At 34.9% G+C, this 144,179-nt stretch overlaps 1 long non-coding RNA gene across 1 annotated transcript; it reads right to left on the reverse strand.

The window, feature by feature from the left end:
- Positions 1–13,576: 13,576 nt before the first annotated feature.
- LOC141486358 (uncharacterized) lies at positions 13,577–91,757 on the reverse strand. The gene is made up of 3 exons (XR_012467802.1): positions 91,435–91,757; positions 22,415–22,599; positions 13,577–14,315 (listed from the first exon to the last, which is right to left on the reverse strand). It is a non-coding gene; the product is annotated as an uncharacterized lncRNA (long non-coding RNA).
- Positions 91,758–144,179: the final 52,422 nt, after the last annotated feature.

A 144,179-nucleotide genomic window follows, 5' to 3' on the forward strand; every position in this document is an offset into this window, starting at 1 on the left:
AAAAAGAGAAAGTTTCGCGTATGGTTTGGTGATTTCTAAAAGTGATTCAAAAACAAATCTCATTAATACAGTTTATTGTATGATGTTCACTATAAAGGGTTTTCCAAAAACTGACACACGTTTTTCGCTATACAATAGCTTTCTCAAGTTAATATTAATATTATTAACCCTTTATAGTGAAAATCAAACAATAAACTGTATTAATGAGTTTAAATATGGATTTTTATTAACTATTGGCCAGTTCTATTCAATTATCAAAAATAAATATTTGGATTCGAGAAGTTTTTGTGAAATGTTTCAAAATATGAGGCATTAGGATAATATTCGAAAAACACATAATGACAAACCTCTTATGATGATCAGCATGATCTTGATTATGATCATGATCAGATCACAATTAACATCGACCTGTTGATCAACATCATCAACATATACAAAATCGCTACACGCGTTTCGCTATTTGATAACCTACTGTTTGTACGAATTATGTGTCGTGATTTCATAGTGAATTCCATCATTATAGATATTACTACTTGCCAAATTTCTACCCGATAAATTGATCACCTACTATTGACCTATCAAGGAACCACTCATAAGAATGGAGAATACTGAATAACAATTTTTACCTACTTTTAAAATCTGTCCTAATTAACAAATTCCTCATTGTAAACTAAATTCAATAAATGAGAACTATTCAAATATATTTGATCATTGAGCTATAATTTACATCTACATCATCATTAGGAAATATCTTCAATCAAATTTTTCCTCTGGGCATAAACTAGGAGATAACAAAAATATTAGGAATTATAGAGCAGCTTGCAATCAGTCAGAGATGGCTAAGATGTATGCTTACAAAGAAACTTTCCTGAGACTCAATTCCCAGCAATACGGTTTCTAAAAAGGTAAATCCACAAGTTGACTCAGTTGAAAATCAGTTGAAAAAACTATAGCGCTTTCGAAGATTTGTTACATCTTTTTTCTCGTAAGTACCAGAATTGTTTCATCTTTTAGTAATATAGTCAATAGCCATAAGGTTTTATTAATATTTTGTATTTCACACTTTTCTAAATGTTTTGTAAAATTCTAATATAGACATCAGACATGAACATTAAAAGATACTTTGTAGTTCCTCACACTTCGTCAAATATGTTTTTGTAAATTCGCTTTGCCATTGAATCAATAAATAAATAAATAAATATTGATTTCTAATCATTCTAAAGGTTGAGTTTTGAACATTTCTCTTTCGAATGCGACATAATCATGATTGAAGTCGTGCTCCTGTGTCAAAATTATCATTTACTTAAAAAAAAATTCTATGCTCTTTCATTATTTTGGAAAAACTTCTTCCGGTTTGTCCGATATAAACGTATAGTGAAACACGTGTCGTGGTTTTGTAAACTTTCAAGTAGAAATCTCTATGAATACTTCTATAGTTTGTCTGTTCATTGAATCAAGGTTTTCTTCTCATTGGAGGCATTCAATCACATTTTGCACCTGTTTTTAGTTTAGTTTCAATTATATTCTTGATGAACAGAATGCAGTCATTGATTTGTTTTCTGCATGCTAATCAACTCTTTATTGACTCAATATTTCTTCTCATTTTATATTGTTTCAAATCTGTATATTACGAAGATGGATGATTATTATATTATGATGAAAGTCACTACTTTTTTATGTCAAGGATAGTTTTTTCATGCGGGATTCCATATTTTGATTCCATTCCATATTTTGATGGTTATAAATTTTCGTTCATCATATGTACACCAGATCAAAATAAATTTTTACATCTAACGTAACCTATATCTACATTCAACAAAGAAAACGACTTATTTGAAATTATATATTAGCTTTAAATGTATCTGTTAGTGGCGTTCATGAACCAAGATATAAAATATCGACCATTTAGGTGGATCGATATTAATTTCTACCTGGAACAGTCACTTTCAATTAATTGTTTTGTTACTCGAAAAAATCTATTATTTTGAAATTGAAGGTTTTTCAATGAACCGGATGAGCCTCATTATTTGATGAATTGTTGATTTCTACCCCATTATATACAATTTATGTATCGAAATATTGATGATGGTTATTAAGTGAAATCTGTAATTATTTTGGGTAACGTTCGAACAGAAACCCTTATGTTTCTGCAACATATGCTTCTTATTACAGATTCACTTCACTTTCTCTAAATGGTATAAAGGTTTGGTTTCTTTGAAACCAAATAAAATGTTTGAGTTGAGTTAAAAAATTTCAATTAGTAACTTGTACATTGTCCTCCTCAGATGTCGTTCGAAAACTTTCATTATCGACCTGACAGAAAACATTATTTACATTGTCGTGCCATATCACAAAATTACGAAGTATGTAGTTTGATCACATTTTCCTACGAAACTGAATAGAATAGAATGGAATAGAAAATAATGGAATGGAACACAAAAAATAGAATAGAATATAATAGATTATAATTTTATTTCCTAGAGACTCTACAGGCTGTATGGAAAAAGTCAAACAGAGGGTTCAATACAGAATGCATATACCATCAACAAACGAATGACAAACACAACATGAGAACATAAAAACAATTATAAATAGCAGATAAACAAAAGCAAATATAATACGTACTCAGAAGTGTTCTGAGTAAAAGCAATTTTCTACTAGAAAATCTTTTAGTTTTCCTTTGAAAATGAATATTGAACTGCTATTTTTATCTTTTCTGGAATCGAATTGAATATTTTCGGAACCCTGAGCATTTTGAGTTATTCTGAGTTTCCAGATACAATAAAGTTATTTTTGTGTCTAGTGTTATACTCATGTTTAGAATCAGTCTGGAGGAATGTATCCTTATATATATATGCGTGCGTGCGTGCGTGCGTGCGTGTGCGTGTGTGTGTGTGTGTGTGTACACAATTATAATATAAAGTGAGGGTAAGGTTAATACTTCAAGGTTTTTGAATGCGTTTCTGCAGGAAGATCGAGAGCTCAAACCCAACATTGAACTTAATACGTTTTTGTGTTATAAAAACACAAGACGATAAAGTTGATATTTCCCAAAAGGTCACACCATATCGTTGTCTATTTTCTACCTGTGCATAATAGAGCTGGAACAACTGATCGGGATTCAAAATTTCTTTCATATCTCTAAATTGATAGGCTACTGTGTGAAGTTTGGAAACAAGATCACACCATATCGTTGTCTACTTTCTACCTGTGCATAATAGAGCTGGAACAACTGATCAGGATTCAAAATTTCTTTCATATCTCTAAATTGATAGGCAACTGCGCAGTGCGACTTCCAATTGTGATGGTTATCGACATTTAATTCCGGAAAATTAGTGTGTGACGTTAGTGTGTGACGTTAGTGGAGATCATAGGAGAACCAAATGAGATATTTACAGGTTCTCTGGGGAGACATTTCGTTTCATCAATATTTTGAAGGAGAAGGTTCACCGAGAACCAAGTTTCGTCACAATTTTCCATTATGAAACATTTTTGGGTGTTGGAAATTATAAATGAGGTGTCATCTGCGTACATAGTGAAGGATGCTAGCACAGGGAGCTTATCAATCTCGTTAATTATGAATAGCAAACGGCCAAGTACTGACCCATGTGGGATACCCAAGTCTTTTTTTTAATACCCAGATCACTCATTTTTAATTGAGACATACTGCCATCTGTCGCGAAAGTATGACCTTATCCAATCCAGAGGTGTGTAGAGTTTATCCAAAAGAATTGTGTGATTTACACAGTCAAATGGCCTGCTGAGGTCACAAAAAATACCAACAGGGCATTTTCCTGTCTCACTATTATCTACTAATTTGATAGTAGGAAATATTCGTTGAATAAATTGGCTATTATTGATGGATTTTCATAGAGCTTATCATTATATAAGATTAAAAGATCAGTTTTCCTGTTAATTGTTTTTTTTTGATAGTTCAGATATGGTTTGCTATGTAGACTTCGCTAAATTATTAGTCTAATAGTACAATAAAAATAATTTTAACTTTGACTGTCATATTCTCACAGTCTGATTCCGTTGAACAATGACGGTTGAAAATGTTTTGCGTCACCTACAATATTAGTCTTATTAATAGTGACAAAAAAAAACAAAAATCCACGTTTTATTAGAAATATCAACGAAATCAAAAAGCATAACTGTTCCTTTTGACTCGATATTCTGTGGGTTATTGAGATCCTCCGGCTGGGAAAATGGGAACGTTTTGGAAATAATTGGGAAGGATATAATTGAAACTTCATAACAAAAAACAATTATATGTGCGGCAAATATCAAACACGTATCCTTTATTGGTCTCACCGTTAGTACATTTTTCATGTGACCAAATGAAGTACAAGATTCAGGCATCTGTCGGTGGGGATTCATACTTTTTGTAGCATATTGTACAGTAACACTTATCTTCGTTTTCATTTTCTTGTGAAACCCTCGTCAAATTCATTTCGATTCGTGGCTGCTTCTGTATGATTTTAATGATTTTTTTGTTTTCCCTCAGTTGGATTTTTTTTCATTTTTAGCTTTTCACTCACTTTACTTTTTCTGTTTTTCTTCTAATCCATTTTTTATTGGTGTACTAAATAAACTTTGAGAGTGCCTCTTCTTCTGTCGCTCAGAAGCGATTTTCATTTCGAAAATGAGGTACAGAAGTGAATGTAGGAGGACTATTAACGGTAACGCTCAACTAGTTGTAATTTTCAGGAGTAGAAGTAGCATCCTGTGTTGGTCCTTGACTCTGACTGCCACTGTCAACGGACTGACTGATTTGAACCTAGCTCAGCTGCAGTTTCATGAAGATTGCTATTCTGAGTCTGACTGGTGAGATACCCTTTTTTCTCCAGTTCATGTCTGGAAGTTACTTCTTTGCATGTCCTACAGTATAGAGTTAATTTTTTTGAAGATTCCCACATTTTTTATATCAAGATGGAGAAGTAGGAAGCCAAAACCTTTCTTTCCCAAAAATTAACCTCTCCTAGAAATATACGCCTTTTCACTTATGTTAGTTGTTTGGTTTACGCCTCCATAAAAGGTTTTTCAATCTTGAATTGGGTTATTCGTTTGTAGATTTCACATTCTTTATTCATATATGCTGCATATTCATATATATGTAGTTCATATTCTTTCAGGCTGATATGACTTCCGTTAATACTGGTTCTTCTTTGGTAGGTTTCACGAAAAAAATGAAGTGTCGCAAGTGAGCAAGAAATATAGATTTAATTATCCAACCAGAATCATAAACCATGGCAATCATGTCGGTTACAGCTTTCAATCAATAGTTCGTTCATTCTCTTCCTTTTGAAGGTAAACATGGGTGGTACATGAATACCACAAGCAATGACAGCACGAACTACATTTGTTGTAGCCTCCCGTTTTCCGCTTGTCTCTTTTGCTATCTGTTCAAATTCCTTTGAAGCCAAATGCTTGTGATATTTTGGAACTGTGCTGACACCGGTGTCATCAATATTGAAGTTATTTCGTTCAAATCATCATCAGGTGACATTGAAAGCTGTTATTACACTAGGTGAAGTATCTTCTGGAAACCTTGAACTGATGGAAGGATGTCGAGTCATAAAGCCATAGTACCAGTCCATGCCTTCCAGCTGAGTTTCTCTGTTGAAATTACGTTATAATTTATAAGCTTCAACAAATCGAAAAGAAATTTCACTTAATAAATTTGGTGTTATGCAATAAAAAGAATCGCAACAATCCAATATGTATTTTTCTTCTTAATTTTTATTGAATACAGTGTACTGATTTTTTTCTTGGTGTCCTGAATTCATTTTGCCCTACTTGTTTGGATAATGTTATTTTTGGTATTGAGTATTTGGTAGCAGCTTTGCCCAATGTAAGCTTTCTTTTGACATCTTCGACTGCATCTCTGTTTCTCCGTACTGGTAAGTCTCAGGAATCTAAAATTTGGTATATAGGTGCTTCTTAGGCCTCATATGCGCACTAAGGCATGATTTTTAAATATTCCGACTGGAGCTCCCACTGTAGAGGTGAAAGGGGCGCGTATATATTTGAAAATTACCTTTTCATCACTGTTTCTTCGTACTGCTATATTTTTGGAGGCCGAACTTTTGTATGTAGGTTCGTTTCATGTTGTAGATGTGCAATGTAAAAGCATTTTTGAATATTTCAACTGGGGTGCCAGCCGCGACGGAAAGTGGAGCGTCCATAAAAAAAAAATTTAAATAGCGTTTCTCCATGCCCTTAAATTTCCGGTGGGTAACTTTATATTTAGTATCAGCATTGCACCCGTACGGAGCTGGGACGGGTGGCTAGTTTAGAGGTATCTGAAACAATTTGTAACTTTTGAACATATTTACATAATTAACTGGTTTGCAGAACTTCTGCGAGTTTCAATGTGAAAGTAAAGAATGTCGTTACATATGAATATATTTGATTACTTTAAAAATCTGTTTTTCCGTTAACCAGCTGTCGTACCCCTACGAACGAAAATCGTCAGAATTCTGAGCTAAGAATTAACGAGGTCTTACCTTTTAACGTGTGATTCCTAACACGGTTAGTGTTTCATGACTTTTGGAATCAATATTAATTGATTAAAATTTGAGTATCCAATATGTATCAGGAAATACTCTACCAACCAAACCAATCAATATCGAATCATGATGATCAATAACAAATTTTTACTTTGATAAAATTAACTAATTAGAATATAGGAACCAACATGTTAAAAGGTTTCACTTAATTTTTTTTCAGATAGGATACAAAAAATATATTTCTATCATTACCTATTTGATCAGACAATGTGGAGGATATCTACTCACTACATTTTAAATAAATCAGTACAGATGTCCTTAAATTCGACGAAGGATTTTCAGATAGGTATTTGATGGTTTATGAATATGTATGTAAATGTTTGAAGTAATGAAAGTAATTCAGGTCTTGTACATTTTTATATGTTACTGAACATTACTCTCATCCAATATTTTTTAATGATAATGTTATTATTTATATTTATAGGTACACTTTACAAATTCTCATACACATATATCAGTTTGTACAACTTTAAACAAAGCAAAATTACATTTTGATAAAATTATTGAATTAGCTATCAAATTCAATTGGATGAAGAAAATCTAAAGAAAGATGAATGCATAGATATTCTGTAAAAATACAATTCGCAATATTTTAAATCTATTTGTTCTTTTCTGAACATATACTTCTTTCATCATGTGCCAAGAAAATTATGACTTTTAGTACTGGAAGCAAAAGGTCGCAATTTGAATTTTTGTATATAGTCAATCCTTATATGTTTTTAAATCAATACCTAGTTGAATAAAGTAAGTAAAAAGTGACTCTTCATTGTTGCAGAAAGGATTTTGACGTCCTTTTTCATCAGTTCTACATAAAAACACATATTCTAGCAATATATTGATGGATGTAGCCAAAACTATATGGTAGGAGTTCATCATGAAAAATGAGAATTAAAACTTCCTATGCTTTTATACCACTTTCATTTGCAACTAACGTTACTACAGTTTCACCTTACAAGGGCATTGTCATTATTGTATTCGTTTCAGAATGTCCTTGTAAGACGAAACTGCAGAAACGTTAGTTACAAATAAAAGTGATATAAAATCATAGAAAGTTTTCCTTTTCATTTTAAATACTTAAGCATTCATTTAGCTTTTGAAAAATTTTATAAATAAAAAAATCCTTACATGAGTATCCCGTCAATGAATTACAAATATTCTTTGAATGAATTCTACTGTTTTTGTAAGTAAAATTTAACTCCACAATTTTGAAAAATAAACATAAGTGAATCATTATAGGATATTCACGTTGAGAAGATATTGATGTCACAATATGACAAGTTATGACGTTGCCAACATGTGCACTATTTCGAACTTTACATTTTTTTGTACTGTTGATTTGTTTTATTGCTATTAACCTTACTATCAACTTACTTTGTTGAAATGCAAATTTATTGAGACTGTTTCGACAATGCTTAAGGCATATTGAATATTCGCAGGTCTTATCAAAAGAAATGACTAGTTCTGAAAAGAAAAGAAAGACTGACAGTTTTCGAGTTTTTTTAGAATCGGCAACGTCTGAAATTTTACTATCAGTTGAGGATCTTACAAAACGAAATGTTACTAGTTTCATTGCTATTGAACGCGTTTCATTTTAAATTTTAACGTTGTTGTGTTGGATATACCAAATTACCAAAAATGACATCATTCTCTTCTTAACGTGAATATCCTATAGATAATTTGCTGACGTATAATAAAGGACAAACTGAAAAGTTCCCTCCTACAAATTTCTTTGATTACACAGTCAACCCTTATAAACCTCCGAAGAATCCAATCAGTCATTAACTTGTCTTATTCAAAAAGTTTGCCTACACATTGAACAAATAATGGAAAAAATGGAATGCTCAGCTTTCTTAAGATGGTTGAAGTTTTGGAAAATCTTGAGCGATCATCAATATAGCTTTTGGTTACAAAGATCAACACCTTTTATCGTATGTCACCCATATTTGGAATATCGCAATCGAGAAACATGAAGAATCAAGAGCTGTTGCGCTCGATATTTCTAAGGTCTTTAACCGTGTGTGGCATGAGGGTTTGCTGGTCAAACTTCGATGCTGTGGCTTGTCGGATCATTTTTGTGTATGGCTCTTCAGCTTCCTGAAATAACGTTTTCTGCAAGTGGCCATCGATGGATATCTCTCGAATACTTTCACCATCAACGCTGGTGTTCCCCAGGGATCGACTACATCGGCTACGAAGGCACATCTTCACCGGTAGCAGGAGGTTACATAACTTAATGAGGATCTAGAAGTGACTTCGAATTGGGGTGAAACTAACCAGGTTCAATTCAATGCTACAAAAACCCAGACATCGGTTTTCTCCAAGAAGATGAATGTTTTCGAACCGGATATAATAATATGAGGTCAGACAATTCCTCTTTCTGCTTCAATAGGTTTGTTGGGGATTAAAATGGACACCTATATGTCTTGGCAGAAACATGTCGCTGGAATTGCAAAGGCTGCTTCTCCAAAGCTTGAAACACTATTCCGAACTGGAAAAAATGTACACACCTCAGCAATTCTTGATGCTTCATAAAGCTCAGATCAGACCTTCTTTGAAGTATTGTTCTTGTATAAGGAGCTCTGCTCCCAAACATACCCTGAAGTTGCTGGAATCTATTCAGAAAAGAGTCATCCGCCTGATTGGAGACGCGACATCAAGTGCAGCCTTGATAGCCTGGAACATCGAAGAAAGGTTGGTCTCTCTCTATAGCTCTTCTATAGGTACTTTCACGGGGAAGTATTCAAGTGATTTGACAAATTTGATTTAGCCAAGAGCGGTACATATCAGAAATACGTGACGGATTGTGGCTGATCATCGTTTCGAGGTTCAACTTAAAACACCTCGAACTTCACTGTTTAAGAATAAACTTCTTGAGAATGTTTTTCCAATTGGATTCAATCTGATTATTCAGTTTGTAGGTATAATTTATGATTACAAGTGACCGACTGATTGGACTCTTCAGTAGTTTATATAACGCAATAACTTTTCGAAGTGATCTTTTCAGTTCATTAAACTTCAGCAGATTCTCTATTGAATATTACTGGAGTTCTATCCCAACACCAAACCGTTATTTTTAACACCTCGACACGTATTTCAATCACCGAGTGATCATCTTCAAGAGGAGGATTAAACTAAATCTTTCAACTACATCTGTCGAGGTGTTAAAATGATCGGTTTTGTGTTGGGATAAAACTCTAGTTATATTAATTCCTACACCGAAGATTTCCAAGAGTTCGACACAAGATTATCTTAAGCTTTGTTTATTTTTCAGATTGTGGAAGGTTGAACGCCCGAAAAGCACAAAGAAACGTTACAAATATCTTTAAATTCAAAATGTAGAGAAATATATAGAGATATCTATTAAAATATAAGTTTGAAAATATTTCATAATATATCAAAATATATCATGAATATTTATCTAATAATTACACAGGCCTGCGATTAAAAAATTGTAGGATATTTAACTAGTGATTTTAACAGCATTTTGTGTGCAGATTACGGAAAAAATAGTGAAAAAATTTTATCTTCTATAGATAAGTTACAAATAAGTTGAAATTTTCTTATTAAATGGGTTTTTAGGTTCGGTATGTATTTTATAGCCTATATAAGCGGTAAATTGAGTCTGAATTATGGAGCTTTTATGATGAACAAGTTACTACACAATGTGAGTGTATATCTAAGATAAAATACGGACTTTTCATCGATTCATCAAAAAGAAGTTTGAAAGCTGTACTTCTTCACAATGGGAACTAATATGCTTCGGTGCCTGTCGGACACTCAGTCCATTTGAAAGAATGCTACGAAAATCTTGAATTTGTTCTTAATAAGCTCAGCTACTCTGATCATAAGTGAACCATTTGTAGAGACTTTAAAGTTATTTCAATGTTACTAGGTCAACAAAGTGGTTACACTAAGTTTCCATGTTTCCTATAGGCTCATTTACATTTGGCAAGTTTACTGGCGGAAAGTACTTGCCGCCACTAAACTTGCTTGTTGTTTGGTGTTTACATATTTTCAAGTTTATTTGCTACACTGTTGAAAATAAAATGGCTCCAAGTGCCGTAGTGCGTGCTGCTGTTAAAGTGGTTGTCAGTGAAATTGCCAATAATTTAATAGTTATGTTACAACGCAAGAAAAATAGAAAACAACGAGTTTGGATTAGAGGTTGGATAAGACGCAGGAGTACTCTGGGTGGGTCAGAACGACTCTTGAAGGAGATATCAATTGAAGATCCCGAGTCTTATAGGAATTTCATGAGGTTATCTTACCAAAAGTTTCAAGAGCTCTCAAAACTAGTTGAACCTGAACTTACAAAGTCAGAAACGTGGATGAGAAGTCCTATTGCTCCTCAAATGAAATTGGAAGTAACATTGCGTTATCTTGCCACTGGTGACAGTTTTGCTTCCTTGCAGTATTTATATAGACTACCGAAAAGTACTATATCAGTATTTTTACCAAAGGTGCTTTTGGCAATATATGAAGCCCTTGCGAACTATATAACGGTACGTTAATGAAACACACCCAAATTTTTTCATATCGTATAGTATTTTTTTTTTGTATGGGTTTCAATATGATTGATGATTTCTTTTGGAGAGTATGCAATAATAGTTTTGGTCATGAGTGCACATATTTTCAATGCTAGTTATATTTGGAAAAACAAAATACATTTTAATTTTGTAATACTACTTTGAATATTCTCATACTCATCATCAGATGCTATGAAAGCCGATTCTCGAGCTTGGTGTAAAAGGTCGGAACACTGAGAATAAGCTGTGGAAGATGTGTTGTCATACTGCTGCTGCATTTGTTGCTGCAATGGTTGTTGTTCAGTGTCTGAATAATAAGAATTAGTAGATATGTAAGGTCTGCTGTCAAACTGCTGGTGAATTTGTTGCTGAAATGCTTGTTGTTCAGTGTGTGAATAATGAGAATTAGTAGATGTGGAAGGTCTGCTGCCAAACTGCTGGTGCATGTGTTGCTGGAATGGAAGGTGGGCTAATCTTTCACGATTAATAAGATCCTGAATTTGTCCTTGCAAAATAATAAAACTTCTCAGAGGAAGTTCTCGTAGTTGTGCTGAAATATGTTTTGCAAAGGCATCATATTGATCATCGGGTTTATTCTCACTTTTGTTGACTATTTCTTTCAGGGACTCTATTGCTTTATCAACGCCAGAACCAGATGTAAGATTTCTAAAACTTTTATTGCGTTTTGGAGCTTCGGATGTGCTTGATGGTTCACTACGTTTCAAAGACTGAGGTGTAGATGGTGTTGGTGACTCTGGTGGGATGGTTTCTGCGGCGTCAGTTCCGGCAGTTTCGTGGTCCTGGAATAGAAAAATGTGCTTGTGAATTAATATATAGAATAACCAGAAATTCCAGTTCTATTATATGTGGAATCATCCTTAAAATTATAAGAATGTAATTTCTGGACACCCTGTACATTTAAATGTTTTTATTGAAAACTGTACTGAAACAATGGTAGTGATTTTGTATTGTTTTTTACAGGTACCTTCAACAGAAAAAGAATGGAAAGTTATTGAGTCAGGGTTTTCTACACAGTGGAATTTTCCTCATTGTTGTGGCGCTATAGATGGCAAACATGTGCAGATGCAACGACCACCTAATAGTGGATCGGAATTCTATAACTACAAAGGGACTTACAGCATAATTTTATTTGCATTAGTAGACGCAAATTATTGTTTCAAATATATAGAAGTTGGAGCCAATGGCAGAGCAAATGACAGTACTATATTTAGGAATTCTACCTTGAATGCAGCTTTGTTAAATGGAGACTTAAATTTTCCACAGACTTCCGTTATTGTCGGCGATGATGCATTCCCCTTGAGGACAAATCTGCTAAAACCATACCCGGAACCTTGACTACTAAACAAAAAATATTCAATTATCGTTTGTCACGAGCTCGAAGAGTTGTCGAAAATGCTTTCGGTATTTTAAGCGCAAGATTTTGATTATTTCGAGAGGTAATTAATTTGAAAACAAGTACTGCAGATTTTGCTGTAAAAGCTGCTTGTGCTTTGCACAATTGGCTTCGAATAACTGATGCCCGAGAATATTTCCCATCCGGTACAGTTGACCGTGAGGATACTGACACAGGAGATCTTATCAATGGTTCCTGGCATTCAGAAGTTCAAGCACTACAGTCAGTACGGCATTTAGGAATTAATAACCATTCACAAGCTGCGAATTCTGTGCGTGATAAGTACGCAGACTATTTTTCCGGGGACGGTGCTGTACCTTGGCAAGATACAATGAGTCTTCGTTGGGCCTGACATAAGAAAACTTTTAAAAGATGAAAGCTGTGTCACTAAAATGGAAATTAAAGAAAAAAATGCCTGGAATTCATTTAAACTTGTTATAACAGGCTTTCTTGGAAACAAAAAAGACCCAAACTACAAAACTTTGGTCGCTGAATTGATACAAAACTACAAAATGTTGGGCTGCAATATGAGTGTCAAAGTCCATTTCCTTCACTCACATCTGAACTACTTTCCCGAAAATCTAGGGGCTGTAAGTGAGGAACAAGGAGAACGGTTCCATCAAGACATAAAAGAAATGGAACGCAAATACCAAGGTCGGTGGAATGTTAACATGATGGCAGACTACTGTTGGATATTAAAAAGGGAAAATTCACAAGAACACAGTCGAAAAAGTACCAAAAGGAGTTTTGACGGAAAATGGAAACAAAGACTTTGCAAACACTTGTGTATCACTATTAATGATGCTTTGTTTAGCTATGTAGCATTGTTTATTTTGCTTTTACTTTATGTAAAAGTAACAAAAATAAATCCACAATTCCCCGTTTATTTTGTACTTTTTCAATTATTTCATCCTTATTTTGTACGAAAATCTCACGTGATGAATAAAAACAAATGTCATTTTTGAAATCAGCGCAAAAAACTACATAAAGACAAGTTAACGAAATCAAAACAACTTTTTTAAAAGTTTTTTTTGCAGACCTGTGTTATCATAGACAGCTTGGAAAAAACCTTAAGGCTCTCTACTTCTTTATCATTATATTAAGAATTGTAATTCTGAATGAAGGAGGGAAGTATATCAATAAATACTCTTCACTTGAAAATAGCTTAAATTGTATAATATAACTTGAAGTTCACATTTTGGTAACTTCGAGACATCTTCTTACCATTTAGGTTTTTTAATTTAATGTAATGATATTACAAAGGAAGCGAACTATAGCTTCTATCTTTTTGATGACACATTCTTGATACCAACCTTTGAAAATTAAATGGTACAGTGTTGCCGAACTATCTTGTGTGATTCATTTCAATACTTATTCACTAACAACTCATCATCTTATCAAAATACCTTTTCATTACATTTTCATTTCTCAATTAATGAAAAAGACTGATAAAGATAGTATTCGCTGGTAAAATTACATTATAATTCAAATGGCAAGTCTTAGATAGCTAGATAAGTTGATCTAGATTAATTAATGAAAGTATTTTCCAGGACCAATTTATCTTAGAATTAAGATTAAGATGTCTCAAAATGTCTTAGTCTTAATTTGTCACTTTCCTCCCCAGCTCTCCTGCGGCACTTCTTTTCTCCTTCGTTCGCCATCCCACCGCCTGCATTTGAATTGTAAATGGATTTCTATGAGATTTATTGATTTTTCTTTCTTCCAGGATTCGTTTTCGTTCTCGTTCCACGAAGGACTTTCTTGCTGCCGGAACTTGCCAGGCAAATGCTGCACGGCGAAAATCTGGAAATCGAACGAGTTTCGTCAATAAAATAATAGGAAATATGCAGATTGGGATTATCGTATACAAAGGGTCTTTGGGATGTAGGAAGTTGATGAGTTTGACTGCGTGTCAGGAATAATTTCGATATAAATTATGTGTTGAAATAATGGTGTTTGTTAACAATATCCAAATATCTTTGTGACTATCTAACAATGGACTATATTTAATAATCGTCAAAATAGTTATGTAGGATCAGGAAAATATTGAAATACCCCAATTGCTAATGGTCAAAGTTAACTATGAGAGATTTATATTCCCATCCATTCTCTCGATAATATTTTTCATCAAGTTTACTATTTGAGTGATAAAAGTCATGTTTTTTCAAATTATGAACGAATTGAGTATTACGATTTTCAGGGAGGTCATTTGATAAATATTACCATGGAAATGATAACGATCACAATTTTTTTTTTGTATCCAGTGAAGATAATTACAGCTTTATGAAAGGGAGAAAGAGTTTTCAGGTTATCCATTATGTTTTCATATTCTTGATATTTTTCACTTTCTCTGTATTACCAGTAGGTAGAGAAAAATGTGGTATTTTTCATTTCCAAACCCCCTCATACCGCCATTCATGTTATTAACCAAATTATACCAAAATAATACACTACTTCGAACAACATTTTTCGAAAAAGCCGTTCTCAGGAGTGATGTATTTTTGATTATATATCGTAACTCTTTATATTTAGTAGCGTATCTATAAATGATATTTGATTCAGTTTCATAATTGTTTTCTTTCTTCCTTTGGGAGTTTCCCACATTTTCTGTATGAATATGGTGAAGCAGAAAACCAAAATCCATCTTTTCCAAGAACTGAATATCTTCAGAAAAAAATTTGTAAATACCTACATACATTTTTTCTCCAAAATAATAATTTAGTGTCTTCCTTCGGGGACTTTTAAACTTTGACAGTCGATAACGGCTATTTTGTTGGAGCTACATATGTCAAATTAGTTGTTATTTCTCCAGTTTGCTTTACCAAATCACCATGGATGGATGTAGCATTCAAAAATACGTACAAATTTTAAAATTGATCATCAATATGGGCAACGTACCGCGCGCTTCGGCCATTTTATGGTCGCAATGTGATGCATAAATTTGAGTACACTGGTTTAGTAAACACTGGGGCTTTTGCCCAAAACTTCATATTGGCCAAGCAGGAAGAACCTTTCTTCCAAAGAACTAAAGAGCATAGACATAGTTTCTTGAATGAAAAGTCCAATTCCACATTTGCAAACACCTTTCAGTTGAAGGGCATGAGTTCAATCATGAATATAGTGTTTTACTTGGAAGGGACAAGTTTCAAACTTAATCTTTAAAAATGTTTAAAAATAAATAGATTCGAGAATTCGGGTATTTTACTGAAAAAAATCTGTTTAAAATCTGCTTTTCCATTAATCAGCTGTCGCCCCCATACGAACGACAACTCTCAGAAGTTGAGAAACTTGTGCGAGTTAAGGACTAACGAGGTCTTACCTTTTAACGTGTGATTCATAACACGGTTGCAGAATCATCCCAGCTTCAACCAGATACATTCTCTCGAGAAAAATATCTAGTCGAGGCGGGAATCGAACCCACGGCCTTCCGATCGTGAGTCGGGCGCACTACCACCGTGGCCAATTCCACAACTGGAACTGAATGACCGAATAGAATCAAATAATTCCCCGTTTCCCATAAGCTCAGGTCATTCAAATCATTACAAACACAGGTACACATTAAACAATATTTGTTTAGGTAAAACTCAAGTATTTGAAATTTAGGTACTTGAAATTGTGAAAAATTTATATAAAGCATAGAATATATATATATATATATATATATATATATATATATATATATATAAGTAAAGACACTCCCAAAAAAACCGTTGTATGGCGAAACACCTGTTGCGGTTTTGTGAAACTGTTCAGTGAAAATCTCACAAAAAAGTTTTTGAACAAGTCCTTTTCCAATTAGAATCAATTCTGAGCAGCATCTGATATACTGCATTATATCATGGCAAATGCAAAATAAGTTCATCTCAGTGTGCCATACTTTTTCAGTTTATATTCTATTTGAATAAAAAAAATTGTTATAATTTATCCAGACAAAATATGTCATTTCAATTGAAATCTCTAACAATAACAATGAAACAAAGTTTCAACAATATGCTCCAGATATCATTTTACGTCTTTCTTTCCTGCGACAAAATGTGATTAAAATTCAAATTCCTTTTTCTAGTTAAGTAAAAAGTTACATAGAATAGAGGAGATTGCTTCTTCATTTCCATCTCAAAGATGCACTGACGTCTTATAATACTTATTATTTTATGTAAATGAGATGAATGTAAAAAGCTCTCCGCGTGCTCATTTGCATAATGAGAATATTAAGCTGTGCTTTTTATTGACGCTAAATCACATTGAAACTTTGCCACGTCTCAGACGGCCAAGTTACTTTTTGCCGACTGTAAAAACAAATCCGAATCGGCATTTCCATAAGCTCAATTGTGCAATTAGATACTATCAAATTCAAGGATTGACCAACATCAACGGATCAGCGTGTAATAAGTTTTTGAGGTAGGACGCTTGAATAAACATATACTCAGAACTAGTTTGCTGTTAATTTTTCTATTAATCAACAACTGAAAAACAATGTGTCAGGATTCAGAAAATAGCTAGAGAGTATGATTTTTTCATTGAACATAATGCAATCATTGAGTATCAATCTAAAAGATTATTGCATTTCTGGTGTTTGGAAAAAGTTTTTTTTTTAGCAGAAGTGTGTAGAGTTTTTCAGATGAAATTCTTATTTGAAACATAATTTGAAGTATCTGAAGCAGACTTCAGTCGATATCAGCACAGGACGTAAAAATAATTTACGTAATTCGTTTCTAATCAATTATCTGGAAAATTATTCGCAGATGTTGGGGTGGTTCTCTGGAAAACTAACCGCAGATGATGGGGTGGTGAGATTGCCGGTGAGGTATCACCAGACACCCTTGATATGATCTAAAAGCTACAATATTCGGTGAGAAGTCATGGAAAAATTATCTTTTTGAGTATTTGCTTTAGATTTTTTATAAAGTTTAACGATAATCAACACAATAATATATTGAGAATGCATAGAATACAAAAATTTTATCGACAAAAGGATAGTATCTGAGAAGATACCAGTGGGTTGTGCTACCTATCAGGCGCGTCCCCAGGTGGTGGATAGGGGAACGGCCAGGGGCTGGAGGCCCTGTCCGGGAAGCCAATGTGGTTTTACGGACGGAGTCGCCGCGGACTCCTGGTCAGTGGCAGAAATAAGTAGGGTGAGGGGAGTAGGGTAAGGGGAACTGAAACCCCCCAAAAGTATTTGCAAAACATGCCACCGTGGACCAGCCTACCCAAGCTAAGGTGTAAGGAATCGTGTCGACAGATGAATGGCCGCATCAGGGTAACATGCGGTCACGAACGATCCCCTTGGGGAACTGGACGAAACCTCATTGGAATCAGCCTACCTCTGGTATTGCGGGGCTCTGCCAGAGGTGGCCATCTCTTCCCTTGCTACTCGTGGAAACACACATGAACGAAACAACAGAAACAACAAAAACTAATCCCGAGGCTGGACAGAAGTGCTCACCTCAATCTAAGGCGGTGGCTGGGGATGAACAGAAATGTCCACCCCAATCTGCCGCTTGGAATGAGGCTGGACATAGCAGATCACCTCCAACAGCAAGGGCACTTCCTGCGACGGGCGCCAAGAGCTCCGCCTTGAATAAAGGCAGGGAACCGGCTGCCCCTGCAGGAAAGCTCCCTCATTTGTGCACCTTCACGAAGGGAACCCCAAGAAGGTTGAAGAAGCCGCGCAATGACAGTAATGTCGTTGCACCTTCCAAAACCTCCGCGGAGGCCACCGTGAGACACCTCAAGGTTGCCAAAGAGAGTATGTATTCGGCGAGTCTTGGCCTACACTTGCCGATATAAAGAAGAAGTTTCCTAGTGACCTGTTCACTTTCCTGGAAAAAACAGGATGGACGATGACCTAGGAGGCGACTCCTCGGGAGGATGTACAATGAGTCACATGTGGCCTAAGTGCTGTGAGTCTACACTCACCCTCCCAGATCTGAGAAGATAAAATTGATCTGAGAAACAATGAAGCCTGGGATTATTACGATTGGAAATCGTTTCGATTGTTTACTTCTCCCAGAAAGTGGAAATTTCAGAAAGAAAGGAAGGGATGATCTTTTAATCTTCATACGTGTAGATCAATCACACACTTTATTTTCAGACATAAACTGAAAAAAAAATACCCGAAACAATAACATGGAAATAAACAGAAGTCACTTTTTCAAATACAGTTACATTAACCATCAACATTCGCGATGAAAATTCATAATAAGTTATTTTTTATGTAAGGATAAAATAAAAATCATGAAATTATAAGACGACAATGAAAATTAATTGGCGCTCCGGGACGACTTCATTGATTCCACTTTTATTTAAATTGAAAGGCGAGATATCCTTGGGAGGAATCAGTTCTTGGTGAAACGACTTTTCGTTTTTGTACTTCTCTATCTCCATACAAAAAAATTAACAACTTCCAAAGAAAGAAAGAAAGACAGCAATCGAGTGCAAAATAAACTTCCAACAAAGTTGTGTAGGTCATGCAGATATGGATGTGTAGAGGAATTGTACGATACAATTCCACCACTAACACAAGTGGATGGTTCAATTGCAACAACAGCCATAGAAAAAGCAAATCTACTAGCTGAACAATTTGCGTCCCACTTCACAGTCGATTTTCTGGGACAGGCACCACCCACTATCCCCACCCTAGAATCCACAATGCCGGAAACTACTTTTCGACAACGTCTAGTCAGGCGAATTTTGAAACAGCTCAATCAACAAAGCGTCTGGTTCTGATGAAATGCCGGTCATCGTACTCAAAAAGTGCGCAAATGAACTCGCACCAGTATTTTGCAGACTCCTCAACCTTACAAGAAAGGGGTTTTTCCTTCTTATTGGAAGATTGCTCGCGTTCAACCTATTCCCGAAAAGAGCAACAAAACTTGTCCAAATAACTGTAGACCAGTCGCTTTGCTATCACTGATATCAAAAATCATGGAGAAAGCCGTAAACCGCATCATACCCTTAAATATTTGGATGTCTTAAACATCTTGGCTTTCGAAAACATAGATAAACAGGCGACATTCTATCGTAATTCACCCATATTTGGAATAACGCAATGGAGAAACATGGAGAGTCAAGAGCTGTTGCGCTTGATATTTCTAAGGCCCTCGATCTTGACCGTGTGTTCGATGCTATGACTTGTCAGATAATTTTTGTCTATGGCTCTTCAGCTTCCTGAACGAACTTTGTTTGCACCGGCAACAGGAGGTTGAATATCTTAATGAGGACCTAGAAGTAATTTCGAATTGTGCATGGTGAGATCAACCAGGTTCAATTTAATGCCACAAAACACCAGGCATCGACTTTCTCCAAAAAAATAAATGTTTCCGAAACGGATATAATAATGTCATGTCAGACAATTCCGCTTTCTGCTTCGATAAGTTTGTTGGTGGTTAAAATTGACACCAATATGTCTTAGCACAAATATGTCGCTGCAGTTGCAAAAGCTGCTTCTCAAAAGCTTGGAACACTGTTTCGAACTAGAAAACTTTACACAGCTCAGCAACTTTTGATGCTTTATAATGCTCAGATCAGACCTTTTTTGGAGTATTGTTCTCATATATGGAGCTCCGCTCCCAAACATACCTTGAAGCTGCGGGTTTCCATTCGTCTGATTGGAGACGCGAACATCACTTGCAACCTTGATAGTCTGGAACATCGAAGAAAGGTTGGAGATTTGTCTGTCTTTTATGGATACTTTCACGAGAAGTGTTCAAGTGACTTGCCACCAAGAGCGGTACATATCAGAAATATGCGACGGATTGTGGCTGCTCATCGTTTTGAGTTTTAACTCAGTACACTTCGAACTTCAATGTTTGATAACTCTTTCATTTAGGATACGGCGTTTATGTGAAATAAACTTCCTAAGATCAAATGGATGTCCTAAACTGAAAATCTTACAATGAAGTGTGTATTTATTATATACAATGTCTTAATTTTTTATTCATCAAAGAATATATAAGGTTTATGGTGAGTTTTATCCGATGACGTTCCAAATCTCATATGTTCACGAAAAAATGAATCTGAACTGTTAATTTTTTTAAATTATCATATCATTCATCATAAATAACAAATCAACGCTATTCTTTTTTGATGAAATTTGTGATCATGGAATTACAAAAATGTTGTTTCTTCTGTATTTTTTCAAAAGGTTTTTTTTTAATTTGATCAAAATACGATTTCATTAGTTTAAAAAAATATTAATTCTTCCAGGTACTAATCTCGATCCGTTTGAATGAAAAACAATATCAGAATCAAATTTCAAGTGAATCTGTCGATACAAAAAATTCCGATATGTTGCTGTCTTTGATAACGTGTATGTAGGTAGACCCCTGTAGGTCAGGAAATAATAGTTATATGTTCTATGATCATCACTGCGCCCTACAGAATCTTCTCGATTAAAAAAAACTTTATTTTCGATTGATTTCATCGTTTTCAAAAATAAAGTTTGAATTTTCAACGAATAATATTGATTGAATATATTACTTCAGTACAAAACACGTTTTTCATACACAACTCCAATGCGGTAAAACTCCAAATATGCAATCTATCTAAAAATAGAAACCAATGCCCTGTTTGCCGCCCCGGACGACCCATTTACAATTTTTTCGATCGCTCGCAAACCAATAAGACTACAAACAAGTAAAGGAAACTTAAAAATTCCAGCCCAGCCAGCCGTAGGAACATCGACAGTGAATGCTGTAATTGGACAGGAAAGAAGAACGTTACGAGGGTAGAAAGAGACGATAAAAAGAATACGCAAAGAGGGGTAGGAATGGTCGTTCTTATTCGCCCGGGAAGTTGTAAAAACGCCGTTCTTTCATTCGCTTCCCCCACTGACTAGCGAGATATTTTTAAAACACACCCTTCTTTATAACGGAATAAGGGTGGTAGGGGTCGAAAAGGTCAGGGTGGTCGGTGAAGTATGCGTCAATATTTCTTAGGAGTTTCTTATCCATTCTTTGAAGAAGTTCGAGTGTGGGTGAGGAATGAATTAAGGGAGAGGGATGAAATGTCACATGATAGTGAAATACTGTAAGGGGTGTTTGATACTGATATATTGGGTGGAATAATTGTTTTGTTCCAGCGAAGTGACGGTGAAGGTCTGAAACTAATAAAGGCATTTTCTTCTTCTCTCTCATTTCAATAGAGTTATAGGAGTTATATGAGGTAGCTATCCTTCATTCCCAGTTTAGGAAATTTCAGTTTGGAATATATTGAGGAGATCTATTGCTCTGATAGACCTTCGAATGTTTCACAACGTTCTACAAAATTCGAAAATATTTTGAATCAAACTACAATACTTCAAATAATACTACAGTAAAATCGACGAAAACTTCTACAATATTTTTATAATCGAGAAGTTATTCTTCATCAAGTATCTCAACCATCAACGATCTATCTAATCTGCCGACCACATTTCTCACATAATCTCTCACCTCAAACCCTTCAATCAGAGACCTCTACTGATCCAAAGTATTTCAATAGAATTTTCAGCACTACCACAGAAACTGTAAAATGGAAGCTGTAGCTCCTACTACACATTCTACCACCCATTATAGTTTGTGCAGATAGTTGCTGAACAACAATGTCCAATGGCTTCAGAAGTATATCAAGTTCATGGTAGAAGCTTTTGAAAAAGTCTAATTGAAAAACTTTTTCAACTTTGTTTTGGTCAGTGATCATCCTACAAAATTTGTTTTCTTTCAGTGTCAGTTGAATAACATTCAATCCAGATGCCCATAAGGCTGGAACCAATACTAGTACAGTTTTGCTCACAGATTATCAGAAACTAGTGACTACAACAAAACCAATCACATCCAATCACATGTCATAGGTGACAACTTTTTCTATAATCAACTCTATAGCATTTTCATTCTCGGAATAGTTATATTGCCTGTGCTCACCTGAAAGTTGGATTTCACTACAGTTGTAATCTAGGGAAGGGAATCGTTGTATTTCATGATAATCGTCTTCTCCATAGTTTCTAGAAGTCTACGTGGAACAGCGTTCTTGGGTTAATCCTTGTGATTCATCAGCGGTGAAGCAGTATCTCTAATAGAGATAGGTACTGTTAATTTTTCCATTGTGACTGAAAGAAACAAATGCTATCTTTACGTTATATAACCTGAGAAGAAACTGGCTTTCAATAGTTTGAGACCTTTGAATTCAGTGTTAGCAAAGTCATTCAGTCATAATTTTTTACTTGACTGGTACCTTTTTCAAGAAGCTGGCACCGACCTCAAAAAATTTTACACCGATAATCGGTTTCATATCATATCAATTTCGCTGTGTTGGTTAATATCATACATGAATAAAATATAATTTTATATTTTTGAGTCAATTTCTTCCTGAAGTCGATTTGAATTTCCTCAATTATGTTTTATTTCGAAATTTTTAATTTAATTATTATTGATTTTTTGTTGCCGCCATAGATTTGTTCCGTGAAACCAGTTTTTGATATTTTTTCTTATATACAGTGGAGTTTGACTAAAGTTTTGACATGTTTTTTTGTCGGCATTTAACGGTAGCTCCTACCAATAACCTAGAAAGTCGCATATTCATACGTAAATATTTGTTTCATATTTTGAAAACTATCGAACCCGTTATGATAAAACATATTTATGTGTCACAATGATAAACTCCTTTTCTGAAATCAGTTTAAAAGGTCAAGATGTTTAATGAAAAGTTCATCAAGAAATGCATTTTTCAGTTGTGGTGATAAAAAAAAAGATGAATTCCTTTGCTTAGTTAAGAAGCTGGATTTATTTCATCGAGTGTGAATAGGTATGAGCCACAATCAACCCTTGCGGATTGCGGTGGAAGGGTCGAATAAATCCACTCACTTTGGACCTAACCTAGATTCGCAACATCAATCAATCAAAGATTGATTTGGATTGAACCTTCAAATTGAGTAAACATTAAAATATGTATGCTCTTAATAATGATGTATGCTTACTTGGATGGTAGTGGAGGTAGCATGCAAAAATATTTTTTGAGATAACAAAAGGGATTGATTTTCAGAAGGTGGACATATCTTAAAATTTGAAATAGCCGCCTTTTAGGCATTTTTATATGTTGTATATGTACAACATGTTGTATTTGTGTAAAATTGTGCCCAGGTTTTGAAAATCTGATGATCCAGGTTTATATATTTGAATTTTTCGTGGTACACTTATCGACATTGATAAATGAAATAAATATTTCAAGCTCTCAATTACAGTCTTTGTCTTCTTTGAATAGTGTGTGTTCCATTAACCTTACAATCGTATAAATATGTCGGATAAATTTCATTTTTTTTATATTTTCATTCATTTGCTAAACAATATCATTTCAATATTTATTGAATAATTTCATTTTAAAGTTCAGGATGTAATTCAATATAATATTTTTTTCTGTCTGTTAATCGATCATGTTTTAGACCTTACTTCAGAATCACTGGAAGAACATTAATACAGAAATATGTTATCTATTCAAAATCTAATGAATTTTCATAAGCCTCACAAGTATTTTCTTTTCATACGTTCCTGTATATATGTATTCGCAACATTCAAATTAACTGTGCAAGAAATTCCTTGCGAGCATCATTATATTTTGAGCGTTCATGAAAAGAGTGGATTTATCCGAAAAGAGGGTGAAAACTCGAGAAGGGTTAGTGAAATTGATCTTTTTATACATGACGAAGCAAATGAATGAGCTGATACGGTACACTTTTCCATTATACAAGATCCTGTACGGCTTTCAGTAGAATCCGTCTAAGAGGAATAACTGTTTCCGAAGAGTAATATCGGGACTGGTGATGGGTGAATTATTATTTAGACGAACACACCGTTTATCAACAATAAAATTTATTAAAAACAAAATACAACGACAAACATAACACGAAACAGAAAATTGCAGGGTAACCTAGAGGATATATGGCTAAGTCTTTTCTGGATCAGCGAGGAGACTATAGAGCGGGTTTAGTTCTCGGCGAAAACCCCAGAATAAGAAATAGGTCCCGGCCGAAATCCCAGAACAGAATGAATGCCTCGACTGAAAAAATGTGTTCGAAGTAACTCTCGAATAATCATCACTAGCAATGGTAGGGGTCATAAATATAGTCAAGAAGGGTCAATTACTTGGGCCCGAATTCCTTGTCTTAATCAATATAAGAGAGTTAAGAATGAGGACCTACTCGAAATATCCCAACAGGTTTCCTTCTGAATATTCATCTATTTTTCGCCAATAAACTTTCATTTTGTCAGAAGAGAGCATTCCAATGATATGCGATGAGAAAATACGAAAATGATAAGTAAAAATGAAAATAAAATAATTAACGTAAAAACCCAAGTAGATGGATGATTTGGACGACTGCTCGATGAAAGAGTTATGAAAAGTTAATTTCCTAACAAAAATTCATAATACAAAATAAAAATCAATAAAGAAATAAAATGTTTCCAAACTAAGTAGTTGTTGGCAAAACCCTACAGTAATAATACGCTAACGATTGATGTGTTGTTCGAAGAATAATTTACTCATAATTATGAGTAGGCTTTGGCATAGTATAAAGATAATAAGACTTTATACTATGGCTCTGATCACAAATTAATACTAATTTATTTCGTTGCCAGAAAAAAAAACATATGCATAAAATGAATATGTTCAGTCCAGCTAATAACCTTTTTTTATAATTTCATCAAACAGCACCGGTTTTCATAAAAATTTCGATTTAGTTTCTACTTACCCTTCAATTCAAACTTAACCCTGTACCATGATTGCTTTCACTATGCCAACTGTGTGTGGATGCCAACCCTTTTCGTTGGTGAAAAATCTTTTCTTGAAAATAAGTCTGGGAATGGATAGATTGACCGATTCTAAGCAACTGTTGTTATAAATGTTCTGGAAGTTAAAACTTTTTGATTCATCCACGAGCGGAAGTGTCAACATTAACCCACGTATTCAATAACCAAAATGATCTGATGGTATCTGTAGACCCAATACAAACAAAATCGAAGTAATGGCATACTGAACGTTGGTTCTTATTCGTCAAATGCGATACTTTACCATTCGGTCAATACTTCTGGAGTCGCACTTTCTCATTCGAAACGTTTTCTAAACAATCATGCAGCGATTTGGATCCAACGTAAGTCGCTATATTTGCAAAGTGTGTTTTGGATTAACGAAAGTAGATTAACGAAACATTTTGGAGATAAATTTAAATTTTTAACGAAAACTTTGTCATTGGTATTTGTAGAGACTAATACCCGAAATATTTTTTGCTGAATGCATCGATATAAGAACAAAATATCATGATAAATGAGAAATGAAACTTTCTTGTTTTTCTTTAACACTTTTATAAAGGTAGTAAAAAAACAGAAAGTTTCAATTCTCATTTTCATGATGATCTCCTACCAGGTAGTAACGGCTACATTCACCAATTTATTATCTATTATCAGTTCAAATTAACGAATAACGAGAAATTCCAACAAGAACATTTGTTTAAAAGTACAATTATTATAATTATTATCAAAAACACAATATTCGAATATATGAACAGAGTAGGTACGTGAAGTATTATTTTTCAACAATAGGACTTCAGTGTTAAAATCCATCATGTTGTGACATAAGATCGCAAAACCGTCACCCAAGTCACCTGACTTACTTTAACTCGGCTAGATGCATTAACTGTACGTCGCGTATTCTTTTCGACTTCAATGGAATTGCCACCATTCAAAATAACGTTTCGATTCAAATCGAAAATGTGTCATTATAACAATAAATTTCTATTATTATATTGAGATTTCTGAATATCATAAATGAATTGTTGGTATTTAATGTGAAATTTGAATTGGAGGGTTGTTGTCTTATTTTCGTGAGGTTATTTGAATCAGTGAAATGAGAGTCATTTGATTTACATTTGAGTCGTATCAGTAGAGTAAGGATCTAGTCACTGTCATAATCATAATATCAAAATAAGTTTTAATATTTAGTCACAATCATATTCGGATATTTGATTCCATCGGTTCAATTTGATTAGGACAGTGACAGTAATTGAAATTACGAGAATGAAACATAACTAGGCCTAGATGTGAATTATATAGCTGTTGGGAAAAAGAGTCACAATACCAAAAAATATTATCAATAATTTTTAATTTTTTTAACGAAAACCCCATTATGTGGCAAATAGCATGACAAAACCACTAGTCTGTATTAGATCGAGTGGTTTTATCTTTTTCTGGTTGTTCGATTGGTATTGCTCAAAAATAACAAAGTTTGAGTTTTAAAGAAATGAACATTTATCTGAGAACATTTTTAGGTTGTTCGATTGGTATTGCTCAAATATAACAAAGTTTGAGTTTTAAAGAAATGAACATTTATCTTAGAACATTTTTAGGTTGACTGGTATTAGTATTACCTGAGTAACGATAATTGTTAGTAAGAACATTCGTTTTGGAGTATAATATTTGAATATATAAACATAGTACGTGAATGACTAACCTCATATTTGTCAACAATAGCTGAGTTACCTACTTAACGCGGCCTGATGTTTTACTAATACGTCGAGTATATTCTTTTGGATTTCATTGAAGATGAAAATGTCTCATACGAATGAGTTTCGATTATGATCTTGAAATTTCTGAATATCATATATGAATTGAAGGTATTCAGGGAAGACTTTGAATTGAAGAATTGTTCAATTATTTTTGTGAGGTTACGTGAATCAGTGCAGTATATAGATTCAACTTTCATTCCGGTCTCTTGTATATGTTCATTGTATTGGCGAGTTTCATTTTATTTGTTTATTCGTTTGAGTTAAATATCAATATTCAGCTCGAATTCTGTTTGAATTTCTGATTCCATTATTTCAATTAGATTAGGACAGTGACAGTAATTGTAATTATAAGAATGGTGCATAACTAGGCTCTAGAGTTACATAAGATTCAATAATAGTCAAAACTAAATGTTAATTTCATTGCTATCAGTTTTATTGCTGTCGGGAATACGCCTTTCATCTCTGTAAAACTCTGATTTGGTGGCCTAGTCTTCAATTTTTTTATTATCATATTATCGGTTCGATGTAAATAATCTTTGAAAACTACTTGCAATTGAATGTTACCCTGTAACATTGCAATCGATGAAATGCTGACCATCGCTGATGGATACTTCAATTAGTGTTGTGTAGTTCAAGACGAATTAAAATGTATAAATTTCGAATTGCCATTTCTCATTCGTCGTAGTTCAGAATGACAGTGCAAGAAACTTGGAAGACGTATCACAAACTGTAGTCAACTATGAATGAAAGCTTCATTATGTTCTTGTATTTTTTCCTGTGGAAATTTTTCAATAAATTTTTCACTTGCTACTTTATATCTTGGAAAAAATCTAAAGTACGCAATAATTACTTCACCTACACAGCTGGAAATCAATAAAACCACTGTGCTGTGTACTTATTAGACTTGAAAATAATTAATCAAACACAGACTTGTTTTGGATCTTGACTGATTTACTAGTGCGTAAAATTCAACATTTAATCTCCTCATTATAAAATATTAATCTAGATTTAATATGTCAATGAGTGTACTAAAGTTCCAGAAACCACATCATTTCGAATATCTTGAATTATATCATGATTTTCAGAAAGGTGAAGTTGTGAAATGTTAATGTTCAGTACACCAACATTTATATTGAAATAAGTGAAAGTGATGGAACTGTCTAATTGATCTAAATCAATTTCGAGTAACACGGGGTTTCACCAAGAACAGCATCGATATATTTATTCAAAAGCAAACATGCGAAAATATTCAAAATCTACAGTGTACTAAAATGTTTTCAGATGGCATTGACGTTTATACCTGTGGTAGATATTGACTTGCTGGTCAATTTGATTGATTTTTCCTGTATTTTATCACATTTTTAGATTCTAAGTAAGAATCTAGACGAATTTCAATATCATGTTCCGTACATGTTACCCGCAGCGGGTTCACTTAAGTGGAATACGTTTATTCACGTCTTAATGAAAATTATGAATGTATATGACTGCATACAGGGTCGCTGATATGTATGGAAACGGTCGATTATTTCCCAAAGTAAGATGGCTATCGAAAAATGTCAAGATACAACAGTTTTGGGGTTTTCAAAATCTATCATACTAAATAAAAATTAGGTATACATCAGGTATACAATACAAGGTATACAATCAAGTATACGTGTTAGGAATTACACGTTAAAAGGTAAGACCTCGTTAATCCTTAGCTCGCACAAGTTTCGACTTCTGAGGGTTGTCGTTCGTAAGGGTGCGACAGCTGGTTAACGGAAAAACAGATTTTAAACAGATTTTTTTTTTAAACAGTTAGAAAGTCTTGAAGAAATAAAGTTGCTTTTTTATCAATAGAACACCCTATATATTATTCCATGATTCAATTCTGCTCAAAATTCTGAACAAAATTGATACAGCACATCATTTCCTAAATTCAACTGTTTTCGAAAAATCGTATTTTGGAAGTAACATTTTACTAGGTACTCTCAAATTCATTAAAGAAAAAGCACGAAATAAAGGATATTATTATGAAAGTCATAAAAGGTGAAGTATTTGAATACGATTACAATTTAATTATAGGGTTTAGAGAAATGCATGACACGATAAAGTGAATTTTTTAATGAATGTCCAGGATGTCCACGATATGTGATATATCGTGTTATGTTATATCGAAAAATGAAGACATGTTTTGTCATTTCTAAACTGATGATTTTCCCTCATTGGCCTTTTCTTCTCCTGGTAATAATGATGATATATCGGGTATGAATCAATTGGTGAACTGAAGTTTTTATATAATGAAGGGATATATTGGTTATCCTTTAAAAAGTAATTCTGTTGAACATGTATGGTTATAATTCTTACTACATTTGGAGTTTCTTGAGAATTTCTATAACGGTCAATGTGTCCACAACTTTTCATATAATTGTTGATGGCAGTCATCCGTCTTATTGGTTCTTCATCGTCTGGGTTGGATAAGTGGTCATGCAAATATAATGTATTCGAAAAATAAACAGAATATTCTTTGTGTATCTTTGAGTAACCTCACTATTATCAACACTGTTCAAATACAAGGCTTCTCTCTAGATTCACTTTTCACAAGACAAAACCAAATGCATGATAGTACCTACATGGATTTTGATTGAAAATGTTATGAATACGCTGACCCGCTACTTGATGAAAGTTAATAACATTATCTATGACAATAATTAAACAATTTACACAGTATAAATATTATTCAAGACTAATTTCACTACGCGATGCTTCCGTTTAGTGGAATTTATATGTATGAATGAAATTTATAGTATGAAAATTGTATAATCATCATCACGGATAACTGAAAATGGTTCAGAAATAAATATTGTATCAATTTACCTCTCAAAAGAATTGAAATGTGGAATTTAAGCAATCTCTCTTTGCCTAGGTTGGAGCAAGTACTTTCCTTTCCATAATATACTGATTGATGTATTGCATTCATTTGTAAGCTGGTTATTATTGTTATTGTTTCTGGTTATATTGAAAGTAATTCTTCTTACGAATCCCACATTGAACAGCAATAAACAAGCAAACTCAAAAATTGAAACTAACATCAAAAACAGAAGCGAGTATGGATTATAGTTAGAAAACACAAAAAATATAATTTACAATGAAAGTGGGATATGCTCTGGTGACAGATAACAAACTTTCGCCATTTTTTTTCGAATTGTGCTGGAAATATTATCTCTAAACACTTTGATTAAACATGTTTCGATAACTATACAACAACGTATCAAATCATCTAAAATCTAAAGGAACAATTCTATCAGGCCAGTCAAAACTCCCTACACTAAAGGTTAACGGACTGACACCTATCAGAAAACAACTACTCCCCTGGCTAATACCACAAAGGGTGTTCGATTATATCTGAGAGGTGCCAGTGCAGGATTCTTCACTGAAGTTATTCCTGTATAGGCTGTTGGCGATACAACTGCCGCAAAATATTTTCAATTATTGGAACACACTTGCAGACCGACTTCGGTCTATTTTGCCACTCGTCAGTGCAAGGTAGTGTCTATCAACGTATCAGCTAAATACATTATGTTTTCATTCCATAGAAATTCGGTAGGATTATACTGAAATAATGAAGAGTAGTGCAGTTTATATTGACAAACTTCTGGCATTTATTACAAACAATTGTGCCTAGAGATGATAGTTTTTAGAATATTGGAAAACCGGATTAGTTATTTTTCTTCTTCAAAAAAGTGACACCATTGTCATTGGAAATTTTTGATTGATAACGATTTCGACAGATCTACGAAAAGTCGAAAACTGTGTATAAAATCAAAAGTATTCATTTTCAAACAATTTTATTTCGTTCAAATATCTAATGGCTTCTATCCTGGTTAATCAACTGAAAGCGCTCCTTATGGTTTTTTCAGTCTCTAGATAAGATGAAACATGCACACTTTTTGATTTGTCGAAGGTATTCTTTAATATCGATTCCAACATCATAGTATTTTTGTCATGAATATTACAATATTTTATGAAATCTAAAAGAATTTCTGTGAAAAACAATCATAGAGTGTTATTTATTTTCATTAAATTCTGTGGAAATTGATGAACACCAACCTGAACTTCATTCAATGACTCTGAGGTTCCTCAAGGTTCCATTTTGGGTCCGACACTATCTATCTTATACATTAATGATTCACATAGTCATATGATTATGAATTATGTGATACTATAAACAAATCATATGACTTTAGCGGTGGCTACTAAAGCTGGTGGAGCTTCAAGATAAATTGAATAGATAATCTACTGAATTTTCACTGATGCATGAATAATTCACTAATAGTAAACTCAGGTAAGACCGTATGCATTTCATTTTTTCTGTCGACAAAGATTTGGTGATACAATTGTGGTCATCTTATGATCATTGATTATTGTCATTATAATTGAAGAATGTTTTGATTCAAGTTATATATTAGATTATATGAAGTGACAATCTATATTGATTATAACAGGTGAATTATACAACTTGCTTTTTGCAAGGCTAATCTTTATCGAAAACTTTCAATTCGAATATTCCATTTGTTCACTAATGTTGATTAAATTCTCTGTTTTATTTCAGTTTGGACATTTTTTATCTTGAATACCATAAAAATGATATAATTTTCCAGTTCAGAATTCATTCTTGAGAAATCCAATGCTCTATATGTATACAAGATGAATTTCAAACCCTTTTTAGCTCCAAACCTTCCGTCTTTTAACTTCGAATATTTGTCACGACGAAACCCAAACTCAAATCTAAAATGTGATTGTTAAAAGTAACGAGAAAACTTTCCTTTGAATTAGGAGTAGAAGGAAGTTCTATAGCAGAGTCATTTAAAATTAAGATTAATTACTATGCTGTTTTTCATGAGTATGTACTTTAATTATTTCAGGCGTACAAACTTATTTAGCTATTTAACTTTCTTACTTTCAAACTTTGCGAACCATCTTTCTTATTCAATGTGAAAATATAGTATCTTTCATAACTTCCAAGAGCTTTGCATTTGTATTCAGCGTAGACATTCATTCAAGAAATATCTAAAGAAACCTCAGCGAGAGATAATCGTTATTGACGAAAACAGTACAATGCAATACAATGAATTATGAATTATAAAAATTCAATCATGAGATAAACATTGGCATATATCTACAATATGTAAAGTTTTCATGAGGTCAAATATTCGTATAAGTTCAAATATTCATAAGAATCGTTTTTATGATAGAAAAAATGGATCGTTTTTCTTTACTTTAAGACCACAAAATCAGGTTCCTCAGGAAACAGTATTTTTAAATCCCAATTGAACGTTCCAATAATTAGATTACTTGAATGGAACTGGCAGATACGTCATGAAAATTCAGTAGGATTCCTGCTTGAGGGAGCATTTTATAGCAAAACACGTGTTGCGGTTTTTTGAACCTTTTATAGTCAAAATCAAAATTAATTTCTTCAGTAAGATTGTGTTGATTCGTCAATCACAAGTTTTTTCATGTTGCATTTGTAGACGGTCATTTCATTTGATTATATGTCTTGAACCTGACCTCGAACTGTAATGCACACATTTGAAGAAGATTAGCAAAAACCAGAATTACCCGACTTTTCTCAAGATATAATAACTATGGTGTCGGACTATTTATTGATGAACTATCAAATATTTTATTTCTTTGTGACTCATATGAGGGTATTGGTTCCGACAAACTAAAATAATTCAAAATGAGTACATTACATTCCAAGTAAACAAAATATATATGACACTAACAAACTAACAGAAATACACATTTAAATAAGTTATAGAAGAAAAAGTATCAATTTACATTACATTGCATAAAATAGGATGGTTATAGTTGGTGTCGGAATTAAAACTAAAATAATCATCGAAAGGTTAAAACTGATTGGTAAGTGGATCGTTTATGAATTTTTCGAAAATAGGAATTAGAGTAATATTAGATTATCTAAAAGAACAGTCTTTCCTTACATACACAGTAGGTTTACGAAAATTGAAAATTGATTCCCACAGTTGTATCGCCAAAAGCATATGCAGGTTTTTCTTCTTATTGAAAGATTACTCGCGTTCAGCCTATAACCAAAATGGAGAAGAAAACTCTTCCATATAACTATAGACCAGTCGCTTTGCTATCACCACCATTTCCTCAAATGTTTCAAGGCTTCAACATCTTGAGCGATCATCAATATGGCTTTCGGAAACAAAGATCAACAGGCGACCTACAATCGTATGTCACCCATATTTGGAATGACGCAATCGAGAAATTTGGAGAGTGAAGAGCTGTTGCGCTTGATATTTCTAAGGCAGTTGTCTATGTGTGGCATGAGGGTTTGCTTCTCGGATCGTTTTTGTGTAAGGCGCTTCAACTTAGTAAAAAAACGTTCCCTCCAAGTGGCCGTCGATGGATATCTTTCGAATACTTGCATCATCAACGCTGGTGTTCCCCAGGGATCCATATTGTCTCCAACCCTCCTTTTATTGTATACTAACGACTTATTGGAAAAAACCAAGAATCCAATATGTTGCTTTGCTGACGACAGCAGGAGGTTGATTATCTCAATGACGATCTAGAAGTAATTTCAAATTGGGGTGCAAGTAATCAGGTTCAATTCAATGCCACAAGAACCCAGGCATCGGTTTTCTCCAAAAAAAAAATATCTTCGAACCAGATATAAAAATGTCTGAACGAACAATACCACTTTCTGCTTCGATGAGTTTGTTGGAGTAAAAACGGGCAAAAACATGTTTCGAGACAATCATGCCGCTGGAATTGCAAAGTCTGCTACTCAAAAGCTTGCAACTTTCGATGCTTCATAAAGCTCAGATCAGACCTGTTTTGGAGTATTGTTCCCATGTACGGAGCTCCGCTCCCAAATATACCCTGAAGCTGCTGGATTCTATACAGAAAAGAGCCATCCGCCAGATTGGAGCCGCGAACATCACTTGTAATCTTGATAGTCTGGAACATCGAAGGAAGGTTGGAGATCTGTCTCTCTTCTGAAGATACTTCACTTTCAAGGAAAGTGTTCAAGTGCCTTGGCACATTTGATTCTATCAAGAGCGGTACATATCAGAAATACGCGACGGACTGTGGCTGCTCATCGTTTTAGGGTTCAGCTCAATTCATTTCTGACTTCACTCTCTAAGAAATCTTTCTTCTGGAGAACGGCGTTTATGTGGAATAAACCTCCTGAGAACGTGTTTCCGAATGGATTGAACTGCTTGTACAATTCAACAAATATTTGATAACCCGCAAGTCGAGACGATGAAAAAAAAAAGTCTGGGGTTTACTAAAAAGCGGTGATTGCGGTGAAAAGTATGTTGGTCAAACTGAAGGAACATGTTTCAAATATTTGATTTCATAATGCAGAGAAGTCCACATGCCAGAGAGACTAGCCACAGAATAAGTGGGGAATTATTGAAATTGTTGAGGCCACAAGTTTATAGATGCCTTCAAAAGTTTAGAGCTCTTAGTTCAATCTCTTGTGTAATCAATTATAGTTAGAAATCATGTGAAGATTATGAAATAGTAAGGTAGTAAATAACATTAGGTACTAGAGGTTAATTTAATGGTCGTGGTGTAAAATTGTTTTCAATAGATTCAGTTTAAACGTAACCAGACATAAAGAGGCATCATCGTTGATGAAAAATATAAGCAATAGCGGCCCACAAATACAGCCTTGTGTAACCTCGGTAATTCATATTGCATTGGTTGATATATATCAAAATATTTATTATCATTTTGTATTGCTAGCAATTGATCAATTATATTCAATTCAATTGAAAAGAGTTATTCACAACAATATGTCTTTTTCAAGAGTCATTTTTTGACGCCCAGAATCAATATTTCAGCAAAGGGTAAATTAATAATGCAGACTCAGAAAAACTCCGAAATGTTTCCATCATGAGGAATACAAGAAGATACATATTTTGCACAATATACGAAACCCTTCTCATCCGGCGCGGGGTATGTTTGTAAGGTTGGCACACTTGATAAGGCTATTACGGAACGGAACAATAACCACATATCCGTTTCTCGATGGAAGTGCAACGCCATTCCGGTTTCTAATTCAGATTCTGTTTTGTTTTGTTTCGAAGCTCACTTTAACGTTACTTTACACATGTGTAATGAATTCTATTATTCTTCGGCGGAAAAGTGGCTGGTTCATTGTGAATGTTTGAGGTTTATTTCTGGAAGATGCGACAACACTTTCGTATTTTTGTTATGCTTGGCTAGATTGCTCTCATAAATTCGAAAAAGAATAGAAAATAGTTTTATAGTGATAGACAATAACTCAAAAAAGGTAGTCGTGGAAAAAAATATGGGAAAACAATAGAAGAAGGCTTTTATGTCATTGAAAGTAATAAAAAAACGAAGCAAATATTAAAGGTGACAATTTCAACACTTTTTTTTATATAAAATGTGAAAAATAAAATAAGTGATGAAACGACTTCACAATTTTTTTACCTGATCAATACTGTAGATTGCTGAGGAGAGTAGTGTGATTACTGCTACCTAGGACCTCTCGAATTATTTTTAATTTTTCAGTACATTATCTATCTTGTGTGGTGTATCGTTAACGACGCATCATTTTTAGCTGCCCTAACGCCACACAGTCCTCGACACGATACAAAATCTTGACCTGGTTGAAAGATCCATGTTTGTTTCCCGACTCTGAATTGAAAAAGATATTTGTATAGACTATATTGGATTTGCATTTCTTTCATAGTGTACTATCTGTATCTGTAGAGTAGGGAGGGTGAGTATAGACCCACAGCACTTAGGCCACATGTGACCCATTGTACATCCTCCCGAGGAGTTGTCCTCCTAAGTCATCGTCCATCCTGTCCTTTCCAGGAAGGTGGACAGGTCACTAGGAAACATCTCCTTTATATTGGCAGGTCTAGGCCAAGACTCGCCGCACACATACTCTCTTTGGCAACCTTCAGGTGTCTGACGGTGGGCTCCGCGGAGGTTTTGGAAGGTGCAGCGACATTACTGTCATTGCGCGGCTTCTTCAACCTTCTTGAGGTTCCCTCCGTGGAGGTGCACAAGTGAGGGAGCTTTCCTGCAGGCGCCCGCCGCAGAAAGTGCCCTTGCTGTTGGAGGTGGAGTGAGGGAGGAGGAGGGTGCACTTATAGTTTCTGCCACTTCTGCCTTCTTTCTCCTTTTGGCCTCGGCGCCGCAAATGCGCTTACGCCTTGACCTTAGTATTACATCACGAGGTGATCTGCTATATCCAACCTCATTGCAAGCGGTAGATTGGGGTGGAAATTCCTGTTCATCCCCAGCCACCGCCTTAGATTGAGGTGAGCACTTCTGTTCAACCTCGGGATTGGTTTTTGTTTTTGTTGTTTCTGTTTTTGTGTTTGTTTCATTCATGTGTGTTCCCACGAGTAGCAAGGGAAGAGTTGGTCACCTCTAGCAGAGCCCCGCATGACCAGAGGTAGGCTGATTACAATGAGGTTTGGCCCAGTTCCCCAAGGGGATCGTTCGTAACCACATATCACCCTGCGGCCATTCAGCTGTCGGCACGATTCTTTAAACGTTAGCTTGGGTAGGCTGATCTACGGTGGCATGTTTTGCAGGGCATTTGGGGGGTTTGAGTTCCCCTCACCCTACTTATTTCTGCCAGTGACCAGGAGACCGGCAACCCCGTCCGCAGGCCACATTGGCTTCCTGGACAACGCCTCCAGTCCCCTGGCCGTTCCTCTATCCGCCACCTGGGGAAGCGCCCGATAGGTAGCCCAACCCACGGGCATGGTGTACTATAGTATATACTATATATGCTACCCATATTGAGGTAGTTGTGAAAAAAATATGTAATCCACCATTTTGAATCTGCGGCCAGATTGAATTTGCATCTTTTTCAAAGTGTGCTACTATTCTACTAGTCAAGCCCTGTCAATTGATACCCATATGGAGGTAGTTGTGAAAAAATATATAATCCGCCATTTTGTAGCTGCGGTTATCCTGGATTTACCACGATACAGAGTTCATTAAATTGTTGTTTGGACTGGTGATAGGTGAATTATTAATCAGACGGACACAGCGTTGATAAAAAATAATAAAATTAATTAACAACACCAACAAATGAACAAACAGAAAATAATAGTGTAGCCTCGTAGCGAGTTCAATCAGAATTAGGAATGAATGCCTCGGCTAAGAAATGTGTTTGAAGTAACTTTTTCACTGACAAAAGGTCGAGTCATCAATTTAGTCGAAAAAGGATCAACCACTTGGGCCCTTGTCTTAACCCAAGAAAGTGTTAACAATGAGTACCTATTCGAAACATCCCAGGTGGTGCCTGTCGATCTACGTATCCATTTTTTTTTTGGAAATAAACTTTCGGTTCAAGACAAGAGAGTATTTCAATGATTTAAATGATATACGATGATAAAATACGAAAATGATATGTAAAAATCAAAATGAAAGAATTAACATAAAAAACCCAAGCAGATGGATATTTTATACGACTGCTCGAGAATAGAGTTATGAAAAGGTTATTTACTAACAAGAATGTATAATACAAAAATTATCAATGACGAAATAAAATGTTTTTAAAGTAAGTAGTTATAGGAAAAACTTTACATTGTATTGTGTGTTGAGCAGGAAAAGGGTCAAACTTTTATTACTAAATTTGACCCAAATAAATGAATAAACGAACATCCAAACGAACAGGGCAAGCTAAATAAAATCCTTTGATGAAAATACAAGAATAAATAATTTTTATCATGAAGGTAGGCATACTCTGAGTTCAATTATATAATCTAAAAGGTGGTGGAGGCAAACCATCAAATATCGAATAGAAAGGGGTTGAGTGATACCTTAATTCAGCAGTCGTTAAACAGCGGTCATTTTATTATTTACTTTTCAAAAATTAAGTCAAAATCGTAATTTTAATAAAACAGTGAATATGGTTCTGAAAAACTTCATTCGGTATTTTTTCACAAGAAACAATATTTCTTATCCTCAGCTGTGGTGAATTTTCAGGTTTTTTTGTAAAAAAACGATTCGAAATCATCCCGTTGTTCAATTTATCTATCTGGATTATTTTACAATTGCGCTACTGAAAGAAAGTAGTTAGATGAAACTTCATCTTGTTTGAAAAGAAAATGATTGTATTGCAACATACTGTTACCGACCATGTTATTTGTATTTTCTTAATCGATATTGATATTATTCAAATAAATCTCACTGATTAGGTTTTCATAAATAAACACACCGTCAAAAATATGACGATCATTTTGTTCGTTAAACATTATTTGTACGCCAAAGAAAAAATATAATTATTATTGAAACACATATTTTGTACAATATTTTTCATGAAATTTAGTCCTCATTCCTTGGCAAATTCAAATTTTTCTGTTAATTTCACTGTGAAGTGGTTGGCTCTGAGTAATAGTGTCTATTTGATCTATTTGGTTTGTGGTTTTAATTGTTCTTGTTGTTGTAAAATTGAAAACAAGTCGATCAGTTCTGTTTTTTATCAGTTTAATCTTCCTCTTGAAGATGATGACTTGGTGATCGAAACACGTGTCGAGGTATTAAAATAACGATTTGGTGTTGGGAAAAACTCCAGTAATATTTATTACTACACCAAGCGATAGACCCAGTTTTAGTAATTTTAAAACATTATCTAAGTTCTCAACCCACTCTTTAGAGAGTCTGCATGATATTTTTTGTCAAGTAAGTGGGTAGTACATTCAGAATTACAATTGAATGATCTTTCAAAAGAGATGTAGTCCACCTCCTTTTATCTCAGTAAGAAATTTGACGTCATTGAATTAGGAACTGTTCTGAACTATATTTTTTTTGTGATAAAAATGACACTTCTAGCATCTTGTCACATTTCATGAAAGAGATAAAATAATTGGGGTGGATTCTTTTCAAACCGATTGCCTTTATAAAAGGGAATATCGAAGATAAATACGTTGAAATTATGGAGGCATAGTGGAAATCTGTACACGATACTGTAAAGAAAAAAAAATACTTGAATTACCAGTGAAACCGAACATTACCGACAAAAAAAAAGAAAGTAGCAATAAACATTTGAAAGTATTGTAAGGTCTAGGAAGATACACTCGTTACATCGATTCTCTCAATGTTGTGATCAATCTGAACATGTTCCGGACTATTCTTACCACAAGAGAACGTGTTAGAATGTTCATCTGATGAGCACACAAATTATAAAATCAGCTAACGGGCGAGACCGAGTTGCGGTCTGATCTAAATATCGACACCAAATACTCATTAGTTCTACTGGAGATGCACTTTGAATAGTACACATTCAACACACGGACATATGTAGCACATCGAGCGTGTTAATTCGAACTTGAACTTCAGTTAATCCCTGTGGCTCAATATATTTTGCGCTTTTGGTATAACCGAATTAACGCTATAATCATGGTTGATTTCATAGCTAGTTGAACTTGGTGAGTCGGAATTCTCAATTGATATATTTGTTATAGTTCATATCATTGATAGTGGTGAAAAATTGAAATACTGAACAAAAAAATTAATTTACACCTTTCAGATGATTAGTACAAATAATAAACACATCTCTAATTGATGGTAACAGAACCCAAAAGCATTGGAATCACGACTCAATTCCATACAGCCATTTTTCAATTTGTACCATTAGTGGTATTAGGCTGAGTTATAAATGCAACGCTGAATGAGAAAAAATGTATATGTCTCCCTCGCTCTTTGTGTATCTGCAGCTTGTACCTCAAACAGACAGTTAGGTAATACTAGTCAAAACGACTTAGGAATACAATTTTTAAAATATAGGTATACATACATAAATCAAAGTATTTTGTGGGGTTGCAGTCAGATTGGTATATAGGGCTGTTACAAAGAAGACTCCTTGTTATCTGTCAAGCTTTCGATGCATTCACTAACTTCGTCAGGACAACTAAAGTAGATTACAAAATAATTATTTTATATAGATATAAATATGAAACACTTACTATCGGTAGAATAATACAGAAACTGAAATAAAACGAACAGAAATAAGAGACATAACAATTTTCAAATATGTCAGATTTTATCTTCCTTGCATATGAGTAAAAATAAGGGGCCTAGAAGTCTTGTCCTATTTATATTGTGAAACAATCCATATATGAAATTTCGTATTTATGTTCGATTTCTGTTTATTCAAAATGAGAGTTTTAACTTTATGATTTAGAAATAGTTGTGACATTTCTTTTAGAATTTCTGAAGTGATTTTTTCGGAATACATTAATTAATTTTGGTGTTAGTTCTAAAATATAAGGTATTGATTCATAAATAAAGGGCTGTACTAGATTATCAAGTCCATTTTGGCAAGTTGGAGATACTGTTCTTTCACAAAAATTTAGTCTATTCACTAAAGATTTAGGATAAAAATTTTGTATTAGTATTTTACTTAAATTAGACAAACTTTTGTTTTGTAAACTAGGATGAATAATTCTAATAGTTCTGTTTTTTTAATGATTTTATCAAATTGATCTTCATTTTATTGGAATGATGAGAATTATATAAATATAAATCTATTACTAGACATTGGTTTTCTGTTTCACTCTGTGATGACGATATTTTGTTTCGATCTTATCAATTTCATGTCACTTCTTCTTCGATTGTGAACTTAATGTTTGTATCGTGAAAATTGAAAACGTTTGAAATTTCTTCTTTACAATCTGAAGGTAACCCAGAAATATTGATGGAGAAATCAACTTATTTGAAAGAACATTTTTAAATATGGCCCACATCAATAATGAAGAACATTGCATAAACAAAAAAACAGATCTCAACAAGTTGAGTCAAATTTATATATTTTTACTTAAATAGGAGAAAAATGAGGAAAAATCACGTAGTATTCAGAATTTTCCCACATGACACTTTGTCAAAATCTAACATATTTATGCCACTTATTTTTGTTCGTTTTGTTTCAGTTTCTGTATTATTCTCCCGTTAGTAAATGTTTCATATTTATATCTACATAAATTAGTATCTTGTAATCTATTTTAGTTGTCCTGACGAAGGTAATGAATTTACCGAAAGCTTGACAGAAAACAAAGAGTCTTGTTTGTAACAGCCCTATCAATCTGAATGCAGCCCCACAAAATACTTTGATTTACATTGAAGCTAGTCACAAATTCTTTCTATATATTCTTCTTCGGTATATTTCACAGTCTGAATTGGCTCACTGTTGCCTTTTCCTTGAAGAAGACAGATTCAGAGGGCCTTCAATGCTGGTGGTGGTGTCACTTTCATCACTTCCGTAAATCCCAAACATACCAATCATTGTACCTTGGTTTGTTTATTGGAATTCGCTTGTTTCATCTTGCATGCATCGATATCAACATAATTATGAGTATATCAGGTGATAATCTATTCGTATTTTCACCTCTGGTGGTATAAATGTTAAATTTTGATGGTTTCTGGTATAATACCATATATAATATGGTATCACGACTTGAATCGATTGACTCCCAATTATTCTTGTAGCATTTCCAGTTTTACAGGAACTCATCGCACCTTCAGAATTCCTAATGGTGCATTCATACATTTTTCGATTCAGCAGTTTTTTTTTCACAATCATTTTTTTTTAATGAAAAAATACTACCAAATAGAGTTCATTTCGAAGAAATATTGCGTGATCACTAGAAAACTTTTGCATTACTACCACGATCTATATATAAATCAAATAAGAGCATGTGTTTTTGCAAGTAATCTCATAACTTTCTTATTAGTCAGCGGGCTATGCTATGCAGTAAACAAATCTAAAGAAATGAACTTTAGACGTTCAAGTCAGTCTTGGATATACCTATACAGTAGGTTGAATGGACTGACGCCTATCAAAAAACATGTTGAACGTTTGAAGTTCATTTCTTCAGATTTGTTTACTGCCAGTCTTCAAGCATAGCCTACTGACTAATAAGAAAGTTTTTCTTCCTTATTCAGAGGAATCGGGCAAATTTCGTATATGCAGTTGGTTAGTACCTCGTCCACTAGATGGAGTGACATTTTGTTGTTCGCTCCAACTTAGAAATACTCTCAGATAATTCAAATAATTCTGATTTTCAATTATGGAATATCATTGACTTTAGGTCGACATAGGCCTATCTTGCACTGACGAGTGGCTAATGAGCCCGAAACCAGTCTGCAAGTGTGCCCGTTCCAAAATTGAAGGTCGACTCTTTCAGTTGTAATACCAATTGCATATGCAGGAAATTTTCTGTGTAGATTCCTGCACTGACGGCTGTCGGATATAATCTAACGCCTTTTGTGGTATCAGCCAGGGGAGTATTTGTTTTCTGATAGGCGTCAGTCCATTCAACCTACTGTGTAGGTACTTCCGAGACTGGCTTGAACGTTAAAAGTTCATTTCTTTCAGATTCAATCTAATAACAATTATTTAGCAGCATAAATCATGATTTTCATGATTTTAAACAACTGAATTTTGGGTTTTCATATTATGGCAACAGGATTGAAAATTCCTATCAGATAATTGTTAATGAGTTGCTTATCATGATTTCGGACAAATGAATTTGGGTTTTCATATTATGAAAACAGAATTGAAAATTCTGAGATGATTGTTAATGAGTACTGATTTATTTTCGACATAAATCTTGGTAGAAAAGCAAATACTTTTCAGTGATCATATTCTCTTAGAGGCAACATAATTTTCTGAAGCAAAAAATACTTGACAACCCTTTTTCATCCAAATAGAATATTTCTATACAAAATGAACTGATTCATCAAAAAATAGTTTTATGTGAAACTATACTTTCGATAGCAGGAGAAACCAAAAACTTAAAGAGTGAGTCTGAATTCGTTTCCACACAATCAGACTAGCATCATAGTGTAACGAATATTTGTTACTCAAAAAACTGGTTGTGGATTTCTCTACACGAGTTGACTTTTGGAATGATTGACCTACACAACGAATCAAATAAAATGAGAAAACCGAATATTTTTCATTGATCACATCGGACCAATCCCTGTCTAGTTAGTTCCTGTTGAAAAAAATATAGAACTGCAATGGTGGCATATTATTCCACAATTCTCTCATATCTGGATAGCCTTCATCAAAATCTCCAACATTTTCCAGCATGCGTGTGTTTTTTTTCAGTATAAAAACCCGTCGAATTTCTATAAATTCAACACTGCCACTCCTCTGCAATCCCCAACATATATTTCCGCCGCCACACAGCCAGTTAAATCCTAAAGAGGTATACTAAAGAAGTCATAAACGAGGTCGTATATCCCCCAAAGCTCTTCTCCTTATTAAAATTTTTATACCGTAGAGCTCATATCTTAAAACGGCGCTGTAAAACTTAACGACTCTCTTTAAGTCTTAAGACTTTCTTATCTTATCAACCAGTTATGGCGTAATCAAATATGGCGACTCGAGTCCGCAGGGAAATATTTCTCACCCCGCTTTTCCTCATTCTTATTCACAAGATTTTCCATGTTCATTCCCGATGGATGTTTTGTAATGTTCTTGGGCTTTGTGGTTGCAGTTTAGTATGGAACTTTTCTTTTGAAATATGCTATATATTTACTAGGATATAAGAAATCCTATTTCCAAAATTCATTAAATGAATGTTTTCATTAGCTCTGGAAGAAGATGAAAATAAAGTAACTTTTCACTTTGTAAATTGAATTCGACCACAAATTTAGTTTTTTGGAAAAAGATCAGAAGAACTACTAGGTTTGAAACTATTTTTTTTGACTTCTCTAAACCTCAAACTATTCTCGACCTTCTTTGAAGAGCTTGTACCACTTCTAAATATTTTTATAAATATTTCAAGTGTTTTTGAGCACTTGATTCCAAAATACTTTTATGGTAGGAGGTTCCTCTTGGCTGGGATTAAATCAAATAGATGAACGAATGTCATTACGATGTCATCGATGACATAAGCAGATCAAGCTTATTCCGTGACATTAAAAAATCGTAATTCATGAATGAAGTGTGTGTATTTTCTATAATGTTATCCAATTTGGTACTGAAGAGCCTTAGGGCAAGTGTCTTAAGGCGAAACATCGGTGTATACCAGTGAGGATGGCAGTGTTCTATGTAAGTGCAATTTGTTACCATTCATTTAAAGTAGAACTCATGTGAATGATATCTGATTTTTATTGCACAACAAATGTTTGAAATACAAACTGAGTAGAGAAAAGTATCTTCTGTATAATTCAGTGTTAATATAGAAGTATTTGTTTCGAAAGAATTTTTTCTTTCGTATAATTCAATGTTTATATGAAAGTAGCTGTTTCAGGAGGACTTTCTTTCAGTTTGTGTCTGAAAGTTAGTTCTTTGCATGATCTACACATCCATGTATAGAGTTACTTCCTTCCTTTCTTTGGAAGACTCCCTCATCCTTCTTTTTTTGTATCAAGATGGAGTTGTAGAAAGCCAAAAACTTTCTTTCCCAAAAATATCAGATATCTATCAATATATGTTTTGATTTGTTCTTGAATCCAAGCTGCTACTTTGTAGCATCATGGAATATCGATTCATTTTTCAGCATTGTATATCCGGGACAATCTTCCTCGAAAGCTTACAAAGCAAACTTCTGATTTTCTAATTTTAACAAATATTCATTCATTTTAATTAAAATTTAATCAACCCCTCTGTGAGCTTGCAATTAAACTCTTAAAATAATAATTAACTTCTAGTTTTTGCCCCAACTTTCCATTCTCCGGCAGAATGTATCCATTTACTGTGGCTACAAAAACGAAAATGAATATATATAAAGACTCATTCGATTTTGTTTCGTCTTACATGCTGGATAAATATCCCACTCAGACTTTCACAATAGCATTGAATTCTGTGAAAAATTATCATGTCTATCTATTTATCAATTGAATGGTGCCTGTGCGAAAGTAGCGATTCACATTGGATTTGGATCGCTGGAGATTAAATCCATTTGGAAATATTTTCCCAGAAGGTTTATAAACGCAGTTTATGGGGAGTTCGAGGTGTACCGAGTTGAACCTCAAAACGATTAGCAGTATTTCTGATATGTTCCGCTCTTGGTGGAATCAAATGTGCCAAGTCACTTGAACACTTCCCTTTAAAGTTTAAAAAAAATCTATCTGTTTAAAACATGTTTTTCCGTTAATCAGCTGTCGCCCCCATATGAACGACAACTCTCAGAAGTTGAGAAACTTGTGTGAGATAAGGACTAACGAGGTCTTACCTGTCAAGGTGTGATTCCTAACACAGTTGCAGAATCATCCCAGCTTCAACCAGACAAATTCTCCCGAAAAAAATATCAGACAACTCTCAGAAGTTGAGAAACTTGTGTGAGCTAAGGACTAACGAGGTCTTACCTTTCAAGGTGTGATTCCTTACACGGTTGCAGAATCATCCCAGCTTCAACCAGATAAATTCTCCCGAAAAAAATATCTGATCGAGGCAGGAATCGAACCCACGGTCTTCCGATCGTGAGTCGGGCACACTACCACCGCAGCCAATTGTACAACTATCTATAGAAGAGAGATAAATCTCCAACCTTTCTTCTATGTTCCAGACTATCAAGGTTATAAGTGATGTTCACGAATCCAATCAGGCGAATGGCTCTTTTCTGGATGGAATCCAGCAGCTTCAGGGTATGCTTGGGGGCAAAGCTCCATACATGCGAACAATACTTGGAGAGCAGGTCTGATCTGAGCTTCATAAAGCATCAGAAGTGAGGTGTGTTCAGTTTTCTGGTTCAGAACAGTGTTCCAAGCTTTCGAGAATCGAACATTGTAATTCCGGCGACATTACTGTGCCAATACATATTGGTATCCATTTACACCCTCAACAAATTTATCGAAGCACAAAGTGGAAATATCTGTCCTGACATCATTATATCCGGTTCGGTATACTTATACTTATCTATTTGGAGGAAACCAATGTCTGGGTTTTTGTGTCAGTGAATTGAACCTGATTTCTTTCACCCTAATTCGAAATCACTTCTAGATCCTCATTGAGATATGCAGAAGATGTGCATCCGCAGCCGATGTGCTGGAATCCAAATGGAATGACGAGACAAGTGTGCTGTCGTCAGCAATGCAATATATTGGTATAATAGTTTTTTCAATAAGTCGTTGATATACAATAAAAAGAGGGTTGGTGACAATATGGATTCTTAGGGAACACCAGAATTGATGGTGAAAGTATTCGAGAAATATCTATCGATGGCCACTTGCACGGAACGTTCTTTCAGGAAGCTGGAGAGCCATATACAAAAATGAACCGTCAAGCCATAGGATCAAAATTTGGCCAGCAAATCCTTATGCCACACACGGTCAAAGGCCTTGTTGACGTACTACATTGAATGAATTTCGAGTCGTAGGTTCGTAAAATTTCCATTAGATGACTATGAGTTATATTTGTAAGAAGTTGAGAAAGAAATCAAAGATAATACCAAATGCTATTGAGTTCTACTTCAAATCAAAAGCGCGTTGGTCACACTTCAATGCGACTGCCAGTAATGCCAAGGAAGTATCTTTTTTTCAGTCGGGAGTATCCATAACCTCCCACCAAAGTAGGATAATATTATCTCTCAACTATACCCAGTATGAATAGTGAATTACTTTTTAGTAGATTCAATAAATTATTGATAGTGAAAAAGGTGCTGGGCCAATTGGTCTGCCCCTAATCTGTCTGTTCCTTTGATAATCATATTTGATAAATTGATATCAACTGGTATTTTTCCATTTCAATGGAAAAAAAACATCTTGTTCCTTTATATCAAAATATCGGTACCAAGAACGACGTGACTGTTCCCTGTAGGATTATGAGTCTAATAAGTATATTCAGTAAAGTCTTTGAAACACCATGACTATATGTTTAACTGATTGAAACCCTTGATAATTGAAGAACACCATGGGGATTCACTCAAAGTGATAGGGATCGCACGGTAAAAGGTGAGACCTCGTTAATTATTAGCTGATCCAACTTCCAACTTCAGAGAATTGTCGTTCGTGGTGGAGACGAACGTTAATTACGGAAAAAAAACAGAACCGAAGAGAAACAGTATGTATATATCGAATTCTGTGGATAAGCGTTTCAGGTTGATTATATGTATACCAACTTCAGCAAGGTTTTCGATGAATAGGATCATAATTTACTGGTGTCAAAACCTGCTTGTGTGAGGGTGCAGGAAATCATTCTGAGATGTCTTTCTTCATAACTCTTCCACAGGACACAGGAAGTATCCATAAAAGGTTTTACTCTGAAGCCATTCATTGTTATATCCGGTGTCCCACAAGTTTAACATCTAGGGCCGCTTTGATCCCCAAAATCATTATCACCATCTATACTATTGAAGGCTGCAATAATATTCAGTCAGACCTTTTCAGATTCTCGCGGTATTGTACTATAAATAGACTCGAGCTGAATATCGATTGATGTACTTGTATTATTTTTTTTACCAGGAACGTCATCTCCTTTGAATTTCAACATCGAATATATGATAACCGCATTAAATAAAATAGTTAGGCGCCAGGTTTTATAGTAAAATAAGATTTGTGATCCAGATAGACTAGGTAATTGATATTACAACAGAGTAACGGAAATGTGCTAAAATTTCAAAAGTGAATAAGCAATCGAAACGATTTATTGTGCTTTCATTTACAGTAAGTGAGCTTTGTGAGCATGATCTGGAAACCTATGCATATGTCACGTGAATCAATGCTTGAAATTTATCAAAATAAATTCATACGGTTTATGTCTTTTGAAATAACAAATGCATATGTATTCGATAGCATTAATTTTGTACGGATGAGCGAAACGCTCGTCGAGAGACTGTAATTTTTGTTCTGGTGTTGGGAAAGTATTTTCAATAGAATTCAGACTCAATTCAAACGTCCACAATTGCCTATGTTCATTCACCATTTTGGAACAATTACAACCCTGAATTTGACAAAAAATTATTTCAAATGGCACGCTACATGAATAAATAAGTGAAATACAAATACTGGTTATTGTTTCTCGGAATTTTATCATGAAACACTGTGAGAACCTCAACACATGGCAAACATAAAATATACAATTCTTCAATCCGCATTAATATTGAAGAGAAAATGAGCCTTTGAGCAATTATAAATTAAAAATTTACTTCAGTCAAATTAAAGACTCTTCAAAGAGAAATAACTAGCAACGAACAAGGAATGATTCATTCAACCACCATTATTAAAATGAGGAAACTTTTTGAGAATATAGAAATACAAAGCGAAAATTGATGGGGAACTGAGATGAATAATGTAGGAAATAAAGACCGAGGGGAGAAAAACACGCAGAAGCAGAGACTTCAAAAGACCGTCCCTCGAATGAAGACACCTGTAATTAGAAGAACTGATTGAAGGAAGTGGAGGTCTGGATCCGTTAAGACTTGAGTTTCACTTTACACAGACAAAAATCATATCACTAGTTATGTTCTCTCAAGTCTCGGGAATGTTTGGAAAGTTACAGTTTTTTGCAAATGCAATTTTTACCTCATTAATAACCATCAGATGGCATCCAATTCTTAGACGCAATTCTGCAATTGATTTCCGTCATGAATGTTTTGTGTACCAATTGAGGAAGAGAAATTGATTTCATATTCTCAAAAACTATTGAACAGAGTGAAATCGTTAATTACAGGCCCATATAAGTAATGTTTTCGAGAACTTGACACATGCATTGTGGGTTTTCATCAACTATCAGCCAATTCCTTCCCATATGAGTAATCAATAATTTGGTAAAAATTTCGAAAAGTTGATTATAAAAACTGAAGCTAGTTTTTGTGAAAAAACCATGGTTGAGTCAAGGAAATGCCTAGCAGTGCCAAGGCTTTTGACTCTTCCCACATAACAAGATTCAAGAAGACCTCAATGCTTTTTTAAAATACTGTAACTTCAATAAATTGAAACTTAATATTAATAAATGTGCATGTGTATTTTTTTGTAGAAACAACATACCGATTCACTTTCAATACTCCCTGGGCAATAATATTATTAACATAGTATCTATTCTGAGACAAAAATTACTTTCAATCCCCATTTGGATTATGTAATAAATTTCTGCAGATTTTTCTGCACATTCTACAGATTTTTCTGCACATTCTGCAGATTTTTCTGCAGAATATGCAAAGACTTCAACAAGGAGGCAGCAATCAAATCTATGCATTTGTTTACAGTAAACTTAATTTCGGAAGTGTCAAATGAAGCCCACATCATAATACAAATAAATTGCCATTAGGAAGACTCCAGAACAGATTTGTTAGGTTAGGTTCTTGCATTTCAAAATAACGAAGACTCATGTAACAATTGGCATTAGCGAAATTCGATCACGCTACAAAATATAGCTTCTAGAACAACGAAGAATAACAACCGACTTAGTTTTTATTTATAAAATTATAACAAACTGTTGTGACTCACCCAATCTAGTATCAATGATTTTTTTATCAGGTTTCTCATAGGAACACTAGAAACAGAAAATTACTTGCCAGTCCGAATTTCAACACAAATTTGGGCAAAAAGCCCTCAATTACTAGAATGTGTGGTTCTTTCAACAAATAACATAGATTTTTTTCTCTATTACGTTGAATTCCTTTAAAATAACTATGAAAAGAATATTTAACACATAGCAAAAATAATGAATATTTTAGGGGCGGTCCTAGACAGTATCCAGAAAACGCGCACGTTTGGGCTGGTATTTTTGAGAGTACTATTTCGGGCCTTCATTTATTGAGAAAAATATAATTGGTAAGCTCTACTTGAATCTGCTCAAAGGAATAATATAACCCTTAATAACAACTAGTTTGGAGAAAATCAAATTAATGCGGCTGGTGATGATTTTTCAACAAGATGGAGCTTCACTACACTATTTTACATTCTTCCAGTTAGGCAGTGGCTAAATGATGCATTTTCAGACAGATAGATTGTTTAAAGAGGAGCAATAAAACGACTAATAGATCATCCAACTCATCGCCTCCACATTTCTTTCTATGGGGGCATTTAAAATCGATTATTTATAAAACAGTTGCGTGTAGAAAACTCCAGGCATGAGTTTTTCTCAGTATTAGGAAGGACTTTGAGAGCAGACTTTGCAGACTTTATCACTGCTAGTAAAATAATGGACAACATTTGTAACATTCATTAAGATAAATTCCTCTTTATTAATTTTTCATGTTTCATTGCAGAACAGTAGATACTTAAATATCTTCACGGTTTTATTATATTTCTCCAACACAACTGAAGAGGAAAGTCAAGTATGTGGTATTTTTCAAAATGTAGCTGAACGACCTTTGAAATGAGGTATCACTCAACCCCTCTTTCCTTCTAAGATTTCAGGTGTTGTGTTCGCCATGGCTAGAGGGTTGACATAATTGAATTGAAAAATATCCTACAAAAATGTCTGTCTGGAAAATAAATTTCAAGTTTTTTTCTATATTTTAGATTTTATATAGCAGTCAAAATATAGAGAGCTACGTTTTCGAATTGATATACTGAATAATAACCTGGGAAGTGATTGATTACTTCTATTAATCTCAATTTTTATGTCTTTCTTGTACAAAATATTCTACTGTTCCACTCACTATTATTTTCAAATACTTTTTGTACATCCCTATTCTGTCCTTCAAAGCCATATTTTCAGTTACTTCCCGCAGATTCGAAGCTACTACTATGTTTGTATTTGCAACTCTTTAAGTTTAAAACTTCCTTCTCGCGAAATATGAATATTCTGCATGAGATAAAAACTTTAACAGAATCAGAAACTTTGGAATCGACTGTACGGATATCATTACTTGGAAACGGCGCGTCACTCTGCCGTAATGAAGAAAGATCCTAATTAAAACACTCGAGAATCTGTCATTGTCCTTTCTCTTTCTTCCTTATATTTATTCTTCCCCGCCCCTTTCCACGGCCGTCGTTTTCACGCCAACATTTTAATGTTGTATGCCTTTTTGAGTAGAGGGTTTTCCCAGTGCTGTGAATATGTGAAATATATTATTTGATTTGCTGAAGTATAGGTTTCGAGAAATGAGCACACGCAGTGCACATTTATATTTCCGTGAAACTCATTTTGAATAAACAGAAACCATATGAACTGATAGCTCTGTTTCGACAATCTCAGATCTCATCAGAGGTGAATGTCGACCCCATAGATGGTATCTGCGTAAAGAAAGATGTCATCACCTTTATTTTCTAACTCTCTTGCTCTCTTTGGACAGCTGAGTGGTTCAGCTCTGCACTACTGATGACACCTTGGCGGGTCGAAACAACACTTGGGTGGTGTTAAATCAAGTTAATCTAGTTGACTTGGAGTGAAAGCTGCAGTGAACGACAGAGGAAAAATCTCGTTCAGCGATTGATGTCGAAGTTTAGCTTTGCAGCTAACCGTCTTGAGGAGCCTCGTTTACCTTGAATATTTCAGGAACGGATTGAGTCTTCTGGCTGTCCCATAGATTGCGTTATCACTATCTTTACTTTCAGACATGTCCTTTTTGGGACAGGTGACTGGTTCTGCCCAGCATCACTGGCGAGAGCTCAGCGGTCCAAACAGCGCTATCTGATTTATGATCAGTTGCCTTGCAATTAAAGACAGATGTTGAATCTCTTCCGGAAATCGATGTCGAAGCTTGGCTTTGTAACTGACCGCCTTGTGAAGCCTAGTATATAATTGATAAAGGAGGAGGGTAGTCTTTGCTGACTAGTTAGGAATAGTGGCTTGAAATTATTCGGGAATGCAGCGAAAGCCTAGGTGTACTCATATAACAATATATTTCCAATATTTCGACAATGGGTATTGTCATCATCAGGGAGCTACAATATGATGAATAGGATTATATTCTTTGAACGGTAATATGTCAAGCGAGGTTGTTAGGCGCAATATTGATAAAATGTAAAATAGTTGATTGTCAAGTGTTTAAAATACAATAATCAAAATTGTAATTAAAAAGTAATAAAAAATAAAATGATGGTGATCCTAGATCTTTATACAATTCTGAAGAGTTTTGTCACATCCGCTCGTTATGACAGGAAGTATTCAATTTCTTCTTTATGAATTCAGTTGTAGGAATCTCATTGCTTTTGTAACAGTCGTATATTGTTTTTTTCAATGATTTCATTAGATGAACAATTAAGGGTTTTGGTAATCCTGTATCACATCGCGTCTTGCGTTCATAAGGTTTGTTTTTGACTATTTTTGACTATGTTTGTTTTCCTCGAAACCAAACTTGAGATGTTTAATCCTATATAGATTGAAACATACTCTGTGTGTTTCAATATTCAAAAGAATCCGAATCTTATTCACTGATATTTTTTTTTCGCAATGTTCACCATCGCTATTGGAATCACTACACTGGAAAGAGTCTGCGTTGTCATCATACTCGTTATTACTATTAGTACTTGTCCAAGGACGCCACATTTTAAACAGATAGCAAATATTTTAAGTAATTATAACTGGACCAATATCGAATTTCAACACGACGGCGATAACCATCCCCCCATTCCAGATTTCTATTCGTCACCGTAACATGACTCCAAATTTAATTTTAAGGCTCTACAGTCATAAAACTCGGTTAGTAAAAAGTATCCAATTCGAACTGCCAAGTCTACAGTTTACGTGGACTAGTTCGCTGCCGGTTCATTTCTATGTATTGTTGTTTTTTTTTTTGTTTTTGATAGAGCCGCCACTTTCAATGTGCACAATATCGTTTACTTCGACTATACTGAAGAGCCCTAAGGCTAGTGTCTTACGGCAAAACATCGATGTCTACCAATGAGGATAACAGTGTTCTATGTAAGTGAAATGATATCTGAATGATATCTGATCTGATATCTGACAAATGCATAACGAATGTTTGGAATACAAACTAAGTATTTGTTTCGAAAGAATTTTTCTTTCCAGTAACACAATGTTTATATGAAAGTAGCTGTTTCAGGAAGGCTTTTTCTTCCAGTTTGTGTCTGAAAGTTAGTTCTTTGCATGATCCACACATCTATGTGTAGAGTTACTTCCTTTAAAACTAATTGATTTTTTTTTTCTTTGGAAGATTCCCACATTTTTTGTATCTAGAAGGAGTAGTGGAAAGCCGAAAACTCTCTCCCAAAAATTAGTCACTTCTTCAAATATAACCCTTTCAATTTAGTTGAGTGACTAATATTTGTTGCTACATGAAAGAATTATCTATAGAAAATTACGAACGAAAGTTTCTAGTTTTCCTGAAAAAGTATTTGCAATCAGATAATCCAAGTGAATATTTCAAAAAGTTTTGAAGTTAACTTTTGGAATCTGGAAATTGGTACAAAAATTTCTAGGCAAGCCATTCTGTTTCTGAATAGAACTACCAGGGGAAACAAATTCAGGGGATGATATTTCTTCATGAAAGAAATTGTACATAATGGGGCCTTGTAAATAAAATGAAAATTTTTATTGATTATTCAGACAAAATCGAAAGTGTTCGTGTCTTCTGCAAAAAAAATTACATAAAATATATACTTTTGAGATAAATACAATAATTATTGGCATGAACAGAATGTCGTTGTGTTCACTTGAAATACCCGCCAACATACGAGCCTATCTATAGTTTTCAACCAGATTTATTATTCTTCATACGGATTTTCACTCTGACAAGGACAAATCATTTTGAACTCATTAAATTTGACGGTTTGAGGATTCCAAAACAGCACTAATGAATAGAACACTGACACCGATAAAAATGAAATTATAAAATTTGTTGAGAGTTCAAACTGAAGTTATTGGTTCACTTTGGGAATGTGATAAGTTTTCTTGATCTTCATACCCTGAAAATCGTGTAAGATCTTTTCTTTGTGAATAAAAAAAATCTATGTACCAAAAGCTCCATCCTGAGTTAATTTGTGGTTTGAATAACATCGTCGCAATTTTTAGATAAAGCAGCTACATTGCACTGGATTGACGTTGAGAAAATCCGGAAAAATTTACAAGTATCAATATCATGTTAAAAAATGAAAATATATGCAATGGAGGAGATTCGTATGAAACATTGGAACTAACTGATGGTTTCGTATTCATATTGGGTATAAGCAGAATGAAGATAGGAAAATATGATGTATTGAAAAAAAACAAGCTGGTACTTTCATTATTTATCTTTCTGAAACATAAACTCCACAATGGAAATCGTTTTTTGGCATGCTGCATCAAGTGGAAGAATTGAGAAGGATTCGTTAAACTGCAATTAGTTTCTTTTGAATGAAAATATATTCCCTTAGAAGAGAGAAGTAACTATTTCTGTAAAACAAACAAATAATGATATCGCAGTTGTGGTTCACTTTCCTCGCCATTCATCTAAAAGCATTCGTATATAATTATAAAAACCAATCAAAAGCTGAACGATGTCAACCCGATTCTCCCAAAGACGTAATATTTCCAATAATTTGAATATTCTACTAAAAACAAAGTTTCCATCCTGGTTCTGAAGTATCGTAAATTATGGATGGAAATGATTGTGTAAGTCGTTTGAATTCTCCAGAAATACGGCTCTTAAATTCGAAATAATTTCTACTTCTGTGTGTTTTATCAGAGATAGGACCAATTGGATAAGTTTCTTCCCTGAGGCGAATTTTAAATTGCCGGCTTAACTTTATATTACTTTACTTATCTAAATTGAACCAATATTACGTTTGAGATGTTTTATGGCTTTATAATAACTGAGTTTGCTTCTTCTCCGCTTTTGAACTCATGTCAAATTTCTGTAGAATGATATCATTACTGAATACTTCAAGAAATGTAAGGATATGGTTCTGATAGTTCGTACTGGAAACTGGAACCTCTGGCGTAAAATTAATCTATTGAAAACACTTTCCCAACACCAGAACTAAAATTACGGTATCTCGACGCGCGTTTCGCTAACCAAGTTAGCGTCCTCAGAAGACCATTATGACGAAATAACTACTATGTTAGTGTTTTTATATCACAGTGTCATAACTAGTACCTGTTAGTATTATCTAATAACAGCGGTTAGTATTACCTAACTACTACCTGTTATTGACCCTATGCTAAACTACCTGTTAAACTACCTGTTTGTCATGTATTTTTTTATGTTAATGATCATCTCTAATGGCAATTCGTTGTGTGTGTACGTATTGGTGAAGAGAAGCGACACTAAATGGGAAACATCTGTATACCCAAAACGCACTCACACGGGACAGTGTCTGAACCAGGAATCCAACCACCGTTAATCGACTGAGAGAGGAATCATCAAGACTCTAGTAGACCTTGCTTTCGGACTCTGTGATACTCGTACAAAGGAAGGTCTCGAAAAGGAACTAGGCATCATCAAATATGACCTTCAACGGAATGGTTACTCCAAAGTGATGGTGAAACAGACTTTGGCTAGAAAACAGAAAGAGCCTCACAAGAAAGTACTTGTACTTCCCTACATCAGAGGATCGTCGGAAAGGATAAGAAGTATTGGGTCCAAGTATAACATCAGAACCTGCCTCAGATTTAGAAACACCAGCTGCGTAGCAGCTTCACGAAAACCAGGCCACCATACGCGGACTAGATTCCAGGAATTTCATTTACCGGATACCCTGCGAGTGCGAAGAATCATACATCGGTAAAACTAAGAGGCCATTGGAAGTTCACATTGCCGAGCACAAGAAACACACACAGCGAGGAGAAAGCAGCAACTCATCAACATAACATCAAGTGGTCTCAAGCTAAAATCATCCACAAGGAGGAACACTGGTTCAGGAGAAAATACAAAGAAGCCGCATATATGTTATCCAACAACGCATTCAGCCAAGCTAGAGATACGCAACATATGAAAAACTATAATCAAGCGGAACACGACCAACTCCCGCTAAAACCGATGAAGCGAAGAGAGGGAAGAGGGGATAAATGAAAGCACTCTTATGACCTATAAATAATCAGATCGCGGAAAATAAGTCCAGTTATCACCGAAGACGATTGTGGACACTAACAATCGAAACGTCATGAAGTAACTTGGCTTGGAATCTTTTGATTTTTAATTTTAATTTCTTGTTGATAATTTTTAATTTTCATCTCGCGTTAATAGATTGTTTCAGAATTTCAAATCAATTAGACAATGTAAGTCCGAACTGATGAAATACACTACGAAACATTGTCAACCACCTTCAAAAAAACAAATTTCTAATCAAAATCCTTGCAGCTTATTTCTTGAATCCCAGACTATTCTTTTTCCACCGTCTTGTCTTTCAAACTGACCAATACTTACACTGCCACAAGATAAGATATTTATTAACCTTTAAAAATTACAAAAATGTTTATGAGATAAACAAATTTTGTCCCTGTTGGAAAACCTTTCGCTCAACGTTTTTTCAATTCTGAAGACGAAGACAGATTACAGCCTTTGAAAAGTTAAGATAAGTAGGTACCTGTATAATTTCTTATCTCTTTTTTTGAAGGACAACATTCTTGAATACGACTAATTTCTAATAAATGCTTTTTTTTGTGAAAACTACTTTTAATTTACGCAGAAATTTATCGAGGTGCACTTCCTACACGTGTATGAAGTTCTCTATTACAATTTTCATATTTTTCGTATTGAGGAAAGTGACCAAAGAAGGTCGATAAGAGACGATTATTGTTATTTCAAAGCTTATTGTATTGATTGTAAGATATCAATTTTTTATTTAATCAACAAAAAACTATACCCACCTCATGCACAACGAACACCATGTGGAAACCGACAGCTTCTATTCAATGCTTTTTCTTCATGTATAAATCAATCAACAATTTATATTCTTGACTTTTTTAAGATTCTGTATTCAATTTCCATACGTTCAATCAACCCTTTGAAGCCATATGGCTGTAAATTGAAAATTGATGGGTAACGAATAGGTCAGGCTATACCCAGCGATGCAAATCCCTTTTCCTCTACAAAACCCGTTCTCTTACGTCAACGGAGAAATCCTCTAACGATTGTAAATGGACAGCATTGGTTTTGAGCTATTTTCTTACATCTTTCGGAATATTTCATCGAGTATTGAAATATAATATTTTTACATGAAAAATTATTGATAATGACTATATTTCACTGCCCAAAAAATCCATCTCCTTGCAGAACAGATAGCTTAGTTATGTAATATAAATTATAGGTGATCCGTAAATATTCCCCCCTCTTAATTTTCGAACAAGTCAATATATCAGAGTCGAACAAAATTTGTATGAAAAGTAATCATCCTCAGTACTTTTGGATAGAAAAGCCAAAACCTATTTCTGGGCCTATTTGTGGAATTATCATGCGCTTTCGACTGCGTCAATCATAAACTACTGATTTTTAAGTTATTGAGATATGTTGTCAGGGGTGTACTAGAATACTGCACCTACTAGAGTCATTTCTAAGTAATCAACAGCAATTTGTGAAAATTAATCAGTCCTACTCGGAAACCTTACACGTACCTCAAGGAGCTCCACAAGGTTCGATCCTGGGACCATTTCTCCATTTATTTTATGCAAGTGACTAACAACTCGTATACAGGATGTCCCATATGAAACTCCGCGGGCAAATATCTAAAAAATGAAAACGAATATCCATATTTCGTGAAAGCAGATAATTTTGATGTCAAAGGGTCCTCTTATTTACGTAGAGATCCAGCACTAGGCGTCATCCGTTAGGGCGTCGCGACACCGACGCCAATTTGTTTAAATGGTAACCCAGTATTTTCAATTGGTGTTTGAATTCTGCATTGAAATTTGAATTCAGCCATATAGCACACTTGTAGTTTTCCTTGAATACTGATAAAAAATGCGTATTATAAAGAGGGCCATGAATGAGTCAAAATAAATGCAATAATGTATTTATCGATCTGTCAGAAGACCTGTCAGATTTGACGAAAGTGTATTAAGTTTTGTGTTAGTTTTTCGTAAAATTGAAAAATGGTTCGATTTTCAAATGCAGAAAAGTTGTATATGATATGTATTTATAGCGAAGCTAAAATCTGTCTTCGTCTTCAGAATTGAAAAAACTCTAAGCGAAAGGTTTTCCAACAGGGACAAAATTTGACAATTGATAATGACCATCTTGTTGAAGCTATATCTGTCAAATTAGTTGTCATTTATTGAGTTTTGACAAATCACAATAGATGGATATAGCATTCGAAAAAATGTACAAATAATAAAATTGTTTTATCAAAATGGATGTTCTCTTCGGGCAACGTACCGCGCGCTTCGCTCATTTCACGATCGTCATAATCGTTCTACAAAGAGGAATATTTGCAATGTGGTTCAGTAAACGATTGACCGACACCCGTATGTCGAAGAAACGCAAGATCTGCTAAAAACTTCGCGGCTGTCTATGAGAGTGTGCAGGAGAATCCGAGACAGTCGATTTCGCGTCGCTCACAAGAACTTGGCTTTTTGTAGATCACAACTTGGCGAGTCGTGACGTGGACCTGCACCCGTACAAAATTCAACTGATTCCGAAACTGGATGTAAACGACCATAGATAACGACGACGTATGTTCGCTGATAGGCTAATGACACTGATTTTCTTCGAAAAATAATTTTCAGCGATGAGGCCCATTTCTGGAATGATGGGTTAGGTCAAAAGTTAGTGACCCTTCACCGCAACCCGCAAGGGTTTATTGTGGCTGACACCTATTCACACTCGACCAAATAAACCCAGCTTTTTGACGAAGCCGATTAGTTTGTATGATGACTGGTGTTTCAGGTCAGATGGTAAGAGTACGGCTCTGTCGAACTCTAAAAACCTGATTCGGTTCTCAGCGGGGCAGGCACAAACTATGTTCTCTGCTGTTGCATCATTTCCCAAACAGAGGCGACAAACACTGTCCGACGAGAGAGGTGGAGCCTGACTTCCATTGACGTATGCGTGTGAGAAAGGGAATCAAGACAAACTGACGCCGTTATGCGTTAGGTAACGAAGCGGTTTACCCCTCCCATAAGCAGTTATCACTTCAACAATTATCTTCAATGTAAATTCTTCACAAAGATATGACAATTTTTTTTTCAGATATAAACACCTAGAAAAAATACTCCCAATCATATGAACATTGATCTTCCTTGCAGCTTATGTCTGAAAGAAACTTTTGTACATGATCCAGATATCTTTGTGAAGTTTATATTGAAGATATGTGCTTGAACTGGCCGATACTTAATGAAAATCTAAAAACTGAAAAGTTTACAATACAGCAAATATATCATCTATACGAGTATAGATGATATTCATTGATAAGAAACCAGGAGAATGCAGAGAAAGAGTTGTAAGATATATTAGAAATTTCAAAATATTTTGTTGGCGTTGATAAATATGGAAGCGTAGAAGGGCCAAATATTATTTGTTTATTTGATCCACCATAATTTCGACTTTATTCTCGTAATTTCGACTTTTATTTCGTAATTTCGACTTTTATCTCGTAATTTCAACTTTTATCTCGTAATTTCGACTTTTATCTCGTAATTCTGACTTCCATCTCGCAATTCTGACTTTCATCTAGTAATTTCAACTTTCATCTGGAAATTTTGACTCAAAAGTAAAAATATGGTTCCTTGAGTGCATTATAATTTACTACGAGGTGATGTTAACAGGTGGTTCGTGAAATTGTTGTGTGATTGGAATTTCAATGGAAATGTGGTTGAAAGTGGGATCAACCTCAAGCGACCCTGAGGTTAGAAAAAAATCATTAACTCTGAATCAATTAATAATTTCAACAATAATCATTTCGAACTGATGTTGAAACGAGAAGAAATATTTCAGTTGAATTTACATTATTGAAGATGCTCATGTGAATGATATTTCATTGAATTTTACCACACTATTTATTATTTCTCATCTTCACACTCAAAAAAATTTGTAATTTTGAAGATCATATCATCGTCACATTCGTCATGATCAAAACAATATAATTGAATAGTACAAATTGATTGCTCTCTGATGTTCGTTTAGCTGCCGATTCAAATTTTTTCACATGAATTCAAATTTTCTCAGGTAATTTGAGGATATTTTTCAAAAGGAGGGTGTCCCAGAACTTTACGAACCGATATGGGCACTGAAAATGAAGTAATGGAGAAAATACAAACAGCCTTTCATGATATATTTACTGAATCAACAAATCGATCATGTTTTGTGTATGGAAAAAGCATGCACAATCAAAGGATAGAATTTTGGTGGTCTATATTACGTAAACATAATATACAATACTGGATGAATTCATTTCAAACCCTAATAGAACACAATTTATTTGATGCATCATTTTCGGACAAGTCTCTAGTTCAATTTTGTTTCATACCATTAGTACAAGTAAGAGATAAGTTGTTGTTAATGAAATTTCAATTATAATTTTTATTTCAGAGTGATCTTAATCAAGTATGTTTTGAATGGAGTATATTCAATACGGAAAACAAGAAATGCTATTGCTCCAGCAGGGAGACCAAGTATATTGTATGTGATGTCTTCCCTTTATGAAGTTACAGATTGATTTATACATTAACCTCAGAAGTAAATTAATTAAGTTATTTCAATGAATTTCAGATTGATAATTATGCATTGATATTATTTAGTACCTTTTTGGAAAAGTAAATGCTTTCCGCGCGAGTACGAGAAAGTCGACTTTGGCCAAAATATTAGTTTCTCATCATAGTAAATCAATCTGATCAGTAATATCCTTACTTCATTATCAAAACTTATCTAAAATTCAGTTTTTCACTTCAACTGAAGCTAGTAGAAATTTATTAACATTTTTTAGGAATAGTCTACACATTCATATATGCAATGGCATGGTTGCAATGGCAACCAACTAATACTGTTGTATGTTCTTCGAAGAGATACAATGTTCATTTCTTAGGTATTATGGGTTTTGTCTTCTCGTTTAGAAAAATCATAGAAATCTAATGAAGCAAAAAAAGCAATTTGAGCAGAATGATCCCCGAACGTTCAATCGAAAAATGAGTAGGCTTCCGTAGATAAAAACTTCTACTACAGTGTTATATTTGGTAAACCCCTCATAGAGTGCTTTAATTTTTATTCTCAAAAATTGTAAAAAGAAGCACCAAATGTACCTATTGAATTCGCAAATCTGAAGGAGTTTAAGACGTGTACTTATTCAGATACTGTTTATTTCTAAAGGATTCTTAATTGTGTTTATGAAGGAGCGTCAATCAAGTAATTCAACCCATGATGAATGTCCCCAAGCAGTAATACTTCCGGAAGAAGGCTGGAGTTACCGACGATTTGGTCGTCGATTCAATGTATTCCACACATCCATCACACGGATCTTGTAAAGATTCCGTGAAACAGGCGATCATGCTCGCAGACCAGGGCAAGGGCGAAATTGGGTAACTACCCGTATTCAGAATCGATATTTGAGAATTTTGGCATTTCGACAACGGTTTGTTACACATCGAATTCTACAAATTCAGTTTCGAAACGTGTATGTTATACAAATCAGTACGGAAACTGTTCGCCAGCGACTCAGGGCATACAATAAAACTGCAGACCATATAACTGCAGACCATCGAAGAGACTACGTTTTGCCAGGAAACACGTCAATTGGTTAGAGACTGACTGGGAACGAGTGTTATTCACCGATGAGTTCCGATTTTGTTTACACAATAACGACAGATGTGTTCCTGTGTTACGACGTCCCAATGAACATCACAAACCACTTTATTTGGTGGAGGCTCCGAAAGGTACTTATTGAAGATTTTGGAGCAACACGTAGTACCATTCGCCCCTTATATCGGCGAAAATGTCTTATTAATGGAAGATAACGAGAGACCCCATGTTGCACAGATAGTCAGAAAGAAGTTGAAATTAACACCATGGCATGACCAACACGTAGCCCTGATTCAAATCCAATAGGCAATTGGGAGAGCACCCGATCCAACCAAACAACCTACAGGAACTGGGGGAAAGACTGATTCAGGTTTGGCGAGGACTGGACCAGAATGAAATGAGGCACATAATTTTAAGTATGGGTCGACGATGTGATGCTGTTACACGTAGTAGAGGTCGAAACACTTGTTACTGACCCTTTTTGTATATTTTCGTCAACTTTTTCCAACAATATTTTGTTTGAGGTCCCCCCTCGATTTGACATAGTACTACATTTACTAATACTATGCAGGTTAACTCGGAATATGTTTCATTTTTCATTTCATCTCTGACTACAAATAAAATTGATTCATTGATGTGGTGCGTTGATTTCTTGGAGAAGTGTATATCTCATATGTCTATACTAATAATAATAGTAGCTATTTGAAAATTTCATCTGAAAAACTTGTGTGTGCTATGGAAAACATTTTGGTGTGATATTTTTTGAATTCAATACTGAATTTTGTCTTTGATAATGACAAATAAGTACAAAAAAATAGCTTTTGTATTTGAAATATTGAATAATAATATAGATTGTTCATTACTTCTTGCTCATCAAATTATATGTTACGTTTTTGTAAATAAAACCCTATGTTATAAAAAAACCGGGTTTCGTTTCGACTTCAGCATTCAAAAACGCAATGAAACAAGTGACTGAAGTGAAAACAATTTCAAAAAAGTATTTTTTTACATTTCTGCAAAAAATTTTCAGTGACTGTAGCAATTCCTGCTTGTGTATGCAGAAGAAGAAGGACGACGTGAAGAACGCCGAGTAATAAAACAGCGGCGAGAAACTTTAAATTGGCGTTTCTTCCTCCAGCTCAAAGAAGCTCGTTTTATACGTTGGTAATTTATAATGAATAAAATTTGAATTCGAGTTAATTGCTAGTCTTGATGGATTTTCTAGCGAGGCGGACATTTTCTCCGGCTTTTCTCGAGGGGTGAATACATTTTACAAATTATATCGCGGGGGTTTTAAGAACGCCATTTGTGTTATATCGATTTTTAATGGCAGGCAAGTTTTTACGTTGGGGTCCTGATGTCTCTCCAGACACATTAAAACTCACAGTAATCTACCCTCGAAGAAAACTCCACTCCGTTTTATAACGAGGTTTAATGTGCAAGTTCTCTTTTTTGGTTAAGTGGTCTGAGAGCTTGGATATTACTCTTTGCAAACTATGTAACACTATTTGAATCCGTAATCTTCATTATCCAAGGAGTATCACTGAGATGGAATTTCTTCCTAATTTCGAAATGGATATTGACACCATTTTCTCCAATAGTTTGTTATTCGGTTTTCAAATTACAGAAAATTGGGAAGAATTGCCATTCAGCAAGAACTTCAAGTACACTTCAATTTCGATTTTCTCATTGGTGGTAAATAAATATGGGTCGGCTTTCTAAATCTCCATCTTGATACAAAAAATATGGAAATCCTTCAAAAAAAGAAAGGGAGCAATCAATTTCAAAACTGAAAAAAACCCCTCTTGAAACAGCTTTTTCCATATAAACATTGATTTACACGAAAAAAGTATTTTCGAATTATACGAAAAACACTTCTCTACACTTGTATTCCAAACATTCGTAATGGAATCGAATCAGATATCATTCACAGGATTCCTACACAATATAATCAATGAAAGTAGTGAAACTTCACTCATTTGAAACACTACACATTAACATGCAGAATTAATTTTTGTAATTGATTGCTTCCTTTTTGTTAAGATTCCCACATTTTTTGTATCAACATGGACAAGTAGAAAACCAAAACCTTTCTTTCCCAAAAGTTAATTTCTCCTAAAAATAAACCCTTTCAATTTAAATATGAATCATTCTTATTTTTAGCGAAAAATTGTTTCAAATAGATAAATATTTCATGTCAACCTAATAAAAACACCACATTGAAGATATCACCGTATTTATGAAAAACATATGAAAATAGTCACTATACTAACTTTGTTTAAATATTGGTCAAATCAAATATAATGAATGATGGATGTAGCCGTTACTACGTGGTAGGAGATCATAATGAAAAGAGAAATGAAAATTTCTATGTTTTTTACCACTTTTATTTGTAAGAGAATGTAATGAGAATGTCCATATAGGAAGAAACTGCAGTAACGTTAGTTACAAATAAAAGTGGTAAAAAACATAGACATTTTCATTTCTCTTTTCAAATATAATGATAATGATGAGTTTCAAGTTATGACTTGTGAGATTTGTGTTATTATGAATAGATTCGACATTATTGAAGACATTATGATTGATTTTCAATGATGTGAATGTGCTTGTTTATCGTGTCATGATCATGTTCCTTTTTTTATTACTTATTAAAGTAGTTACATTTCATTATTTGATATTGACTTACACAGGGTGTTTATTAAACATACGGTAAAAAATCAAGGGACTATTTATTGAACTATTCTAAGGATATTTTATCCCCAGATGATTTTTGATAGGGCGCTTTGTTTCGAAGATACGGGCCGAAAAAAAATTTCGACAATAACAATTTTGGTAATTTTGAAATTATTAACATAACCGAAATAGAAGTATAGCTCACTACACAGGACCTACCAAGTAATAAAAATCTAACGATTCTGTTGGTACCTATCAACAACATTCCGATTACTACAAACTGCTGCAGGTATTCAATTTGCTGGGGGTAACGCAATCAGAAACAATGCTGGTGTTTTTGAAAGAGTTCGGGAGTCGATGATGACAAGATTGCATTTTTGCACCCGAGCGGGGGGTAGTCGTTTTCAACGGTTCTTGTAGATCAAGAAACATTACATGCAATTTTTGATAATAAATTGTTATTGTCGAAATTATTTTTCGCTCCGTATCTGCGAAAAACAGCGCCGTATTAAAAATCATCAGAGGACAAAATATCCGTAGAATAGTCCAAGGAATAGTCCCTTGGGTTTTTGACGTATGTTTAATGAACACCCTGTATTTTAGTCTACTAACACAGTCTTATATCAAACAGTTTACCAAGATTACTTTGCATTTACATGAATCCGGCTTATATTGTGCATTTTTTTGATTATTTCGAGTATATTCGAAGTAATTAGTCATTTTTACCTCCACCCATTACATATAAAGGGTCGTCCAAACTTTGAAAATAACGGCCATCTTGTTGAAGATACATGTGTCAAATTAGTTGTCATTTATTCAGTCTGTTTTGCCAAATCACCGTAGATAAATATAACATTCACAACACGTGCGAATGAAGGAATTATTTTATCAAAATGGGTGTTCTGTTCGGCCAACGTACCGCGCGCTTGGCTCATTTTACGTCGTCATAATCGTCCTACCGAGAGAAATATTCGCAATGTGGTGGATAAATTCGAGTTCACTTGTTCAGTAAACTATCGACCGCCACCAGTACGTCGACGAAATGCAAGATCTGTTGAAAACATCGCCTCTATCTGTGAGAGTGTGTAAGAGAATCCGAGGCAGTCAATTTTTCGACACTGACACTCGGCCTATCGAAGACCATATTTTGGCGAATTTCGCGGCGTGACTTAGGCCTGCACCCGTTCAAAATTCAACTGTTTGACATATTTTCCAAAGAATATTGGGAAACGAAACCGAAATCATAGTCATAATTCAATTTTATATTCATGTCACATGTCACTGAAAATGTGGATGACGCATAAAGGACTACATTTGGAATGATTAAACCACTTTTTATGAATTTTTTCATATTGAGTGAAACTGGATATCAAAATAATGCTCTTGCAAATACAGCGGCAAACAGAAATGTAATAATTTTCGAAAATACTATTGAATTTATTTTTGGCAGAAAAGTTTTTGACTTTCTAATTCTCCATCATTAAACACAAATTGTGGGGAACTTAAACAAAAAATTAAGGAGAAAATATCTTCAATAAAACCCCTACATAATGATATATGTAGTGCATACAGAAAAGTCATTTCGAAGCAACTACTTTTACATGAATATTGAGTTACATGTAAGGATTATTTTTTCGTGTAATTCTATAATAACAACTATTTATATCTGTATCTGTAGAGTAGGGAGGGTGAGTGTAAACCCACAACACTTAGGCCACATGTGACCAATTGTACATCCTCCCGAGGAGTTTTCCTCCTAGGTCATCGTCCATCCTGTCCTTTCCAGGAAGGGAGACAGGTCACTAGGAGACATCTCCTTTATATTGGCAGGTGTAGGCCAAGACTCGCCGAACACACACTCTCTTTGGCAACCTTGAGGTGTCTCACGGTGGCCTCCGCGAAGGTTTTGGAAGGTGCAGCGATATTACTGTCGTTACGAGGCTTCTTCAACATTCTTGAGGTTCCCTCCGTGGAGGTGCACAAGTGAGGGAACTTTGCTGCAGGGGCAGCCGGTTACTTGCCTTTATTTAAGGCGGAGTTCTTGGCGCCCGCCGCAGGAGGTGCCCTATCTGTTGGAGGGGGAGTGGGGAGGAGGAGGGTGCACTTATAGTTGCTGCCACTTCTGCCACCTTCGCTCTCTTTCTCCTTTTGGCCTCGGCGCCGCAAATGCGCTTACGCCTTGGCCTTTGTATTACATCACGTGGTGATCTGCTATGTCCAGCCTCATTCCAAGCTGTAGATTGGGGTGGACATTTGTGTTCATCCCCAGCCACCGCCTTAGAGATTGGTTTTTGTATTTGTTGTTTCTGTTTTTGTGTTTGTTTCATTCATGTGTGTTCCCACGAGTAGCAAGGGAACAGTTGGTCACCTCTGGCGGAGCCTCGCATTACCAGAGGTAGGCTGATTACAATGAGATTTCGCCCAGTTCCCAAAGGGGATCGTTCGTAACCGCATATCACCCTGCAGTCATTCAGTTGTCGGCACGATTCCTTACACCCTAGCTTGGGTAGGCTGGTCCACGGTGGTATGTTTTGCAAAGGCTTCTAGGGAGTTTTAGTTCCCTCACCCTACTTATTTCTGCAACTGACTGAACTATTTATCAAGCTATGTAGTGCATACACAGAAGTTTCTTTCGTATAATTCAGTGTTCATGTTTCTGCAAAAATTCAAAACTGGTCCAGTTCTCTAAAGACAATATGGAATTCAAATAGTGATTCGTTATTCGAGAGGGTAATGACTATTTCTCAAAAGAAGAATACTATAATTTTACATATATAAAGAAAATTTTAAAATATGAACTTGACTTTCCTCTTCAAGTTAATAAATAGTGAGATAAACTGCCCAGAACTACTTTAACTAATAACACGATACGAGAAATCCTGTAAGTTTTCGTAAACATTTTTTTCCAAGCCAATTATGCTTTGAACAGTCAGATTCCTCGTATTCTGAAGGTGGGAAATCAATATCATAATAACTTAGATATGTTAAATGTATCACTTCAGGTCTTTAAAAATCAACTGAAAACTTTTTCTTCAACTTACCATTCTCTTTGAAAGTACCAGATTTGTTACATATTTTTTCTTGTAAGTACCAGAATTGTTTTATCTTTTAGTAATGTAGTCAGTAGACATAAGGATTTATTAATATTCTGTATTCCACACTTCGCTAAATGTTTTGTAAAATTGTAAATTGTAATGTAGACATCAGACATGACCATTCAAAAATACTTTGTAGTTCTTCACGCTTTGTTAAATATGTTTTTGTTAATTGGCTTTGGTGTTGAATGAATAAATAAATCAGAGAGATATCCTGAATGAAAATAATATTATTGACATTCGTAACAAAAAGCTTTCATCAATCGAAAAGATCGGTGTGATTCGAATTCACGATCATTGGTTTACAGGTCCAGCGATCAACCACTGCTTTTTCAAAATTTATCACAAATTAGTGTGACATAAAAGGACTCTCATTTTGTTATTTAGAAATGAACTTTTGAAAAATGAAAAAAGAATGGGGTAAGAAAAGACAGGTTTTTGTGAAAGGTCTTATAAAGCGTTGACATTGAGGACCGCTGTGGTTTGTAGCTTATTCGCTTACACCTGCGACTTGATAAAACCCCACAAGAAAAAGTCTTACGAGGTCAATTCGGTCGATCCCGGTGGCCAGTTCACATCACCTCCACGTGAGATGACCATGCTCTCAAATCGCACGTAGCGCCGTCCTGTTGAAAGCATGTTCTTTTAGCCAGGTCATCTATATCTGGCCAAAAGAAGTTAGTAATCGACCTTCAGTGTTCGCCGTTGACAGTGATGGCCTGGCAAACGTCTTTATCAAAGAAATATGGACCGATGACGACGCCAGCCCAAACTCATAACTGAACAGTGACTTTTTCGGAATGCATTGAACGCTCTTGGATCTCATGTGGATTGTGGATTGGTCTAGTCCCAAATTCGACAATTTCGTTTGTTCACGTAATGTTTATCCAGAAATAGGCCTCATTGCTGAAGTTGATTTTTCGATGCAAATAAGGATCAGTTGCCAAATGCTCCAGAGCCCACTCAGCGAACACATGTCATCGTCTATAGTCGTTTACGTTCATATGGTCATTTACCTGCATACTCTCATAGACAGCGGCGATGGTTTCGGCAGATCTTGCGTTTCGTCGAAGTACGGGTCGATCGTTTACTGAATCAGTGGACACAAATATTTTCACCACCTTGCAAAATGTCCCTGGCAGAATAAACCGAATAGATGGCAACTAATTTGACAGATGTAGTTTCAAAAAGATGGCCGTTATCAATTGTCAGAGTTCGAAAGTCTCTGTTGGAAGACTATATAAGATGGAGAAGTGAAAGCTAAAAAGCTTGTCAAACGTTCCCTTCAGTGTGTCCAGTACGGCATTGACAGTACATGGAACTGAGGCTGTAGGTGTCGAAATTCAGTGAGCAGGGGTTGTCACAGAATAATCTCGGTTTACAACCCCCCGAACAATCAATTACTCCCTGAATCACTGGATGTACTGCTGATGGGAAGTAACACTCCGACAATTGCTGCTGGTGACTTTAACGCCAAGCATAGACCATGGAGCAGAGCCACAAATCTAAACGGCCAAGCGCTCCATGCGCACGTTGACAGGCATGAATATCTTGTGCTGGGACCAAATGAGCATACGTACTATCGCGGGCAGACTAGGCCTGACGTACTAGACATCGCGCTTCTCAGAAATGTCTCTCTGACTAGCGAAATTTACGTTCTGTCGGAACTGGATTCCGATCATAATCCAGTAATCCTGGTATTGAGCGATGATCTTCCTTCCCCTGATTATCGCATGAGATCTAAGACAGACTGGGATGTCTTCACAGCCCATCTCGGAGAGATGCGTGCCCCTCCTGAGGTACTCCACTCTCCCGACGAACTCGACGCTACAGTTGAACGTTTCGAGCTTTCCGTGAATGATACGTTTCGAGCGGCCACCTCCAGGGAAGAGTGTCCGCTGAAGAGCTATAATGAGTTTCCCCTCGTATCAAAGCCCTGATACGAAAGAAAAATCGCTTGAGAAGGCTCTATCAACGAACCATTTTCCCAGGGGATAAAATTGCGGCAAATGGGATGGCCTACCAAGTCAAGCAGGCCATCATTGATCATCGAAATGAAAGGAGGAAAGAGCTTTTGGAATCCTTTGAACCTGGGAGTAACAAGCTTTGGCGAGTCACCCGTAGGCTCAAGGGGAAGAAGACTGGTCTCTCACCCATTCACGGAGAGCGCGGAGTGTGCTACTCCCTCGCCGACAAAGCGTTAGCCTTTGTTGACACGATGGAACGTCAGTTTCAGCTTAACGTTGACAAAGATGACGACATTATTATTGTTATTATTATTATCTACCGCGATATGCCGCGATATGTCATCATCGTCATCTTCCTCAGGGAAGATGACGATGATGACATCCGTCCAGCTGCTGTGGAAGAGCTGAAGGGATACATCAGGGCCGCAAAGGCCAAGAAAGCTCCGGGGTCGATTCAATAACCAACAAGTTGTTGAAGAGGCTCCCGGACAACTGCGTCGAATGCCTTTTACATATAATTTACAGTTCGTTGGCCCTCAGACACTTCTCCAGAAGATGAAAGCATGCGATCGTCGTCATGATCACAATACAGGGTCAGAAACCGCTGTTCCCACAGAACTATCGCCCTATCAGTCTGCGCTCGTCGGCGGTTAAGCTGGCTGAAAGAGTTGTTTTTCAAATGCTCAACGAAGAAGTTGAGGACCGAAATTTTCTGCCTGAGGAAAAATTTAGCTTCAGGAGAGAACATTCCACTGAGTTTCAGGCTCTAAGGATGGTCGAAAACACGATTCAAGAGCTAAACAACAATAAAAAAGTGCATATTGTGTTATTAGACATCTCGAAGGTCTTCGACCGTGTTTGGCACGAAAGCTTTCTGCACAAACTGAACGCGTTCGACCTGCCTCGGGGCCTGATCCGGTGGATTGGGTCTTTGCTGAAAGACAGAACTTTTCAGGTTGAAGTAGAGGGTTCTCTGTCTGATAACAGAAAGATCCTTGCTGGAGTGTCACAGGGGGATGTGCTCTCTCCGATGCTGTATTCTCTATACACCAGTGACCTTCCAAGGCCCGAGCGTGTGAAGATATCTCTGTACGCCGATGACACGGCTCTCCTCTCGTCTTCCATGGGTCGGGAGCTCGGTGTCGTCTACATACAACGTGCATTGGACAACCTCGAGCGCTGGTACCGATTGGAAGATTCGAGTGAACCCAAACAATACTCAGGCGATAACCATGGATAGATTAAAATCTTCTCCGGCCTGAAAATGAGAATCTCTGGAAGGGAGATTGATTGGTAAGCGCGGGTATAGTACCTTGGCCTTCCAATAGACCGTAGGCTCACTTGAAACCCGCACATCATGTGCGTTAAATTAAAGATGGAGGGTCGGATAGCACGTCTGTACCCTCTGATCAACAGAAAATCTGAAATGAGTCTGAAGAACATCTATAATACGATGTTCAAGCCTGTCATTATGTATGCTTCAGGCGCCTGGGGACAAGCGGAGAAATATAATATCTTCATTTTGGAGGTATTGCAAAATAAGCTAATGAGGATGATTGTGAATGCTCCTTGGTTCGTGCGGAATGAAGTAATCCGCAGAGATTTGCAGCTAACTTCCATACGGCAGTCCATTCAATCAAGAAATCAGAGAGTTTTTGATTGTGAAGAAACTTATGAAAACCCATTAGTCAGGTAAGCATGGATTATACTGTAGACGACTCCTCTTGATATAGAAGGCTCCGACACTCTGTCGAATGAGGCCCCTATGTCCTTCTTTAAAAAGATGAACAAATTTTTCATTCAACCCACTCCAGTCAGGTACACCGTGAAGGGGAGCACTGATGTCTGAGGACACTCATGCCGCCATACCATCAACACTCACCATCAGTTATTACCTATTTATCCTTCTAGCTAACATCAGTCCAAAGGATAAGATGCCAGGCTCAAACCTTTTTGAAATCAAGGCGACGTGCAGACTTAAAAGCTTTCTTCACAGTTAACCAACGTTTCAGCCAAATGAACTGAACAGTATTCTCATAGCATTTTTTTCAACAAATGTTCGTTGAGATTATTCAAATTGACATAATTTTTTTGTATTTTATGTACTTACAGATTGAAATGAAAAGATCACTACATGTCAAGTGACGCTTACCGTAATAATACAACTGCGTCCACGATGCACCCACCACTAGTTTGTTTTATTTTCAATTCGATAGTTGAATTGAAATGTAAATATTTTATGGAGACCAGCAATTATTATTCAATCGAGATCTTTATGAGTTTCACGAGAAGTTTTTTTTTCGTCATTATTTTCTTCTGATATTTTTGTTAGAATCAGTTACATAGCAAATGCAATCAGCAATATATTTCACATCAAATTTGGTGGCAATCTAGTACTTCGAAAGCCTGAGTTGTATCCTGATATATTTTCATCCTGAATTATCAGTGAAAAAACGATAAACAGAAAGGTGCCAGGCCTACAGTTAACTTTTGTGAGAACAATTCAAATTTTCCACATAAATTCGAAACCGAACAATGGTTTTAAATTCTGCGTAAAAACAATGCTGCACGTGAGTTCACGTACTACACCATATTGATAGTCTGAAAACCTCTCGTGACACCCCATTTCAACGTTATCCATATATATTTATCTAATCAGGCGGCCATAATGAATGTAAACGGTATCATTGCCATTGCCTATCCCAACCCCGCTCACACACATGCATTTTCATTCATGTTTTCAGGAGGGTGTGTGGAATTTGTTCGAGGGAGTAGCAAGGATCATGTGTAAGGTTGGGGAAACACCGACAGTATAGTCGTAGGACTCAGCAGAGTGAGTTTGATTATCACTTATTCCGGAGTACAAGGCTGAAGTTGAGGTGCAACAATAATAAAACTTTCAGTTCTGAAGTTCATTTCCTTTGAATCATGACCTTGAAATTGTGACTCCCTGGAGCATATAGCTTTAGTTGATATACCAGTATCATGTATTTACCTTCTACTAAACTAAATGATTGTTGATTTGTTTGCTAGCACATCGTTCTCAACATTTCCAAACCTGATAGACCTGATGGATACTCGATTAAAATCCGCGATGAACACGTAACGAACCTTTCTTTGCAAGATTTTCTACATGAAGAATAATAAACCAAATTGTTTTGTTATGTAACACCTCATTCAAGTTGATATTGAAGTAAACTATGAAAATTACTTTGGTTGGAAATTAGAAAAAAAGTCGGTCCCATCGTTTCAACAGGGTACTTTCACGCAAATTCCTACCGATAAACAAACTTCTCTATCTAATACCATGATTGACATTGAATATCCGGATATTTATGAAAGTTTCCTCCTAGAGGATGCGATACTTCTCGTTCGTCCACCAGCAGGATCTCAATTTAATGCTCACCTGCAAACCAGTTTTGGAGTAATATTCCTCATTATTGCAGGTCAGATTTATGGAAAATAATAGTACATTCTGGTACTTGACTGATTTCAGCAATACCGCTTATTCGAAACCTTCGTCTGCAACGATTTTCTTCTGTAAAGAAACGCATTTTCCAGCCGAAATCACTATATGAATTGTAGAATGAGTTTAAATGGACATCAATGTTACTTGAAAGCATCATTTCTGGACAGTCACGGAGATTAAACCTAGGAATGATAACGGTGAAGATGATTTAGTGAATATGACAAGAGAGGATCCATTAACTGGTGTTTTCATATCAAAACCTTCCGTAGAGAAAAACTCCTGCATTCGCAAACTTATTTAGTTCTTGCATTTCATTAGTTCGGACTTCCAGTGTTTAATATGATATAGATTGATTTGAAATCTCAGAAAAAATCTGTAAAAAATTAAAAAGATTAGCTGAAAAATAACAATTATATTAAACAGAAAAACTGAAATTACAATGAAATAAAATACAAGCAACAGCCAAAACATAAAATAAAAAATTGAAATATTGACACGAGATGAAAATTAAAAAGTATTAACAAGAAATGAAAAATTAAAATTAAAAGATTCCAAACCAAGTTTACGATGTTTCGATTTTTAGTATCCACAATCGTCTTCGGGTGATAACTGGACGAGCAGTTTCACCTATCCCCTCTTTCCTCTCTCCGCTTCATCGGTTTTAGCGGAAGCTGACCATTTGGCGGGATTTGGTCATGTTCCGCTTGATTAGAGGATTCCATATGTTGCGTATCTCTACGATAGCTTGGCTACTTGCGTTGTTGGACAACATATATGCGGCTTCTTTGAATTTTCTCTTAAGCCAGTGTTTCTCCTTTTGGATGATTTCGGTTTGAGGCCACTTGATGTTATGTTGATCAGTCCAAACATGCTCTGCTCTTCCTGATTTGCTGGTTTCTTCTCGCTGTGTGTATTTCTTATGCTCGGCAATGCGAACTTTCAATGGCCTCTTGATTTCATCGAAGTATGATTCTCCGCACTCGAAGGGTATCCGGTAAATGCAATTCTTGGAATCGCAGTCCGCGTTGGGTGGCCTGGTTTTCGTGAGGCTGCTATGGATAGTGTTCCCAGATTTGAAGCAGGTTCTGAGGTTCTGATGGTATACTTGGACCCAATCCTTCTAATCTCTTCCGACAATCCTCTGATGTAGGGAAGTACAAGTACTGGTTGTGGCGGATCCTTTTTTTATTTTTTGGTTGTTGCTTGTATTTTATTTCATTGTAATTGCAATTTTTTTGCTTGATATAATTGTTATTTTTCAGCTAATCTTTTCAATTTTTTACAGATTCTTTCAGGGATTTCAAATTAATTTATATCATATCAGACAATTGAAGTCCAAACTAATGAAATGCACTACGAAACATTGTCAACCACCTTCAAACAAACGTTATTTAGTTCTGTTGGAAAATACCGCATCTTAATAGACAAGAGCTTCAATTTCTTACAAAAATATTCTTGAGTGCCGGAAGCAATTTTAAATGAGCAGAAATATTCAATGAACAAAATTCACATTAGGCGGAAATCATCGAAGACAAATCAGTTGTGCCATTTGAGCTACCAAGAAGACTTAACGGTGCAGATTATTCACATTATTTGCAACATAACTTAGACGGCTTACTCAAAGACGTATCTCTATCAAAACGGCGAGATACGTTACTATGGAACAATGGAGCACAACCTCACTCTGTTTGAATTAAAAGACATCAGCTCGATATTAATTTCGATGATCGATGGAACTATACTACAGTCGCCGCACTCACCTGACCTTGACCCCATCATCTTATTTTCATGGGCCTATTTTAAAGAACTTGTTTTCACAACTGAAAGTTGGAGAGCAGTAGAACTGCGTCGAAAAATTAGGCAAGCGATCGATGTTATGACCAGTAATGAAAGAGCGTTGCAGCTCATTAAAGGAGTTTGTATGCTGAACTAAACAGATTGAAATTCATTTTTCATCTACTGGAGGTACCAATTGTGCATGCAATTCGTATCTATGGGAACTTTTGAACCATCAACAATCAGATAATAATGAATAGGCTATTTCAGTTGCAAATGATCTTCTCTATCAACTCTTTTGTTTGGACGTCCGTTTTTGGGACTCCCTGAATACGTTCTTTTGGAAATCAAGACTTGTCAATACAATATTCAACCTCTTTTTTCAGCGAGTTAACAGGTTCTGGTGCAGGTCTTTTCAGTCACAGACGTCTAAATTGGTAGCAAATTGCCAAAAACGACTCTCCTCGATAGGAAGACTTAACAGACTGTCTCTAGTTTGGATTCCTAGCCATACTGGTTTGGAGGGAAATGATGCTGCTGAATCCCTTGCAAAGGAGGGTGCTGCATCTGACCAGAAGCTGTCATTGGATTCGCTTTAAGCTTTGCCAAACAAAAATTGAACATCTGGGTGGCAAGAAGATTAATGGACTTCTAGCAGAATCTTCCAGGATTGGCTCACTCCAAGGTGTTCATTCACCCCTCGAAGCTTGATACCAAACAGTTGTTGGACTACGATAGGGATGAACTGCAATGTCTAACAGGCCTTTACAGGTCACTGTCATCTGAATCATCATTTGCAGAGACTCGGGCTGTCGGAAGACAATGTGTGTCGCCGCCTCTGTTTGGAAAATGATGAAACAGCAGAGCACTTTGTACTTGCCCCGTTACGGACCGAATCAGAATTGTAGAGTTCGGCAGAGCCGTACTCTTACCATCTGACCTGAAAGACCACTCACCAAACAAACTGATCGGCTTCGTTAAGAAGCTGTGTTTATTTGGTCGAATGTGAATAGGTGTGAGCTACAATAAACCCTTGGGGGTTGCGGTGGAGGGTGGAATAGATCCACTCACATTGGACCTAACCCAATCTAACCTACCCAATGAAGCTGAAAGTCTAATAATATACTGAGTAAAAGAACTGATCAGATGCTCCAAATGATATATTAAACAAATTTAGGTGTTTTTTTTTCTTTTGTCGGTTAGTAAATGAAATTGATACGAGTAACTTATAAACATATATACACACAAATACCAATCAAGTCTGTGTAGCAAGAAAATGATTAGGAGCATTAAGTAGGAGCATTAAGGTAAATATTACTGAGGATAGCAGGCGAATAAACTTTATTATTCATGTCTTCAAAGAGGAACTTCATTTCTGAAATTTTCCTTCTATTCACTAGTATCAATATGTTCAGTTCATTCCTATTGGGGTGGAGTGAAAAACATTTTTATTGATATAGTCTATGAATATATTCTGTACCCATTCAAGTTTATTTAGGTATATGCCGTATCCAGGGTACCATATCACAGAGCCATAACTCAGAACACTATTGACATATGACCTATAGAGAATACGGAGTCTGTATATTCTTAAATTCCCGACAAGTTCTCATTATGAAACCTAACATTTTGTGAGCCTTTTTAGAAACGGAGAATATATGTTTACGTTCTCAACAGATTCAGGTAACGTTTTTCAAATTTTTTTCAACCAAATAGTTTCCTCTTTATTGTACAATATTGCCCAAATCAAATTCATCAGGGCTCAAAATCAATATCCTCAAAACGTACCCTGTCTATCAAAGGACGTCTCCTGGATATCCGTAAGGTCCATTTTGGATATCCAATTAACTGTTTCGATTTCTGTTGAGAGCTTTGTAGGTCCATATTTCTTTTTGAAATAATCATTTTTGTGGTCATTTGTCTCCTATCAACACAGTAATCAAATTGATAAACTAAACCATATTATGTATCTGATGGTCTTTGAAATGGTTATATTATTAACAGAAAGAAATTACTTTTCAGTGAGTAATTCAATTAGGAATTCATTATTTCTTGTAAAATTGAAACGATAAAAATCGAATATGTTTTGTGGGAGGTATGTTTATGGAAATTCATTGTTATAGAGCCCTGAAGAAAAATTCAATTGAATTCGACACGTTGGCAAGAAAACATATTTTTTTTGGGAAAGACAGTTTTTGGCTTTCTACTACTCTATCTTGATACAAAAAAAAAGGATGGGGGAATCTTCCAAAGTAAGGAAGGAAGTACTCAATTTGAAAATAAGTAACTCTATACATGGATGTGTAGATCATGCAAAGATACATGCATGATCTACACATCCATGTATTGAATGAATGAATGAATGAATGAATACGTTTATTTAGGAAATCCTAATATACATACAATAATAATAATAATAATAATAATAATAATAATAATAAACAGGGAGGTCGTGGACTTTTGAGTTTGGAGTGTCTACATGACAGAATGGTACTGGATACAGCCTGTAAAGTCGTCAGGAGTTCGGATCCCCTTCTGTGCATGGTCCGTGACCATGAGAGAGCAGGAATTGGAGCATTTCTCCTTAGGGCAGCTGCTCGAGCAGCTGATGAACTCGGTATAGTTTTCGACTCTGAACGAGGTGACTACAACTCTGTCACCGAGTTGGAACCCGTTCAGCAAAAAGCTCAGATAAAAGCCGCAGAGATCACCTTACTTCTGCAGAGACACAGGAATAAGCCAATGCATGGGGTCTCCTTCAATAACATTGAAGACCTTGGCTTATCAAAGCGCCTGACGTTCGCTTTCCTCAGGTCGAGTGGGCTGAAGTCGGAAACTGAGGGGTTCATCATGGCTTGCCAGGATGGTGTCTTCAACACCTTAGTCTACCGCAGTCGCGTGATGGGTATAGAGGTTCCTGACACAAGGTGCAGGGCCTGCCGCGAGGCGCCCGAGACCCTAATGCACTTGCTATCAGCATGTCCAGCATATGCGGTCTCGGCCTATATCCATCGACATAACGCGGCCCTAAGAGTGCTATATTACCATCTACGGCACTCTTACGGTATTGACGAGACACCGGTGTTGCCCTACGCTCCGGGGGATATTGAATCCGTTGTGGGGAACGAGAAGTGCCGAATTTATTGGAACTATTCGTTCCCCACCCTCAGGCTAATACAAGCTAATAAGCCTGATGTAGTCCTTCTCGACCACCAGACCAAAACGATATTTGTCGTGGAGTTTTCAGCTCCTGGCGAGACGAATATCGTCAGAAAAGAGGAGGAAAAACGGATAAAATATCGAGATTTTCTCTTCGAACTCCGCAGACTCTATCCAGATCACTCTGTCAAGATGGTCGTTCTGATTGTTGGAGTCCTTGGTGGAATGATGTCTTCTCTACTCTCGAATCTAAAAATCATACCGGCTTGCCGCACTAAGGCAGAAATCTTAGCCGCACAGATGCAGAAGGCTGTCATTCTTGGCTCACTGCGTTTGCTCAGGGCACATGATTCTCGGACCCAATGATCACTTACCCCACGGTGTGGGGAGTGGTCATTGGTTGATTATGCTGGCGCGCCCTCCCGAATGTGTCGGGGCTTCGGGGGATAGGGCCTGACCAGCGCACACTACGGTGAAAAAAAAAAATAATAATAATAATAATAATAATATACAATAATAATAATAATAATAAATCAGTAAACAATAATAATATGTCCTTAACCAACAATAATAATAACTAATAACTAGAGTCATACATATGACTGTAACCTAACAATGTTGAGAAATAAAATAGAAAAGGAAATGAAATTCAAAGTTAACTAACTTAGATAAGACTATAGTAACAATTTAAAACATACTGATACATGATAATAAATGTTAAGGTTTAAGACTACTGATGTTCTGCATCATTGAGTCTACAATATTACACAATATTCGAAATGAGGCTGAATGATTGTGTTATATATAGTGACCTTGGAAGAAACTGACAAATGATAAGAGATTCGAGTAAAAAAGTAAAGTTTCTTTGATATTTTTTTAGTTATGTATTTGAAGTGTGCATTATAAGATAAACAGTTGTCTAACATGAATCCCAGGTATTTAATTTCGGTTACAAATTCTGTTTTTTCTTTATTAATTTCCAAAGAATAGTAATTTATGTTTATATATTTATATTTATATGCTGTGGTCAGAATCATGGCTTTTGTTTTAGATACGTTTAGTTTTAATTTGTTGACGTTCAAGTATTTATGAATCTCCTCCAAGCAGATATTCATTTTTGTCGAAGCTATCTCTAAATCTTTATGAGATGTTGTTAACATTGTATCATCAGCAAATAAATTCATATTCACAATTTTGACATAAACTGATGTCATTAATATATATAAGAAATAGTAAAGGGCCCAAGACACTTCCTTGAGGTACCCCAAATTTTGCGTTAATGGGAGATGAGAGAACATTACCCACTTCAGTGATTTGTCTTCGATCGCTTAAGTAGTCCTTAAACCATCCTAGCACTGTTCCTTTAAGACCTATAGCTTCCAATTTTTTCATTAATATATTACGGTCAATTGTCTCAAAAGCTCTTCTTAAGTCTAAGAATACTGTTACAACATAATCTCCGTTGTCAATAGATTGAGTCCATTTACTAATCGTAAGTTGTAAAGCCGTTTCACAAGAATGATTTTTCCTAAAACCGGATTGATTACTTATGAGAATATTATTGGCCTCAACATAACTTAGGAGCTGATCGTATACAGCCATTTCTAGTAGTTTCTCCATTCCTGGTAAGGTGTTTACTGGACGGAATTCTCCCGCTTTATTAGTATTTTTGACTTTGGGAACAGGTACTATTATACTAGTTTTCAGGTGCTCAGGAAATTGCCCATATTGTAGAGAGATATTTATAAAATGTAACAAAACATGACCAATGACTCCAAACGTAGCTTTAATAAACTTGATATCTAAGATTTCAGTTCCAGATTTATTTTCCAATCTATTAACAATTCCTGTGAGATATTTCAATTCAACTTTATTAAAACTTTCGAAACTAGAGACCGCCGTAATTTCACCTTTCCATGAAGTAGTAGTCTTAATTGATTGAACAATTTCTTCTAAGCTGGATTCAAAATATTTGTTGTAAGTTTCTGCTATTTCAGCTTCATCTCTAAGGATTTTTACTTGTCCTTCTCCTTCAAATTCAATATTGTTTGTGTCAACTGTATTAGACTTAGTATTAATTAGAGATTTAATGGTTTTCCAAATAAGTTGTTGGTTCTTAGAGCTTGAATCAATTTTATTATAATAATATTCTTGCTTTTTAGTTTTCAGTAAATTAACTACATAGTTTCTTAGACTTTTATATCTTTCCCAGTTGACTTAAAAATTTGGTATGCTTCATCTCTTTGCTCTATGTCTTTTAGGTCCTTGTCAAACCATGGAAGACTATTTTGGTGAGAAAAATACCTCTTGACTGGAGCAATTGTGTTGACAGTATTTACAGTCTTATTAATAAAATTCTCATAAAATCTTTGAATGTCAACACAGTTTAGTAAATAATTATTGTCAATCAAATCCAAACAAATTTCATTCATGTTTTCGTTTCCCAAATTACGATAACTCTTAAGGGTTTTTGGTGAGTTTGATATTCTATTTAATAGGTTAACGGAGACTAAGGAATGATCAGTTATTTTGGGTATATTGTGAACTACTGTTTGAAGTTCAAAGTTACTGATGACATAATCAATTAAGCTTGCACTAGTATAAGTAATTCTAGTACATTCTTCAATACTTTGATTTATTCCATACATATTCAATAGATTTTTGATGCGTGTCGATTGAACTTCATTACTTTCAAAGTTAATATTAAAATCTCCAGCTAATATAAATTTTGATTTTGATTAAGAAAGATCTTCGCATATATTTTCAAAATGATCAATAAATATTGTGTGACTTGCATTAGGTGAATGGTAAAGGGCACCAATTAACATTTTTACATTATTATTGTATTTTATTTTTATAATTAGGCACCAATAATTTTTTTCTAAAGTATAGTTCTTGTAAATGGAGTATTGTAAATGAGATTTTTAAGAACCCCTCCTGTATGTCGGGAAGATGAATCACATCTAATTGTTTTATATCCCGTTAGCATTATTTCCACTGTCCTCAAAGTCAACAGTGGTACATGTTTCACTAAATAATATTATTGGTGGTTGGTATGGTAGGATGGAATTAATTATTTGGTCTCTGTGTGCAGTCAAACTTTCAATATTACCATATATAATGTCTGTTTTAAGCGGTATATTAGGATATTCGTTTAGTTTTTTTCATTAGAAACTTTATTTGCTATTGTGGGTACATTATTTATGTATTTGATTGTTTTTGTTGAATTATCACCATTTGATATTAATTCTTGTAATTGTTTTTTAACGTTAAGGTAATAATCTTTTTGTTTTTTGGTCTGATCGCTAAATATTCTAATGCCCTGATTACTGATTGATTACTTCCTTCCTTTCTTTGAAAGATTCCCTCATCCTTTTTTATATCCAGATGGAGTAGTATTAAGCCAAAAACTTTCTTTCCAGAAAATTAATCACTCCTAAAGATATAACCCCTTCAATACATTTTTTTTTTCATTTGAAAATTACTCCTGTTACCCAACCAACCTGAAGGAAAATTACTGTGAAACGAGGAACTATTATTATATTTGTTCTCTCACCAATGCGGTTTTCCCGATATATCTGCAAGTGCCAAGGAAGTATTTGTTTTTATTTTTTGCAAAATTATTAGAAATTTCACCTGCATTGAAACAGTCTCCACAAATGAAAAAAAATAGTTATTTATTGGTAACTCTTCGGAATCATATCTTCCAAACTAGTTTTTCTTTTTATTATAATCATATGATTATTAAAAAAACCTTTTTTGGCGTAGTCACCTAGCAACTTTTGTGAACTCACGTTCCTCTAATAAATACCTTCATAGAAACAGCAAAATAGACAACTTCAATCCAATTCAATACCCAATGACTCAAAACCAACATCGGAAAATAATGATATTGATCATTTACCAGACATCTATCTCATATTTCCAATTAATTTTTTTGGGCCATTGAGCTCCAATATTTTCCAAAGTTCTTTCGACATATATATGCATTTAATTCAAAAGTTTTTTGAAAATCTTTTTGAAGATGGTTTCTGTGAGGAAAATAAAAATTACATGTCGATTTTCCTGTTGCACGGCACTCAGGGTTTGCGGCGTCGCCTGTTTAACTTTCACCGCAAGACTACCTCCATGTCTCCGCTCTGTCTACTTTCAGTGAATTGCAGCCGCGTCGTGTTTGAGTAATATGTTTGGAAATTTGGAGTAAACTGTGATACAGATGTACAATCACATCACTAGTTATAATGCCATTTTTATTATTCAGGCCCAAACATCAGTGAATTTATGATTATCTTATTATTCAATGATATTTTACTTCAGTAGTCCAGAGATCTATGGTTATAATTTCCATATTTTAATTTTACTGCTCAAACTCTACGAAAAATGAGGATCAAGTTTTCAAAACTCCTGACAGTCACACAAAGTGGAAAAACCTACTTGGACTTGGAGTTCCTTGAATAGACTGATGGAGCAAAAATAAATCTATTATACTGATGTGACAATTTTCTGTTACTCTTGATAGATATATGCACAGAAACCATTTACTTAATATATTCATATTTCCATTTTTTAGGCGATTGAGTTTCTCAGAAAAACTCTCAGATTCACAACCAATGTTTCAGTTACTCCTGCCTTTTCTTCTGGCTGGTGGTTAGAGTTTTTGTTGAGGTACCTGTCTGTGTAAGTTAGTTTCCTGTACACTGGGCCACTCTGTGGCCCAGTGTACAGGAAACTAACTGGGCCACTCTGTGGCCCAGTGTACCATATTCACGTCTGTTCACAAGAACATCTATCCCTTGGGATTCTTATTCTATTTTAAATTGGATTTTTTTGGTAGAGACAGTTCAGATATTATGGAAATTTGTTAAATCTTCATTCTTTTCGCCACCTTGCCATACCATCAACGTGACATGGCAAGATGATGGAGAGACACTCGACAAATGTCTATTTTATCTAAACTCGACCTAAATAATCAGTGATTTTTTGCTGGTATCTTTTTGGCAACACTGTTTTTGACAGATCACGCGTGAATCGTGTCTTGTGTCATTGTCAAACTTGTTCGGTTTGATCTATAATTTAACCATGAATCGACTTACTAATGAAAAACGCTTACAAATTATTGAATTTCTTTACCAAAATTCATGTTCGGTGAAGAAAGTGCATTGTGCACTTCTTCCAATTTATGGGCAGTTTCGTCGGCCTACTGAGGGAGCTATTCGGAAGCTTGTGACTGAATTTCGAACCCAGTTTACATTATTGGACATTAAACCGAGAAAAATATTGCGGCTGTATCCACCAGTGTTCATGATGACCACGAAATGTAGATTCGCAGCCGTTTGGAGCAATTGGGCCTCTGTTACTCCATTACGTGGAAAATTTTGCGAAGAGATTTGGGTGTAAAACCTTATAAGATACAGCTAGTGTAAAAATTTAAGTCACACGACCTACTGTGAATAACGAGCGCTACCGTGTGATGATTGATGACTTTTTGTTGCCCACAATGAACGAAATTCAGGTTATGTTATTATAATTTTGTTGAAGGTACATTACATTACGGTATCGAAATCAAAATCATAAATATGAAATTCGACTCAATAAATTGATGCTTATGCATCATATTTCATAGGGGAAATAATGGAATTCAATCTATTTCATTCCACCAATGATATTTATTAGCCCAAAAGTATTATTAATCGGCATAACACTTCACTCAAATAGTTATTTTTACTAATTTGGACAAATAATTGAGTTTTTAATTGATTGAATAACGGTTTGCCACAAATATTTATTAAATTGACATGAAAGTTTTGATTGAATTACTGGTTTGATTAATTTTGTTCGAAATTCCATAAAATTGAAACTAGATATATTTTGTAACAACTACTTTGGTGAAATATATCACAACTTGATAATGAGTTGGTATTTTTCTTTTCTTTTATAGAATTGATGATTTTCATTAGCAGAGTCATCGATATATGTATGAAAAATTGTGTAATTTGAATATTTATGAAATTACGGTGTGCTGTAGTACATATACCTTGTACCAGTATAAAAGGGAGTCTTTAGGAATGTCTCAAAAAAACCGTATCAGATGGAATTTCTGTTATACTATGCTGTTTCTGATTTGATTAATTCTTTGTAAAACTAATTTTCCATTATGATGGAAATAAAGTATTTCAACGTCAGTGAAATCCAGTTTCCATGAAAACTTACTAATGCGAGTATTCTCTTATAGAATTTATATCTGAAGGTTCAAAATAATTCAGGTATAATTATAATCTCCAAACTGGATTTTTGGATGATTCAGTAAGTTCTGCGGTTTGGATGGACTGCCCATAGCGACTCCATCAACGTGTTCATAAAAGGTTTTGTTTTATTTAAAATGAGTTGTCGTTAGTGAATGTCAAAATAAGTTGATATATTGTTCACTATGTCCGAAGGATTCCTCGAGTGGTACATTTGTGAATCAGGACACAATATCAAAGCTAACTAGAATGTTGTTTGATTCCAAGGTGATGCCTTTGAAATATATCAGTTGATTGATCTTTCTCAAGATTTTCTCTGTCGAGTCTTTTTGTAATCTTCTGTACGTTTCTTGACTAACAAAGTTATTGAGTATGCTTTTGTAGTCCAAAGAAAGGAAGAGAGAACATATCTACCGAAGATCTGGCACCAAAACAACAAATTCAGATGTAATTGCAACTATTTGCTGCCCACACAGTTATGGTTGCATATTTATATTCAAACGAGAGTGGATCATATACACTTTCCATATCCACAGCCTTTTCACCAGCGATTTAAGATTGTAATCACTGGCTTTTTCATCGCACAAGTAAATTCAACCTTCCCGTACTGAATTACTAAAGTGAAATGTGTCACCTCAAGACTTCGAATACAACATTCAACGTTATAGCAAATTAATTATTAATTTCAAAGAAAACGAAATGAAAGCACTTTGTACAAAATTCAATTTTCTTCTCATTAATTTGTCTGGGGTTCTTATTTCTTCAAATATGAATTTCTTGGCGTCACCGTAAGGTCTACTTCCTTCGAGTTTCTCAATTCACTTCGACCCTTAAAGCCTTCATAACAAAGACCCACTTCTATATATTTAGATTTCTCTTGAGATTTTATGGAAATACTTCGCAGTTTTCTTCTTATTCGACGGAGAAATTCCAGGAGAATTAAAGCAATATTCGCTCCCCTTTGTGAATTTTCTCTTCGTTCGTGTATTTTTAACTTGTAGTTGTTTCTCGTTTTCCATTTTAACTTTCTTTTGCAAACTCAGCCCGAATGAATGTTTCACGATTCTGCTTCGAATCGTTTTCATTTCGATGAATAAATTTGAGATACTTATGTTTATAACTGTTTGTGTTATCGTGAAATCCACAATGTTTTACATCAAATACAACCAACCCTCATCAATTATTCGTTTGTTTAGTATTGTTTTTGCACAGAAGAATGTGAGTACGTGTTTCATTCATTTTGGCTCTAGCAAAGTCTGGTGTTATAACATCCAAGAGTATTTGTTATTCAAACGATATAGAAACAACAAAAGGAATATTTCAGCCAAGATAAAAAATTCGAGATTCAAATGAGTACATCAGGTAACATTTATTGTTGCCTCATATTAACTGATCAATAATTTTTGAAAAATATATATTAATAATTATCTGGTTATCAAGATTGCCGAGAAAGAACCTACGAATATGCTTGCCATTTCAATCTCCTCTACTCTTTGAGAATATTGAAGAGGGTTCAGAGGAGCTGTGCCAACTCGACACGAAGAACACAATCACAAACTATTGCACTTCAGTAGGATTTTGCATCATCTCAAATCGTTTATTCTACCTTCATACAGTTTCTGACAACTGGGAGGCCGTAAACTGTTGAGTTTGGATTATCTACGTTACAGAATATTACTGGACGTTCACTAGCAGATTTTCAATTTACAAAACTAAGACACGTGTTTTTGTAAACGAAAGCTTTCCTAAACAGGACGTTAAACTATAGCTTCCTCAGATCAGTTCTGCTTGGGGGAGCTATTGTATAACAAAACCCGTGTCATGATTTTGCGAACCTTTCATAGTAAAAATCTCACAGTAAATTGTGTAAGGAATAACATTGAAGGGATTACATAAAGTCAATAGCCTTTGATAATGAAAGTGAAATGAAGAATCTGGACATAAAAGGTTAAGTCAGTCAAATATCATGTGACTACAAAATCAATTGTCAAATCTGCAACAATCCATGAATATTAAATATGAACGAGGCCCTTAAAAGTGGTTCGTTGCGAAGCTAAGTTTTCATAGCGACTGCTGAACTAAATTCCTCTCTTTGCAGCTTTTACTGCAAGTAGACAACTATATGATGAATCAGCTCGAAAGCGTTCATAAATAAATGTGTGAAGAACTATTGTTCACCACCTTGCAACGTGAACAACCAGGAAAATTATCTACAACGCCAACAGTCTTGAAAAAAAAACAACTGGGCTTCGAACCTATGATTCATTCAACCTTTATAACGATTCAATGGAAAACATTTTTCTTTATGGAGAACGGAAAACGTATGTTTCTATCTGAAGCTTAAACAAAATCATGTACAGCGTAAAATATTGTACAGAAAGACTGAATAAAAAATTCTTAACCTCAACCACTGATTCGATTCGTATTATCATTATTACTATTGTGAAAATATCATATCAAATCGAAGATGTACGTTTTTAAATGGAAATCCCTGTATTTCATTACACTTTTGAATAGGTCAGGAAAAAATAATATGATTTTATATGAGGTACTATCTACCTAACTCAAAAAATGTTCATCCTCACTTAACTTGTCCAGAACTAATAGACGAAACTTAATTCGTCGATAGAATTCCTGGTGCATCTGAATACGGTAAGGATGAACTTGGTATTTTTTCATTACTCTAGAAATGTCCCTCTGCTTATCCATGTATCTTTCTCGATCTCACGTTGACTCGTTTGAGGGTTTTCTATGATCGATCCTATAAGTAGAAATTCATTTACCTCATTTCCAATAGTCTATTTGCCTTTTCAAAAGCCACCTTCCAGTCGTACGAAATTCATATAGCAGTCATTTGAAAACCAACTTGTTTGAATGAATCCGGTCTGGATATTTTTAGGCAATTCTCTAAACACTCACCAATCAATAAAATCATATCTATCCGCTCCTGAATGGGATAAGTTTTCATTTTCAACGGTAATTTTTCAGTGAATGTTTTGAATAACGTAAAACACAATAACTGTCAATAAGAATTTTTTGAATAAGCCGAATAATCATCGTTTCAGAGCGATCTTGGTTCAAAGAATGCATTGAAATAAGGACTACTATTTGAAAAAGCCAATATCTGAAAAACAATTTAGGTTAATTATAGGGAACCCCAAAATGAAATAATTGTATTTTATATTGTTCATGCCAAAAAAATACAGAGTGTTCTATTTGAAATAACAAAGTTATCTTTGTCCAAAATTATAAAAAAGTGACAATGGTTTTTGAACATTCTGTATAATATTGAGTAATGGTTTTTATAGAAATCAATACCCCTAAACTTCTTTGGTCAGAATTCGAAGGGATGATTTCTATACATTTTGATGTTATTTAGTTTACAATCGTACCTAGCATTTTCATAAAAACAATAACAAAATACAGGGTGTTTCATCACGAAAAACACAACTTTGATATGTTACACTTTTTTGAGCCACCCTATAGGCTCCAAACAATTTTTTTGCATCCTCAATCAATATACATATAATGAAATGAAGAAATTCCCGAAAAAATTATTGATTTGTTTTATATAGCTCATCTATAAATCATTTCTGTGATCATCTCACTAATAACATAATTATTTACAAATATTTGAGTCTATCTTGCAGATGTCTTACAAAAACCATCATATGACCGATAACAGAATGTTTACTGGTACACTTCTTTATCGACATTTTGATATTTCTCTGATAGAACTCAATCCAACCTGAAACTAAATCATTATCGTTGCCTGCTCGCAAATTTAAATTGATATTCGCAGAACGATTTCGTAGCCTGAGCTTGGGATGAAAAAGTTAATGAAATTGCCGAACAAAATTATTCAAATTGAAGTTTCTTAATTTTCAGGAATCGTAACGAATTCGAGAAGGAGATAGCAGAAAGGGATCTGGCAGGCGAACTTGGAAAAGTGGGCGGGGGTCGTGGGTGGCTTAGGGTGGCTAAAAACGAAACAGCGAGGGTGAAATAAGAGGGTAAAAAGTAGAAGCGGCCATGGAATTAAAACAGAAATTAAAGACAAAGGGAACGAAATTAATGTCTGAAAAAGAGGGGATCTAAGATGGCTACCCTTTACGGCGTACAATTCCGCTGTGTACTTTGTTTGAAATTATTTCGAGGACCGAGACATCTTCTCGTGTTCTTTGTTTGCGGGTGAAAGGTATTGGCATTGTTTTAATTAAATTCATAGATTGATGTCGCACTCAGGGAGGAGAAATATTGTTGGATTGTGAAAATTGTATTTGAAAATAACTTTGAAATGCACTTTCTTAACGTTTTGAGATGGATCTTGATCATTTTGATCAGAATTGTACACGTTGTAGTACATCGAATGTTTCAGAAGTCAATCAAGAACATTTACATATTTACATTCCAAAACACCTTTGACATATGTTTGTAAATAAAGCAAACCAGCAAGGTTATCAGATTATTTCCAATTCTGAAGACGGAAGCAGATTTTAGCCTTCAAAACGTTGATAGGTATCTGAATAATTTCTCAACCTTTTTTCGAAAAAAAAAATTGTTAAATATATACGAAAAAAGGATATTGGTGGATATAACATTTTTCTTTATGAGAAGATACGCAGTAACTGATCGGGGATAACTGAAAATTTTGTTTTTTACATCTGTTTGAAATTCTTCATTATCCATTTGATATTTTTTTCAGATTGTGTTGAAATGTAAACGGCCAAAAAGTCTATAACGGCCAAAAGATACTGATCTCAAAACTCGAGTATACTACCTTCCAATCAGGATCCAATTGAGGATTAAGCTGATATATGTGTACCTTCCAGTTGAGTTAACTATCAATGTATATCTCTCAAAAACTATTAGACTCCAAATATTTTTCATTTATAATCACCTTCTCATAACGTATATTTTTCTAGAGATTATAGAGGATATTGAAGTTCAATGCTTTATAAAAAAACTAGTTAATACAATTTATTGTATGATTTTCACTATGAAGGGTTTTACAAAAACCGCGACACGTGTTTTACTATACTATAACTTTCTCAAGCAATAAGAGTTGCAACAAGAGTTGCTTAAGAAAGCTATTGTATAGCAAAACATGTGTCGCGGTTTTTGTAAAACCCTTCATAGTGAAAATCATACAATAAATTGTATTAATTAGTTTTTTAATATGGATTTTCATCAAGAACCGGCCAGTTCTATTCAATCAATGCTTTATAGTTCATTTCCTTCATTAGTGATCAATTGATAATTAAAAATACTCATTTGTTTGAAAAATGACCGAAAACATATTTTTTATAAACGACAGATAGTGATGGTCCAACAATAGGACCCTGGGGTATTCTATCCTCACCAAAAATGTTGTTTATTGTAACTGCAATACGTTTCGAACCAATATGATGCAGTAGGTATCAAGTATACTAAAGTATTCGGATGAATGCTGTGATTCACTATATCAAAAGATTTGAATAGATCGTAAAATACACCAAGTGGAAACTTTTTTGACGCTACAATCTCATTTAACTTTCACATGAATGCCAAAGCAGTATTTGTGGTAATAAAATTTTGTCTAAATCCGAACTGACATTCTGAAGGAATATATTAAGCTGATAAATCACAATCTATTCTAGTAATTTATTGAAATTGGTTAGTACAGAGATGGCTCTGTAGTAGATCTACAAGCATAAACTGCTGCAGTTTATGCTTGAGGAAGCTATTGTATAGCGAAACACGTGTCGCGGTTTTTATAAAACCCTTTTATAGTGAAAATCATACAATAAACTGTATCGAGTAGTTTTTTAATATGGATGTTCATCAAGTATCGGCCAGTTCTATTCAATCAACTCAGATTGATATACTTCCCTTAGGAGTAGGAATAATAGTGACATAAATACAAAAACTACATCAGACTGACGTATGTGAGAAATAAAAGGGTAAGTCAGTCAAATATCATGTAGAAAATAAATTGCTAAAACTTCAATAAATTTTTCATTGTGGGACAACACAATTATTTGGATCCATAGATGAACACCAGAGGCATGATAATGGTACTTCTTCTGAATATTAGATCGTAGAAAAAGATTCAAAGGTGATTTGAGTCCTGAGATGATACTCATCAACTATCATGAAAAAATGTATGAACAGATATACAGGCAGTGAGTAGGATATACAATAATATCATCCCAACAACAGTTACCCAACAATTCTACCAATGAAGCTTGAATTGTCAAACAAATTGTTTGACTACGAATAAATGGTAGCAATCATAGAACCGTGTTTATGAAATCCATTTTGCCAACCCTGGAAAATGTGTGTACTTTATCCAAACCTTTTTCGATTTCGAACTGTCCAAATGAAATTTCCACGGTCACTCAACCCCTTTTGCTACTGTTTTACTTTTTCTCAATGCAATATTTAATACTTGTGATATACTGTTTGGAACCTTTGGTGTAGTAATGAATATTACCGGAGTTTTTTCCCAACACCAAATCGTTATTTTTACACCTGGGAAAAACTCCGGCAATATGCAATATTTAATGCAAATTTGAACAAATTATAGGTATATTTCATTTTCAACCCTAGTTTATGTATGTTAGTACACTATGATTATATATGTTTGTACAGTATGATGAGCATATTTATTGTAAGATATGATGTATGGAGTCAAAGAAAATAAATTGAAGAGTTTGAAATAAATAAATTGGTACACAAGGTATGTTTTATCATATTATCCCTACTGAATTTATGAAATATAAAACTCTATGACATCTAAGTGGTCTGAATCAAATAAGTTGAAAAGAAATATTTTTTTTAAAGTACCTCCTCTGTCGAAAAAGTTATAATTATAAAATATTTTTAAATAAAAAACTAAATTATGGGATAAAAGGACTAGTTATTAAATGAATATGTTTCTTCGACAAATATTGTTTAAACCTGAATCTAAAAAAAAATATTTATTTTTATTTCACGTTTAGTTTTTTCATTGAAAAAGTGAGGAGTTGAACAGCCTGTGTGACACTCTATGTATTTTGTGTCACACTTTGCTATTAATAGGATCCAAGTATTGAATTTTTGTTCTGACTTCAACAGTTTTCAGCAATTTAATTATGTATTCCTACTCGAGAGGATTTTGAATTTTGCGGATTCAGAAATAAAAAAAACGCCATGTGCTTCTTGAAACGAGCTCAAATAACATAGTTTGACTGAAATACTGCGTAATACATTTTTATTGAGACAAAACACAAATTATATTCGTGGGTTGAACTGGAAGTGACTTCATGAACATTTTTTGGGGATATACCAAGCAACTTTGTGTCAATTTGCGATGGAAACATCTCAAATTAATACCATTTATGAAAAGATAACTTACTGATCCTATTGTGACTGGAATAACTACAGTTTTTCATCATTTATGATTATCACTAGTAATAAGCTGTTTAAAATTAAAATTAAAACTGATGGGATGTCTTTACCTACCTGCCTGTTATTTGTATTTAGCTCCAGTTGACGAATTCCGTTTGTAGGTACTATACACTAAGAGGTAATCCCTTTGGCTCACTTCATCAATTTCACTACAGATCAGAAAACACTTCCATATAATAGTCACTGTTTATTATGCTCACGTACTGCTTTTATTGAACTATTACACCAACATTCTAGTTTCCGTTTCTCTAGTAGTGATTCGTCTCAACTGACCGAATCCTAGGTGATTATAACAGCTGTACACGCTCGAATAAAAACATAAGAAAGAAAGGGCCACTTTTTACCTTTTCACTTTGCCGCCTATGTGTAAGAGACATACATTAACATTAATCAGTCGTTGAAAAAGGACAGGGGCATATTTGCGTAAGGGTTAAGGGTTATTCCAAGACCGGTCACTACAAACTGGTCAAACATGTTTTGATTTTTACATTCCAAAAGATTGGTCATTTTTATTTTTTCTGACCCTTTCCGGTGGCCTTCCGGTTCGAAAGGGTATGTCTGGTCACATTTATTAAGCTTTTAGGTACGTGGGAACTGTTTCTTCATTGTTTGGAAAGGATTTCGGATGATGTTTCGTTGGTATTGAATTGTCTTCCTGGTTATGAATAGGAATAATTCAATTTTTCATTTGTGTATTTTCCGTGGATGAAGACTGAATCACCAGGATTATTCCGAAATTATTATAGTAATATTTCATATTGGCGTGAAGTTATCCACAGATTTCTGGCCACACATGCCGACGTAGAGGAAAATAAAAATCTGTGGTTGGGATACAAAATTATTAGCACCCGTACTAATATCTGTGGCTGGAAATACCTATTCACTATAGGTTGAACGTGAAATTATTGAGATTATTTGGTGTTTAACATTTTTATAGAGTCTTGAGTATATTGAGGCGTTGATAATCCTTTTCTCATCAACAATACAGATTAGGGGAAAAATAAAATTGAAAATATTAGACTTACTTTCCAATACCCCATATAGAAATGATATCCGATGATGTGCGTCCATCAAAATCACACAACTTCCATAGTTTCTTGAGAAGATTAACTTGGTGATAACAGTTTTCTTGTTATCTAAACAGATTTCGACCAAGAAATTGTTGAAACAATCAGACTCATTTTTTGAGATTCCTTGTATTCATGAAAATCACACAACTCTTATAGAATTTTGAATAGATCAACACAGTGAAAACCGTTTTTTTTGTTACCCATACGGAATTCGAGAATAAAATTGTTGAAACGATCAAACTAACTTTTTCAACCCCTTGTAGAATTGAAACCAGATGATGTGCGTGCATAAAAATCGCATAAGTCTTATGGAATCTTGGGTAGATTGACGTAGTGATAACAATTTTCTTGTCACCCGAAGAGATTTCGAAAACAAAAATGTTGAAACAATCAGACTCATTTTTTGAGATTCCTTTCAGAATTCGAACCAGAAGATGTGCGTTCATGAAAACTACATAACTGTTATGGAATCTTGGGTAGATCGATATAATGAAAACCGTTTTCTTGTCACCCATACAGATTTCCAGGAAAAAATATTGAAACAATCAGACTCACTTTTTGAAACACCTTGTAGAATTGGAACTAGGAGATGTGCGTTCATGAAAATTACACAACTGTTAAAGAATCTTGGGTAGATCTATATAGTGAAAACTGTTTTCATGTCACCCATACAGTTTTCGAGAAAAAAATTGTTGCAACAATCAGACTCATTTTTTGAGATTCCTTGTAGAATTAGAACCAGAAGATGTGCGTTCATGAAAATTACATAACTGTTATAGAATCTTGGGTAGATCGATATAGTGATAACTGTTTTCTTGTCACCCATACAGATTTCGAGAAAAAAATTGTTGCAACAATCAGACTCATTTTTTGAGATTCCTTGTAGAATTGGAACCAGAAGATGTGCGTTCATGAAAACTACATAACTGTTATGGAATCTTGGGTAGATCGATATAATGAAAACCGTTTTCTTGTCACCCATACAGATTTCCAGGAAAAAATATTGAAACAATCAGACTCACTTTTTAAAACACCTTGTAGAATTGGAACTAGAAGATGTGCGTTCACGAAAACTACATAACTTTTATAGAATCTTGGGTAGATCGATATAGTGAAAACCGTTTTATTGTCACCCATACAGATTTCCAGGAAAAAATATTGAAACAATCAGACTCACTTTTTAAAACACCCTGTAGAATTGGAACTAGAAGATGTGCGTTCATCTTTTATCGAAATCTGTATGGGTGACAAGAAAACAGTTTTCACTATATCGATCTGCCTGAGATTCTATAACAGATGTGTAATTTTCATGAACGCACATCTTCTGGTTCCAATTCAACAAAGTGTTTTAAATAGTGAGTCTGATTGTTTCAATATTTTTCCTGGAAATCTGTATGGGTGACAAGAAAATGGTTTTCACTATATCGATCTACCCAAGATTCTATAACAGTTATGTAGTTTTCATGAACGCACATCTTCTAGTTCCAATTCTACAAGGTGTTTTAAAAAGTGAGTCTGATTGTTTCAATATTTTTTCCTGGAAATCTGTATGGGTGACAAGAAAACGGTTCACACTATATCGATCTTACTAAGATTCTATAACAGTTGTGTGATTTTCATGAACGCACATCTTCTAGTTCCAATTCTACAGGGTGTTTTAAAAAGTGAGTCTAATTGTTTCAATATTTTTTCCTGGAAATCTGTATGGGTGACAAGAAAATGGTTTTCACTATATCGATCTACCCAAGATTCTATAACAGTTATGTAGTTTTCATGAACGCACATCTTCTAGTTCCAATTCTACAAGGTGTTTTAAAAAGTGAGTCTGATTGTTTCAATATTTTTTCCTGGAAATCTGTATGGGTGACAAGAAAACGGTTTACACTATATCGATCTTACTAAGATTCTATAACAGTTGTGTGATTTTCATGAACGCACATCTTCTAGTTCCAATTCTACAGGGTGTTTTAAAAAGTGAGTCTAATTGTTTCAATATTTTTTCCTGGAAATCTGTATGGGTGACAAGAAAACGGTTTTCACTATATCGATCTATCCAAGATTCTATAACAGTTATGTAGTTTTCATGAACGCACATCTTCTGGTTCCAATTCTACAAGGAATCTCAAAAAATGAGTCTGATTGTTGCAACAATTTTTTTCTCGAAATCTGTATGGGTGACAAGAAAACAGTTATCACTATATCGATCTAACCAAGATTCTATAACAGTTATGTAATTTTCATGAACGTACATCTTCTGGTTCTAATTCTACAAGGAATCTCAAAAAATGAGTCTGATTGTTGCAACAATTTTTTTCTCGAAAACTGTATGGGTGACATGAAAACAGTTCTCACTATATAGATCTACCTAAGATTCTATAACAGTTATGTAATTTTCATGAACGCACATCTCCTAGTTCCAATTCTACAAGGTGTTTTAAAAAGTGAATCTGATTGTTTCAATATTTTTTCCTGGAAATCTGTATGGGTGACAAGAAAACGGTTTTCACTATATAGATCTACCTAAGATTCTATAACAGTTGTGTAATTTTCATGAACGCACATCTCCTAGTTCCAATTCTACAAGGTGTTTCAAAAAGTGAGTCTGATTGTTTCAATATTTTTTCCTGGAAATCTGTATGGGTGACAAGAAAACGGTTTTCATTATATCGATCTACCCAAGATTCCATAATAGTTATGTAGTTTTCATGAACGCACATCTTCTGGTTCCAATTCTAAAAGGAATCTCAAAAAATGAGTCTGATTGTTTCAACATTTTTGTTTTCGAAATCTCTTCGGGTGACAAGGAAATTGTTATCACTACGTCAATCTACCCAAGATTCCATAAGACTTATGCGATTTTTATGCACGCACATCATCTGGTTTCAATTCTACAAGGGGTTGAAAAAGTTAGTTTGATCGTTTCAACAATTTTATTCTCGAATTCCGTATGGGTAACAAAAAAACGGTTTTCACTGTGTTGATCTATTCAAAATTCTATAAGAGTTGTGTGATTTTCATGAATACAAGGAATCTCAAAAAATGAGTCTGATTGTTTCAACAATTTCTTGGTCGAAATCTGTTTTGATAACAAGAAAACTGTTATCACCAAGTTAATCTTCTCAAGAAACTATGGAAGTTGTGTGATTTTGATGGACGCACATCATCGGATATCATTTCTATATGGGGTATTGGAAAGTAAGTCTAATATTTTCAATTTTATTTTTCCCTTAATCTGTATTGTTGATGAGAAAAGGATTATCAACGCCTCAATCTACTCAAGACTCTATAAAAACACCAAATAGTCTCAATAATTTCACGTTCAACCTATAGTGAATAGGTATTTCCAGCCACAGATATTAGTACGGGTGCTAATAATTTTGTATCCCAACCACAGATTTTTATTTTCCTCTACGTCGGAATGTGTGGCCAGAAATCTGTGGATAACTTCACGCCAATATATTTCATGATTATCAAATTATTATAATCAGATTCCATCCAGAATATCTACCAAATAATGGGAGGACGGTTGACGAAATATTCATGTTCAATAGTAGCACAATAAATACAGGTTTCATCTGTTGTTATTATTAAACTACCACGAGGATTTGGGAACACAATCATAGATCAAAAAATTTTGTATATTTGTAAAAATTTTTAAAATTTGCTTATTGTTTTTTGAATACTTGTACATAAATTATAGTTGAAAAAATGTTCAATTCGCAGAAATAGGTACATTTTCCAAGCCCTTTTGTTAACCATGTTCATATATTTTAACTAGCCTAAATATATGTCAATAATTAAGTAAGAAAAAAAATCGGTAAATTTTTCAAATATGAAGTTTATTGAATTATTGAATATTTTCTAGTTGAAAATAAATTCATAGCTTCAAATGGGACATCTCTAGAAATCATTTTATAAAAACAATTAGTTAAAGATATGTCAGCAATTTTAACATTAGAAATTAACGTAGACAATTAAATTTTTGGTAAACTATATATGGTATTGAACTTGAAAAATAGATTTTTAAATGCAGCTTCCTAAAGCAGCTGTGGACATTTCTCACTATCCTTAAGCCTAGTTATTCATCAAATGAAGACACTCTACACTTATTAGGTATTAAGTATATATTTCACTTAATCAGGTGAAACTATACAAACGCCCAATGTAACTATATAAATACTATATATCATAAATTCATATCGTGGCCCCTACGAATAACAACCCACAGAAGTGAAAACTTATGTGATATATGGATCACTGCGGTCTCAGCTTTCAATGTGCGATTCCTAGTACGACACTGTGTGTATAAGTGGTTCTTCATCAAAATTTCGAGAATGAAAATAACACGTTACGTGTTGGTTATAAGACGAAACTAACTTATATTTGAAAATGTAGTAAGAGAAGAGAAAAAATAAATTTTAAACAACATTAAATTTTGATGTTCTGATGAACATTGTCAGAAACTCCTACTACTCACATGTAATAGTTATGGTTTCATAATGAAATGAAAAAACCGATGAAGACCATCTTTTACTTCTTCCATCAATCTAGAAAAACATGGAACACTTTTTGTTTCGATTTCACTTTTTTTTTAAACTATTTTGGGATAGATAAGTTTTTGAAAAAAACCCTTTTCCTTTCTTTTTCAGATTAGGTTAGGTTAGATCCAAAGTGAATGAGTCTATTTGACCCTCCACCGCAACCCGAAAGGGTTTATTGTGGCTCACACCTATTCACACTCGATCAAATAAACCCAGCTTCTTAACGGAGCCGATTAGTTTGTCCGGGGCAGGCACAAAGTATGTTCTCTGCTGTTTCATCATTTTCCAAACAGAGGTGACACACACTGTCTACCGACAGTGCGAGTCTCTGCATATGATGATATGATTCAAATGGCAATGACCTGTAAGAAGGCCTGTTAGACATCGTCCCTACTGTAGTCCAACAACTTTTGGTATCAAGCTTCGAGGGGTGAATAAATGCCTTGAAGTGAGCCAATCCTGGAAGATTCTGCCAGAAGTCCATTGATCTTCTTGTCATCCAGGTGTTCAATCTTTGTTTGGCAAACCTTAAAGCGATGCCAATGACAGGTTCTGCTCCGATAAAGCTGCTTGCAGAACCCTTCTTTGCAAGAGACTCAGCAGCCCCATTGCATTCCAGGCCAGTATGGCCAGGAATCCAGACCAGAGGCAATCTGTTTAGTCTTCTTACCGAGGAGAGTTGTTTTTGGCAATTTGCTATCCATTTAGATGTTGCTCGGTAGGAGCCAAGAGCTCCCAACGTCGCTTGACTGTCCGAGAATATTTTTATTGACTTGTATATGAGGTTGAATTCTTCTAATCCCTTCGCACACTATTCAATAGCGTAAATTTCCGCTTGAAATACAGTCGCATAGTTTCCTAGTCAGGTTGATATCTCTCCTGGGTCTGCAACGAAAAACACCTGCACCAAAACCGAAAGGTGTTTTTGATCCATCTGTGAACCAACAACTCTTTGCTCTTCATATTTCCTTCTCCATATGGATGGATAATGAATATGAAAAAGTAGGTAGTTTTCAAAGCCCGTTCTGAAAATTATCTGATATTATTTCGTTACAATTCAATTGCTCCTCTTTTTTCATCGGAATTGCCTTTTGGAATTTCTCGTCCTGAGTCGTGCTAAGAAATTCTGATTTTAGCTGTAGGTTTCATATAGTCGGCAATATTGATATTGTGTTCAATGTCAGTAGCTTCAAGCTCGAAAATTGTGATCAGTCAAAGTAAACCAACACTACATTTTCAGGGAAAGAGTTAATGGTATTTGAATTCACTGCATACCTATATCTGAATGTCTGTGACAAATTTCTTTAGGAATGAAGTCCAATTCACTATCAGTTTATCAGTTTGAAATATCTACACAATAATAATACTTTCCAACAGAATAAAAACACTCAAAAATGAATTTGACCGACTGAAAGTAATCCGTCACCTTCTCGATCTAGATTTACTAAACATTTTTTGGCGCTTTGAAGCGTTTCGTTGACGTTTGTCGCCATCTTCAAGGCCAAACTGTATATCTGAGTATGTTATTCAAGTGAAATGAAAGATTTTTTGTAGAAAATCTCTGAGAATTGTAAAACTGAATAATTAAAAACAAACTCGATGAAAACTACGAGACAACAAAAATTAAAATTACACATTAACATAAACATTGAAATATCGAAACGGTATGATGTTGCACACATTATACCTAATGGATCCAAAAATCAATGTTTTGTTATATCATTTTAATACATACGTCGTAAAGACATTCTTCAAGCAAATTATATTATTAAAAACATCAAAATATTATTGAACTCTGCCTCACTTGTATCACATACAGGTTGCACATTAATAAAAACACACTTTTTATGCACCCTTTGCCACCTTTCTCTACCTCAGCATCCATTCGGAGCAGGTACTCCATTCACTTTCGGAAGATCATATCCCGAAAGGGTTAGGTAACAAAGCAAGTTGTAATGTTTTATGCTCTGACGCTCCGACGATTTTTATTCCTTACATCATTTGAGTTCTTCAGTAATGAGAATGGAATATTTGATACCGTTTCATTAGTATCAAAAGTTATGTTATTCAAAGAGGTTATTGAATACATAAAATGTATGCATGATGATTTATCTTTACCCATGGTGTTAATTTTCTCCTTCTTTAGAATTTTCCCGATTCGGTTGGTGAAACTTTCTTTGTATGGCAGATAGACAGTGCCTTGGGGTTGATCTTCACTAGTGGAGACGAAAAGACATAATCCGCGCTCCACGTCCAGAGGATTATGTCTTTTCTGTCGTAGCCGTTCGCTTGTAACACATTTGTGTTTTATTTCGTCGTCGACGTATCTTTCTCCACATATTCTCGAAGCTCTCTTCATTAGGGTGTTGATGACGGTTCGTTTCTGTTTTGGTTGATGATTGGATCCATTATGTGGGTATTGATCTGTGTGTGTTTTCTTCCTGTACACCTTATGGCCTAGTTGATTGCTTTCCTTGTTGACTAAAACATCAAGGAAAAGGATTTTCGGATGAAAGCTATTCAAATGATTTAGGAAGTTCTGAAGTTCTTCTTTTCCATGACTCCAAAATATAAATGACACGGCATAAATGGGAGCTTCAGTTTTAGTTGACATGTCAAGAAAAGTACTTCGATCACGCCACTGAGGATGACTGCCGCAGTTGCAGTGGGAACGTTTGGAAATCATAACCAAAGAAGACCACGGCAAAATCCGGTAACCATCCAAAACATTGACGCCAGCCGTGAAAGCCTACATTCCTATATTCTTATTGTTTCTTTTGAAAATGACAGGAAAATGAGAATTTGTAATGCGCAAATGATGAATGGACTGACCCGTTACTTGACGAAAATTAATAACACTATCCATGATGATAATTGAACAATTTTTCACAAAAAAAATCTATTTTAGACGCATTTCGCTAACACCGTAGCTTAATAGATAGAAATAGCAGGTAATAATAGCACAAGTAGTTATAGCACTGCTAAGGTGCAAGTGTTCAGTTATAATATTTTCATCAAAAAAATTTGTGATATTAAAAAAATATGAATATCTGCTATTTTCTTTGAAAGTTTCACACATTTCATTTTCTCATTTCTGACCTATAGTGAAACATTTTCCCGAAAACTGTTCTTGTCCAATTTTATTTTCAGTATACCTACTGAAGCATTATTATTCGCTAATTAAAAAAAAATTATTTTTTGCTGACTCTTTTTGTGAAATGAAGGCAAGTAAAGAATTTGAAGATGTATGGAATAAGTGCCAAAATTATTAAAAATGATAATTGGTGTTTTCCTAATCAAGAAAATGAATACGTTTGTCAATATTCAAGTCCGATGTTATTAATCTCAGTCTTGGAAAAGGAACCTTAAGAACATAGGGATTGAATATAAATAATTTCTTGTCACAGTTGTTGATGTAGAAGTTTAGAAGGCTAGGTACTAAGAATCACATGTTGAAAGGCAATAGGTCCAAAGTGAGTGGGTCTATTTGATCCTCCACCGCAACCCGCAAGGGTTTATTGTGGCAATAAGTCGTTAATCCTCATCTTATACATGTTCGATCTATTGAGAGTTATCGCTCGTTGGGAGGTAATAGCTGTATTACGGAAAAACACATCTCGACAGAACAATTTTTGTGAAACAAAGGATGAAATTTATGATGGTGTAGTTCGGTCAATTCAGCTCTGAGTATATCTGCTATAAACCCTTGCGGGTTGCGGTGGAGGGTCGAATAGACCTACTCATTTTGGACCTAACCTAACCTAACCTAATATCTGCTATATGAAACGCATAATACTTACTGGTGAAACACAAATCAAATATTGCAAATTCTTCTGTAGCTTTTGTATCAAACGTTTACTGGGTTTCTTATTTTTCTTCATAGAGACAGAGAGAGAAGGTAGTTTCATTTATGAAACCATCATCAACTACATATCTTTCTAACAGTAATTTTTTTTTCAGTTAAGAAAAATGCATTTCAACCCAATTTTCGACCTACTCACTTTTCTTGTCTTCTCTGTCCAATTTACAATAAACTGTTTTTCAAGCAATAGCTTTGTGTTTCAAATAAATGAAAACTCGTTATATTAATACCAAAAACCAAGCTAACTTTAAGGAAGGATAAGGATGTATTGTAAAAAATTTGTGAAGATTTATATACTTCTACGACTAGAAACGAAAATACGACTATATACTTCCAGAAACGAAACTACTACTATATAATTCCAAACATCAAGGAAAACTGCATCAAATTAGATTCAATTAACATCCAGTCAGTTTTCTTCTGTTGTCTAATCTAACACAATTTGAATCAATGTTTTTTTATACTATAGGTGATTACTTCATCTGGTTTATGCTGTTCTGTAGTTTAAATACTAAAAAAAAAAAAGAATTTAAGTAGAATTGAATTGGCTTCGAAAAGAAATTAACTTAAAAGTATTTAGGTATATAAACATGAAATCATCCAATAAAACGAAATATTATTTCGTTTTTTTTCGCATATAATAGAATACTCGTATGGCCTGGATTTTAAGATGATTATTCTTTAAATTACACCCGTGTCGTGTCATTGAGCCACACCCTGATACTGAATTACATTGATAAACTCCTTTTTAATAATCAATCGTTAAAAAATGCTACAACATTTACTATATCCAAACTAATCCTGTTATCCCCACTCCTTTTCCAAATTTCGTGTATCTGGTAGTCCTTTTCAGCTCTTTTGGATCAACTCTGAGCATTTCAATCCCAACTCAACTTGACCCATTCATAACACCACTGGTCAAACCTGTTTGAATACGAAAAAATGGTTGTTGCCATTGACTATTTCGGAGGGTCAGTAATTCAACCCGAAAGGGTGTCACGACGTGGGGCTACTCAATACTCGATGACCTCGTTTCAGAATTGTCCACATTGACCATCACATCGGCAGATGTTTTACAATTTACATATGAAACATTCATGGATACCAACACGCGACGGAAAGGAGAGAATGCGAATGAATTGAGTGTTTTGGATAGAACATAGTAGGCACGAAGAATAAGATTGCACAAATATTCACATGAACACGTGTACTTGACAATAATGATAATTATCAAGTGAAAATGTTATTGAGACAATATTGAGTAGTACTATTCTTGAACGATTATACAAATGTATTTTCTAATATGTGTTTGTTGTTAATGTTGTAAAAATAAAATGTGTAGGAGCTATTTTAAATTTGATCTTGATCAACTATCATTAGCGAAATTTCAAATAGAGTGTTGTCATGAATTCAGCAAAAAAATGAATTTCCACTCCAACAAACTGCTTTGACGCTTCGAAATATACGAAAAAAACCTTCACAAACAAAGATGCAACTTCGTTCGAATGCCACACGACTTTGGAATATCGCAACAGGAAAAAACGGACAGACTCTACCTTGACCTTGATGTTTCCAAAACCTTTGACCGTGTCTAGTACCGGGGCTTCCTAGTTGAACTTCGAAGTAATATAGTATTTTGTTTGCTATGGAGGTTATTCCAGACGATGGGCCGCAGGTACAATTCCAGAGCTGCGTCTTTCAGGTGTAGTTAATACCCTGCAACCGTGGGACGGCGCTTCCCTGAAATGCGTCACAGGAGACCAACTTCCGAAGCCACACATCCGTGTTGCTTACCTACCTGACGGAGTCAGTCATAGACTGACCTCCGAACAGGTCCTCACTAGATTGAGGAAAATGAACCATGGTCTGTCAACCTTGGAGTGGACGATCCTCCACAAGGAAAAGTCAGGCTCTGGTCAAACATGGACCTTCGCTGTAGACGATGGATCCATGGCTGTGCTGGCGAAGATGGGTTTTAGATCACATTTTGGTTTTGGACAGGTCTTATTCCGCCCTAAAACCCGGGCACCCTCCCAGCAGGAAACTACTCAAACGAGTTACTCACGAGTTACTCTAGTGTACCCGTTAGAGTAAATAAAGCGGGGCCGAGTGGAAATCCACCTATGGGGAGGAGTTCAACCAAACCTCCACCCAAACATAGGGGTAAACCACCGGCTCACACCCAGCCCAAGGCCGGGAAAACAGGTGTTTCTCAGGAGACGAAGACGGTCAACTTCTCTTCGAGAAAACCAGGAAAAAAACTGGACGTGGCTCTCTGAAAGCGAAGTCGAAAATTGTCTCGTCAAAGAGATACAAACAATCAGCAGGCAACCCAGAGGTGGAGGTGTCCTTAAGGACCCCTCCTCTTCCCACTCCTAGGATCGAGGAGCTCTAAGTTTGCGGCAACACTTGTTAACTTAAGTGTTTGCAGGCAAACTTACAACGTGCCAAGGCCACTTCATACGTCCTTAGGAGAAACTTCAAGGATGAATTAATCGACCTTGCCTTCCTGCAGAAACCATGGACAGGAAATACAGGCCGAGTGACCGAACTGAGCAATATTCCAGGTTAGGTAATACCATGCCCTGGGGTGAAACCCAGAGAATGTGTGGTTATCAGGAAAGGTATTAACCATTTTTGCTTACAGGCTTCTGCACCCAAGACGTGGTAGCCTTCCAAATTTTCCTATCGGGCAAGAAGGGAATTTTATGTGGGATGTGACGCCAATTCACACCATACAGCGTGGGGCAGCACGAATATAAACCGTAGGGGTGAGTTACTCTTTGATTATATACTAGAGGAAGAGCTGTCTGTAATTAATGGGGGCTCGGATCCAACTTTTGTCACTAGTAATAGGCAAGAGGTATTAGACTCAACCATCAGCTCACATTCTCTTAGCAATAAGATACACCATTGGTCTGTATCTACTTTCAGATCAAAGATATATTTTTTTCAATATTAAAACAGGTCTAAGACCAGCAGTGGAATATCGTAACTCAAAATCTACTGATTGGAGGGGGTATAAAAATTCCCTCCAATCGTACTTTGAGGACGGATTCAGTACTTTTCACAGTTGTAATGATATGGATACAGTAGCGACGCAATTTCGCGAAGCAGTGATCTCATCCTATCATGAGAACTGTCCACTGAGGGTCAAAAAAGATAACCGCAACTCTTCTTGGTGTAACAAAAGCCTGGAAAGAAAAAGGAAAGAAGTTCGACGACTATTCAATCGAGCTAAAGAGTCAGGTAACTGGGAGCTTTATAAAACCACTCTAACGATATACAACAAGGAAATTAGAAAAGCAAAACGGAAGTCATGGAGGAAATTCTGTGAGAGTATCTCTGATTTACCTCGCAGCACAAAAATTCAAAATATTCTCTCTAGAGAGCCGACTGCTGAAATTGGGTCGCTTAAACGACCCGATGAAACCTTTACGACCTCTGGGGGACGTCGAGGGCGCTAAACGTCAAAAAAAACGACTGGGACGTCACAAAAAAGGTTATCACAGCACCGGCAGTTTAATGGGCTATCAAGTCTTTTTAGCCGTTCAAATCCCCGGAGAGGATGGTATATTTTCAGCTCTTCTTCAAAACGGACTGAAAATTCTTCAAAACGGACTGAAAATAATTTTATATATTCTCACAAAATTGTATAGAGCTAGTCTGGCGTGGAACTCTATACCACCCAGTTGGTTGGCAGCAAGGGTGGTATATATACCTGAAGTGGGCCGGAGAGACCCACACCCCAAATCGGTACGACCAATCCGTCTTACATCCTTCCCGCTGAAAGGACTTGAAAGGAAACTGGACGAACATATCAAGAGGGTAGCATTATATGGATCCCTCTGAATAACCACCAGTATGCCTGAATCTATAGGATTGTCTCTGGCTAGGCAGGGAATAGAATCGACCATAACTGGCTGGATCTATGCCATGCTAGTAAACAGAACTGCAACTACGACTCTTCAAGGCGAGGCTATCAGGTTCAGGGTCACCAGGGGCTGCCCTCAAAGACGGGTACTATCTCCCAATCAGTGGTCGCTCCTGATGGATAGTCTGCTTGATGCCCACGACAGAAGAAAAGTTGATCTGCAAGCTTATGCAGATGACCTAGTCATCCTGGCAAGGTCCACGTTGGAAAGGGCAGCTTGTAATATCCTCCAAAACGCGTTGGACGTTGTTCACAGTTGGTGCCTGAGGGGGCAGATGTCTGTCAACCCCAGCAAAACTGTGTTAATCCCCTTCACCAAGAGAAGAAAATTGGACGATCTAACGCCACTTTCCCTCAATGGTGTGGTCATTCCATTTGGAACGGAGGTAAAATATCTTGGCATTGTCCTTGATAAAATACTCACCTGGAACGCTCACTTGGAACAAGTTTTACACAAAGCCAGGCTGTCTCTATGGACATGTCGAAGGATTTGTGGTAAAACTTGGGGTTTAGGTCCCAAACAAATCAATTGAATTTATGTGATGATTATCCGAACAATGATCACTTATGGTACAATTGCTTAGTGGCCGAAGGCTTTACAGAAAACGGCTCAAGCGAAGCTCTCTGGTTTACAGAAACGGGCTTGTCTGGCTATCAGTGCTATCAGTACCACACCGTCAGCGGCCATGGAAATTCTTCTAGATCTACCTCCTCTCACCATTTTTCTGGAAAGAGAAGCTAGATGGACGACTTGTGCACATTGCCAATGGCACGAATCAATTCAATGCAGAGTGCAACAGTTTGTTGGTTGACATTGGAAGTCACAGCATTGTGGAAATGACCTCTGACTTTATGCCTCCAACTGTCAACTACGAACTGCCTTATAAAGTACTATTCCCTAGTAGAGAGGACTGGATCCTCCGGGAGAAGGAAATATTAAGAGCAGATAGTTGTTGGTTCACAGATGGATCAAAAACACTTCCTGGTTCTGGTGCAGGGGTTTCCAGTCGCTGACCCAGGACAACTAATTGCCTATGCGACTGTATTTCAAGCGGAAATTTACGCTACTGAATTGTGAGCGGAAAGATTGGATAAATCCAACCTCACTCACAAGTCAATAAAAATATTCTCGGACAGTCAAACGGCGTTGGAAACTCTTGACTCCTACCGAGTAACGTCTAGATTGGTAGCAAATTGCCAAAACGACTCTCCTCGATAGGAAGACTTGACAGATTGTCTCTGGTCTGGATTCCTGGCCTGGAAGGCAATGAAGCTGCAGACTCTCTTGCAAAGGAGGGTGCTGCAAGTGGCTTCATTGGACCAGAACCTGTCATTGGGATCGATTAGGGCTTTGCCAAACAAACACTGAACACCTGGACGGCAAGAAGATTTATGGACATCTGGTAGAACCTTCCAGAATTGGCTCACTCTAAGGCGTTTATTCACCCTTCGAAGCTTGATTCCAAACAGTTGATGAAACAGCAGATCATATAATTTGTGCCTTCCCCGCTGAGGACCAAATCAGGTTCTTTGAGTTCGGCAGATTCGGACTCTCACCATCTGACCTGAAAGACCACTCAGCATACAAACTAATCGGCTTCGTTAAGAAACTGGGTTTATTTGGCCGAGTGTGAATAGGTGTGAGCCACAATAAACCCTTGCGGGTTGCGGTGGAGAGTCGAATAGACCCACTCAATTTAGATCTAGCTACCTAACTAATACAGTTCAGATTGTTCTACGAATTTCTATATTTCTCGTAACGAGTAAAGATCGATCCTTTTTTTTGTGAACCTTCAAAATCAGATGGCTCGATTTTGTTACTAGATCATGTCATGGGACCAACATTTGAACCCTTCGATTCTAAACACGAAACAGCAAAATCAATCCACGGATATCGAAAATAAATGAGGGCCATAACTGTAACTGATTGCATAGTCAAGTTTCAACATTGACCTTTTCATATGTAGCTCTTACTGAAACTATATTATATCAAAGCCCAAACACGTTGAATCTATTATACTCTGTTTCGACCTGCCATTAGTCCCATCAGTTTACTAGGCTTAGTCGAATATCAATGATAAACGCTGTCCACAACAGCATAGTCAAACTTTGATATCGTTTGCTGAAAATGATTTTTTTAAACAGTTTTATGTTAAACAGTTTTACTGAAAAAATTAAGATGATAATGATGTAGATAATCCACAAAAATTAAAAAATAACAATGTAAAAAAACGGCAAAGTCAATATATAGAACTTCTTACTTGAAATTATTGTAAATGAAAATGAATTGATAATGGTGAATATAAAAGTAATTACCAATAACGAATGCCGAAAAAAGAAACTTCTGATTTTTCAATAGTTCACACTATTGAAAACTGAAAATTAGTCAAACATTTCAAAAAATTGACGAGAAATATGTCATTACATTTCTTTTTGAATGACTTCAAAGTTGATCGTTAATAAAATTCAATCGAATAAAGCTGGTCAAATCTAGGAACACACTTGAGAATTACAATACTGTACTGCCGATATACACACAACGAAATTATTTTTGCAACTGGATGCTCTCACCGTCCTCACCGTCTTCTAACGCGCATCTAGTGAGCAAACCTGTATAAAGACTTAGAAAACACTTCCTACATTTTGTCAAGCTGCATATTGAATTGAATTTGACACCGCAAAATTCTCAAATGAAAAAAAAATCTCTTTTGAGTTCTGAATATATACCTGTACCAATAAAACAGTACAATAAAAGTAAAAGTATCATCACGATCACACCTTTCTAAAATGCCCGCATATGAAAACTAAGAACCGTTTTATTTATATATACAATACTCACGTACCTAGAAAAGGGTCCCATATCAGAATTGACCGTTACAGAAATTTCCCATGACGCGTCATTCCAATGACCAACATTCAAAAATTTACATAATATACTGGTTTGACCAGTTCCAACCCTTTTCGACGATGTCCAGGCAAAGTTTTGTCCGGCGAAGAAATAAGGAAGCCTTTTGTGAACTACCCTTATGCAACCTGAGGGCACTCTAATAATATTATCGTTTTAAATCGCTGCCCATAACGCAGAGACACGTATAAGTACCCGACCATTTGAATTAAGGATAATGTGCAATGCGAAAAAAATTCCATGTTGGCTGGTAGGTACATTTATTTCCGAATAACAATAGAAAAGTTTCTTTGTACCTGTATATATGATATTAATCATTAGACATGTTTCATATTGCAAGGCTACATAGATTTGTCACTCGGAAGTAGGTTCTTGAAAAAAATTCAGATTATTTTGTCTATAAAGTGAGACTGTATCTGTATGTGGATGTTTTCTATTATGAGTAAAAAAAATGCGAGTATTAGTCTATAAAGTTGTTCCATGTAAGATAAAATCCTGGTGACAATATCTTCTACCTCCCTAAAAATCAAATAAAAAATTTCAGTCTATAATTGCAATTTTCAAGTGCTAACAGAGTGTTTCGAATTGATGTCATTTGGGTTGTCTGTGAACTTGAAACTTTGATTACTGAAAAGCATAAAATAACCTACTTCTCAAGTATCTACACATTTGTATCAATTGCAACTGGAATTATTATGGTGACCAACTCTGGTCTGGTCTGGTTATTTGAATAACGTTTCATTATTCCATTAAAAATCAACGAACTAATCGGAAATTCAACTTTGTATCGAATTCGATATATTTACTGCCAACCATCAGCATTAAATATTTTAGTTCAATATTTTGAAAAATGGATATGGATAAGATGTATTCATTATTTTTAAGCGTATCACCCATCCCTATTCAACATGTGCCAATTTCCAATAATAATTTCATTCTGAATAAAATCAAACAAAGATTTGACGTGGTTCACAAATAATTTTTTACAAAATCTTTTTATTTTTGGCTCATAGTTTTTCATTTCAAGTGTCAGTGACATAAATTTTTCATAATTTCATAAAAAAATGTCCAGACAAAGTTATATTCAATTAATTTCTAACGAAGACTAAAACCACAAAAAAACATTCAACTATGATGAAACATAGAACAAATGTTCAAACTGTGAAAAAAATATTTTCAGGAGAGGTTAGTTTTTGGCTTTCTACTTCATTATTATACAAAAATATAGGAAACTTCCAAACGAAAGGAAGAAAGTAACAATGATGAAATTTTTTTACAAAGATATGTATATCATGCACAGAAGTTTCTTTCAGATACAGACTGGAAGAAAAAATCCTATCAAAACAAATACATTCACTACTTTCTTCTTTATAAACAAGAGCGCATCAATCATTTAGGTTGCTAGCGCGCGACGGTACATGAATTTTTAACTATTTGTATTCACATTGAAGCTACATCTGTCAAATTAGTTGTAATTTATTCAGTCTGTTTTGCCAAATCATAACACGTTGAAAAAATAAAATTGTTTTATCAAAATGGGTATTCTGTTCGGGCAGCGTACCGCGCGGTTCGCCATACCGAGAGGACTATTCGCAATGTGGTGGGCCAATTTGAGTCCACTGATTCAGTAAATGATTGGCCAACATACTTCAACGAAACACAAGTTCTGCCGGAAATATCGCCGCTTCTGTGAGGGTGTGCAAGGGAATCCGAGGCAGTCGATTTCGCGTCGCTCATAAGAACTCGGCCTTTCGAAGATCACAACCTGCCGAATTTTGCGTCGTGACTTGGGCCTGTATCCGTACAAAATTTAACTGAATCAGAAATGGAATGTAAACGCCCATAGACAACGAAGTGTGTTTGCTGAATGGGTTCGAGAGCAGTTGGCAACTGTCCCTTTAGCAATGAGTCCCATTTATGGATTAATGGCTACGTGAACAAATAAAATTGACGAATTTGTTTGGTATGAATTTAGGGCTGGCGGCATTATCGTTCCATGAGAACGACGTTGGCCAGGCCATCGCTGTCAGCGACAGGCACCCTAGGTGGATGATTATCAACTTATTTTGGCCTAAATTAGATGATCCGGACACCAACGACATGTTGTTTCAACAGGACGTCGCTACGTGCCACACAACTGCACAACATTATACATTCTGCACGAGCGATTTGAGGGCATGGCCATCTGATGTGAACTGGCCACTGAAATCGTGCGATTTGACCCCGTTAGACTTTTTCTTGTGGGTTAAGTCGCAGGTATATGCAAATAAGCCACAAACCAGAGCGGTCCTCAAAGCCAACTTAACCCATGCTATCAGTCAAATACAGCCTGATTTACGCGTCAGAGTCATGAAAAATTGGACATTTCACTCCATCCAGAGAAGTTGTGGCGGACGTTTGAACGATATCATATTCCATATTCAATAGGTCTTTCATACGAATAAAAAGCACGCTTTGTTTTATTTAAATTTGAAGATAGGAAGCGCTTAATGATAGCGTGCTGCTATATCGGCGGACTAGTGTACACACATAAACTTCACTTCGTTTCCGTTTCTTTCAGTGAGTAGTAGTCAGTTTTTAATGGAATATTTGATTGTATTTATTATGTAGCAATTATAAATAAATGTAATTATAAATCTTCCTTGCCACAATATCAATTCATAACTATTCAGAATACATTCAGAATATCTTCAACGACAAATATAAAATACTTAGGAGTTTTAATAGATTCTCATTTGAGATGGAACTTCCATATAAATTATTTGGTGAAAAAATTAAGAACTATTCTTTATAAGTTCCGCCAACTTAACAACAGATTGGATCTGAAACAAAAAAAAAAGTTTATTATAGTCTGGTACAAAGTCATTTGACATACTGCCTAATAGGATGGGGAGGAGTATCCAAAACTTACATGTATCCATTAAACGTAATACAGAGGAAATTCTTAAAACTAATGTTGAACAAGTCTCTCCGCTATAGTAGTGACAAGTTGTATGAGGAATCTGGGATGTTCGACCTAAGACAATTATTTTATAAGACACTTGTGCTAAATCAATTCAAGGAAAAGAGAAAACTAAATCGGCCGAGCCATGAGTATATTACACGTCACAAAAATAAATATATTATACCATATGCATCCAAGAATGTAGGTCAGAGGTCCTATAATTTTCTGGGACCAACTGTATTCAACTCCCTACCAGATAGCATACATTCCCTAGAATCATTTTCACATCTGAAAAAAGCGGTCGATAAATTAATTAGAAGCCAACCTCGTGAGAAAATTGGTCAAATATTTGATGATGCCATTTGAAATGTTCTATTCGCTCTCGCAAGACAATTTCCAACTTGTAAGAAATTTTATTTACACCTCCCATGTGATCTATTTCATCCTTACACGTGTCCAATTGTTTTGTGATCCGAATGATTTTTCTTATACATGTGATTCATTTTATATATAAAAGTCTCGGATGTTCTTATGATTGTTATAATGGTTATTTTAATCTATTTTATTTATACCACATATGATTAATTTTATATCTACTTACACGTCTACAAAGTTTTTGAATGTTCTGTATATATTTATTTCACCCTTTTGTTAACCTTATACTCATTATTAATTTTAGTATCTGAAGTTATAAAAATTCATTTACACCACGCACAAGCAACACCTGTTGCTTCTGTGGGTTTCCCAATGTTTATTTGCAAAATGTATAGCCTTATTATGGTTGCTGTTTTTCTTTTGTGTAAATAAACGATGATGATGATGATGATGATATCCGGTATTGGCTATATCATTTCACATGTACGTGAGATCTTGCATCATCCCATAGTTAACCTGTGTAGGTGTTCATACTATCTGGCATAATGATGTAATAAGTGGAGTGCGGTGTTACTATAGCCAAACCAACTCCTTGTTCCATCTGTGTAAGGGTTCGTAAAGTTTTCTTGAAAACGTATCTTTAGTGAAATACTTCACAATCATATGTCGGTTAATAATGCATATTTTGAAGAAGGTCTTATTGGCCATGCTGAAGACGCATTTTAGAAACAAGATTAGCGCATTCCTCTCATTTGGTCAATTATTCAAACTATTGTGTATCAATACAAAAATTTCACTTGGAAATTAATCAAGCTCTTAGGAAACTTCGAAGTTTCGTATTCGTCTCCTTATTAGCAACTTTACAGGTTAATGAGTTAAACATTTCTGTTTGCACAAATCAGGATAAACATTGAATTGAATTATATTGAAAACATTTGGTTATCACTTAAGTGTTGAATTTCTCAAATGTTAGACTATTTGTGAACTTTCCACACTAACAACATTTTTGTCTTCTAGACATAGCCTATGTTATTAAAATTTTCAAAAGAATACAGTAGAATAAAAGAAATTACTGTCATCACTTAATGTTTTTTGAATCTCATCTCAAAAAAAATCTAGTATTAAAAATGAATCCTGTAACAAAACGAAACAATAAGGGGTGTTTGCCAGGTGAATCATTATAGAACAAACCTGTAAAGGCACGAGTACCTACAAGAGGAGAGCCTATTCTACAATCGTGTATTGAAAATACTGAAAGTTAAAAAGTTATAAATGATAAATTGTATTATGGTTAGTTTTATACTGTATGGAATATTTATTGATGATTATATCAATTCAATTGATAGTAATTGTTTTTTTTCTGATTGTTTCGGCCGTTACTTGATGAAGATCCACAGTAATTTCATGAACTACACCTTACGGTTTGATCTCCACAAACTTTATTTGAGAAATATATCACGACATATTTCGCTAACACAGTAGCTTCTTCAACAGTGATTTGAATTCTACAAGTTGCTTCTCAAGCTACTACCCAGGTGAACAATTTAGTCTACCTTAAATTACTTAAACCTCTACAAATTTTATACAGGGTGTAACTGAATAAGTGTAAAACAATTAAGGAGGTGATTCCTCATCGAAAAAACGATAGGATCTTTCATATAAAGAAATTTCATTGTAGTATCCCTTGTTAAGATACAGCCTCTTAAAGGGGGTACATGAAATTTGTATATCAATTTTTTTCACAAGCACTGAAAAAATTACAATATTGAAATTAACCTGACGTTTTGTACTACCAAAAAGACACTTAGCCAGTAATTTATTTGCTTTACCTCATGCTTGTAAGGGGTGGAAAACGCAACCTCTAAAATTTATTTCCTATGTAACTTTTTGTCTTATCATTTGTTTACCATTTAAAAATTTATTTCCGATAACCTGTTTCATCCTAAACAAAAATGTCTTCTGGGTTTTTTGCCCAAAATAAACCAGTTCGCAGCGAACAACTACATAGATACATCGTCATAAATACGAACTGGATTTATTGTGATTTTGTAGTTAGTACCTGCCTTAAACGATTAAAGGGTAATAAACAAAACTAATTTATTAATAACAAAACAACATGTCGAAATCACAGTAAATGTTCAATATGTCTACCTTCAGACATTACACATGCGTCTAGACGTCAGCGCATTGAGCCACGTATTCGCCCAAATATTCCTGAAGTCCCTCTGATTACCCTGCACGCATCGATGATGCGGTTTCTTAAGTCCTCTACATCGCAAACAACCAAACGATAAACCAAATGCTGTAAATGGCCCTAAATAGAGAAATCGAGAGGATTGAGATCCGGGGATCGAGCGGGCCAGTTCTGTGGTCCTCCTCGATCTATCCACTGATTTGCATATGTTTCAGTTGAATGCTAACGTGCTACTTGACTTAAATGGGCGGGAGCCCCTTATGACGCCCAAAGAAACTTCCTCCAGCAGTACTGGATGCACTTCTCTTAAAAATTGAACGTATTCCTCACTATTTAATCGAGGAGGCAGAAAATGAGGCCCAATTAAATCATCCACAATAACTCCGAGCCACACGTTGAGGGAAATCTGTTCTTGATGGTTAGTTTCGTAAATAGCGTGAGGGTTTTCATCAGCCCATATGTGGTAATTATGAAAATAATAATCTTGTCCCGAGAAAAACTACAATCGTCTGTGATTTCTATCGTCTTCAGAAAGTCACAATTTCTCCTAATCATTTCCAGCATCCAATTGCAAAATTCAAGACGGTTCGGAAAGTCTCGCGGTAACAGTGCCTGTACTCGTTACAGATGGTAAGGGTATAAGAGTTGTTCCTTTAAAATTCGAAATACCGTCATATGATCAACATTTAGCTGTAAAGCAAACTTTCTAGTCCTGGTAGTAGGTTGTTCTTCAATCAAATTAAGTACTGCTTCCTCAAGCTGTGGTGTTCGTAGTTCTCGATGGCGACCACAATCCTGCGTTCTTTTGTCTAATGAACCATATTCTCGTAATCGTTGATGAAGTCGAGCAAATGTTCTATGTGAAGGATGCTGCCCTTCAGGATACATTTCAGCATATCTTCTAGAAGCTTCTAACCCATTTCCCTGCGACAGACCGTAAACGTAATGCATATCAGCCATTTCCTCATTTGTGTATGCCATTTTAATAACAAGTGAATTATTGAAGTAACAAATTAAGAAAAGAACAACAATACACAATTAGTATTAATTCAATTTCGAAAATTCACAAACTGACAGTGTCATACCAATTCAAATGTCACTATCGCTAATAGCGACCTTCTAGATAGATTAGTTTCGTATTTTCGCATTTATGACGAAGTATCTCTGTAGTTGTTCGTAAAATACTTTTTTGCTGCGAAATGCTTTATTTTGGGCAAAAAAACCCAAGAAACATTTTTTGTTCAGAATGAAACTGGCTATCGGAAATAAATTTTTAAATGGTAAACAAATAATAAGACAAAACGTTACATCGGAAATAAATTTTAGGGGTTGCGTTTTCCCCCCTTACAACCATGGGGTAAACCAAATAAATTTCTGGCTAAGTGTCTTTTTGGTAGTGCAAAACGTCAGATTAATTTCAATATTATAACTTTTTTAGTGCTTGTGAAAAAATTTGTTATACAAATTTTATGTACCCCCTTTAAGGGGCTGTATCTTAACAAGGGATGCTCCAATGAAATTTCTTTATATGAAAGATCCTATCTTTTTTTCGATGAGGAATCACCTCCCCAAATGTTTTACACTTATTTAGTTACACCCTGTATAGCCGAGGTACCTTTTCCATTATGATTACCTGAAGCAAATTACCTTCTACATCAATGATAATACTTCCTCGGTTTTTTAAGAAAACAAGTTCAATAATGTTGATCTATTCAAATTCAGTTGGCCATTCATTAGAATGTTTGAATTTTTAAGTTCAATAATTCCCATTGCTTCCAAATGATTCAGTTTCATACATTTATGTCCTATGTGTGAAATTTCAAACTCTTCGTTAAATAAATGATTTTCTCCTAAAAGATGATTTGAATATGCTGAACTTGTTTTCTGATTTACATAGTTTATATAATGTTCCTCTGGATTCAATTTCTGAACGTTCTGCCAGTTTGACCAATATATACCTTAGGACACGTTCCACAATTTAATTTATATACCCCTGATTTCTCGAATTCGGATGTTTTGTCTTTATTCTTTTCAACTAACTTTCCTAAAGTATTACTTGTTCTATATGCAATTATGATATCCCGTTTCCTCAAATATTAAACCACTTTTTCTGTTGTTAAATCAATAAAATAGGGAATAAAAGGTTCAATTATGAGAAATCCGTTAAGCCCCTTACTTGCGGAAATTTTCATGGATAACCTAGAGAAGTCGATTTTGAAACATCCTTTGATTAAGAATTTCTTGTATTGGCATTGATATGTGGATGATGTTTTGGTGTGTTTTACAGGTACTAAGAGACAATTGGATAATTTTTATAGGGATATTAACAAAATTCATGAAAACATTAAATTCACTATTGAAGTAGTAGCAAACTACTCAAACTGAATCAATTTGTTGGACTTAACAATTAGTAAAATGAACAACAAACATGATTTTTCAATTCATCACAAACCGTCCTATACGAATATTACTATACATTACGAATCTACCCATCCATATCAACACAAAGTAGCAGCTCATGATATCATGATTCACAGATTAGGTCAGTGTTCTCCCTTCAATAGATAATTTCAATAAAGAACTTGATATCATCAAGCAAATTACAGAAAACAATGGGTTTAAATATGAAAAAAATGAAATACTTTGTAAAAAAGTCTACGCAAAAGCGATTCGAGACGTTTTTCCTATTGATAGTTTATGAAAAATGATTATAATAGGCCTGCCACAATTCTGAATCAATCAAAATTATTATTAAAATCGATGTAGAAACGAATGATTGGTTGTTAAAAATTTATCCAGCAAGAAATAATATATCTCGTTAGTTTAATATTGATTCATGTATATAGAAATCCTGTAATCGAAAAACTCAAAATGAATTAAATACTGATTTGAAAATAAACGAGTCATAAATCCAACAGCGAGTGCTACTTCTTTTCTTTATTGGCAAATACTGAAACGTAACTCTGAATTATACACATCCATAACGCTTTTTCATGTAGGAATGCGCCTTTCCTAGCTCACAGAAAGTAAGCTCTACACAAGGCAACAGGAAAATGCATAATTTGTCAAAATTTACATACAAACGAAACCCCCTTCTTGAAACGTAACCCTTTGCTTTAATGTTAATGTCACTTTGTATCGCGTTTCTTATATATTCATCAAGGGACTTTATTAGTATGAATTTTACAGAAAATCCTCTGCAAGCACTCGATCACCCTTCTCTTCCACTCCATTGTCTTCCGGTAGTGTCGTCTTCGTCTCACCCTGTTTCGCTTCAACTGCAAATGATACGAAAACATTTTTCCCCAGTGTCACATTTTGCAGGAGACTTAAATTCTACGTAACAGCTAAGGCTAAGATAAAGGAAAAATGAATTTATATTACGTGAACGTCAGGAGGCCGTCCTTCTCTCTTTGCAATTGCTCGTCTTGAAAAGGAGTAGGATGGCGAATATTCATTGGAGAAGTTGGATCTAAGTGTGCCCCGTACGTCATTATCGCTAACGACCAAAACAAAACAGTCGCTCTTTCTTTGTACCCGCCATCTTGTTTTTGCTTCACTTGACTGATTTAATGAGACGTTCCTTCATATTTTCTTTTCCTTCATTTACTCTTTTATAACTGAATTTTGATGACAAGTTAATTAACAATGACGGTTAGATTCAGTGGTAGAGGATGATGGAAATGTTGCTGATTTTCATCTTAAAACAACCTGGATATATTTTTATTCAAATTCAAAAAATGACGACTTGAACAGTATAATATATCTTACTGTACTTAGAGAAATCGTTCAAGCTCAGCCTTGACCATAGTATACTGAACATTTATTTTCGAAAATTTCAAATAGATGTTAAGTTTGCTACCTATAGCTGGCTATGATAAGTAGATCTGCTGATATCATATGTGGTTGGGTTACTAGAATAATTCCCGATTGGATGCAGTTGAAAAGCGATGCGGGGTTGAAAAATATCACAATTAAGAGGGGCGTTTCTGAATAATTTCGAGGAAGTTTCTATGTAGAATACTCTGTATACTTACCTGAAGTATGCAAATGGTGGCTGCAAGTGCAGTGATCTTGTGGTTAGGCGATGACATGTCATATAGTTGTTCTGTGGGCCTATCATGTTAGTGTGCAAACAAATAATAGTATGCCGTTCGAAGAGTCCAAGTATACACTAGATAGGTTCAGGTTCATCTGTGATGGGCCGAGGTGAATTATATTTCACTTTTCTCAGGAAGTAACGAAGTCCCAAAAAACTAGGTCAAGGATAACCTTTATGTTGCGGGGGAAAAAGGCGCCTGAAAGCCGAGAAAATTTGAAGCAGCAGTAGAAGATATGATCAAAATTGATGCCAAGCCCTTACCTTCTCTATTTCCAGAAATATTGGTGATTTATCATCAAAGATATAATAAATGGACCAAATGAAAGTTTTTATTCTTTTTTGGACATAAAGTCCACAAAATGTGATAAGAGGCACATGCATTTCTCATTATGGAAAAAGAAAGGAATCGAGAGACCTTTCTCTTTTTGGAAGAGAGTAGTATTAGGCTGGTTGGGTTCAGCAACTGAATAAAAAATGAGAGAGATCGTAATAGTTCAGAAAAAGGTGAAAAGGTGTTATGAAGGAGATTTGGATCTGTATTCATATATTGACAGATATACGAAAATGAAACAATTTCATTTATGGGTGATTGAATTGGTATGCATGAAGAGGCTTCAATCGGATGTAGCGAAAATAAATGGATGATTGGCGTTGCTGTTATTTTCTAACCAAATGATACACCATTAACTAACACATATCTGTGAGCCCATCAGTATCACTAACGGAACCTTCGTAATACCGAGCGCTCTCTCATCAAGGTAACCCATTACTATTTCGTGAAAGACCTCCTTCCCCAGTTACTAGTGGGACCATTTATAGACCCCGAATTCACCATAGCATGTGACCCTAAGGCTACAGAGGAGAAGGAAGTCGACTCACCGACCTCAGTTTTCCAGCTACTCACCTCTCCAACACCGGACATAGTTAACAAACCTGGAAAACTAGGTGGTGCAGAGAAAAAGTGACTTAGTCACCCCCTCAGAAAAAAAATGTCTTATCATGAAAAAAACAAACGCCTCCTGCATAGATCTGCAAACACTCCAAACCAAACCAGAGGAGAAAAAACTATAAGTGTCACATATTGAAAAATGGACGGCGATGAACGAATTTGATTCATGGATCATGGATGATTGAGTTGGTGTACAGTGCAGGAATTCAATTCCATCTGTCATGTAATTTATAACCATTCATATTCACTTATCAATACTTTATTAATTTCGATAATGTGCTAAGAATCAACTACATAGGTTTTGAATGAAAATGAGTATAACGTTGAGTATTATGTTTATATTACAGTGTGTAAAACCCAAATGGAATAAATTCATTATTTCGATTACGATACATATTTTAACAAAATCCCCGAACACGTCAAATTTAAATTATAACTTGACGTGATACTTCAACGGAAAAATGCTACCCCTACCTTCAACTTCCTTCGAATGACAGGTACAACCCCCAATTTTTTAAATGAGAAGTATAGGCTTGCGATATATCGTTTGGAAGGTATCTTCATTCTCTTTTCAAAAATGTTATTGCTTTCAAGTTTATTGCAACAATTGATATAAAATGAATAAAATTATGTGGTTGCGTAAATTCGATAAAATACATTCAAAACTTATTGCAATATACTCAAAACTTATTTCGTGTTGAGGTATTGATAATGAAAAAGTAAGTAAAAACCATTGCAATGTTTTTTTAGATGTATCCTTTGAAAACCGAAAATAATTTTTTGGCAATGTTAGTCTGAAACGCCTTGTCAACTTGTTTTGTATTATACAACATTAGTTGTCAGTATTTTAATTTAAGTTTAAAGTTCGTTAACTTCAAGTTTGACAAATGGTTAGATTAACGGAAATGCATAAAATAACAGTTTTACAAAACATTGGTTACGGAGATAACAACCGAACACATCAGGAAGTAGCTCGCCTATTTTAGAGAAATTTTCTAATTTACTGCCCATATCTCAAGAAACAATAAACAAAATAGAGAAGTTTCGCGAGCTTAGCCATGTGGGGCAGATAAAAAAAGCAGCTACCGATGCAATGAGTGATGAACTCAAATTAGATGTGATGTTTGAGTTTGAGGAAAACCCACATACATCGAGTAGACAGGCATTCACTACATTCAATGTTAGTCATACATCAATAGTAAATATATTGAAAGAAAATAAAATGCACCTATATAAAATGATACCCACTCAGAAGATTCTGGAAGAAGATTTTGATAGAAGAATTGATGTTTGTGAGATAATTAATGTTTGTTGGATAACAAAATCATCCAATTAGAATACTTTATGTTTTCTGATATGTACTTTGTCTTTTAACGGTCATACTAATCGGAAAAATTGCCGCTTCTGGTCAACGGAAAATCCTCACTGGATGAGAGAACACTCGCAATACCCTCAAAAGGTTAATGTTTGGGCAGGAATTGTAGGAACCTTTTTCATTGAGGGAAACTTTGCTGATCCAGGAAACCGATATGGTGAATACCATATGGTTTCAGCAGGATTGAGCACCACCACATTACCAAGTTAATGTCCGGTAATATACTTCGATACAACATTTCCCTATCGGTGGATAGGGAGCCGAGGATTGATTGAATGGCCAGCGCGATCACCTGATCTTTCATCATTAGATTTTTTTATGGGGATATGTGAAGAACAATGTGTACAAAAGTAAACCTTCAGATTTGAATAACTTAAAAGAACGAATAACGAATTGGTCGGTCACGCCTGATATGTTAAATAATGTTGGAAGACATTTTTACTCGAGATAAGGATGTTGCCAAGACGTTCGCGGTGAACATTTTGAACATCTACTTTTTTAACATCTATAGTTTTTTTTCGTATTATACATTTCATTACATTTTGCTTTGCATTTTAGTTTTTGAATGAGAAGACCTTTCAAACGCTATATCACAAACCTACATCTCCTATTTAAAAAATTGAGGGTTGTACCTGTCATTCAAGGTAGGGGTAGCATTTTCACGTTGAAGAAAGTCAAATTTTAATTTATATTCGACTTGTTTCAGGATTTTTTCAATATGTACAGTACCCGAAATAATAAATTCATTCCATTTGGCTTTTACACACTGTATATTCTGTTGAATGAAATGTGAAAAACGAGTCCTGGTGAACTCATAAAAGTTGTGAAAAAAAGCCTTCAGAATCATTACATATTCTAGCAAAACAAATAACAAAATGTCTGTAAAGTAACAATTCAGGTACTCTGGTGACCAATCTTTATGGAAGACTACTGGTTTACTAATCGCTAGGATCGATCAAAGTTGTTTTTAAGCACACCTTTTGCTAGTGTTTTTTTAAAACTAATAGCATCACTTTTCTTTGAGACTTCATTCAAAAATGATTATTGTTTATCGTTGTAGTAACAATATTCTCTCGCTTTTTATTGAAGCGTATTCATACTCAAGGAAGCTACTGTATTGCGAAACACGTGTTGCGTTTTTGCAAACTGTCTAGTGAAAAAGTGTCCAATAAAGTGTTATTTGAATAATTTTTGAATTTCCATCAAGTATTAACCAACTCAATTACATTTCTCTCGCTCTTTTGATGGGTACTTCCTTACCTCCTCCATCACCATAAGCTAACTCATTGGATTCATACCCGAATTAATTTTTACAGCTCAGCTTCTGTAACATAACGTAATCAAATTTTGGTGATAGTGAGACAAAGCATTTCCTATGGTTTGTACTATACATATCAATAGATGATGAATAATTTGAAATTGATATTTTCTCTTCCTTGCTGGTACACTGTCCTGGATTCTTCACAAAAAAGTAATTTTGGCTGCCTCAACTTCTCAAGTAAAAGAGGCTCTCTACTCGATTAGGAAAGTTGTAATGGGTGATCAATCGTGTTTTCACAGTTGTTTCAGATATTTATGTCCAAGAGTAGTATTTATGTGTAATAACAGGAATGGGAATTGGCCTATTTCATTCAATTGTGGAAAAAAACAGCTTCTGTTCTTGTTGTCGTTTTGTTTCTGGTTATTGACATAACGGTTTCTGTACTTTCTAAATTTAGAGTTTCATCAATGAAATAACGGCTGTTCTTGATTTTCTTTTCTATTGATGTTCACGGAGCTAATTCTGTTCTTGTATCTTGGTTTCAAAATTGATTCATGTCTACTGATGTCATCACTTTGAATTGAATGAATGGGTGCAATGTCAATGTCAGTAACCGTCAAATATCGAATTTTGTTTTGCAGGTAATCCAAAAAAAACTAACTTTGAAGTTTTTTATTTGAATGGAACTCTTCACTGAAAAGTTACAATGAGGAAAGTTCAAATATTGCCTTAACACATCCAAATCAAATACAACTCAATGAAAATACTGAATTTCAGAGATTCACATAAATAGTGAGTTTCATAAAATATAATTTTCCTAACTCATTTTAGTGTAGGCTTGATTTTTATGAAAATTAATTACATTCTACTATTAGTATTATGTGCGACTTGAGTCATAATGAAATTACAATGAACGAACATAGATAAAAGTAAACAAAGGCGCGTATTCTTCGAAAAACAATAAAAACACTTTCATGATTATATTCATTTCTGTTATTAAGTCTAGGCGGGCAAGTAAGCGGAGGGAGGTCGAGCTCTATACTAACTTCCGCAACAATTAGTGTATATTGATAGCAATTTGTGGCCACTTTAGTTAATATATTATCAAAGCAGGTTGCAGACCGTATCTTATGGAGAATTGGTTCGAAAGAAATGTGTATTCCGTTGAAAATGATTTTAATCTTTTCAGAGATAATAATGAAGCCTGCCTTATTCGAATGCCTGAATTGAATCGAATAATTATTTGAAATTTCTAACGTTGCTTAAATTATGTCGGGACCGGTGATAGGTGAATTATTACTTAGACGAACACAGTGTTTATCAACAATAAAATGTATTAACAACAAAACACGAAAAAGAAAATTACAGGGTAACCTCGTGGAACTACCACTATGTCTTTTCTCGATCAGCGAGGAGACTTTAGAGCAGGTTTAGTTCTCGGCGGAAAGCCCAGAATCAGAAATAGTTCTCGGCCGAAATCCCAGAACAGAATGAATGAATCGGTTTAAAAATGTGTTCGAAGTAACTCTCGAAAAATCATCACTGACAATGTTCGGGGTCATAAATATAGTCAAGAAGGGACACCTACTCGGTTTCGTTCTAAATTACTATATGTTTTTCGGCAATAAACTTTTGTTTCGAGAGAAGAGAGCATTTCAATGATATGCGATGAGAAAATACGAAAATGATTAGTAAAAATTATAATAAAAAAATAAACATAAAAAAACCAAGCAGTTGGATATTTTGGACGACTGCTCCATAATTGAGTTTTGAAAAGTTAATTTCCTAACAAAAATTTATAATACAAAATAAAAATCAGTAAAGAAATAAAATATTTCTAAACTGAATAGTTGTAGGAAAACCCCTACAGTTATTTACATTATTTCCAATTCAAAAATGTTTTTATGAATCAGTTATGGTAGGTAGATACAAAATCATTAAAATTATTAATTACAACAAAATATGCCATAGTTCGAAGACCACTAGTCTCACAATAATAATGTCTCTGCTATAAGAATGACCACCCCAGGAGTCTGAATATATTGCAAATTTGATTCTCATTTGAAGAATCCAAAAATTCAAATTATGAGTTATATAACTGGTTCCGAAACCTAGAGGATGAATCACAACAAAATACACGAAATCCTGATGAAAATTCCCTTCCGAATAAATTCCAGACAACACTGAAATCCTTCATCCGGGTTTTTCCGCATAAATGCAACAGTTGGCAGGAAAATCTTTTATTTCATTAAGCCTTGCAGGGAATATCTCATGAATCCAAACATCGTCCTAATGAAAAGAAAACCCGATAAAATTGTTAGTGTAATAAAATAAAACGGGCGCTGGCGTAGTTTGTAGCTCGTTTTAAAAACACATGTACCACGTGATTCAAATGCAAATGTGATGGCGGTGTTTATCAAGTGTGCGCTGCTCACTCCGTCCGTTTCGCTTTTGTTCCAACTCATTTACCTCTTCTTCTCCTTCCTCTTCATTTGTTCGGTGCTGTCCCGTCTTTTGTTCATAGTAGTTCCCCATACAAGACACTCGAAAATAAAATTTATAAAACGGTAGAATAGCTCTTACTCTCCGTTGAATCTGGAGACAATAAAGTTTGCTGATGCTTAGAAAAGACGCGAAGGGACACGAGGAAGGCTTCTTCAACTTATATTGCGCCTGCATGGAAAATCTGCATCAAGGTTCGTTAGCTGAAAACGAGAGAAATTTATAGGAAAGTTGTCGTCATGGCAAATATGATTAGGTTGAGATCAGTTCAAAATTAATAGTTTATAATGGGATAAAGATTCACTTCAACATAAAAATGAATCATGGAAATTGTCTAATCAGTTCTTTGAATCAATTAGTTTAATTTCTCCGTTCAAATTGGAAGAATATACGAAAAAGTAAAAAATATCACGTTTTCCAAACTTGTTTTCAATATTCATATTTCTATCCAATGGTCTACAAAATTATTCGATATAGATATGTATGTACCGCAATGAGAAAGAAAGTAGATACACATTACAACACAACCTCAACGAAACAACGTTATAACTAACTCTGCTATACTGTGTAACTTTATTATGTATGTTACATCGACGTAACATACAAAATGTTAATGATAGAAAATCTATATATATATATATATATATATATATATATATATATATATATATATATATATATATATATATATATATATAGTCTCCTCTCCTCCTCCTCTCCTCTCTTGAATTTATGACTCTAACAACCCCTAGAATGTTAAGGATGGTATTTTAAGTTGGCATCCTGTCTCTCAAATACCTGGATTTGCAACATACCTGAAAATTCTATAAAATCGATGTTCCAAATTCAGATTTCAGTTTTATACTTGATAATGGGATCAAACCCGAAACCGGTCGTAAAATAAAATTTTCCAGTGGTATTTAGACAAAAGTGTTTTTATTCATTTCATTTAAGTAGGTATGAAAATATAAAAAACATTTTTTGGAAAACATATTTTTCAGACAAAAATCAAATATATCATTAAAAACATTGAGCGTGATAAGATTAATGAAAAATACGATTGCACTTCCTCTTACACATCTATTAAACCTATGTCTAATTTAGGGTACTATCAGTGATATAAAAAATCATGGAGAAAGGGGTAAACCACCATATCCTCAAATATTTGGAAGGCTTCAACATCTTGAGCGATCATCAATATGGCTTTCGGAAAAAAGATCAACAGGCGACCTTCTATCGTATGTCACCCATATTAGGAATGAAGCAATCGAGAAACATGGAGAGTCAAGAACTGTTGCGCTTGATATTTCTAAGGCCTTTGACTGTGAGTGACACGAGGGTTTGCTTGTCAAACTTCGATGCTATGGCTTTTCAGATCACTTCTGTGTGTGGTCTTCAGCTTCCTGGAAGAACGTTCCCTGCAAGTGGCCGTCGATGGAAATCTCTCGAATACTTTCATCATCAACGCTAATGTTCTTCAGGGATACATATTGTCTCCAACCCTCTTTTTAATGTATATCAACAAAAAACCACAAATCCAATATATAGCTTTGCTGGCTGACCACAGCACTTGTCTCGTTATTAAATTTTTATTTCAATACATCAGCTGCGGATTCACATCTTCACCGGCAACTGGCGGTTGAATTTCTTATTGAGGATCTAGAAGTAATTTCGAATTGGGGTGAAATTCGATTCAATTCCACAAAAACCCAGTCATTGGCTGTCTCCAAAAGATAAATGTTTTCGACTCGAATATAATAAAGTCAGGTCAGACAATTTCGCTTTCTGCTTCGATAACTTTGTGGACACCAATATATCTTTGTACAATCATGTCGCTGGAATTGCAAAGGCTGCCTCTCAAAAGCTTGGAACACTGTTCCGAACCAGAAAACTGTACACACCTCAGCAACTTTTGATGCTTCTTAAAGCTCAGATCAGATCTTCTTTGGAGTATTGTTCTCATGTATGGAGCTTCGCCCCCAAACGTACCCTGAATCTACTATATTCCATACAGAAAAGAGCCATCCGCCTGATTGGAGACACGAACATCACTTGCAACCTTGATAGCCTGGAACATCGAAGAAAGGTTGGTGACTGGTCTTTCTTCTCTAGATACTTTCACGGAAAGTGTTCAAGTGACTTGGCCCATTTGATTTCACCTAGAGAGGTACATATCTGAAATACGCGACGGACTGTGGCTGCTCATCGTTTTGAGGTCCAACTCAGTGCATCTCGAACTGAACTGTTTAAGAACTCTTCCATTTGGAGAACTGCGTTTATGTGAAATGAACTTCCTGAGAACGTTTTTCAAATGGATTCAATCTCCAGCAATTCAAATCCAATATGATTCAGTACTTTCGCAGAGGCTCCGCTCTAAGAGCGCCTTAAGCATTTTCCTGTACTTTCTTGTGTTTCGTCCTTAAAAAAAATCCTGGTAAATAAAAAAGTAGTAAGATTGATGACCTGTTTATTTTGATGAAATTCTTATCAAATATAGGATAGAGAAAATTAGACAAACGTTATTTTCTCTATATTTATTGAGAATAATTCTAAGTAAAATTTTCGTAATTCTCAACAAAGAAATTGGAAGAAGAAATTTGTTTTCAGTTCAAGCTGTCAGAAAGCTGTCAGGTATAGACATAATTGAAGGCATTGAAAATGGTCTTAGCAAGGCTATTAATTGTGTTGATCATTTACTGCTTTTGCGTAAACTCGAAAGGAATGGAATCATATGATAGCATTTTTTGAGTTAAAGCTGAATTATAGAAGTAAATCGGACTTATTCAATAATGATTGCTCTGACTCTAAATTCAAAACTGAGTATATTCATAATCTATGATAACAAAATAATTCACTCACTTTCACCATTCGATTGTGTCCTCATGACAGACGATACATTTTTTTATTATACAAACAATAATATTGTTTGTAAATTTGTCAAACTAGAAGAAAAATCAAAATTAGAAAAGTTTTCTGTTTTTTTCTCCTAACATTGCTCAAAGTGGAATATTGTTTGAATGTCTGTGAATTTAAACTTTTTTGAATTATTCAAATATATATTTTCAACTGTTAGTTAACTATTATCCTTTTCTATTCTTCTTATAATTATTTTTGTAACAAATCATCTTTACGAAGGAAATAAAGTAGCAGAATATATTCGTTAGCATTGGTTATTGTTGGAACACTTTGCATTTTCACCTGTTCGGTCTGTAACATAGTTGTTTCTTTTGAAGACTTTTTCATATTTCCGTAAAATGTTGTCAAACCTTACATTTTCTGAAAGCCTATTGAGTGTAATTTTCAGATGTATTATTATTTACAGGGTGGAAAAGTGTAGAAAACAGTGGTCCTGAGTTTTGGTTAAACGTTGTTCAATTAAATAAATGGAGAATGAAAATGCACCATTTTCTGGATTAATCGGTGAAATTAGATTTATTTCTATTGTTCGATTTTGAGATATTGAGCGTTGAACATGAATCACATCATAACTTCTGAACCACTTGGTATAAACCCGACTAACCCCATATTTTTGAGGAGCGCTCTAACCAAAGAATTCAATCCCGTAAAATATATAGGTTATTTCATTTTGATAAACTTGAGTTTGGTATACTATACATTCACTGGTTGCTTTGTATAATATTTTTTTGTATCACAGCTTTTATTAATCTATACAACATTTTTTGTTTCTCTGGAATCAGTTATTGTTCACCAACGTATCGTTGATGCACTCACAAACATCAAATTCAGGACCTGCACAAACGGGTACAGGAAACAATATCATTGTGATGGGTCTCTAAAAAAAATTGAGGAAAAAGCAACCATTCCAAGCAGCTACGGTGTTTTCTTGGGACTTCGAAAAAATGAGCAATTCAGACTGACCCAAGGAACAAAACATCTTATATAATCACCTGCAGTATATGGTTTATCAAATACAAAGAGGAAATTTTTCCCACAAAATTTCTAACGTAATACTCATTTAATATCATGATGCACATACAGGGTGACCCATTAGTGTTTGGAAGTACAGTATTTCGCCAGTAAAATTTTTCAGATAAAAGTTATGGTTCACTGTGTTGCTTATTTTAAAAATATTTTGGAATTAACAGAGCGATTCTTTGAAGCGGGGCAAAATAAATCATCATTTTTTCAAATGGATTTCCCTGTATTTTTTTTTCACCATTGAACTGAACAAAATGTTTCACATGAGGTGGTAGGTATTTTCTTGTTTCGAATATTTTGCAGAGTTGTCAAGATATTGCTGAAATAAAGAATTTCTTAGGAAAATAGATCACCGTAAATGCCATTAAAAAAATTTATGGATAAAATTTAAGCACAATTATTTGAGACATACAACAAAAGTGAGTTGAAATGTTGCTATGGACTGAAAGTTACATTTCTCGAATAGGAGATTTTATACAGAGCCATTTACTTGACAAACTGTGAATCATCAAAAACTTGATTTTTTTTAAATGGAACACCCAGTATGTTATTCTACCACCCTGTATACTTGTTCATTCATGTATAAATATTGAGGTGTTCACGGAAATTACAAATTAACATATCAACTGCTTTCCTAGAAATAATATTATATTAATTTGTACTTTATGAAAATACCTGTTTTGCCAGAATTATTCATGTATCTTTTCACATAGAATGCCAATATTGTACATGTTTCCCAGAAGTAATATTGTATTGTACCTAGTTGTTTATTCAAAATCTATGTTTTATTATTGCCTACTGCTTTATAAAAGATATTGTAGAATAGTTTGGTGTACCAGTAGCTGATGAAGCTACCGTGTAGAGAAATGCATTATAAATAAAATCTATTGTGAGAATTCTGTAATTTTTATTATGTGTAATCAATTAACGGGTCAGAGTATTTATAATCTTCACCAAAAGTTCATCCTTTCAATGCTGAAATACAGCATAGACATCCTAAACTGTTACTAAGTGATAGATTCAAGTATAATGTGGAATGCCAAAAGAAGGAAATGATTTCTAAGGGGGGCACCCTTAGAAATCATTTCCAAAATAATATTTTTTTTTTCATTATGAAATTCACGGAAAAACCAGCCAATTGTATTTCGTGTCTCTTGAGAGTGGTACCCATCTTACCTATCTTCATTAAACAGCTGATTATTTCATCCACTATCGTGTCGACAATTAACCGTGTATGGTACTTTTGTTTGTCGTGAATTTCAATACGACAAGTTGTGAAGTATAGGAACACTTTAGACATCCACCTACAAGTTTTCAAACATTTTTCGTAAGAGACAGGTGCCTATGCTTGTTTGAGTATTGGGAAGCAGTAATTCCAATAGTGCAACCAACATTTGAGAGGCCTTACTTTTGGAACGACCCTTGTAATCATGATTAAATATATATCTCAATACATAAGAAATTCAAAATACAGGTTCACAAGGAATTGTCCCTCATTTGGCAGAAAATTTTCCGTGACAAATAGAGGCTCACAGATGACTTAATGATGAATATTTTCGATCACATTTCACCTTCGAATTATGTCTTGCCATGAAAAATGAATCTACACTGAACAAATTGTGAAAGTCAAAATGAAACCAGTATCATTAATTTATATTTCAAACATTAATTTTGTGAAACAATAATTCCACTTCCAGAGATATGACGGGGATTCTTTGGCCGATTTGAAATTTTAACAAACTTTAATGGCTTCAAGAGGAATGAATAATTTGAAACCCTCTAGTCGTTATCTCGGATCTAGGACGAAGTTGAAACAAAGTAGAAAAAGCTGAAACAAAGACGGTCTCCCTGGTACGAAGGAAGGTGGAAAGGAGAGGAGGAGTTTCTGGCAGAAACGGTCGGACAAAGACAGCTTCTTTTTGTCTAATGACATTTTCATATTAATGACTACGGCAAAATGGCGAAACTTACGTCATTTTCTTACGGTTGTAGACGGCTTTATTCGAAACTTGTTTGCTTCGTGGATGAAAATGTCAAGCATAACATTTATTTTTCACAAAAAACAGGTGTTGCTAATTATTATCATTCAGGTAGGACGGAAGCCAGTCGAGATGACGTGGGTTCTTTGCTCCACTCAGTCAATCGATCGCCGTGTGAATCGGTGCTTCAAGCGAGGCCGGACGATCGATTTTCACTTCCTATCATCCAACCCGTGTTAGGAATCACACGTTGAAAGAAAAGACCTCATTGAACAAGTTTCAACTTTTGAGAGTTGTCTTTAGTAGGAGGCCGATAGCTGGTTAACGTAAAGTCTAAACAGATTTTAAATAAATAGCTATCTGGTTTCAAATTTGAACATATGAACATTCATTTATTTAAGTTGGAAATTATAAATCTGAAATATATGATGGAATCGGCTGATACTTGATGAAAATCCACTTTGTTGTCAGGTTTTCACTAAACAGTTTTAAAAAAACGCAACACGTGTTTCTCTATACAACTGCTCCTTCAGGCGGGTATGTACTAACTATAATCTACATATTCATTGCTTTATATATATTTTTACAATGTTAAAAATGTGTACTTGACTTTGAGAATAATTAATTTTTTTAAGGACAATACGCAAGCCCTACAGGAAAATCCTTGAGGCGCTCTCATGCGGTGCTGTGCGAAAGTAGCGATTCACTTTGGAATTGAATCGCTGGAGATTAAATCTATTTGGAAAAACGTTCTCAGGAAGTTAATTCCACATAAACGCAGTTCTCCAAATGAAAGAGTTCATGAACAGTGAAGTTCGAGGTGTACTGAGTTGAACGATAGGCAGTCACAATCGGTCGCGTATTTCTGTTATGTACCGCTCTTGGTGGAATCAAAGGTGCCAAGTCACTTGAACACCTCCCGTGAAAGTATCTATAGAATAGAGACAAATCTCCAACCTTTCTTCGATGTTCCAGGCTATAAAGGTTGTACGTGATATTCGCGTCCCCAATCAGGCGGATGGCTCTTTTCTGGATAGAATCCAGCCAAGACATATTGGTGTCCAGTTTTACCTCCAACGAACTTATCGAAGCAGAAACCGGAATTGTCTGACCTGACGTCTGACCTGACATTATCATATTCGGTTCGGAGACATTTATCTTCTTGGAGAAAACCGATGCCTGGGTTTTTGTGGCATTGAATTGAATCTGGTTACTTTCACGCCAATTTGAAATCACATCTATATCCTCATTAAGATATGCAACCTCACGTTGCCGGTGAAGATGTAAGTCCGTAGCCGATGTCCTAGAATCCAAATGGAATGTCGAGACAAGTGTGCTGTCGTCAGCAAAGCAATATATTGGATCCGTGGTTTTTTTCCAATAAGTCTTTGATATATTACAATGAAAAGAGGATTGGAGATAATATGGAACATTCATTCAGGAAGCTGAGGAGCCATACACAGAAATGATCCGACAAGCTATAGCATTGAAATTTGGCCGGCAAACCCCCATGCCACACACGGTCAAATGCCTTAGAAATGTCAAGAGTAACAACAGCTCTTGATTCTCAATGTTTCACGATTGCGTTATTTCAAATATGGGTAACATACGATAAAAGGTTGGCTGTTGATTTTCGTTTCTGGAAGCCATATTGATGATCGTTTAAGATCCAAATTTTGGGGATATGGTGGCTCACGACTTTCTCCATTATTTTTGATATCACTGATAGCAAAGCGACTGATCTATAGTTATTTGGAAGAGTTTTCTTGCCCTTTTTGGGAATAGGCTGAACCCTAGCAATCTTCCAACAAGAAGGAAAAACCCCCTTTCTTGTTAGACAAGTTGAATAGTCTGCAAAATACTGGTGCGAGTTCATTTTCACACTTGTGTGTGACACGCGACACGTGTCGCGGTTTTTATCAAACCCTTATAATGAAAATCATAGAATAAACTCTATTTATTAGTTTTTTAAATATGGATTTTCATCAAGTATCGGCCAGTTCTATTCAACTTTTTAAGTACGATGATGGGCAATCCATCAGGGCCAGATGCTTTGTTGATATTGAGCTGTTTCAAAATTTGCCTGACTAGAGGTGGGAATAGTGGGTGGTGGCTTTCCAAAATAACGACTATGGAGTGAAACGCAAATTGTTCCGCCATTAGATTTGCTTTTTCTATGGCTGCTGTTGCAATTGAACCATCCGCTTGTATTAGTGGTGGAATTGTGGATTTTGTAAAGTTATGCTTAACACAAAGAATTAAATTTTGTAAGGATTGCGATGCAAAATATTATAGACAGATGAAAGAGTCAATAAAATTTGATATGAGAAACACTTATCACACCTGAAATATGGAAGACCGAATAAATCAGCAATTGCCTATTGCAAAAAAACCATTCCATACCTCTGTACATGCTGTTTTCGGCGAGTGCATTGGCTTGGGATGTGGGGGTTTAAAGTAGAACTCATGTGAAAGATATCTGATTTTTATTCCACAACGAATGTTTGAAATACAAACTGAGTAGCGAGAATTATCTTCTGTATAATTCAGTGTTCATGTAGAAGTATTTGTTTCGAAAGAATTTTTTTTTCGTGTAATTCAATGTTTATATGAAAGTAGCTGTTTCAGGAGGACTTTCTTTCAGTTCGTTTCTGAAAGTTACTTCTTTGCATGATCTACACATCCATGTATAGAGTTACTTATTTTGAAATTGATTACATCCTTCCTTTCTTTGGAAGATTCCCTCATCCTTTTTTTTTCCAAGATGGAGTAGTAAAAGCCAAAAACTTTCTTTCCCAAAAATTAATCACTCCTAAAAATATAACCCCTTCAATTCACGAACTATCATCTTATTTGTTCAGCAAAATTGAAACTATTGCGGGGAATAATGCGACAAAGTCGTTATTTTGCTGTCTTTGAGTAGATAGGAATTCACCTTCAAAAACAAGCACTTTTCCAATGATCAGAATTGCAACACTTTCCTCGACGCGCGGAGATAAAGAGTTTTTTCGTTTCCTGAAGAAGCCAACGGTTGATGAAACGCGCTTCGAGAAGAGTATTGCATTTCAGGTGATTGGACTTATTCTGCGCCAAAGATTCCAGTTTCATCCGAAGTTATAACTATAAGTTATTATTTGTTTGAAGGTGATTGACAATGTTTCATGATGAATTTCACTGGTTCGGACTTCCATTGTCTACTATATAAAATGATTTGAAATCCCTGAAACAACTAAAAAAGAATAATTAAATGAATAGCTGAAAATAACAATTATATTAAGCAAAATAAACCTGAAATGAAATAGTTGTGAAATAAACTACAAGTAAAAATATAACAATTGAATAAATGAAAATGAAGGAATGAAAAAAGAAAATAATAAAAAAAAGTGTAGAGATTCCAAGTCACGTTAGTTCACGACGTTTCGATTGTTAGTATCTACAATCGTCTTCGAGTGATGACTGGACTGATTCCTCCGAGAGATGACTATTTATAGGTCGTTGAAATACTTTCACTTATCCCTGCTTTCCATTTTCCGCTTCACTGGTTCCGTGGGAGTTGACCGTTTTGGCGGGAGTTGGCCATTTTTCGCTTGATGATGGGTTTCCATATGTTGCGTATTTCTACGCTGGCCTGACTGAAAACGTTGTGGGACAACCTGTATGCGGCTTCCTTGAATTTTCTCCTAAACCAATGTTCTTCTTTGTGCAAGATCTCAGCTTGGGACCACTCGATGTTGTGTTGATGGGTCCAAACATGGTCTGCTATTCCTGATTTGCTGGTTTCCCCTCGCTGTGTGTGCTTCTTGTGCTCGGGAATGCGAACATTCAATGTTTGTATTTTTACTTGTAGTTTATTTCACCACTATTTCATTTCAGGTTTATTTTGCTTAATATAATTGTTATTTTGAGCTATTCATTTAATTACTCTTTTTTAGTTGTTTCAGGGATTTCAAATCATTTTATATAGTAGACAATGGAAGTCCGAACCAGTGAAATATAAGTTATTAGTTGATTCCAAAATATCGAGAACAAAGTTTCCCATTATTAAAAATCTAAAACTTTTTTCAAATTGAAAAATTGTTCACACTTCCGTGGTGAAACAAAAAATTTGTTATTTTGACAGTGTTGGTAAGAGTATTACTATTTATACATACCAGGTTTGAAAAAATCGCTCTATAGAAACCAAAAGCAAGTCCATTTTTACCCTCCTTACATATCTAAGTCGGTGGACTGTGACTCACCAGGTATATGTAACAGGAAGACAAACCACATGAAAAACATTTTATACTCATTCATCCAAAAGCATATTATCGTATCTCGCCAAGGACTGAAGCAGGATCTGTTTAATTATAATTGAAACTCCAACTTTTATGAAACGTTCTTCGTATGCATAGAAAAAGGGTCCTCGCTGGATTTTTTGTCCAGTATGTAAATATGTCGTAATTAAAAAGGACCGAAGTGAAAAAGCTTGTATAAGTTCCGACGTAAGTGAAAATATAAATGCAAGGGCTTTTACGGTATAAATATTCATATTTCAGAGGAAAATTACTTTTCTTTCCCTTGCATGAAAGATACATATGCGACCCGGTCATGACTCGGCCCTATTGTCCTGTGAGGCTTTTGTTGTGGACATTTTCATAAAAATATAAATTATATTTTGTTCGGGAGTTCAAACTTTCGGGATACTGCGATATGAAAAAATAATTACTCATGGGTTAAAATTAGATTTTTTTTCATTGAAAATAAGTAATAAGTATTGATATGGCGACAGCTTGTATGTGTCTATGGTGAACTGATATACAACAAATATTCCTCACGAAGAATGAACAGTGAAAGATTCTCGATTACATTCTGATGCTGTCAAACTCTGTTAATGACAGATATTTCAAATTTTTATTTCTCGGGATACTAATTCTGATATGGAAATCATACCCGAAACTTCAACTCCCTTTGGTCAGCAACTACCCCTCCGTACTTTTTTCAGTAGCATGGGGAGTCGAGTGATACCCCATCTGAAAGGTCTTTTATCCCTCTATTACTTCTGTGATTTTTTTCAAATTGGTTTATTTGTTATGGAGAAATTTTATGTTGAACGTTTTATTTAACAGAAAATTCGCTGTTGCTCATTTTATTGAGGAAATCAACAAAAGTAATATCAATGGCAACACAATCAACGGATAAAGTGTTCAAAATTACCTCCCTCAAGTTCCATACAATAATACAGTCTACTTTCAAAAGCGTTCCTCGCATTATTGAAGGGGTGTCCAGAGTCAGAAATCGGCATTCCTGAACAATTCTGTGTCGCAGGTTTTCTGTTCAACGTATTGATGGCTCACGTTGTGGTCTGGATGATTCGTATTATAAATTCTTACAGCAGCTTCAGCTCATTCATTATTTCGATAATTGGTTGCAACAATTTATTTTTTTTCTTCAGTAGAATAACCCATTTTGGAACACAGTGAACAAGGATGATTGAATAATAATTCGTGGAGAAGTGACAGTGGCCAACTATCAATCTACTTTTCGTTCTGCGACAACTAGATTTAACAAAAACTACCAGTGCAGAAAAAGCTAACAGTTTCGTCCATTTCAAAACGTTTACTACTAATTGAGTGAATTCTACAAATCTAGAAGACCTGCGACAGACAATTGTTCGAGAATGCCGATTTCTGACTCCGAACATATTCAATAATAATGATTAATTTTTGGGAAAGAAAGTTTTTGGCTTTCTACTACTCCATATCGATACATAAAAATGTGGGAATCTTCCAAAAAAAGAAAGGAAGTAATCAATTTGAAAATAAATAACTCTATACATGGATGTGTAGATCATGCAAAGAATCGGAAGGCCGTGGGTTCGATTCCAGCCTCGACCAGATATTTTTCTCGAGAGAGTTTATCTAGTTGAAGCTGGGATGATTCTGCAACCGTATTGGGAATCACACGTTGAAAGGCAGACCTCGTTAGTCCTTAGCTCGCACAAGTTTCTCAACTTCTGAGAGTTGCGGGCGACAGCTGATTAACGGAAATACAGACAGATTTCAAAAACAGCAACTTTCAGACACAAACTGAAAAAAAGCCTTCCTGAAACAACTACTTTCATATGAATTGAAGGGGTTATATTTTTAGGAGTGATCAATATTTTGGGAAAGAAAGTTTTGGGCTTTCTACTACTCCATCTGATACAAAAAAACATTGAATTACACGAAAGAAAAATTCTTTCGAAACAAATACTTTCATATGAACACTGAATTATACAGAGAACAGTATCTTCTACATTAGAATGTTTGAATTTTTAATAAACCTAATTAGAATGTTTGACTTTTTAATAAACCTAATGAAAGACCAACTGGATTTGAATAGATCACCATTATTGAACTTAACTTAAAAACCAAGAAAGAATTATTATTGATGTATATGTGAGGTCATATGCTTCAGGTAATCGTAAATGAACAGGTATACTTCAGGTAGAGGTTTAATTTATTTTCTTGGGGTAGTTTCAATTATGGTTACCTGTAGTATATAGATATTATTTTAAGAACAACTTGAAGTATAAATCACTTGAAAAAGCTACTGTGAATTATCTGAAAATGGAACTTTTAACGGGTGATGATCAACTGTATTGCCAAACATGCTCCAAACTGACTGACTATTATAGAAAACAAGTATAGATGAGGCACCAGTCAACCTAATAATAACACTGATGATTTTCAAACAGGACTCAACCTCTGATAGAGGCACCAAACTCTCACGAACGTTCGAAATAAATGAACACTTCAGTTGTGTAGTTGTGGTGTTGAATCTGGTCATTATTACGCATTGATCAAAGATGAAACGGACTGGTTTAAGTTTGACGATTAGTTGTCATTAAATGTTCTGGCGATCGATGTCTTGAATTTATTGGAGCCTATGGAGACACCCTACATTTTGTTTCATAAAAGGGAGGACATTGGCGCATACATATCTTCAGATAATGTGGTGCTGCAGGTTTTTCCGGGTTTTCCTGCAGCTGAAAAAGCAAATGAGCCACTGAAATCAATAAAGTCGCCCCGGTGCGCCAATTAATTTTTATTGTTTCATAATTTGTATTACTCTATTCCTTAGTTAATAGAGTTCATAAAGAAATGTCCCAAGTTCGAAATGAAATAATATCTCTAATTTCAAAGCTCAAAAACTATAGGGCACCAAGTCCTGACGGAATACCTAGCAAATTGATAAAACATATGCATAAATATAATGCCGTTCTCGACTTCGTGTATAAACAGTACAGGCCTTGGACAAGTCTTCAAAATGTCTTGCGGCGTTTATGGATTTGGCAAAGACTTTCGATACTGTGTCGCATGAAATCCTATTCGAAAAATTGTGTAATTATGGTATTAGAGGTCATGCTTTGGAACTGATGCAGGATTATACAAACTGTTGAAGTTAGTAGCCATTGTATGGCGAAACACGGGTTGTGTTTTTGCAAAACTGTTTGCTGAAAATCTCACAATGAAGTGTTTTTTTAAAACATCAGTTACGGATTTTCATCGAGTATCGGCCAATTCCATCATATATAGTCCTTTATTTTTATAACTAGTCAGATAACTCATTGTTGTTACCATGTCTGTTAGCATGAAAGCTAATGTTTTTCTATAATTCATATGGTTAGGGATGAAAAATATTGATGACTATTATTCAATGCACTGAATGAGAGCACATGTGAAATGTTACCCTTCCTGATCACTGAACACAGCTTCTTTAACTCTAATAGTAATTTATCAAACTGTCTATTATTTGGCGAAGGAGTAGGGGATATCATTGTAAGCCCCTGCGCCTCCACCAACGAGTAAGAATTCCGTCCCAATGGATCTCAATCGATACAAAAATCACAAAGGTCTTAACACCACTGTCGCACATAAGATACGTAATAGCCCCCTGGGTCATAAATATTCAAAATAGGCACTTTTCTCGATCACCAGGAATGCAATACTCTCCAGAAGACGGTTTCTTTATATCCTAACGCCAACTTGGTTGATAAAACGCGCGTCGGGAATAGTATTTCATCTGTATCTGGGAAAATTATTCATTTTGGATTTATTCTACGGTAATGGTTTCATTTCCAACATTTATTTTGTAAAAAATGTTCGTTATTAAATTTTTATCGTTAACGGTAATTGTTATCGTAGAAATAAGTCAGGAGGGAATTAAAGATCATATAATTGTCTACCAAAATTATTTTTCGTTTTTTTTCCTAAAGGTTGAAGAAGTCGTATTTTCACAAAGAATTGAGAGAAAAATTGCAAAATACATTTGAGTTTTTTCAATTCTGAAGACGGAGGTCGATTTTCGTCTTTCGATTCATTAAGATGAGTATCTGTACAATTTATTCGCTTTTTCATAAGCAAAATTATTGCATACAACGAAACATTGATGAATACTACATTTCCTTTGTGAAAACTACTTTGAATTCACTAGGTATACCTATAACTCATCGGGCTGAACTGAAATAATTGCCGATTCTCCCATGTAAATTTGATTTTTTTGAGACTGCGGAAGATGAAAATTTCTAAAAAGGTCGATAAAGAATCCTCCATTATAAATTTGATCCTTTTCAAACTGTGGAAGATGAAAATTTCTAAAAACGTCGAGAAAGAATTGCAATCAAGTTATAGAGTTTTATTTGGTCGTTCCGCTTATTCATACTTATTCATTGTTCCAAAATACTATATCTTTGGAATGGTAGTTCAGGCAAAACATATAAGAATATTTTTTTAGAAACTTTCATTCCAACTGATTTCACGATAATAGGTACTTCCATTCCAAATACGAATTATTCATCATTATTGAATAGTATGAAACCGTAGAATCCTGATAATGAAGAACTTGATAATGAAAAATTTAACTCACAATCAATAGATTTGAATGGCACTTATGATTGTTGAAGTGAAGATTCTTTTCTGTAGCGAAAAATATTCAGCTCTATCAAGTGTCACTGCCTACTAATGCATAAACTGAAGTTAGAACGAATTTGATACAATGATTTTTTCAATAATTCCCCGGACAATACAAGGGATTTCATTTTTTCACTTAAAAATTCCGTATCGTAGAAAAAAATTAGGAGGAGTTTTCATCCCATACCACTGTTGATGTTGAAAATAATTTTTTATTGTAGAATATGAACTTTTATCAACTGTCATTGCTTACCAAATATCACCCTTGAAAATTCGCATATCATTAAGGAACATCCTGTGTAATATTAGCTGTTTCAAACAAACTGTTCAAACCACCACTCGTGCCTATAGAAGCCATTTTATTTGGCCACAGTTCACTTTTCTCACCTGTACGATTTTAACATCTTTGTCCGATGACTGAGTATTGTATAGCTTCGAGAACGGTTTACAATTATGTTAAAAATGTCACCTCGTACCTTAACGACTCAGCATAAAACGGCATTAATCTTGTAAAACTCTCCCTATAAAACCAGAGGTTACATCCCGTATAGCTGCTCGAATTCCCAAGTAAATTTAATAGAAGGCCTTGGTCATTGTGCAGTGTTTTGTTTCGACGACATTACGTTGTTTTGCTGTATAAACAGAAACAATGGATGTTTTACACACTCCATTGTTTCGTTATCTTGAAGACATTGATAAATTAAGGTTAGTTTTAAGGCGGCCATCTTTGTTCTCATTGCATACTATTTAAAAGATAAAGAGATGCACGAAATGCCGAAACTATTTCCATTCATCAACAATTCGTCCCTATTCATTAATTATATCGTTTTCATAATAACAGTTTCGTAATTCAAATTCGATTCATTTTATGTCAAATTGAATAATATACTCCTTTGTTGAAGAGGATGAATACGTTCTAAGATGTTCTTGTCCCGTGATTGTATAGGGAGGATTCCTTCACGTGGTAATAACGTTACCTAACCTAGGGTAGAATCATTGTTATATTAATTACATGAGTAATTTTTCAATTATTTTATGATGAGCAATTGTTTCACATTAAATTTTTGTTTCCAACATTATATCAATAGTTTGATCCCAAATATCTCCTCTTATTGGAATTTTTTACAAAATTAGAAACTTTATACCTTTGAAATTTTGAAAAAATATATATTTCAGTCTCATTTATTCACATTTGCACTATCTTATTTCTGTTTGGGGAACAGCAGGTAAATCTATAATCAACCTCTGAAAACCTTACAAAACAAAATAATAAGAAGCATTTATAAATTACCATATTTGAAACCAACATTGAACTTATATAAACCAAACTTTTTATTCGACTTGAATTCACTCTATAAACTTAAAATTAACTGCTTCATTCATTCTATGAAAAATAATACAAAAAAATCAAACTTAAATTTCATTCCAATTGGACATATTCACAATCATGCCATAAGACAAACCAAATTACTGTCACAAATTAAGATACAAACAAATTTTGGGAAAAAGTCGATATATCATGATGAGATCACGTTATATATAATTCAATTCCAGTATTCCATTACAACATTTAAATATCAATTTGAAAAAAAATAATTAGTGGAATTTCATAGTTTAGATTTTATTTCTATTACACGTTTTCAACATATACTTTCTGTAACCAATTTCATTATTTGACTGCATTTCATTGGTATTTTTTGTTCTGGATATAATATGTGTTCATTTTATGTTATTTCTGTTATTTTATTATACTTTGTAGTTCGTTATAGTCTCTAATTATAAGCATTCATTGGATTCTTTCTGTTTTGCTGGAAAATTATTAGATTTAAGAATTCTGAAATTTCACTCAATATTTCGAAAAGCTAGGAAATTATTAGAGTTCCAAATCTTCCTCTTCCAAATGTAGTACGTCATAGACGTTTTTAAACTCACGCCCTTCTACCGAAAGATGGTTTGCAAATGTGGAATTAGTCTTCACAATCAATAAACTACTTCTATGTTTTTTGGGAAAAAAGTTTTTGGCTTTCTACTAGTCCATTTCGATACAAAAAAAATGAGGGAATCTTCCAAAAAAAAGGAAGGAAGTAATCAATCTGAAACTAACTAACTCTATACATGGATGTGTAGATCATGCAAAGAAGTAACTTTCAGACACAAACTGAAAGAAAGTCATCCTGAAACAACTACTTTCATTTAAACATTGAATTACACGAAAGAAAAAATTCTTTCGAAACAAATACTTCTATATGAACACTGAATTATACAGAAGATACTTTTCTTTACTCAGTTTGTATTTCAAACATTCGTTGTGGAATAAGATCAGATATCATTCACATGAGTTCTACTTTAAATGAATGGTAACACATTGTACTCACATGGAACACTGTCATCCTCACTGGTATACATCGATGTTTCGCCGTAAGACACTTGCCCTAAGGCTCTTCATTACCAAATTGGATAGCAATATAGAAAATACACACAATTCTTTCATTAATTACGATTTTTTTCCCAAAAATTAATCACTCCTAAAAATATAACCCTTCAATTCAAATACTTCTATGTTTTTTTATTCTTTGGGATAAGGTACTACCCGTTTGGCCAATATACATTTTTGAGCAAGAACCACAAACAAGTCAACTTTCATAATCCCGATCTATTCGACAGTGAAGTTTTGTCTTTGTGGTTTTCAGCAAATTTGCTACAATTATTATTTGTTCTGTATTCCACGTCCAAATCTTTCTTTTTTAAAAAAACGAGCGATGTTATTGATGGGTTCTCCAAAGTATGTCAATCTCCTATGACGCTTATTATCGTTTCTTGAAATATGATATGACTTATTTGATACTTTTTTAGAAAGAATAGAGTCAATAATATCTACCTTGTAACATCAGTTTGTTTGAAGAAAATCAGTTCTCTCTGAAAGTTACTTTTCGAGTGTGTGAAGCATGCATGTCGCTAATTCATGCTAATAGGGATGTGTCGATGAATTATGTATGGCAATGTCCGTATAAGATGGTTCGAGGAAAATTGCAAAAATATTATTATTATTAATTTTAGTAGTGGTCAAGTTTGAAAAATGTATTGAATTATAAATTTTAATTTCAGTGGCGAATTGATTTGATGGGTGAATGGAATTGATAAATTCAACAAAAATGCCTAACTGTCTATAAACCTACCTGTACAGAATATACCCTATATAAGACTGTACCCAATAAGAAAATTTTAATCAACGGATTATTATGCAATCAGTGGCTGTTCATAGTGAATAATATGTACATTTCACCATTCCTCCCTATTATATTGAAATACTACATAAATGAACAATTTCAAAGTTTGAGTAACACTGTTTTTAACTTCTTCAGAAAATATTCGTTGCATAATAATTCATATCCCGCCAGCAATGTTTTCTGCTTAGCCATAAATCTGGACGCAAACAAGGAAATAGGGATGAAATTCGCAACATATCTCGGAAAATTGAAATGTAAAATAATTTGAAACAATGGTCCTTGCGGAAAATGAAAGAAGGGTCTAACGAAAGAAAAGCACTGAGCTATAGAAAACATCTGCGAGAGAGATATATCTTTCTCTCTTCCACGCCGTGGCGTCTCTTTCCCGCTACACCATCGATAAAAATGCTCCATTCCACTTGGCAGTATAGAAAACGAATGCTTCGTTCCTTTTTAAAAGGAAAACCCCCCTTTTCTTTTTCGCCCACTAGAAGGTGTATAAGTCCGCACCGTTTGAATGTCTGAAGTATTTTCAGCGTCTAAAATACCGATCAATAAAACATCTGAACGCAGGCGAGTTTTCATTGGTTCTGGGCAAGGAGTTTTTCCCCCACTTTTCCACGGAAATGTCCGTCAGAAAGGTTTCTTTTGTTTCCAGGTTTTATATTAGATTTTCGTCGGCGCGAAAGCCCAACCGTGCTCGCGGAAACTTGGAGAAATTAGGGGAAAAATGGAAGTCGAGGACGGGGAGGGGGAGGGAGACGCGCGAGAGAACGAGGCCGTCAACGAAGGATGTTACACGGACGTTGGGATGAGGACTGAAGAAATAATAATTATTCATTAGAGTTGCTGTTTCGTTAAGGCGAAGGATTAGCGTTGATAAAAGTAATATTCCTAAAGAATTATTTGAAAAATATGAAGATAACATAGAGATTAATTATGGTGATAACCATCTTCATAAAGGAACTAGTTGATGAATTTAATTGGTATTTTTTCCGTTATGTGGGAAATTGTCTACCTTGTTCCGATTCGCCCACCTATATCCTATATGCCCAATAATCTATGTCCCATATGTCCTATATACGCATTTTCACCAAACAGTTGGAATTATTTTTCCTCCACAGATTAAAAATTACTCTAAGTTCTACAATATTTTGACAGAAATGAAATCTGGATTTAGTTGAATCTAAGAGATTCAGACTTCCACTGTCACTGATAAACGGAAAATCACAGTTGTTGATAAACCCATCCCCAAGAATAATGATCAAGTCAGCAATTCTATCTTCTGAATAACCAGTATATTTTCGGTGACTCGTAAAATTTCCGAATGAATCATTTATTCATAAATTAATGATTAGTACTCATCAAAATCGCAGTATAAGCCTGTCAGGCACAGCTCTTGCGATTTCTACACAAAATGTTGTTGAGGGGCGCAACATCGATTATGATTATATTTTGGTTTTATCGCTGCCTCATTTGGTCGTGTTCACTGAGTATGTCTCAAATAATTTGTATCACTTCTCTTGAATATCGCAGGGTTCCACTTTCGGACCTTCATTGTTTATCACTTATACCACTGACATAATCTCGTTAATCAATAACTCTGGAATACAGACTTATGCTGGTGATACTCATTTATTTATCAATGCATTTTGAAAATGAAGAGTTTGCTGAGGCACGAAATCTCTTCAATGCTGATATAGATGTAATCAGTTGATCATGATTTGAAACAATCGAAATAAATAAATGATTATACATTTTGGATTTTAAAAAGAAAATAAATGTGTAGAAATAAATTTCCACTCGCAACTACTTTGACTTCTGTCAATATCGCTAGAGGCTTAGGGGTTATTTGATTTCGTTAAAAAAAAAGGAATACAAAAAGTTTCAAAATTCTGGTTGCCGTCTATTTACGGGATTCGAAAGAATGATTGCATTCCTATAGCCTCAAAAAATTCGATGGGCTTGATATGTAAAATCGTATGACTGTATTTCGATTTGTTCCTTTCACAAATTCATAACCCTTTCCATACTCTTTTTTTGATTCATGAACTGATAAGCATACGATTATTTGCCTGAACAATTAAGGAGGAAACGCAAATACAAATATGAATATTGAATGTATGTCGGTAATCTCAACTTTTGGTTATTGAATGAATCCTCCAACAGATTATTTCTTCAAGTGATGATTAGCAATCAAAATTTTCATTCATTTTTTTAATATACCATCAACGGTTTCATTTTTTCTCCTCTTCGTGTAAGCGTTTGATGGTGGAGTGGTGCTTGTTGGTTGAATTTGAAATGCTGTACTAAAGTTCGCCAATGAATACCAGAAATTTGTACTGTAAGTTTTTCCCTCTCATTTTTTGTACTATTTTGTATTTCAAATGGAACTGATTTATTATCATTACTATTATTCTTCTACCTAAAAAATACGAAGGACTCACTTCTTCCCAAAAGCTCTGACACATTAGGCTCTGACACATTAAGCAACCACTAATATTATTATCAATATTGTTATTATAATTAATTCTGAAAGTTGAACTGATCGGGCCCTGTTTCGAAGCCTCGAAACATTCGGGAGGGCGCGCCAGCATCATCAACCAATGACCACTCTCCACACCGTGGAGTAAGTGATCACTGGGTCCAAGAAACTTGTGCCATAAGTAAAGCCGATGAGATGCAATGAGTAATACACCGGTGTCTCAGC

This window comes from Leptinotarsa decemlineata, unplaced genomic scaffold (genome assembly GCF_025532065.1).
Source record: "Leptinotarsa decemlineata unplaced genomic scaffold, Ldec_3_MD MMD2_tig00026354_RagTag_RagTag, whole genome shotgun sequence".
In the NCBI taxonomy this organism is placed as follows: domain Eukaryota; kingdom Metazoa; phylum Arthropoda; class Insecta; order Coleoptera; family Chrysomelidae; genus Leptinotarsa; species Leptinotarsa decemlineata.